Raw genomic sequence first — 121896 nt, 5'->3', positions numbered from 1 at the left:
TTGCTGAATGTGGGCAGGCCCATGGCCTAGGCAGGCCGGGTTGCCCTCTTATACACCTGCTGGGATTGACAAGGCATCTGACCCTCACCTTAATCTCATAGCTCTCCTGTAGCTGCCTCTGGTTGGTTATTATTTAACTCTCACGGGAAATAATTAGCATCACACGTCATGTGCATGGAAGTTGCCAAACCAATTAACCAACTAGAAGGATTACTATTACTAGCACCAGTTTTCCTATACTGTAACTTGATACTGCTGAATATGGACAGGCCTATAGCAGCCCACAAGGCAAACACTTACGAAAACCTTCCAAATTTAATGCCTTTGTATTCTGTAGAGAAACCAGCTTTGACATTTAGATACATTTCCAATTTCTTTTAGGTGTGGAGTGGTGAGACTAAAGGGTGCATCTCCAATGTGTGTTGTGGGGCTGGCGGCCTGCTAAGTACCGTTGGTCTGAACATGACGCTTCAAAACCAATTTGGCTCTTTTTGTGTCTTATCCATACTTGCTTCTTTTTGCCCATGAACCTAAACGAAGAAGTCATGATTTCTGCACATGTTGTAATGGACACCATCTCCCATCCTTCAGCTGGCGTGATGCTGAATCCACGTTGGAATGCATTCCCCTCAAAAAAAATTTGCAACGCAGTCAAGTTGTTCTGTCCCTTGATTATGCAGTCTTGCAAGTTCCATAACAAAGAAAGTAAAGGTGTTCAGAACATGGAGCTTGTGCCATGAGGAATCTAGTGATACCTCACTGTCTTATTCTTCTTTGGCGATCACTCGTAGCTGAGTAAGATTGTCTTACATGAACACGGTCTTAACATTGAGTCAGTAAGCGACTGTGAAGGCCAATTCTGGATCCACACGTCCTTCCACATTGGGGACATGGGTTTCTGGGCAGGAGTTCATCATGGTGAGGGTTTGCCAAACATGCTTTCCTCTTAGCACATTTCTATTCTCCAGCTGGCTATTCTCCAGCTGGAGCACTCACAGGCCAGTGTTTCCCAGTCGTTGGTGTTTATACCACATTTTTAAAGATTTGCCTTGAGAGAGTCTTCAAACTTCTTTTGTTGACCACCAGCATTACACTTTCCATTTTTAAGTTTGGAATAGAGCATAGCTGTCAACGTTTTCCCATTTTTAAGGGAAATTCCCTTATTCCGAACAGGATTCCTCACAAGAAAAGGGAAAAGTTGACAGCTATGGAATAGAGTAGTTGCTTTTGAAGACGATAATCGGGCATCCGAACAACATGATCAGTCCAACGAAGTTGATGTTGAAGAATCATTGCTTCGACACTGGTGATCCTTGCTTCTTCCAGTACACTGATTTTAGTTTGCCTGTCTTCCCAAGTGTTGTGTAAAAAAATTCGGAGACACTGTTGATGGAATCTTTTGAGGAGTTGGAGATGGCGTTTATAAGTGGTCCATGTTTCACAAGCATACTGTAAGGTTGGTAATACAACAGCTTTGTAAGCAAGCATTTTGGTTTCCCTGTGAATGTCTACCCTGCTGTCCAAGGCACAAAACCCCTGCAGGAATGACTGGGTCTCAACCACACCCTAGTGCCTTTCCCTTTTCGGATCTTTTCCATCCCAAACGTTGTGCAATGGTTTTGGCACAGTGTTGTTCCTTTGTTGCTAGGGAGGGGCAGGCAGGCAGGCAGGCATCCCTTTCCCACGCCCTAGAATGATCTGGCTTCAGAAGGCCTCAGGATAGGACCGTGAGGCGAAGCTAGCAGGGAAGTTGATGAGTCAGCAGCCTCTGTCCTCTCTTTGCGCTCAGTAAACAGGAAGGCCTCCATCTCAAGGTGCACGAATAAAGGATACTGCTGCCAAGGGTGTATGAGGTAGTCAGTTGGGGGTGGACAAAGAGGGGTAGGACCAAAGAGTGTTGTGGAGGGTGGGAGAGAATTGAGCTGCCAGTTGGAGAAGATTGCCCTAAATTGCTGACCTGCCCATGCAGATGTCATGCTACTGGTACTCTTCCTGACTGGTTCAAATCTTTTCTGGTGTTAGAGGTTGAACTCTGAATTTTGTTAAAGGACCACTGCTATAGCTCAAGGAACTCACGATCCTGTGGGGTCCCGCTTGTTGGTTAGAGTAAAGCAAGAAACTGCAACCAGGTGTATAAAAAGCAATGCAGCTCGTAAGCCTGATCTTTAGTTTGTTGCAACAAGGTTTCTACGACTAAAATAACATCAGAAGAAGAAGCCCCCAAGAAAGGATGCAACTTCTTTAAAAGCTGTCCCCCACTCCCCGATCCCACTTCTAAGAGTGTAATACAAACATCACAACATGTCACAGAAAGAGGTGGTGTTTAATGGAAATGTGAGTCCTTGACAGGTCACCTGATATGTGTGTGTGTGTATCTATCTATATCTATATCATCTATATCTATATCTATATCTATATCTATATCTATATATCTATATCATCTATATCTATATATCAGGTTTATACATTTCAATAATTTTAAAGTCATTTTAACATTTCAAAACCTGACTTCCTTCCCCCTCTTTCTGCGGTTCCTTAAATTTATTTTTAATATTTTCGGCATATCCAAATTAACTCAATTTGTTCATTTATTAATCTAAATATATACTTGTCAGGGGCTCAGGAGCAGAGGCGCAGGGGAGAGAGGAAATGGAGAGCGAAGGGGAAGAATCTGAGGGCAGCGGAGGGCAGAATGACAGTGACCCGAGAGATTCCATAAGCCTCTCCAGTGAATCAGAAGATTCCCAGAAGGGGGCGCCGATGGCCAGGGCAAGGGGGGTCCCAGGGGGGACACACCAGAAGCAGGGGGCCAGCGGAGACTCCCAAAGCAGTAGCTGGAAATCAGGACCAGCTTCCCCACCAGAGCGTAGTGGGGGGGAAGAGCCCCATAGGTCAGAGTCAGCGTCTCCTCCGGCAAGCAGGGAGGAGGAGTCAGGCCCAGCTAGCATCCCCAAAGAGGGAAGCAGCGACAGGAGCAGTATAACTGTCAGAAGGAAGGTGGCAGGCTGGGCGCGCGCGCCAAGTTCAAATGTACAGGCGCGCGGGACAGCAGAAAGCCCGGATTGGGAACCAGGTCCTAAAGCTCGCCGGAGGGAGGGGGAAGACTCAGGGGACTCAGCGTCAGAAGAGTCTAGGAAGGGCAGGACCTCGGCGGACAAGCGGACCCAGAGGAGGAGGGAGCAGAGGAAGAGGTGGAGCAAGGCTAGGGTCTTAAACTGGTGTCTGGGGGGAGGAGACTCAGACGGAGCTTCGGCGGTCTAGGGTTTAAGACGTAGAGCTGCGCGCCGTGGCTGTAAAAGAGAAACTGAGCTTCAATAAAGACTATTTTATATAACAACGGACTGGCGTTGGTCCTCTGTGAGCTGGGACCTGAGGCAGCTCTGACAATACTGTTACGAAACTGCAGGTTACAGTGGTACCTCGAGTTACATACGCTTCAGGTTACATACGCTTCAGGTTACAAACTCCGCTAACCCAGAAATAGTACCTCGGGTTAAGAACTTTGCTCCAGGATGAGAACAGAAATCGTGCTCCGGTGGCGCGGCAGCAGCAGGAGGCCCCATTAGCTAAAGTGGTGCTTCAGGTTAAGAACAGTACTTAACCCGAGGTACCACTGTATTACAATAATCCTGCCTATGTTCTTATCTGTTTACAATTTGTTTGTAAATATTCAAAAAACCATTTCCATTCTTTTATTAAAAGTTTGTTATCTTGATTTCTTATTTTTCTGGTAAGTTTCGCCATTGATAGGTCACCTGTCAATCAAGATATCTGAAACTTGACAGGCCAGCTGTCAATCAAGATATTTGAATGGCGAGTCTCCACTCATATTTCACCTTTCAGGCGTACATTAACATTTGCTTTCACATTCAATCACAGTCATTGCCATACGCTAGTCACCTTATCTGTGTCAAACATTTCTTTATTTGTGCATTGATAGCTGCCCTTTTCTCCTAACACCAGTTCTGATAGCCTGTTTGGCAATTTCCCAAGACCGGATTCTGCCCACGTTATCCTGCGCCTTGGAGATTGTGGCAGTTCGTGGTTTGGTCTGATCCCTGGAACCCCTTTGGTTTAGGTAGTGATCTTCGGCTTGACTTTTATTTACAATTAAACCCATGTTCATACAGTTTCCAGAGTTCCTTCATGTTTTTCCTGAGCTTTCATTCATAAAATTGGCCAAGATTAATAACTAGTACTAAACTTATTTCACGCACACGGTTTGACAGGCAGGTCTCTGCACTGGCGGAGGAAGAGGGGGCACGACAATCCTGGTGGGGTGCCATTGTGGCTGCCCCCCAGCGCTGGGGGCCACTCCCCCACAGGTAATGCACCACGCCCCCGGGACACATGCCATGTCCCCTGGGATGCACGCCAGCCACACCCCCGCCTGCTCTCCACCCCCGGTGCCAGAGCATGAAGCTCCGCCACTGGGTCTCTGTAGTTCTCCATTGATTTCAATAATAATAATAATAATAATTTTATTTATACCCCACCCTCCCCGGCCAGAGCTGGGCTCAGGAATGGGATAAATATATAATGTACTTGAAAGACCACTGTAAATACTTGAAATCTTTGGCAGGCTTTAAATAACTCTTGCAATGACACATAGACTTTGGATACAATGGAGGATGATAAACGAGACAGATTTATAATACACACTTTAAAAAGTTAGTTAAAGAATCCACAGAGGGGAGGAGGGGAGTCTTGAGATTCAAAATAATATTGAGTAAAGTTTGATATTTGTGATAATACTATTTGTGTGAAGGAATTTGTAAAAATCAAATGACAATTAAAAAAAAATCATAGACACTACAATAAAACCTACTATTCTTCTGGTGGTAATAATTCTTATACTTAAATAAGGAGGAAGAACCACCAATAAGAGGAAAGGAAAAAGTTAAAGGGAACGATTTAAAGCAAAGTTCAGTCAGGTCTGGGGGAGAAGGTTCTCCCCCTAGCGGATACTCAAAGGAACAGCAACAAAGCGGTGTAATTCTAAGAGAACACGAAAGGGGTCCAAGCACTGTGCCCCATGCCAGGAGCAGGGCCAAAAGTGCAGACACTGAACTCTGGTTTTGCTAGATACCAAGAGAAACAAAGCTGAATATTGCATCATTTCCCCATCTCAAATCATCCTTCCAATTCCCCAGCACAGCGGAGAAGAGATAAGTCACCGAGGGCATCATTAGGAAATTGGCACTTTTCAAATAAGTGATTTCTGAGGGACACCTGAACTTATAATTGCATTTATCAGTTTTAATTCCCTTCTGTTGTTCTCTTAGACAAACAAGACACTTGGGGGTTGGTTATTTTCTTCTGCTAAAATATGAACTTCAGGGACCGTTAGAGAGCTTGTTGCTATTTGATTCTTTTAAAAATAAACCAGTTTCATAGCAGGAAAAAGAAATAAGAGGAGTGGTCCTTTTGTGGATCAGTAACTGGTTAAGTAAGAGGAGGCAGAGGGTAGGAATAAGTGGACAGTAAGCCCAAGTTTAGATTGATTAAGCATAATTTTGAGGTACCAGAGGTGGTTTCCTGCCTGTTGGTCATCACTAATTACCCAGAATTTGCCATTATTTTGCACTAGCAATTTGAAGGATCCACTGATAAAGGATCCCCATGGTTTTGAAAGCCAGAGTGTATTGACTAAAAGCTTTGTGGCAGGAAAGGATCCCTGGACAGAGAACCTCGAATATTTCTATTAAATCCAACCCACATTTCAGTTCATGGAAATGGAGCAATGCTTTGAAAATAGCTTCTTTAGCTTGATATCTCTAGAATCAGATGACTATGTCTCTAGGGCGGTCTGATGTGTGAGGTCCTCATACTCAACCAACTACAAATCCACCTGACAGATACCTCATTCACCCACGTTTTACCTGCTTCTCCACAAGAATATAAATGGGGGACAGAAGCCTTAACTGAAATCAAGACACACTATATCCATAGCATTCTCCTGATCCACCATGCTTGTAACTCTGTCAAAAAATTAAATGGGATTCGTCTGGCATGACTTGTTTTCCAGAAACCCATGCTGGGTCTTAGTAATCACAGAATCTTTTCTATGTGCTCACAGACAAATGGTTTTATTATCTGTTCTAAGACCTTTCCTGGTATCGATGTCAAGCTCACAGGTCAGTAGCTACCTGGGTCTTCTCCACCACCACTTTTGAAGATCAGGACAACATTTGCACGGGGACCTCATCTGTTCTTCAATAATTCTCAAAGATTATAGATTATAGATATATAGAGGCTCTGAAATAAAATCTTTTAGTACCTTCGGGAGGAGCTCATCAGGCCCTGCAATTTTGAATTAGGTTTTCCACCTTTTCTCTGTCACTCAATAGCATTTCTCCATCATCTCCATACAGAGGACGTACTACTTACTTGTTCCTCCTCATGCTTTGAACATAGCCAAAGAAACCTTTATGATTTTTATATTTAACCTCTTGCAATCAGGAGTTCATCCAGAGCTTGGGCTACCTGATCTTCTCTCTGCAACTGTTGGCTGTTCATGTACACTTTTTATTCATGATTTCTCCTTCCTTCCATTTCTTACGTATGCTCTTCTTACACCTGGGCTCATCTGTAAGCACCTTGTGCAACCAAATCCATTTATTTAGATGATTTTGATTCTTTACTAGATTTTCAGTTTTACCATACTTCATGGAAATCATTCTGAAATCTCTCATTAATGAACCAGCCCCAAATCTTCACAATGCTTCTGAGGATATTAGAAAGTGCTAGCATTGTACTTATGGAGTGAACTTTCCTCACCTTTTAGACTTTGGGTTTTTTATTTATTAAACAATATTCACATTACCTGTGCATTTTAAGAAATCCTATTGGTAGCATGATGGTTGACTTACTTTAAGTTTTTCTGATGGGATTTAGAAACTTGTTTACATTATTCCATGCTCAGAAAAAAACATTGTAAAAAGTATAGTGTGGCAAACTGCTGTCATTTGGAATACCAAACCTTCTTCCTTGTAAGAATTATTTGGTATATATATATTTCCTGGTTGATAACTGAAGAGGTTTATTGTGTTTTGAGGTTCTGCAGGTTTTATTTGAACTGCAGAATGGTTTAGTCATTCAAATGACACTTTAAAGGGAGATAAGAACAGTTTCAAAGCACCGGACTCTTTTTATCTTGGGCACAAGCTTCATTCTCAAAGGTAGGGTTACTGCTCTGCATGCAGAAGGCTCCAGATCCAATATTTTTCTAAAAGTGTATGAGGTAGCTTAGCAGGACTAGTGAAGACATCAACCTGAGACCCTGGAGAGGTGCTACAGTTTGGAGTAGACATGTATGACTCTTTAAAAGGCAGGTTAAGATAGGCTTCCTCCTCAGTTTTCTAGTGGTGTTCAGAGTTATGTCTTGTGATGCTGTTAATTTTGCAATTGACAGGAATATGGTGAAGTCTCAAACTCTTCAGCTCACTTGCCTCTGTGCTCCTTCATCAGTTTATGGGCTGTAGCCAGACATTCATTCACAGTGGAATTCCATCAATTAAAAGAATACAGAATTTTAATTTACGGTGATAAACTATGCCAAGATGTTTTCTGATTGCTAAAGTTTTATTTCTCAAGGAAATGCAGTTTTGTAAACTGGATCTAATACCTCACAAACTTGGAAGCAGACATTTTATGAGTGCATTTCCCCCAAGTATTTTTTTTATATAAAACATCAGGTATGGCCACTGTTGGAATCTGTAACACCTTTAAAGTTTATTTTCAGATGCTGCATCAATGGGAAGAGAAAATCAAACTATAGTGACAGAATTTATCCTTGCTGGATTTTCTAATTTCCCAGACCTGAAGATTCCATTGTTTGTGGTGTTCTCTCTCATGTACCTGATAACTTTGATGGGAAATATAATCATCATCACTGCGATACGGCTTAACCGCAGCCTCCACATCCCCATGTACTTCTTCCTCTCCATCCTCTCCTTCTCAGAAATCTGCTACACACTCGTCATTATCCCCAATATGCTTGCAAATCTTCTAAGAGAGAAGACGACCATTTCCTTCATTGGCTGTGCTACTCAGATGTGCATTTTCCTGGGCTTTGGGTGCACAGATTGTTTTCTTCTAGCAGTGATGGGGTATGACCGATATGTCTCCATATGCAAGCCTTTACGTTATCAGATTCTGATGAATCAAAGACTCTGCACCAAACTGGTGGCTTGTTCAGTATCACTTGCATTTATTTTTTCTACATCAGAGACTCTAATCATATTTACCTTGCCTTTCTGTGGACCAAATGAACTTAAGCACTACTTGTGTGATTTAGCACCATTGCTTGAATTAGCCTGTGGCCATAACTACATAGGAGAAATTGTTATTTTCATTATTTCATTTTTGGTTGTAATTTGTTCATTCTTGTTCATCCTTCTCTCATACATTTTAATTGCAAACACTGTCTTGAAAATCCCCACAACGGCTGGGAAGCGAAAAGCCTTTTCCACTTGTGCCTCCCATCTTATCGTGGTCGTGGTGCACTTTGGGTGTGCTGGCATTATCTATTTAGGGCCCAAATCCAGTTACACGCTAGATGAGACTATTTTTATTTCTGTCTCTTACACAATGGTGACTCCATTGTTGAACCCCTTAGTATACAGCCTGCGAAACAAAGATGTCCAAATAGCGCTTAAGAAATCGCTGGGCAAAAGCTCCTGCACCCAAAGAATGTGAAAATTAAGCGTTATCCACTTTGAAGAGAAATTATGAAACCCAATAAATATCTGTTGTTTAATGGACAAAGAATGCCTCAAGTAGTATTGAAGCTTTCCCTCATCTTTTGAAAAATTCATCTGTATATGGAATATTCACTTGGAAAAATGTGGCCTTGCTTTAGCATTTACAAACAACTTTGATTTTCTCTTTAGTGCATCACTGGAAAATAAATTGGGTTGTCAGAATTTCCCATAAATGAACCTGTAATCATTCTGCCCTGCAACAAAGGAAACTTTTCTAAAGATTACTGTTGTTTTCTCCCAAATCCTTGCCCACATTTTCTCTACCAATCATTCACACGGAAATATTTCAAGCTCATAAAATGGTGAGACTGAAGTGTCAAAAATGTTCTTGTTGGGGTCAGTTTGGTGTCCATTTCTGCTTATCTTTGGTACATAATTATTTCTGCCCTTCCTTGTCCCCAGTAATGGCTATTTTTAAAGAGGGGATCATATATGTTGCATTTTCAAAGGTTGGAATTCATGTAACTGCTGGCTATTTGCAGTTTAGTAGCGCTGCAGAGAGCTTGCTGCGGAGACCATGCATTAAAAAGGGAACCAAAAAATAACTTAAACAAGGTTTTAATAACAAAAACAAAAACTCCTTTTACACTAAAGATAACAACAAACATGACCCAACCACTGACCCATCCCCCAGGGTAATGGGAGAGCTAGGTGCTGCTCCTTATATACTATACCCAATTGCTGACACAGCTTGATTAACACAACTCAGCAGCACCTGCTATGTTTCACAGCTGCAAGACTGGGTCTCGTTATTTGCCCTGGCCCTGGCCCTTAAAGACATACACAACTTGTGAAGCAATAATGAACCTTCACATTTTAAAGTGACCATTCAACAGTAACCAGACATGAATTAGATTGAGCTAATGAGATCAATAGTGGGTCCAAAAGCGAAGAAGGCTGTTTCTGCCAGAGGAGTCTCTTTATAGCTGGAAGTGTGAGGGCCTGGGCCTGGCTCCCTAGTCCAGCTGGTAAAGGCTTTGTAAGGGAGCAGGCCTTGCACTCCTCACCACAGCCGATGGTGACCCTTGGGTCCTTTTCAATTCTAAGATTCTATGGTTCCAACAACAACAATGGGGAAAAAGAACCATTCATGCAATGCTGCTCAAAGCGTAGATTCCCAAGACAGCTGTTTACCATATAATATCAACTGTGAGTGACAAAACTTCTCCATATGTTTATTTGGGCTATGGGACGGTTGATGCTTGTTTGACTCAGCATTGGCAAAAGGTAGAAAGAGCTACCAAATGGAATAGAAACAGCCTGTTTTTGTCTCCCCGCTGCTAAGCCCTCTCTGGCATGTTAGATGTTCAGAGAGCGCAATTTCCCATAACCTTCCAAACCAACAATCCCGGGATGGGAATCTGGATTTCCAGTGACTAGCAATGGAGATTTTAGCTGCTGCTTAGAACATAAATACAAGAGGATAGCGGTCAATGGTTGGCTTGTATTGCTTTCTAGAGAAAGTAACGCCAAATCTGGATCCATTGCCAAGGGTTGACCCACAATAATAGGAATTAGATTGAACTTGGGTCCACAGGTCATTGAGAATGCAGACACTGCCATGAAATCATTTAGTATCCTCTGCAAAGGTAAAGGAGTTTAGCTTGGATTGTCGAGCATCAGTAATATATAATCTGTGAAAATATTCAGTTTATGTTCATCTCCTTGAACCCGGATTGAAGGAATGGGTTTCCCAAACCTAAACCTGACTGTGCAGTCAGTCTGCAACATGCCCCAAAATCCCCATTTTTCCTTCCCCAAGGGTCCATTAGCTAAAATCCATTAACTTGAGGAGTTGAGCTCATGTATAACAGGAACCCAGCTGTATAAACAAAGCCCTCTCCTTTATCTTTTTTTTTTTTATAAAATTTTTATTGATTTTCCAACATAAAATAAACACAATACAATTCACAATACACCAACAAACAAAAAACATATAAACACGTATAATTTCATAACCTCCTTTTCTTAAGCTTGTTTCGCCGACTTCCCCATGCCTCCCTTTTCTGCATCCCTTATTTAAAATTTTCTCAGCAACCCCTCACTTCATTAACACATTTGTTCGTTTTCTTTGATCTTATCTCTCTTACCCAATCATTTACAGCTGTAATTCTATTTTTCCAATACCCTTGACATTTTAACACTCATTAATTTTATAACAATTCTTAAGATAATCTTTGTACTTCTTCCAGTCTTCTTCCACCGTCTCTTTTCCTTGGTCACGGATTCTGCCAGTCATCTCAGCCAGTCCCATGTAGTCAATCACCTTCATCTGCCATTCTTCCAGCGTGGGTAGTTCTTGTGTCTTCCAATACTTTGCTAAGAGAATCCTTGCTGCTGTGGTAGCATACATAAAAAACATCCTATCCTTCCTTGACACCAATTGGCCAACCATGCCCAGGAGAAAGGCCTCTGGTTTCTTATGAAAGGTACATTTAAGGACCTTCTTAATTTCATTATAAATCATTTCCCAGAAAGCCTTAATCCTCGGGCATGTCCACCAAAGGTGATAAAAGGTACCTTCAGTCTCATTACATTTCCAGCATTTATTATTGGGCAAATGATAGATTTTTGCAAGCTTGACTGGGGTCATGTACCACCTATAAATCATTTTCATAATATTCTCTCTTAAGGCAAGCCTTCTCCTTTATCAGTACCTGACGCTTAATGGATGGCCTTGTCAGTTCCGAAGTGGAGACGGGACGGGCAGAGCTGGGGCTTATCTTGTGGGTTGTAAATATCCTGACACACTGACGCACAGACCTTGCAAGACACCCCCGCGCTCGGGGATGGCGCCAGGAGTGCTCTTAGAGTTAGTGACCTTCTTACCCCAAGATAAGGAATACAGGAACAGGAACATCCTTTTATGGTCAAGAGTACAGGAACAGGAACAACTGTTTATGGTCATGGATGTCAACTTACGTGTATAAGCTGACGTGGCTGGATTCCTGGGGAGGGGTCAAGGGGACCAGAAAGGGTATATAAGCTGTGTGTAACCGTTCCTTAAGTGCTCTTGCTGTGAACTGACCATGCAAGTGCCTTTCTGCTGCTCCGGAGAGCAGAAATAAAGAACTCTTCCTCCGAACCAACCTCAATGTCTTTTGACTCTTTCCTCCCTCTGCGGGAGCAACGCTCACCCAACCAATCGGTAAAGTCTAATAAGGCTACATGATGTCTTCAGTACCCTTGTGAGATGTTAGGTGTTGTGCTAGCATTGTACTTGTAGATGGAACTTTCCCTGCCTATGTGACGATGGGTGTGACTTACCCCAGAGCCATTTGTCCTGTACGCTAATTTTATTTATTAAACAAGATTCACACACCACTTAATCATAAAGACCTAACTGCGCTTTACACAGAAACAATCTGTAATATCCATCATGATAAAATAAAAAAATGGAAAACAAGTAGATGTAACAAAATGTATCGATATAGAGATGAAGTCAACAGCTTTAGAAAAAAAATACACCCAATAAAATTATATGTATTGTTAATTATTACTTGTAGATTCTAACAACTCCCATTGATAATAAGAAGGTTGATTGATTTTATGTTTTGAAACACCGTAGAGATAATATCTGGTGGGATTTATAAACTTGTTTACATAATTCCATGCTCAATAAAAACATCATAAAAAGGATATTGTGGCAAGTTGGTGTCATTTGGAAGAGCTCAACATCCATCGTGCTTCCTTGTAAGTCTATTGTGGTTTGAGGTTCTGCAGCTTTGATTTGAATTCATTCATTCAGCCCTTCCGATGCTCTTGTCTTTGCCACTTTGAAGGGATATAAGAACAATTTCAAAGCACCTGACTCTTTTTTATCTTGGCCACAAGATTCATACTCAATGGCGGAGTTACTGTTTTTCATACAGAAGGCTCCAGATCCAATATTTTTCCAAAAGGGTATGAGGTAGCTTAGGAGGACTAGTGAAGACATCAACCTGAGACCCTGGAGAGCTGCTACAATTTGGAATAGACACCAATTGTATGACTCTTTAAAAGGCAGGGTAAGATAGGCATGCTCCACAATAAAATATTCTAGTGGTGTTGAGAGTTATGCCTTGTGATGCTGCTAATTTTTCCATTGACAGGAATATTGTGAAGCCTCAAACTCTTCAGCTCACTTGCCTCTGTGCTCCTTCATCAGTTTGTGGGCTGTAGCCAGACATTCATCCACAGTGGAATTACATCAATTAAAGGAATACAGAATTTTAATCTATGGTGATGAACTATGCCAAGATGTTGTCTGATTGCTAAAATTTTAGTTCTGTGGAAAATGCAGTTTTGTAAACTGGCTCTAACGCCTCGCTAACTTGGGAGCAGACATTCCCAGGATTCCTTGAAAGGGAGATATCAGACTCTGCAGTGTAGACGTGTTGGTCAAGTGAATGTAATAATATGGCTATGGGGTGACACAACTATTTTGCTGGTTGCACAATTGTTGTGCCAGGCTCTATCTACTGAGGCCGGCTCTACCATTGGGCAAATGGAGGCGGCCTTTTCTCAGTCAGCTGTATGGAGTGATGTTTAAAGGTCATAAAATCATTTGTTCTTTAATTTGCTACTGTCACATTATGCATTTTTACGGTCCTGTTATGCATTTTCTGTTTTTATATTGTAAAGTGGCCTGTGATATTCAGCTGAAGGACATAAATTTAATAAATAAGAAAAATAAAAAATAATTTTATGAACAAGTAATTCCCCCCGTATTTTTATACGAAAAGTCAGCTGTTGAGCACTGTTGCAATCTGTAACACCTTTAAAGTTTATTTTCAGGTGCTGCATCAATGGGAAGAGAAAATCATACAATGGTGACAGAATTTATCCTTGCTGGATTTTCCAATTTCCCAGAACTGCAGATTCCATTGTTTCTGGTGTTCTCTCTAATTTACCTGATAACTTTGATGGCAAATATAATCATCATCACTACGATATGTCTTAACCGCAGCCTCCACATCCCCATGTACTTCTTCCTCTCCATCCTCTCCTTCTCAGAAATCTGCTACTCACTTGTCATTATCCCCAATATGCTTGCAAATCTTCTAAGAGAAAAGAAGACCATTTCCTTCATTGGCTGTGCTACTCAGATGTACATTTTCCTGGGCTTTGCATTCACAAATTGTTTTCTTCTAGCAGTGATGGGGTATGACCGATATGTCTCCATATGCAAACCTTTACGTTATCAGATTTTGATGAATCAAAGACTCTGCACCAAACTGGTGGCTTGTTCAGCAACAACTGGATTTCTTTTTTCCACCTCAGAGACTATAATCATATTTACCTTGCCTTTCTGTGGGCCAAATGAAGTTAAGCACTTCTTTTGTGAAATAGAACCTTTGCTTGAATTAGCCTGCAGCCGAAACTACATAGGTGAAATGGTCATTTTCATTATTTGTGTTTTGGTTATAATTTGTGCATTCCTGTTCATCCTTCTCTCATACATTTTAATTGCAAACACTGTCTTGAAAATCCCCACAACGGCTGGGAAGCGAAAAGCCTTTTCCACTTGTGCCTCCCATCTTATTGTGGTCGTGGTGCACTTTGGGTGTGCTGGCATTATCCATTTCGGGCCCGAAAACAGTTACACGCTAGATCAGACTATTTTTATTTCTGTCTCTTACACAATGGTGACTCCATTGTTGAACCCCTTAGTGTACAGCCTGAGAAACAAAGATGTCCAAATAGCGCTTAAGAAATCGCTGGGCAAAAGCTCCTGCACCCAAAGAATGTGAAAATTAAACATTATCCACTTTGAAGAGGAATTATGAAACCCAACAAATACTGTATCTGTTGTTTAATGAACAAAGAACGCCTCAAATAGTATTGTAGCTTTTTCTCATCTCTTTAAAAATTCATTTGTATATGAAATATTCACTTGGCAAAATGTGGCCTTGCTTTAGCATTTACAGACAACTTTGATTTTCTCTTTAGTGCATCACTGGAAAATAAATCGGGTTGTGGGAATTTTCTCATAAATGAACCTGTAATCATTCAGCCCCGCAACAAAGAAAATGTTTCCAAAGATTACTGTTGTTTTCTCCCAAATCCTAGCCCTCATTTTCTCTACCAATCATTCACGCAGAACTATTTCAAGCTCATATAGTGCTGAGACTGAAGTGTCAAAATTGTTCCTGTTGAATGGCTGGTACCAGTACATACCCTGGCCGAGGCTCCTCTTGTCTGCCATTTAACCCTCTCTCTTCGTAAGTGCTTCCTTCACTGGGAGCTGGCTCATTCATGACACGTCCCTTACAACTCTAAGATTCTATGATTCCAACAACAGCAATGGAAAAAAGAAACATTCATGCAATGCTGCTGAAAACGTAGGTGTCCAAGCCAGGTGTTTACTATATAATATCAACTATATAATACCATATAATATCAACTAAACATATGGAGAAGTGACATAACTTCTATATATGTTTATTTGGGCTATGGGACGGTTGATGCTTGTTAGGCTCAGCATTGCCAAAAGATAGAAAGAGCTACCAAATGGAATAGAAACATTCTGTTTTTGTCTCCCTGCGGCTAAATCCTCTCTGGCATGTTAGGTATTCAGAGAGTGCAATTTCCCATAACCTTCCAAACCAACAATACTGGGATTGGGATCTCGATTTCCAGTGACTAGCAATGGAGATTTTAGCTGCCGTTAAGAAATTAAATACTAGAAGTTAGTGGTGAATGGTTGGGTTGTATTGCTTTCTAGAGAAAGTAATGCCAAATCTGGATCCATTGTCAAGGTTTAATCCACAATAATAGAAATTAGATTGAACACCTGGGTCCAGAAGTCATTGAGAATGCAGATACTGCCATGAAGTTATTTAGTATCCTCTGCAAAGGATAAGGGGCTTAGCTTGGATTGTGGAGCATTGGTAATATATAATCTGTGAAAATATTCAGATTATGATCATCTCCTTGAACCGTGATGTCATCAGTACCCTTGTGAGATGTTAAGTTTTGTGAGATGGAACTTTCCCTGCCTTTTTGACAATGGGTGTGGCTTACCCCAGAGCCATTTGTCCTGTATGCTATTTTTATTTATTAAACAATATTCACACACCACTTAATCAGAGAGACCTAACTGCGCTTTACACAGAAAAAATCTGTAATATTCATCATGATAAAATAAAAAAATTGAAAACAAGTAGACATAATAAAATGTATCGCTATAGAGATGAAGTCAACAGTTTTAGGAAAAAATACACCCAATAAAATTACATGTATTGTTAATTATTACTTGTAGCTTTTAACAACTCCCTTTGATAATAAGATGGTTGATTTATTTTACGTTTTGAAACACCGTGGAGATAATATCTGGTGGGATTCAATAACTTGTTTACATCATTCCATGCTCAATAAAAACATCATAAAAAGGATATTGTGGCAAGTTGGTGTCATTTGGAAGAGCTCAACATCCATCGTGCTTCCTTGTAAGTCTATTGTGGTTTGAGGTTCTGCAGCTTTGATTTGAATTCATTCATTCAGCCCTTCGGATGCTCTTGTCTATGCCACTTTGAAGGGATATAAGAACAATTTCAAAGCACCTGACTCTTTTCTATCTTGGCCACAAGATTCATACTCAATGGCAGAGTTACTGTTTTTCATGCACAACGCTCCATATCCAATATTTTCTGGAAGGGGTATGAGGTAGCTTAGCAGGACTTGTGCAGACTGCAACCTGAGACGCTCCAGAGGTGCTACAATTTGGAACAGACACTGACTGCATGACTCTTTAAAAGGCAGCTTAAGATAGGCATGCTCCTCAATAAAATATTCTAGTGGTGTTCAGAGTTATGCCTTGTGATGCTGCTAATTTTTCAATTGACAGGAATATTGTGAAACCTCAAACTCTTCAGCTCACTTGCATCTGTGCTCCTTCATCAGTTTGTGGGCTGTAGCCAGACATTCAATCACAGTGGAATTACATCAATTAAAAGAATGCAGAATTTTAATCTATGGTGATGAACTATGCCAAGATGTTGTATGATTGGTAAAATTTTAGTTCTGTGGAAAATGCAGTTTTGTAAACTGGCTCTAATGCCTCACTAACTTGGGAGCAGACATTCCCAGGATTCCTCGAAAGGGAGATATCAGACATTCAACTCTGCAGTGTAGACTTGTTGGTCAAGTGAATGCAATAATATGTCTATGGGGTGACACAATTATGTTGCTGGTTGCTCAACTGTTGTGCCAGGCTCTATCTACTGAGGCCGGCTCTACCATTGGGCAAATGGAGGTGGCCTTTTCTCAGGCAGCTGTATGGAGTGATGTTTAAGGCACATCAAATGGCTTGTTTTTTAATTTGTTAATATTGCATTTTTTCAGTCCTGTTATACATTTTGTGTTTTTATGTTGTAAAGTGGCCTGTGATAGTCAGCTGAAGGGCGGTACATAAATCTAATAAAGAACAAAAAATAAATAATCATTTTATGAACAAGCCTCTCCCCCAGTATTTTTATATTAAACATCAGCTGATGAACACTGTTGAAATCTGTAATACGTTTAAAGTTTATTTTCAGATGCTGCATCAATGGCAAGAGAAAATCAAACAGTGGTGACAGAATTTATCCTTTCTGGGTTTTCCAATTTCCCAGAACTGCAGATTCCCTTGTTTCTTGTGTTTTCTCTAATTTACCTGCTAACTTTGTTCGCAAATATAATCATCATCACTGCGATACGGCTTGACCGCAACCTCCACATCCCCATGTACTTCTTCCTCTCCGTCCTCTCCTTCTCAGAAATCTGCTACTCACTCGTCATTATCCCCAATATGCTTGCAAATCTTCTAAGAGAAAAGAAGACCATTTCCTTCATTGGCTGTGCTACTCAGATGTGCATTTTCCTGGGCTTTGGGTGCACTGATTGTATGCTTCTAGCAGTGATGGGGTATGACCGATATGTCTCCATATGCAAACCTTTACGTTATCAGATTCTGATGAATCAAAGACTCTGTACCAAGCTGGTGGCTTGTTCAGTATCACTTGCATTTATTTTTTCTACATCAGAGACCATTATCATATTTACCTTGCCTTTCTGTGGGCCAAATAAAGTTAAGCAATTTTTTTGCGATATGGCACCTTTGCTTGAATTAGCCTGCGGCCGAAACTACATCGGAGAAATTGTCATTTTCATTCTATGTGTTTTGGTTGTATTTTGCTCATTCCTGTTCATCCTTCTCTCTTACTTTTTAATTGTTAACACTGTCTTGAAAATCCCCACAACGGCTGGGAAACTAAAAGCCTTTTCCACTTGTGCCTCCCATCTTATCGTGGTCGTGGTGCACTTTGGTTGTGCTTCCATTATCTATTTAAGGCCCAAATCCAGATACACACTAGATGAGGACACTTTTATTTCTGTCTCTTACACAATGGTGACTCCCTTATTGAACCCCTTAGTGTACAGTCTGAGAAACAAAGATGTCCAAACAGCGCTTAAGAAATTGCTGGGCAAAAGCTCCTGCACCCAAAGAATGTGAAAATTGTTATCCACTTTGAAGAGGAATTATGAAACCCAACAAATACTGTATCTGTAGTTTAATGGACAAAGAATGCCTCAAATAGTATTGTAGCTTTTTCTCATCTTTTAAAAAATTCATCTGTATATGGAATATTCATTTGGAAAAATGTGGCCTTGTTTTAGCATTTACAAACAACTTTGATTTTCTCTTTAGTGCATCACTGGAAAATAAATTGGGTTTTCGGAAATTTCGCATACATGAACCTGTAATCATTCAGCCCTGCAACAAAGGAAACGTTTCTAAAAATTACCGGTACTATTGTTTTCTGCCAAATCCTAGCCCTCATTTTCACTACCAAACATTCACACAGAACTATTTCAAGCTCATATAGTGCTGAGACTGAAGTGTGAAAATTGTTCTTGTTGGGGTCAGTTCGGTGTCCATTTCCGCTTATCTTTGGTACATAATTATTTCTGCCCTTCCTTGTCCGCAGTAATGGCTATTTTTAAAGAGGGGATCATATATGTTGAGTTTTCAAAGGTTGGAATTCATGTAACCAGACACACTTAATTTCTGCTCTTTTGCTTTCATGTGATTTGTTCTGACATTTGCTTTCTGTAACGTGTCGGCAAGGACGTAACAATATATGGTATATAAAACGGAGCATTGCAAATTTTTGATATGCATTTATCTCAGCATTCATATTTATATAATTTAAACCTGACGCTTTAATTACTTTCAGAAACATGCCAAAAGAAAGGCTATAACATTTTATTTGCCCATTACTTAATTAGATGTGTAATTTGATATGTAATTTGCAGTGCTATCATGTCTGAGCGGACCCCTCACCCCCTGATTTTCCTGCATTGGACCACAGGAGGTTTTGGTCCTTCAGCTGGCATTCCAGAATAATGAAGCTGCCAGGCTGATTTTCCTTTTCTCAGAAAATATACAATATCTGAAGCAACTACCAGCATGATCCAGTAGTGTGGAAGGGGTGCAATTCTACTGTATGGTGTGGTTGGGAGGGAATAATTTGAATGGTGTCCATTTTTCAGCACCTTTTCTGCACAGAGTCTCAGCAGAGCAAGCAAGCAGTTATCTGGTGAGAATGGGAATGGCAGGCAGTATTGAAAGAAGTTACCGGATTAATTGGTGTGTGTGTGTGTGTGTGTGTGTGTGTGTGTGTGTGTGTGTGTAGGAGGAATTCTCCCGTATGCGAAGATAGGCTCTGGCAGATTGAGCTGATGAGACCAATAGTGGGTTCAGCAGCCAAGAAGGCAGTTTCTGCCAGAGGAGTCCCTTTATAGCTGGAAGTGTGAGGGCCTGGGCCTCGCCCCCTAGGCCAGCTGGAAAGGCCTTGTAAGGTAGTAGGCCCTGTATTTATTTTATGTATGTATTTTAAGAGAGGCAGTGTGGTGTAGTGGTTAAGAGTGGTGGATTTGTAATCTTGTGAACCGGGTTCGCTTCCCCGCTCCTCCACATGCAGCTGCTGGGTGACCTTGAGCTAGTCACATTTCTCTGAAGTCTCTCAGTCCCACTCACCTCACAGTGTTTGTTATGAGGGAGGGAGGGAAGGAGATTGTTAGCCGCTTTGAGACTCCTGAAGGGGAGTAATAAAGTGGGATATCAAATCCAAACTCCTCTTCTTCTCCTTCTTTCCTCCCCACAGTCGATGGTGACCCTTGGGTCCCTTCCAAATCTTTGATTCTATGATTCCAACAACAGCCATGGGGGGGGGGGGACCGTTAATGCAATGCAGCTCAAAATGTAGATTCCCAAGACAGGTGTTTGCCATATAATATCAACTGTGACTGACAGAATTTCACCATATGTGTATTTGGGCTATGGGACGGGATGCTTGTTAGGCTCAGCATTGCCAAAAGATGGAAAGACCTACCAAATGGAATAGAAACATTCTGTTTTTGTCTCCCTGCCGCTAAGCCCTCTCTGGCATGTTAGATGTTCAGAGAGCGAAGTTTCCCATAACCTTCCTTAACCAACAATCTTGGGATGGGGATCTGGATTTCCAGTGACTAGCAATGGATATTTTAGCTGCTGCTTAGAACATAAATACGGTGGTACCTCAGGTTAATCGTGCGCCACCGGAGCACGATTTCTGTTTTCATCCTGAAGCAAAGTTCTTAACCTGATACACTATTTCTGGGTTAGCGGACTCTGTAACCTGAAGCGTATGTAACCTGAGGTACCACTGTACAAGAGGATAGTGGTCAATGGTTGGGTTGTATTACTTTCTAGAGAAAGCAATGCCAAATCTGGATCCATTGCTGAGGTTTGACAGACGGTAATAGAAATTAGATTGAACACCTGGGTCCAGAAGTCATTGAGAATGCAAATACTGCCATGAAATCATTTAGTTTCCTCTGCAAAGGAAAAGGGGCTTAGCTTGGATTATGGAGCATCAGTAAGATATAATCTGTGAAAATGTTCAGTTTCATCTCCTTGAACCCTGATGTCTTCAGTGCCTTGTGAGATGTTGGGTGTTGTGCTAGCATTGTACTTGTAGAATGAAATTTCCTTGCCTATATGACGATGGGTGTGGCTTACCCCAGAGCCATTTGTCCTGTACGCTATTTTTATTTATCAAACAATATTCACACACCACTTAATCATAAAGACCTAACTGTGCTTTACACAGAAACAATCTGTAATATTCATCATGATAAAATAAAAAAATGGAAAACAAGTAGATATAAAAAAATGTATCGATATAGAGATGAAGTCAACAGCTTTAGAAAAAAAAATACACCCAATAAAATTATATGTATTGTTAATTATTACTTGTAGATTCTAACAACTCCCATTGATAATAAGAAGGTTGATTTATTTTACATTTTGAAACACCGTAGAGATAATATCTGATGGGATTTATAAACTTGTTTACATCATTCCATGCTCAATAAAAACATCATAAAAAGGATATTGTGGCACATTGGTGTCATTTGGAAGAGCTCACCATCCATCGTGCTTCCTTGTAAGTCTATTGTGGTTTGAGGTTCTGCAGCTTTGATTTGAATTCATTCATTCAGCCCTTCCGATGCTCTTGTCTTTGCCACTTTGAAGGGATATAAGAACAATTTCAAAGCACCTGGCTCTTTTCTATCTTGGCCACAAGATTCATACTCAATGGCAGAGTTACTGTTTTTCATGCACAACGCTCCATATCCAATATTTTCCGGAAGGGGTATGAGGTAGCTTAGCAGGACTTGTGAAGACTGCAACCTGAGACTCTGGAGAGGTGCTACAATTTGGAATAGACACTGACTGCATGACTATTTACAAGGCAGCTTAAGATAGGCATGCTCCTCAGTTTTCTAGTGTTGTTCAGAGTTATGCCTTGTAATGCTGTTAATTTTGCAATTGACAGGAATATTTTGAAGCCTCAAACTCTTCAGCTCACTTGCCTCTGTGCTCCTTCATCAGTTTGTGGGCTGTAGCCAGACATCCATTCACAGTGGAATTCCATCAATTAAAAGAATACAGAATTTTAATCTATGGTGATGAACTATGCCAAGATGTCTGATTGCTACAATTTTAGTTCTGTGGAAAATGCAGTTTTGTAAACTGGCCTCACTAACTTGGGAGCAGACATTCCCAGGATTCCTCGAAATGGAGATATCAGACATTCAACTCTGCAGTGTAGACTTATTGGTCAAGTGAATGTAATAATTGGTCTAAGGGGTGACACAATTATGTTGCTGGTTGCTCAACTGTTGTGCTAGGCTCTGTCTACTGAGGCCGGCTCTACCATTGGGCAAATGGAGGCGGCCTTTTCTCAGGCAGCTGTATGGAGTGATGTTTAAGGCACATCAAATGGCTTGTTCTTTAATTTGTTATTATTGCATTTTTACGATCACGTTATGCATTTTCTGTTTTTATGTTGTAAACTGGCCTGTGATAGTCAGCTGAAGGGCAGTACATAAATTTAATAAAGAAGAAAAAACAAAAAAAACAATCATTTTATGAACAAGCATCTCCCCCAGTATTTCTGTATTAAACATCAGCTGACGAGCACTGTTGCAATCTGTAACATCTTTAAAGTTCATTTTCAGATTCTACATCAATGGGAAGAGAAAATCATACAATAGTGACAGAATTTATCCTTGTTGGGTTTTCCAATTTCCCAGACCTGCAGTTTTTGTTGTTTCTGGTGTTCTCTCTTATGTTCCTGGTTACTTTGATGGGAAATATAATCATCATCACTACGATACGGCTTAACCGCAGCCTCCACATCCCCATGTACTTCTTCCTCTCCATCCTCTCCTTCTCAGAAATCTGCTACTCACTCGTCATTATCCCCAATATGCTTGCAAATCTTCTAAGAGAGAAGACGACCATTTCCTTCATTGGCTGTGTTACTCAGATGTTCCTTTTCCTGGGCTTTGCATGCACAAATTGTATGCTTCTAGCAGTGATGGGGTATGACCGATATGTCTCCATATGCAAACCGTTACGTTATCAGATTTTGATGAATCAAAGACTCTGCACCAAGCTGGTGGCTTGTTCAGCAACAACTGGATTTCTTTTTTCCACCTCAGAGACTATAATCATATTTACCTTGCCTTTCTGTGGACCAAATATACTTAAGCACTTCTTTTGCGATTTATCACCTTTGATTGAATTAGCCTGTGGCCGAAACTACATAGGTGAAATTGTCATTACCATTATTTGTGTTTTGGTTGTAATTTGTTCATTCTTGTTCATCCTTCTCTCATACATTTTAATTGCAAACACTGTCTTGAAAATCCCCACAACGGCTGGGAAGCGAAAAGCCTTTTCCACTTGTGCCTCCCATCTTATCGTGGTCGTAGTCCACTTTGGTTGTGCTTCCATTATCTACTTAAGGCCCAAATCCAGTTACACGCTAGATGAGACTATTTTTATTTCTGTCTCTTACACAATGGTGACTCCATTGTTGAACCCCTTAGTATACAGCCTGCGAAACAAAGATGTCCAAATAGCGCTTAAGAAATCGCTGGGCAAAAGCTCCTGCACCCAAAGAATGTGAAAATTGTTATCCACTTTGAAGAGGAATTATGAAACCCAACAAATATGTGTAGTTTGATGGACAAAGAATGCCTCAAATAGTATTGTAGCTTTTTCTCATCTTTTGAAAAATTCATCTGTATATGGAATGTTCACTTGGAAAAATGTGGCCTTGCTTTAGCAGTTACAAACAACTTTGATTTTCTCTTTAGTACATCACTGGAAAATAAATTGGGTTGTGGGAATTTTCTCATAAATGAACCTGTAATCATTTAGCCCTGCAACAAAGGAAACTTTTCTAAAGATTACTGTTGTTTTCTCCCAAATCCTAGCCCACATTTTCTCTACCAATCATTCACGCAGAACTATTTCAAGCTCATATAGTGCTGAGACTGAAGTGTCAAAATCGTTCTTGTTGAATAGCTGCTACCCGTATATTTTGGTTGGGTTCAGTTTGGGGTACATTTCTGTTTATCTTTGTGGAGGTGGCTTTTTCTGCCCCTCCTTGTCCCCAGTAATGGCTATTTTCAAGGAGGCAATCTGTTTTTTCAAAGTTGGAATTCTTGTAACCAAACACACTTAATTTCTGCTCTTTTGCTTTCATGTAGTATGTTCTGATATTTGCTTTCTGTAACATGTTGGCAAGGACGTAACAATATATTGTATACAAAATACAGCATTGTAATTTTTTTATATGCATTTCTTTTAGCATTCATATGTATATATATATATTATTTAAACCTGACACTTTAATTATGTTCAAAACCATGCCCAAAGAAAGGCTATATAATATTATATTCCCATTACATAATCAGATATGCAATTGAATCATTAATTTGCAGTGCTATCATGTCTGAGTGGACCCCTCACCCCCCGATTTTCCTGCATTGGACCACATAATGTTTTTGTCCTTCAGTTGGCATTCTAGAATAATGTAGCTGCCAGGCTGATTTTCCTTCTACCATAAAACACACAATATATCAAGAAAGGTCCCCCATAATTCAGTAGTGTGGAAGGGGTTGGGTGCAATTCTACTGTATGGTGTGGTTGGGATAGGATGGTCTGAATGGTGTCCATTCTTCAGCAACTTTTCCGCACAGAGTCTCAGCAGAGCAAGCAAGTTGTTATCTGGTGAGAATGGGAATGGCAGGCAGTATTGAAAGAAGTTACTTTATTAGCTATAGTGCCTGTGTGTGTCTGTGTGTCAAGGAGGAATTCTCCCGTATGCAAAGACAGGCTCTGGTGGATTGAGCTGATGAGACCAATAGTGCAGTGTTTCCCAACCTTGTGCCTCCAGATGTTTTTGGCCTACAACTCCCATCATCCCTGACTAGCAAGACCAGTGGCAAGGGATGATGGGAATTGTAGGCCAAAAACAGCTGGAGGCACAAGGTTGGGAAACACTGCAATAGTGGGTTCAGCAGCCAAGAAGGCAGTTTCTGCCACAGGAGACCCTTTATAGCTGGAAGTGTGAGGGCCTGGTCCTTGCTCCCTAGGTCAGCTGGAAAGGCCTTTAAGGGAACAGGCCCTGCAGTCCTCACCACAGCCGATGGTGGCCCTTGGGTCCTGTCAGGAGTCCCAGTTTCCAGCTTGATAACGCAGTCAGCGTAGTTAATTAAAAAGGAAGATTTATTGCAATAACAGTGTTCTCCAGATGACTCTACAGTGCCGCCATTCTCCACTAATCATGATGACCCTTCCGACTCCTTCCTGTGATGACGGAAGATATTGAACTTACTAACCCTAATTCTCTTGTTTTTCTTCCTATCTAACAACCCGCCCCTTGACCTATTCTCCACACTTATTGGCTTAGCTCAGCCTCTTCCTTTTCTGATTAACTACCCATGATTCTGTTTGCTCCTGTTTGAAACTCCTGACAGCTTTGGCTAGGTTCCTGCCTGCGTGCAACATTATCAGTTGCGATTCCAACGGGCGGAGGAGTTGACCCTGGCCAAGGCTCCTCTTTTCTGTCATTTAACCCTCTCTCTTTGTAACTGCTTCCTTCACTGGGAGCTGGCTCATTCATGACATGTCCCTTCCAACTCTAAGATTCTATGATTTCAACAACAACAATGGAAAAAAGAACCATTCGTGCAATGCTGCTAAAAACGAAAATGCCCAAGTCAGGTGTTTACCATATAATATCAACTATATAATACCATATAATATCAACTAAACATACGGAGAACTTCTCCATATGTTTATTTGGGCTATGGGATGGTTGATGCTTGTTTGACTCAGCATTGCCAAAGGATAGAAAGAGCTACTAAATGGAATAGAAACAGTCTGTTTTTAATCTCCCTGCTGCTAAGCCCTCTCTGGCATGTTAGATATTCAGAGAGAGCAATGTCCCATAACCTTCCAAACCAACAATCCCGGGATGGGAATCTGGATTTCCAGTGACTAGCAATGGAGATTTTAGCTGCTGCTTAGAACATAAATACAAGAGGATAGCGGTCAATGGTTGGGTTGTATTGCTTTCTAGAGAAAGTAATGCCAAATCTGGATCCATTGCCAAGGGCTGACCCACAATAATAGGAATTAGATTGAACACCTGGGTCCAGAAGTCATTGGGAATGCAGATACTGCCATGAAATCATTTAGTATCCTCTGCAAAGGAAAAGGGGCTTAGCTTGGATTGTGGAGCATCAGTAATATATACTCTGTGAAAATATTTCGTTTATGCTCATCTCCTTGAACCCTGATGTCTTCAGTACCCTTGTGAGATGTTAGGTTTTGTGAGATGGAACTTTCCCTGCCTTTTTGACAATGGGTGTGGCTTACCCCACAGCCATTTGTCCTGTACCCTATTTTTATTTATTAAACAATATTCACACCACTTAATCAGGAAGACATTACTGTACTTTACACCGAAACAATATGTAATATTCATCATGATAAAATAAAAATTGAAAATCAAGTAGACACAATAAAATGTATCGATATAGAGATGAAGTCAACAGTTTTAGGGGGAAAAAATACACCCAATAAAATTACATGCATTGTTAATTATTACTTGTAGATTCTAACAACTCCCATTGATAATAAGATGGTTGATTTATTTTACGTTTTGAAACACCATGGAGATGATATCTAGTGGGATTTATAAAGTTGTTTACATCATTCCATGCTCAATAAAAACATCATAAAAAGGATATTGTGGCAAATTGCTGTCATTTGGAAGAGCTCAACATCCATCGTGCTTCCTTGTAAGTCTATTGTGGTTTGAGGTTCTGCAGCTTTAGTTTGAATTCATTCATTCAGCCCTTCAGATGCTCTTGCCTTTGCCACTTTAAAGGGAAATAAGAACAATTTCAAAGCCCCTGACTCTTTTTTATCTTGGGAACAAGATTCATACTCAATGGCAGATTTATTACTTTTCATGCAGAAGGCGCCAGATCGACTATTTTTCCAAAAGGGTATAAGGTAGCTTAGCAGGACTAGTGAAGACTGCAACCTGAGACCCTGGAGAGCTGCTACAATTTGGAATAGACACTGAATGTATGACTCTTTAAGAGGCAGGGTAAGATAGGCATGCTCCTCAATAAAATATTCTAGTGGTGTTCAGAGTTATGTCTTGTGATGCTGTTAATTTTGCAATTGACAGGAATATTGTGAAGCCTCAAACTCTTCAGCTCACTTGCCTCTGTGCTCCTTCATCAGTTTGTGGGCTGTAGCCAGACATTCATTCACAGTGGAATTACATCAATTAAAGGAATACAGAATTTTAATCTATGGTGATGAACTATGCCAAGATGTTGTCTGATTGCTAACATTTTAGTTCTATGGAAAATGCAGTTTTGTAAACTGGCTCTAATGCCTCACTAACTTGGGAGCAGACATTCCCAGGATTCCTCGAAAGGGAGATATCAGACATTCAACTCTGCAGTGTAGACTTATTGGTCCAGTGAATGTAATAATATGTCTGTAGGGTGACACGATTATTTTCTTGGTTGCACAATTGTTGTGCTAGGCTCTGTCTACTGAGGCCAGTTCTACCATTGGGCAAATGGAGGCGGCCTTTTCTCAGGCAGCTGCATGGAGTGATGTTTGTTGTTGTTGTTGTTTAGTCGTTTAGTCGTGTCCGACTCTTCGTGATCCCATGGACCAGAGCACGCCAGGCACTCCTGTCTTCCACTGCCTCCCACAGTTTAGTCAAACTCATCCTGGTAGCTTCGAGAACACCATAATTCCTCCAGCACCATAATTCAAAAGTATCAATTCTTCGGCGATCACCCTTCTTTATGGTCCAGCTCTCACTTCCATACATCACTACTGGGAAAACCATAGCTTTTGCAATACAGACTTTTGTTGGCAAGGTGATGTCTCTGCTATTTAAGATGCTGTCTAGGTTTGTCATTGCTTTTCTCCCAAGAAGCAGGCGTCTTTTAATTTCGTGGCTGCTGTCACCATCTGCAGTGATTATGGAGCCCAAGAAAGTAAAATCTCTCACTGCCTCCATTTCTTCTCCTTCTATTTGCCAGGAGGTGATGGGACCAGTGGCCATGATCTTCGTTTTTTTGATGTTGAGCTTCAGACCATATTTTGCGCTCTCCTCTTTCACCCTCATTAAAAGGTTCTTTAATTCCTCCTCACTTTCTGCCACCAAGGTTGTGTCATCTGCATATCTGAGGTTGTTGATATTTCTTCCCGCAATCTTAATTCCGGCTAGGGATTCATCCAGCCCAGCCTTTTGCATGATGAATTCAGCATATAAGTTAAATAAGCAGGGAGACAATATACAGCCTTGTCTTACTCCTTTCCCAATTTTGAACCAACCAGTTGTTCCATATCCAGTTCTAACTGTAGCTTCTTGTCCCACATAGAGATTTCTCAGGAGACAGATGAGGTGATCAGGCACTCCCATTTCTTTAAGAACTTGCCATAGTTTGCTGTGGTCGACACAGTCAAAGGCTTTTGCATAGTCAATGAAACAGAAGTAGATGTCTTTCTGGAACTCTCTAGCTTTCTCCATAATCCAGTGCATGATTGCAATTTGGTCTTTGGTTCCTCTCCCTCTTCTAAATCCACCTTGCACTTCTGGAAGTTCTCGGTCCACATACTGCTTGAGTCTTCCTTGTAGAATTTTAAGCATAACCTTGCTAGCGTGTGAAATGAGTGCAATTGTTCGGTAGTTGGAGCATTCTTTGGCACTGCCCTTCTTTGGGATTGGGATGTAGACTGATCTTCTCCAATCTTCTGGCCACTGCTGAGTTTTCCAAACTTGCTGGCATATTGAGTGTAGCACCTTAACAGCATCATCTTTTAAAATTTTAAATAGTTCAGCTGGAATACCATCACTTCCACTGGCCTTGTTATTTGCAGTGCTTTCTAAGGCCCATTTGACTTCACTCTCCAGGATGTCTGACTCAAGGTCAGCAACCACACTACCTGGGGTGTACGAGACATCCATATCTTTCTGGTGTAATTCCTCCGTGTATTTGCCACCTCTTCCTGATGTCTTCTGCTTCTGTTAGGTCCTTTCCACTTTTGTCCTTTATTATGGTAATCTTTGTACGAAATGTTCCTTTCATATCTCCAATTTTCTTGAACAGATTTCTAGTTCTTCCCATTCTGTTGTTTTCCTCTATTTCTTTGCATTGCTCGTTTAAGAAGGCCTTCTTGTCTCTCCTTGCTATTTTTTGGAAATCTGCATTCAATTTCCTGTATCTTTCACTATCTCCCTCGCATTTTGCTTGCCTTCTCTCCTCCGCTATTTGTAAGGCCTCGTTGGACAGCCACTTTGCTTTCTTGCATTTCCTTTTCATTGGGATGCTTTTCGTTGCTGCCTCCTGTACAATGTTACGAGCCTCCATCCATAGCTCTTCAGGCACTCTGTCCACCAAATCTAAATCCTTAAACCTGTTTAAGTGATGTTTAAGGCACATCAAATGGTTTTTATTGCTATTGCATTTTTACGGTCACATTATGCATTTTGTGTTTTTATGTTGTAAAGTGTCCTGTGATAGTCAGCTGAAGGGCGGTACATAAATCTAATAAAGAGCAAAAAATAAATAATCATTTTATGAACAATAATAATAATATTATAATAATAATTTATTATTTATACCCCGCCCATCTGGTTGGGCCTCCCCAGCCACTCTGGGCGGCTTCCAAAAGAATATTAAAATACTGTGATACATCAAACATTAAAAGCATCCCTAAACAGGGCTGCCTTCAGATGTCTTCTAAAAGTCTGGTAGTTGTTGTTCTCTTTGACATCTGGTGGGAGGGCGTTCCACAGGGATGGGCGCCACTACCGAGAAGGCCCTCTGCCTGTTTCCCTGTAACTTTGCTTCTCACAGTGAGGGAACCGCCAGAAGGCCCTCGGTGCTGGACCTCAATGTCCGGGTAGAACGATGGGGGTGGAGACGCTCTTCAGGTATACTGGACCGAGGCCGTTTAGGGCTTTAAAGGTCAGCACCAACACTTTGAACAAACCTCTCCCCAAGTATTTTTGTATACAACATCAGATGATGAGCACTGTTGCAATCTGTAATACCTTTAAAGTTTATTTTCAGATTCTACATCAATGGGAAGAGGAAATCAAACAGTGGTGACAGAATTTATCCTTGCTGGGTTTTCCAGTTTCCCAGACCTGAAGATTCCATTGTTTCTGGTGTTCTCTCTAATTTACCTGGTTACTTTGATGGCAAATATAATCATCATCACTACGATACGGCTTAACCGCAGTCTCCACATCCCCATGTACTTCTTCCTCTCCGTCCTCTCCTTCTCAGAAATCTGCTACTCACTCGTCATTATCCCCAATATGCTTGCAAATCTTCTAAGAGAGAAGAAGAAAATTTCCTTCATTGGCTGTGCTACTCAGATGTGCATTTTCCTGGGCTTGGCAGGCACAAATTGTATGCTTCTAGCAGTGATGGGGTATGACCGATATGTCTCCATATGCAAACCGTTACGTTATCAGATTTTGATGAATCAAAGACTCTGCACAAAGCTGGTGGCTTGTTCAGTATCACTTGCATTTATTTTTTCTATATCAGAGACCATTATCATATTTACCTTGCCTTTCTGTGGACCAAATAAAGTTAAGCACTTCTTTTGCGATTTAGCACCTTTGCTTGAATTAGCCTGCGGCCGAAACTACATAGGTGAAATTGTCATTTTTGTTATTTGTGTTTTGGTTGTGATTTCTTCATTCTTGTTCATCCTTCTCTCGTACATTTTAATTGCAAACACTGTCTTGAAAATCCCCACAACAGCTGGGAAACGAAAAGCCTTTTCCACTTGTGCCTCCCATCTTATTGTGGTCGTGGTGCACTTTGGGTGTGCTGGCATTATCTATTTAGGGCCCAAATCCAGTTACACGCTAGATGAGACTATTTTTATTTCTGTCTCTTACACAATGGTGACTCCATTGTTGAACCCCTTAGTGTACAGCCTGAGAAACAAAGATGTTCAAATAGCGCTTAAGAAATCGCTGGGCAAAAGCTCCTGCACCCAAAGAATGTGAAAATTAAGCGTTATCCACTTTGAAGAGGAATTATGAAACCCAACAAATACTGTATCTGTTGTTTAATGGACAAAGAACACCTCAAATAGTATTGTAGCTTTTTCTCATCTTTTTAAAAATTCATCTGTATATGGAATGTTCACTTGGAAAAATTTGGCCTTGCTTTAGCATTTACAGACAACTTTGATTTTCTCTTTAGTACATCACTGGAAAATAAATCGGGTTGTGGGAATTTTCTCATAAATGAACCTGTAATCATTCAGCCCTGCAACAAAGGAAACATTTCTAAAGATTACTGTTGTTTTCTCCCAAATCCTAGCCCTCATTTTCACTACCAAACATTCAGGCAGAACTATTTCAAGTTCATATAGTGCTGAGACTGAAGTGTCAAAATTGTTCTTGTTGAATGGCTGGTACCCGTATGCAGTGGTACCTCAGGTTACATACGCTTCAGGTTACAGACGCTTCAGGTTACAGACTCCGCTGACCCAGAAATAGTACCCTGGGTTAAGAACTTTGCTTCAGGATGAGAACTGAAATCGTGCTCCGGCGGCGCAGCAGCAGCGGGAGGCCCCATTAGCTAAAGTGGTGCTTCAGGTTAAGAACAGTTTCAGGTTAATGTTCCATTTAACATTTGTTAAAAAATCCCGAGGCATTTTTGTTGGGGATTATAGGGAAAGACCTGCCAAAAAAGTTGAAAAACATCTTCATGTATGCGACAACAGCCGCGAGAGTTCTGGTAGCACAAGGATGGAAGACTGAAGAAATCCCAACTAAAGAATCATGGCAAGAAAAATTGATGGACTATGCAGAACTGGCAAATTGACATATAAACTACGAAATAAGGATAACTGTGACTTTAAGGATGAATGGGAACCTTTCACAAAGTATTTGAAGACGCAACAATGCGAACTGGACTCCTTGGCAGGTTTTGAATAAACATTCACAATTTTTTTACTGATAATAATTAGCTAAACAGTTGGAGGATCTATACAACTCTGTAACATGCAGAAAATAGCATTATTGGAGAAACCAAAGACTGGAACTGAGGGAAGTCAGGGTGGGGGGGTGGGGGGATGGGTTTTATGGGGGGAGGGAGGAAAAATGGGGGGGGAACCGATACGTTTTTGGAAAATATGTTTTGTTATAAAATGTTTTGTATATAATGTATACAATATGTATATAATATGTATATGTATATAATATGTTTTGAATAAAAAATTTATTAAAAAAAAAAGAACAGTTTCAGGTTAAGAACCTACCTCCGGAACGAATTAAGTACTGTATTTTTCGCTCTATAAGACACACCAGACCATAAGACGCACCTAGTTTTTGGAGGAGGAAAACAAGAAAAAAATTATTCTGAATCCCAGAAGCCAGGACAGCAAGCGGGATCGCAGCTTGCTGTCCTGGCTTATGGGATCACAGGGCACAGCCTCTCCCAGGCAGCGGCATGAATTCTCCCCCTGCCCTGGTACCTGGCTGGTACCTGTATATTTCTTTTGGGGTCAGTTTGAGGTACGTATCTGTTTATCTTTGTGGATGTGGCTTTTTCTGCCCCTCCTTGTCCCCAGTGATGGTGAGGGAATCTGCTTTTTCATCATCATCAAACCTTTTACTGGCATCACATACAAACATTCATAGCTAATCAATACAGAATTCCTGCCGTCCAAGTGACACAAAACATTTGGAGTCTGCTTTTTCAATGTTGGAATTCTTGTAACCAAACACACTTAATTTCTGCTCTTTTGCTTTCATGTTATTTGTTCTGACATTTGATTTCTGTAAAGTGTTGGCAAGAATGTAATAATACATTGTACACAAAATGGAGTATTGCTATTTTTCAATATGCATTTATTTTAGCATTCATATATATATATATATATATATATAATTTAAACCTGACACTTTAATTACTTTCAAAACCATGCCCAAAGAAAGGCTATATCATATTATATGTCCATTACATAATTAGATATGCAATTGGATAAGTAATTTGCAGTGCTATCATGTCTGAGTGGTCCCCTCACCCCATGATTTTCTTGCACTGGACCACATGAGGTTGCGTGGCGAGCTCCCGCCTCCCACCAGTAAGAATAATGACACGTGGCACAAATATTTAGGTTAATGGGCTAAAATAGGCCACAACTTTATTGGTTACAGGTAAAGAGCAGTATTGGCTTAGGCATCGGTCCTAGCCGACTATCCGGCTTCAGCCTGTTTGCTTGAAGACCGGGAAGGGTTAGCACCAGCAGGGGGAGCCCTGCTGATGCACATCAACAAGGGACTCCCCCGGGGTCACCGCTCGGGGGGGGGCGCTTTAGGCCCTGACCTCCATAGGCTTCGGACAAGGCCACGCCCCACGGAATCCTTCACCGGACTACCCTTCGATATTTTGGGGGAGGTGATGGCGCTCCTCCCCCCCAACACATCTACATAACAATACCCCTACCAATGCCTAACCACCAAAACCAAAGAAGTTGTGACGAGAGGGAGATCCCGGGCCCTGCTTGCCTTAAATGAGGCAAGCCACACCCCCTGAGCCAGCCGATTGGCTGGCCAGGGGATGACGCGGCCCGAGGATTCAAATGATTGCGCGGGGCTGGAAGCCAGCTTCCGCGCGTGTGTTGGGGGCGTGAAGCGCACCACCACCACCACCACCACAACAACAACACCACCTCCTCCTGAGGACGGAAGTGGCTTTGTCCTTCACTTAGTATTCCAGAACAATGTAGCTGCCAGGCTGATTTTCCTTCTCTCAAAAGTATGAAATATCTGAAGAAAGGTCCAACCTGATTCAGTACTGTGGAAGGGGTTGGCTGCAACTCTACTGTATGGTGTGGTTGGGAGGGAATGGTCTGAATGGTGTCCATTTTTCAGCACCTTTTCCTCACTTCAGTCTGAGCAGAGCAAGCAAGCTGTTACCTGGAGAGAATGGGTATGGGAGGCAGTATTGAAAGAAGTTACTGGATTAATTGGTGTGAGTGTGTGTCTTTGTGTGTCAAGGAGGACTTCCCCTTATGCGAAGACAGGCTGCGGTGGATTGAGCTGATGAGACCAATACTGGCTTCAACAGCCAAGAAGGCCGTTTCTGCCAGAGGAGTCTCTTTATAGCTGGAAGTGTGAGGGCCTGGGCCTTGCCCCCTAGGCCAGTTGGTAAAGGCTTTGTAAGGGAGCAGGCCTTGCTGTCCTCACCACAGCCGATGGTGGCCCTTGGGTCCTTTTCAACTCTAAGATTCTATGGTTCCAACAACAACAGTGGGAAAAAAGAACCATTCATACAATGCTGCTCAAAACGTAGATTCCCAAGACAGTGACCAGTGACTAGCAATGGAGATTTTAGGTGCTGCTTAGAACATAAATACAGTGGTACCTCAGGTTAATCGTGCGCCGCCGGAGCACAATTTCTGTTTTCATCCTGAAGCAAAGTTCTTAACCTGATACACTATTTCTGGGTTAGCGGACTCTGTAACCTGAAGTGTATGTAACCTGAGGTACCACTGTACAAGAGGATAGTGGTCAATGGTTGGGTTGTATTACTTTCTAGAGAAAGCAATGCCAAATCTGGATCCATTGCTGAGGTTTGACGCACGGTAATAGAAATTAGATTGAACACCTGGGTCCAGAAGTCATTGAGAATGCAAATACTGCCATGAAATCATTTAGTATCCTCTGCAAAGGAAAAGGGGCTTAGCTTGGATTATGGAGCATCAGTAAGATATAATCTGTGAAAATGTTCAGTGTCATCTCCTTGAACCCTGATGTCTTCAGTGCCTTGTGAGATGTTAGGTGTTGTGCTAGCATTTTACTTGTAGAATGAAATTTCCCTGCCTATATGACGATGGGTGTGGCTTACCCCAGAGCCATTTGTCCTGTACGCTATTTTTATTTATTAAACAATATTCACACACCACTTAATCATAAAGACCTAACTGCGCTTTACACAGAAACAATCTGTAATGTTCATCATGAGAAAATAAAAAATGGAAAACAAGTAGATGTAACAAAATGTATCGATATAGAGATGAAGTCAACAGCTTTAGAAAAAAAATACACCCAATAAAATTATATGTATTGTTAATTATTACTTGTAGATTCTAACAACTCCCATTGATAATAAGAAGGTTGATTGATTTTATGTTTTGAAACACCGTAGAGATAATATCTGATGGGATTTATAAACTTGTTTACATCATTCCATGCTCAATAAAAACATCATGAAAAGGATATTGTGGCAAATTGGTGTCATTTGGAAGAGCTCACCATCCATCGTGCTTCCTTGTAAGTCTATTGTGGTTTGAGGTTCTGCAGCTTTGATTTGAATTCATTCATTCAGCCCTTCCGATGCTCTTGTCTTTGCCACTTTGAAGGGATATAAGAACAATTTCAAAGCACCTGACTCTTTTTTATCTTGGCCACAAGATTCATACTCAATAGCAGAGTTACTGTTTTTCATACAGAAGGCTCCAGATCCAATATTTTTCCAAAAGAGTATGAGGTAGCTTAGCAGGAATAGTGAAGACTGCAACCTGAGACCCTGGAGAGGTGCTACAATTTGGAGTAGACATGTATGACTCTTTAAAAGGCAGGTTAAGATAGGCTTGCTCCTCAGTTTTCTAGTGGTGTTCAGAGTTATGTCTTGTGATGCTGTTAATTTTGCAATTGACAGGAATATTGTGAAGCCTCAAACTCTTCAGCTCACTTGCCTCTGTGCTCCTTCATCAGCTTGTGGGCTGTAGCCAGACATTCATTCACAGTGGAATTCCATCAATTAAAAGAATACAGAATTTTAATCTATGGTGATGAACTATGCCAAAATGTTGTCTGATTGCTAAAATTTTAGTTCTATGGAAAATGCAGTTTTGTAAACTGGCTCTAATGCCTCACTAACTTGGGAGCAGGCATTCCCAGGATTCCTCGAAAGGGAGATATCAGACATTCAACTCTGCAGTGTAGACTTGTTGGTCAAGTGAATGTAATAATATGTCTATGGGGTGACACAACTATTTTGCTGGTTGCACAATTGTTGTGCTATGCTCTGTCTACTGAGGCCGGCTCTACCATTGGGCAAGTGGAAGCAGGCAGTTCTCAGTCAGCTGTATGGAGTGATGTTTAAGGCACATCAAATGGCTTGTTCTTTAATTTGTTATTATTGCATTTTTTCAGTCCTGTTATATATTTTGTGTTTTTATGTTGTAAAGTGGCCTGTGATAGTCAGCTGAAGGGCGGTACATAAATCTAATAAAGAACAAAAAATAAATAATCATTTTATGAACAAGCCTCTCCCCCAGTATTTTTGTATAAAGCATCAGCGGACGGGCATTGTTGCAATCGGTAACATCTTTAAAGTTTATTTTCAGATGCTGCATCAATGGGAAGAGAAAATCAAACAGTGGTGACAGAATTTATTCTTGCTGGATTTTCGAATTTCCCAGACCTGCAGGTTCCATTGTTTCTGGTGTTCTCTCTAATCTACCTGGTAACTTTGATCGCAAATATAATCATCATCACTACGATACGGCTTGACCGCAGCCTCCACATCCCCATGTACTTCTTCCTCTCCATCCTCTCCTTCTCAGAAACCTGCTACACACTCGTCATTATTCCCAATATGCTTGCAAATTTTCTGAGAGAGAAGAAGACCATTTCCTTCATTGGCTGTGCTACTCAGATGTGCATTTTCCTGGGCTTTGCATGCACAAATTGTATGCTTCTAGCAGTGATGGGGTATGACCGATATGTCTCCATATGCAAACCTTTACGTTATCAGATTTTGATGAATCAAAGTGTCTGCACCAAACTGGTGGCTTGTTCAGCAACAACTGGATTTCTTTTTTCCACCACAGAGGCTATAATCATATTTACCTTGCCTTTCTGTGGACCAAATGAAGTTAAGCACTTTTTGTGTGATTTAGCACCTTTGCTTGAATTAGCCTGTGGCCGAAACTACATAGGAGAAATTGTCATTAACATTATTTCTTTTGTGGTTGTAATTTGTTCATTCTCGTTCATCCTTCTCTCGTACATTTTAATTGCAAACACTGTCTTGAAAATCCCCACAACGGCTGGGAAACGAAAAGCCTTTTCCACTTGTGCCTCCCATCTTATTGTGGTCGTGGTGCACTTTGGGTGTGCTGGCATTATCTATTTAGGGCCCAAATCCAGTTACACGCTAGATGAGACGACTTTTATTACTGTCTCTTACACAATGGTGACTCCATTGTTGAACCCCTTAGTGTACAGCCTGAGAAACAAAGATGTTCAAATAGCGCTTAAGAAATCGCTTGGCAAAAGCTCCTGCACCCAAAGAATGTGAAAATTAAACGTTACCCACTTTGAAGAGGAATTATGAAACCCAATAAATACTGTATCTGTTGTTTAATGGACAAAGAACGCCTCAAATAGTATTGTAGCTTTTTCTCATCTCCTTAATAATTCATTTGTATATGAAATATTCACTTGGCAAAATGTGGCCTTGCTTTAGCATTTACAGACAACTTTGATTTTCTCTTTAGTGCATCACTGGAAAATAAATCGGGTTGTGGGAATTTTCTCATAAATGAACCTGTAATCATTCAGCCCTGCAGCAAAGGAAACTTTTCTAAAGATTACTGTTGTTTTCTCCCAAATCCTAGCCCTCATTTTCTCTACCAATCATTCATGCAGAACTATTTCAAGCTCATATAGTGCTGAGACTGAAGTGTCAAAATTGTTCTTGTTGAATAGCTGCCACCCGTATATTTTGGTTGGGTTCAATTTGGGGTACATTTCTGTTTATCTTTGTGGAGGTAGTTTTCTGCCCCTCCTTGTCCCCAGTAATGGCTATTTTTAAGGAGGGAATCTTTTTCAAAGTTGGAATTCTTGTAACCAAACACACTTAATTTCTGCTCTTTTGCTTTCATGTAGTATGTTCTGACATTTGCTTTCTATAAAGTGTTGGCAAGAATGTAATAATATTTTGTACACAAAATGGAGTATTGCTATTTTTCAATATGCATTTATTTTAGCATTTAGCATATATATATATATATATATATATATATATATATATATATGTTAATCCTGATACTAATTACTTTCAAAGCCATGCCCAAAGAAACGCTATATCATATTATATTCCCATTACATAATCAGATATGCAATTGAATCATTAATTTGCAGTGCTATCATGTTTGAGTGGACCCCTCACCCACCGCTTTTCCTGCATTGTTGTTAGCCGCCCTGAGCCCAGCTTCGGCTGGGGAGGGCGGGATATAAATAAAATTTATTATTATTATTATTATTGGACCACATAATGTTTTTGTCCTTCAGTTGGCATTCTAGAATAATGTAGCTGCCAGGCTGATTTTCCTTCTATCATAAAGCACACAATATATCAAGAAAGGTCCACCATAATTCAGTAGTGTGGAAGGGGTTGGGTGCAATTGTATTGTATGGTGTGGTTGGGAGGGAATGGTCTGAATGGTGTCCATTTTTCAACACCTTTTCCTCACTTCAGTCTGAACAGAGCAAGCAAGCTGTTACCTGGGGAGATGGGAATGGCAGGCAGTATTGAAAAAAGTTACTGGATTAGCTATAGTGCCTGTGTGTGTCTGTGTGTCAAGGAGGAATTCTCCCGTATGCGAAGACAGGCTCTGGTGGATTGAGCTGATGAGACCAATAGTGGGTTCAGCAGCCAAGAAGGCAGTTTCTGCCACAGGAGACCCTTTATAGCTGGAAGTGTGAGGGCCTAGTCCTTGCTCCCTAGGTCAGCTGGAAAGGCCTTTAAGGGAACAGGCCCTGCAGTCCTCACCACAGCCAATGGTGGCCCTTGGGTCCTGTCAGGAGTCCCAGTTTCCAGCTTGATAACGCAGCCAGCGTAGTTAATTAAAAAGGAAGATTTATTGCAATAACAGTGTTCTCCAGATGACTCTACAGTGCCGCCATTCTCCACTAATCATGATGACCCTTCCGACTCCTTCCTGTGATGACGGAAGATATTGAACTTACTAACCCTAATTCTCTTGTTTTTCTTCCTATCTAACAACCCGCCCCTTGACCTATTCTCCACACTTATTGGCTTAGCTCAGCCTCTTCCTTTTCTGATTAACTACCCATGTTTCTGTTCGCTCCTGTTTGAAACTCCTGACAGCTTTGGCTAGGTTCCTGCCTGCGTGCAACATTATCAGTTGTCATTCCAACGGGCGGAGGAGTTGACCCTGGCCAAGGCTTCTCTTGTCTGTCATTTAACCCTCTCTCTCTTTGTAACTGCTTCCTTCACTGGGAGCTGGCTCATTCATGACACGTCCCTTCCAACTCTAAGATTCTATGATTTCAACAACAACAATGAAAAAAAGAACCATTCGTGCAATGCTGCTAAAAACGAAAATGCCTAAGTCAGGTGTTTACCATATAATATCAACTATATAATACCATATAATATCAACTAAACATACGGAGAACTTCTCCATATGTTTATTTGGGCTATGGGATGGTTGATGCTTGTTTGACTCAGCATTGCCAAAGGATAGACAGAGCTACCAAATGGAATAGAAACAGACTGTTTTTAATCTCCCTGCTGCTAAGCCCTCTCTGGCATGTTAGATGTTCAGAGAGAGCAATGTCCCATAACCTTCCAAACCAACAATCCCGGGATGGGAATCTGGATTTCCAGTGACTAGCAATAGAGATTTTAGCTGCTGCTTAGAACATAAATACAAGAGGATAGCGGTCAATGGTTGGCTTGTATTGCTTTCTAGAGAAAGTAATGCCAAATCTGGATCCATTGCCAAGGGCTGACCCACAATAATAGGAATTAGATTGCACACCTGGGTCCAGAAGTCATTGGGAATGCAGATACTGCCATGAAATCATTTAGTATCCTCTGCAAAGGAAAAGGGGCTTAGCTTGGATTGTGGAGCATCAGTAATATATAATCTGTGAAAATATTCAGTTTATGCTCATCTCCTTGAACCCGGATGTCTTCAGTACCCTTGTGAGATGTTAGGTTTTGTGAGATGGAACTTTCCCTGCCTTTTTGACAATGGGTGTGGCTTACCCCAGAGCCATTTGTCCTGTACGCTATTTTTATTTATTAAACAATATTCACACCACTTAATCAGGAAGACCTTACTGTACTTTACACCGAAACAATATGTAATATTCATCATGATAAAATAAAAATTGAAAATCAAGTAGACACAATAAAATGTATCGATATAGAGATGAAGTCAACAGTTTTAGGGGGGGGGGGAAATACACCCAATAAAATTACATGCATTGTTAATTATTACTTGTAGATTCTAACAACTCCCATTGATAATAAGATGGTTGATTTATTTTACGTTTTGAAACACCATGGAGATGATATCTAGTGGGATTTATAAAGTTGTTTACATCATTCCATGCTCAATAAAACTATATAATACCATATAATATCAACTAAACATACGGAGAACTTCTCCATAGAGAATGCAGATACTGCCATGAAATCATTTAGTATCCTCTGCAAAGGAAAAGGGGCTTAGCTTGGATTGTGGAGCATCAGTAATGTATAATCTGTGAAAATATTCAGTTTATGTTCATCTCCTTGAACCCTGATGTCTTCAGTACCCTTGTGAGATGTTAGGTTTTGTGAGATGGAACTTTCCCTGCCTTTTTGACAATGGGTGTGGCTTACCCCAGAGCCATTTGCGTGCTGAGGTCCCCCAAAACACCCTTACCCCAATAACTCACACATCACACATAATTTTTGTTTAAGGTTTTTGGCATATTTTTGGCCACAACTTTATTAGCATACAAATCGTGAGTGGTTGCTTAGGCATTGGTTATGACTATCTGTCCCCCCCCCCCCCACCTTGGGGACAGCACTGGCTCCCGGATTCCAGCGAAAGCCAGTGTGGAGGAACAAGTTCAGGGATAACTGGAGCTGCGACACAGACCCTCAGCTTCTCCCCGCATGCTCCTAGGGGCTTACATGGCCCAAACCCGATTCCAGGGGTTTGGACGAAAGGATGGTAAGCCCCTGAATTCCTTTAACGGAATTCCCGTGCAGCAAAAGCATTGGAGGGGCAGGCACAGCCAATCCATACCCCTCCACCAACCAATTTAAACCAATGCCTGACCGCCACTCGAGCCCTTACGCTCGCCGCCAACCACTCACAGACTCAAACACACCCTCAACTTATCCACCACCGAATTTAACCAAACATCATTCCCAACTGATGACAGATGAACCCCATCCATCATAAAGAATTCAGCGGCTTTGAACGTAATTAGAGGGTGTGGAATCACAAACCCACCCAAATCGACCACCAACTTGCTCACCGCGGAATTAATCTGCTTTCTAACCCGTTCAGTGGCCGCCGAACAGGGACTACCCCGCCAATTGTGGCGTTGAACAACTGTGACCAAATTATTTTAGTTGCCAGCACCATGGCCGCGAATTCCCTCAAATCTTCCAACATAACAGCACACAGGACATAACAGGAAGAGGAAACCATATCATTTCCCCCGAGCTGAACCACAATCGCCGTAGGAGGGCCTTCCATGAGAACACGCCTCTGCATAAGCGGTAGAAGCTCCTTCCACAGCATCCCCCTTCTGGAGATCCAGGACACCCGCACGTGCTGCGGAAGGCCAAGGCCATCACCCACTCCGGACTGTTGAGCTCTGCTAGCAGCCCAGTGTACAATACTGTGCCCCACAATCCAGATGCGTATAGCTGCTGGACCTAGGGTAAAAACAAGAAACGTAAGCACATGAAATCACATCATTTCCATACATAACCTCTGTACGCATCAGACCTCCACCGGCCCAGGTCCTTAATCCTCTCCACCGATAAACCCAAGTGAGTAGCAGTCGTTGCAGCCCCAATCCGAAAGGAATGAGGAGCAAACTCAGAAGCCGCAAGGCCGCAGGCAGCAATAACCTTGCGCAACACCTTGGTGAACTGGTGACGGGCCAACGGATGCCCATTCTCATGAATAAACAAAGGGCCCTCACCTGGTGGTCGTAAGGCCAGGTACTTCTGGAGATCCTTGACCGGGCAAGGGCCCCCTTCCCCAGTTGCCGGGAGCCGAATCACCGCTTCCTTTCCCTGTTGATCAGTTTTATTTATTTTTTAAAAGATATTTATTAAGATTTTACAGAATGAAAAACGAAAAATACAAAATAAAAATAGTTAAAAAACAATTCCATCTTTCCATCACTTATTTTTCATTTGCTTGTTTCCCAGACCTCCTCACACCTCCCTTTTTGTATTCCAATTCAATTTATTAGTTCAGCAAATCCTTTCCCTCTTTGTTTATCCTAGTCTTTAATCTTAAAATATTATAATATTAAATTTTTACCTGTTAATACTCCATTTTTTCATATTCCTTATAGCGTTATAGCTAAAAACCACTTAACTTTTTATCCAACATCATTCTAACATTCATTAATTTTACAATATTTCTGTAGATAGTCTTTAAATTTCTTCCAATCTTCTTCCACCGACTCTTCTCCCTGGTCTCGGATTCTGCCGGTCATTTCTGCCAGTTCCATATAGTCCATCACCTTCATCTGCCATTCTTCCAGGGTGGGTAGATCTTGTGTCTTCCAATACTTTGCAATAAGTATTCTTGCTGCTGTCGTGGCATACATAAAGAAAGTTCTATCCTTTTTTGACACCAATTGGCCTACGATGCCCAGGAGAAAGGCCTCTGGTTTCTTCAAAAAGGTATATTTAAATACCTTTTTCATTTCATTATATATCATCTCCCAGAAAGCCTTAATCCTTAAGCCCTCTCTGACATGTTAGAAGTTCAGAGAGCGCAATGTCCCATAACCTTCCTTAACCAATGATCACAGGATGGGGATCTGGATTTCCAGTGACTAGCAATGGAGATTTTAGCTGCCGCTTAGAACATAAATACAAGAGGATAGTGGTCAATGGTTGGGTTGTATTGCTTTCTAGAGAAAGTAATGCCAAATCTGGATCCATTGAAAAGGGTTGACCTACAATAATAGGAATTAGATTAAACACCTGGGTCCAGAAGTCATTGAGAATGCAGATACTGCCATGAAGTTATTTAGTATCCTCTGCAAAGGAAAATGAACTTAGCTTGGATTGTGGAGCATCAGTAATATATAATATGTGAAAATATTCAGTTCATGCTCATCTCCTTGAACCCTGATGTCTTCAGTACCCTTGTGAGATGTTAGATTTCATGAGATGGAACTTTCCCTGCCTTTTTGTCGATGGGTGCTCCTTATCCCAGAGCCATTTGTCCTGTACGCTATTTTTATCTATTAAGCAATATTCACAAACCACTTGATCAGAAAGACCGAAACAATCTGTAATATTCATCATGATAAAAGAAAAAATCAAGTAGACATAATAAAATGTATCGATATAGAGATGAAGTAAAGAGTTTTAGGGAAAAATGCACCCAATAAAATTACATGTATTGTTAATTATTACTTGTAGCTTTTAACAACTCCCATTGATAATAAGATGGTTGGTTTATTTTATGTTTTGAAATACCGTGGAGATAATACCTGGTGGGATTTATAATCATGTTTACATTGTTCCATGCTCAGTAGAAACATCATAAAAAGGATATTGTGGCAAATTGCTGTCATTTGGAAGAGCTCAACATCCATCGTGCTTCCTTGTAAGTCTATTGTGGTTTGAAGTTCTGAAGCTTTGTTTTGAATTTATTCATTCAGCCCTTCCGATGCTCTTGTCCAGGGATCAGCAATCATTTTCAGCAGGGGGCCAGTCCACTGTCCATCAGACCTTGTGGTGGGCCGGACTATATTTTTTTTTGGGGGGGGGAATGAACGAATTCCTATGCCGCACATATAATCCAGAGATGCATTTTAAATAAAAGCACACATTCTGCTCCTGTAAAAACATGCTGATTCCCAGACTGTCCAAGGGCCGGATTTAGAAGGCGATTGGGCTGGATCTGGCCCCTGGGCCTTAGTTTGCCTTACCCATGCTCTTGTCTGCCACTTTAAAGGTAAATAAGAACAAAATCAAAGCACCTGACTCTTTTTTATCTTGGGAACAAGATTCATACTCAATGGCAGAGTTACTTTTTTTCATGCACAACGCTCCATATCCAATATTTTCCTGAAGGGGTATGAGGTAGCTTAGCAGGACTTGTGAAGACTGCAACCTGAGACGCTGCAGAGGTGCTACAATTTGGAATAGACACTGACTGCATGACTATTTACAAGGCAGGATAAGATAGGCATGCTCCTCAATAAAATATTCTAGTGGTGTTCAGAGTTATGTCTTGTGATGCTGTTAATTTTGCAATTGACAGGAATATTGTGAAGCCTCAAACTCTTCAGCTCACTTGCCTCTGTGCTCCTTCATCAGTTTGTGGGCTGTAGCCAGACATCCATTCACAGTGGAATTACATCAATTAAAAGAATACAGAATTTTAATCTACGGTGATGAACTATGCCAAGATGTTGTCTGATTGCTAAAATTTTAGTTCTATGGCAAATGCAGTTTTGTAAACCGGCTCTAATGCCTCACTAACTTGGGAGCAGACATTCCCAGGATTCCTCGAAAGGGAGATATCAGACATTCAACTCTACAGTGTAGACTTGTTGGTAAAGTGAATGTCATAAAAGGTCTAAGGGGTGACACAATTATTTTGCTGGTTGCACAACTGTTGTGCTAGTTTTGGTGTACTGAGGCCGGTTCTACCATTGGGCAAATGGAGGCGGCCTTTTCTCAGGCAGCTGTATAGCGTGCTGTTTATTGAACATCAAATGGTTTGTTATTGCTATTGCATTTTTACTGTCACATTATGCATTTTGTGTTTTTATGTTGTAAAGTGTGCTGTGATAGTCAGCTGAAGGGCAGTACATAAATTTAATAAAGAAGAAAAAACAAAAAACAATCATTTTATGAACAAGCATCTCCCCCAGTATTTTTGTATTAAACATCTGCTGACGAGCACTGTTGCAATCTGTAACATCTTTAAAGTTCATTTTCAGATTCTCCATCAATGGGAAGAGAAAACCATACAATAGTGACAGAATTTATCCTTGTTGGGTTTTCCAATTTCCCAGACCTGCAGGTTATGTTGTTTCTGGTGTTCTCTCTTATGTACCTGGTAACTTTGATGGGAAATATAATCATCATCACTACGATACGGCTTAACCGCAGCCTCCACATCCCCATGTACTTCTTCCTCTCCATCCTCTCCTTCTCAGAAATCTGCTACTCACTCGTCATTATCCCCAATATGCTTGCAAATCTTCTAAGAGAGAAGAAGACCATTTCCTTCATTGGCTGTGTTACTCAGATGTTCCTTTTCCTGGGCTTTGGGTGTACAAATTGTATGCTTCTAGCAGTGATGGGGTATGACCGATATGTCTCCATATGCAAACCGTTACGTTATCAGATTCTGATGAATCAAAGACTCTGTACCAAGCTGGTGGCTTGTTCAGCAACAACTGGATTTCTTTTTTCCACCTCAGAGACTATAATCATATTTACCTTGCCTTTCTGTGGACCAAATAAAATTAAGCACTTCTTTTGTGATTTATCACCTTTGCTTGAATTAGCCTGCAGCCGAAACTACATAGGTGAAATTGTCATTACCATTATTTCTTTTTTGGTTGTAATTTGTTCATTCTTGTTCATCCTTCTCTCGTACATTTTAATTGCAAACACTGTCTTGAAAATCCCCACAACGGCTGGGAAACGAAAAGCCTTTTCCACTTGTGCTTCCCATCTTATCGTGGTCGTAGTCCACTTTGGTTGTGCTTCCATTATCTACTTAAGACCCAAATCCAGTTACACGCTAGATGAGACTACTTTTATTTCTGTCTCTTACACAATGGTGACTCCCTTATTGAACCCCTTAGTGTACAGCCTGAGAAACAAAGATGTTCAAATAGCGCTTAAGAAATCGCTGGGCAAAAGCTCCTGCACCCAAAGAATGTGAAAATTGTTATCCACTTTGAAGAGGAATTATGAAACCCAACAAATACTGTATCTGTAGTTTAATGGACAAAGAACACCTCAAATAGTATTGTAGCTTTTTCTCATCTTTTAAAAAATTCATCTGTGTATGGAATATTCATTTGGAAAAATGTGGCCTTGCTTTAGCATTTACAAACAACTTTGATTTTCTCTTTAGTGCATCACTGGAAAATAAATTGGGTTTTCGGAATTTTTGCATACATGAACCTGTAATCATTCAGCCCTGCAACAAAAGAAATATTTCTAAAGATTACTATTGTTTTCTCCCAAATCCTAGCCCTCATTTTCACCACCAAACATTCACACAGAACTATTTCAAGCTCATATAGTGCTGAGACTGAAGTGTGAGAATTGTTCTTGTTGGGGTCAGTTTGGTGTCCATTTCTGCCTATCTTTGGTACGTAATTATTTCTGCCCTTCCTTGTCCCCAGTAATGGCTATTTTAAAAGGGATCATATATGTTGTGTTTTCAAAAGTTGGAATTCATGTAACCCGACACACTTAATTTCTGCTCTTTTGCTTTCATGTGATTTGTTCTGACATTTGCTTTCTGTAACATGTCGGCAAGGACGTAACAATATATTGTGGTTCGAGGACCCAATCCCCCCCCCCCCAAAGTGGATTGAATACACAAGGACATGTGATATAAGGTTAATGGGCAAGAAAAGGCCACAACTTTATTGATTACAGCAAGTGAAAAGGTATTGGCTTAGGCATTGGATTACGTCAGCTGACTCCACCCCCTCAGAGATGGGTGAGTCTGAAACAAGGGGGGTTTATTCACCAGTAGGTGGAGCCTGTTGATGCTAATCCAACTATAGGCTTTCCCCTGATGTCACCGAGGGTCGTGCCATGGCCTCCCGCCAAGCAGGCATCGGACAGAATACACGACCGCCAGATTCCTTTAACGGAATACCCCAAAATTGAAGGCATAGGCGATGGCCACACCTAGCCCTTCGACACCACTACACATTATTCCAATGCCTAACCTACCCACCAATACCACGAAAGTTGTGACGATTGCTACGAGGTAGGCGAAAAAACCAAAAAGCCTAATGCCAAATGGAAAAATTCCTACCAGGCCCCCCGGACAACGAGGGCGACCAACCATAGCAAGGCCAAAGGGAAACTAAGCCCTGAGCTCAAAGGGAGTGGAGGGTGGGTGAATCACGACGGGACGACGAAGAGTGAGGCTGAGGAGGGGCTGGCGCCGTCGTATTAAGGCTGCTATACACGCCCCCTCAGAGGCACCTGGTTGGGTGCCTGCCGATGGGCGTGGGCGCCAGCCAGGTAAGTGGAAGGCAGGGGGCTAACGCCCCCTGCTAGAGGCGGGGCTTGGGCTCCCGCCCACAACCATTCCCCTCTCTTCAGGAGGAGAGTCTTTGTCCACAAAATGGAGCATTGCAATTTTTCGATATGCATTTATCTTAGCATTCATATTTATATAATTTAAACCTTACGCTTTAATTACTTTCAGAAACATGCCAAAAGAAAGGCTATATGATTTTATTTGCCCATTACTTACTTAGATGTGTAATCTGATATGCAATTTGCAGTGCTATCATGTCTGAGCGGACCCCTTCACCCCGATTTTCCTGTATGCCACAGGAGGTTGTTGTCCTTCAGCTGGCATTCCAGAATAAAGTAGCTGCCATGCTGATTTTCCTTCTCTCAGAAAATATACAATATCTGAAGCAAGATCCAGCATGATCCAGTAGTGTGGAAGGGGTGCGATTCTACTGTATGGTGTGGTTGGGAGGGAATAATCTGAATGGTGTCCATTTTTCAACATCTTTTCCGCAGTGAGTCTGAGCAGAGCAAGCAAGCTGTTATCTGGGGAGAATAGGAATGGCAGGCAGTATTGAAAGAAGTTACTGGATTAATTGGGTTGTGTGTGTGTGTGTGTGTGTGTGTGTGTGTGTAGGAGGAATTTTCCCATATGCAAAGACAGGCTCTGGCAGATTGAGCTAATGAGATCAATAATGGGTCCAACAGCGAAGAAGGCTGTTTCTGCCAGAGGAGTCCCTTTATAGCTAGAAGTGTGAGGGCCTTGGACTTCCCCCTAGGCCAGCTGGAAAGGCCTTATAAGGGAGTAGGCCCTGTATTTATTTTATGTATGTATTTATGTATTTTAAGAGAGCCAGTGTGGTGTAGTGGTTAAGAGTGGTGGACTTGTAATCTTGTGAACCGGGTTCGATTCCCCATTCCTCCACATGCAGCTGCTGGGTGACCTTGGGCTAGTCACATTTCTCTGAAGTCTCTCAGCCCCACTCACCTCACAGAGTGTTTGTTATGAGGGAGGAAGGGAAGGAGATTGTTAGCCGCTTTGAGACTCCTTTGGGTAGTGATAAAGTGGGATATCAAATCCAAACTCCTCCTCCTCCTCCTCCTCCTCCTCCTCTTCTTCTTCTTCTTCGTCTTCTCTCCTCCCCACAGCCAATGGTGACCCTTGGGTCCCTTCCAAATCTTTGATTCTATGACTCCAACAACAACCATGAGGGAAAAACCCGTTAATGCAATGCAGCTCAAAATGTAGATTCCCAAGACAGGTATTTACCATATAATATCAACTGTGAGTGACAGAACTTCACCATATGTGTATTTGGGCTATGGGACGGTTGATGCTTGTTTGGCTCAGCATTGCCAAAGGAGAGAAAGAGCTACCCAATGGAATAGAAACAGTCTGTTTTTGTCTCCCTGCCGCTAAGCCCTCTCTGGCATGTTAGATGTTCAGAGAGCGCAGTGTCCCATAACCTTCCTTAACCAACAATCTTGGGATGGGGATCTGAATTTCCAGTGACTAGCAATGGAGATTTTAGCTGCTGCTTAGAACATAAATACGGTGGTACCTCAGGTTAATCATGCGCCGCCGAAGCACAATTTCTGTTTTCATCCTGAAGCAAAGTTCTTAACCTGATACACTATTTCTGGGTTAGCGGACTCTGTAACCTGAAGCGTATGTAACCTGAGGTACCACTGTACAAGAGGATAGTGGTCAATGGTTGGGTTGTATTACTTTCTAGAGAAAGCAATGCCAAATCTGGATCCATTGCTGAGGTTTGACGCACGGTAATAGAAATTAGATTGAACACCTGGGTCCAGAAGTCATTGAGAATGCAGATACTGCCATGAAATCATTTAGTATCCTCTGCAAAGGAAAAGGGGCTTAGCTTGGATTATGGAGCATCAGTAAGATATAATCTGTGAAAATGTTCAGTTTCATCTCCTTGAACCCTGATGTCTTCAGTGCCTTGTGAGATGCTGGGTGTTGTGCTAGCATTTTACTTGTAGAATGAAATTTCCCTGCCTATATGACGATGGGTGTGGCTTACCCCAGAGCCATTTGTCCTGTACGCTATTTTTATTTATTAAACAATATTCACACACCACTTAATCATAAAGACCTAACTGCGCTTTACACAGAAACAATCTGTAATATTCATCATGATAAAATAAAAAATGGAAAATAAGTAGATGTAACAAAATGTATCGATATAGAGATGAAGTCAACAGCTTTAGAAAAAAAATACACCCAATAAAATTATATGTATTGTTAATTATTACTTGTAGATTCTAACAACTCCCATTGATAATAAGAAGGTTGATTTATTTTACGTTTTGAAACACCATAGAGATAATATCTGGTGGGATTTATAAACTTGTTTACATCATTCCATGCTCAATAAAAACATCATAAAAAGGATATTGTTGCAAGTTGGTGTCATTTGGAAGAGCTCAACATCCATCGTGCTTCCTTGTAAGTCTATTGTGGTTTGAGGTTCTGCAGCTTTGATTTGAATTCATTCATTTAGCCCTTCAGATGCTGCTGTCTTTGCCACTTTGAAAGGATATAAGAACAATTTCAAAGCACCTGACTCTTTTTTATCTTGGCCACAAGATTCATACTCAATAGCAGAGTTACTGTTTTTCATACAGAAGGCTCCAGATCCAATATTTTTCCAAAGGAGTATGAGGTAGCTTAGCAGGACTAGTGAAGACTGCAACCTGAGACCCTGGAGAGCTGCTACAATTTGGAGTAGACATGTATGACTCTTTAAAAGGCAGGTTAAGATAGGCTTGCTCCTCAGTTTTCTAGTGGTGTTCAGAGTTATGTCTTGTGATGCTGTTAATTTTGCAATTGACAGGAATATTGTGAAGCCTCAAACTCTTCAGCTCACTTGCCTCTGTGCTCCTTCATCAGTTTGTGGGCTGTAGCCAGACATTCATTCACAGTGGAATTCCATCAATTAAAAGAATACAGAAGTGGCGTAGCGTGGGTTGTCAGCGCCCGGGGCAAGGCAAGTAATTTGCGCCCCCTAACCCGTGGATTTGCGCCCCCTAACCCGTGGATTTGCGCCCCCTAACCTGTGGATTTGCCCTAACACCAGATGTTGCGCCCGGTGCGGCCGGGCCCCCCTGCACCCCCCACGCTACGCCACTGATACAGAATTTTAATCTATGGTGATGAACTATGCCAAAATGTTGTCTGATTGCTAAAATTTTAGTTCTATGGAAAATGCAGTTTTGTAAACTGGCTCTAATGCCTCACTAACTTGGGAGCAGACATTCCCAGGATTCCTCGAAAGGGAGATATCAGACATTCAACTCTGCAGTGTAGACGTTGGTAAAGTGAATGTAATAATATGTCTATGGGGTGACACAATTATTTTGCTGGTTGCACAATTGTTGTGCTAGGCTCTGTCTACTGAGGCCGGCTCTACCATTGGGCAAGTGGAAGCAGGCAGTTCTCAGTCAGCTGTATGGAGTGATGTTTAAGGCACATCAAATGGTTTGTTCTTTAATTTGTTATTATGGCATTTTTACAGTCCTGTTATAGATTTTGTGTTTTTATGTTGTAAAGTGGCCTGTGATAGTCAGCTGAAGGGCAGTACATAAATCTAATAAAGAACAAAAAATAAATAATCATTTTATGAACAAGCCTCTCCCCCAGTATTTTTCTATAAAGCATCAGCGGACGGGCATTGTTGCAATCGGTAACATCTTTAAAGTTTATTTTCAGATGCTGCATCAATGGGAAGAGAAAATCAAACAGTGGTGACAGAATTTATCCTTGCTGGATTTTCCAATTTCCCAGACCTGCAGGTTCCATTGTTTCTTGTGTTCTCTCTAATCTACCTGGTAACTTTGATCGCAAATATAATCATCATCACTACGATACGGCTTGACCGCAGCCTCCACATCCCCATGTACTTCTTCCTCTCCATCCTCTCCTTCTCAGAAATCTGCTACTCACTTGTCATTATTCCCAATATGCTTGCAAATTTTCTGAGAGAGAAGAAGACCATTTCCTTCATTGGCTGTGCTACTCAGATGTGCATTTTCCTGGGCTTTGCATGCACAAATTGTATGCTTCTAGCAGTGATGGGGTATGACCGATATGTCTCCATATGCAAACCTTTACGTTATCAGATTTTGATGAATCAAAGTGTCTGCACCAAACTGGTGGCTTGTTCAGCAACAACTGGATTTCTTTTTTCCACCTCAGAGACTATAATCATATTTACCTTGCCTTTCTGTGGGCCAAATGAAGTTAAGCACTTTTTGTGTGATTTAGCACCTTTGCTTGAATTAGCCTGTGGCCGAAACTACATAGGAGAAATTGTCATTTTCATTATTTGTGTTTTGGTTGTCATTTGTGCATTTCTGTTCATCGTTCTCTCATACATTTTAATTGCAAACACTGTCTTGAAAATCCCCACAACGGCTGGGAAGCGAAAAGCCTTTTCCACTTGTGCCTCCCATCTTATTGTGGTCGTGGTGCACTTTGGGTGTGCTGGCATTATCTATTTAGGGCCCAAATCCAGTTACACGCTAGATGAGACGACTTTTATTACTGTCTCTTACACAATGGTGACTCCCTTGTTGAACCCCTTAGTGTACAGCCTGAGAAACAAAGATGTCCAAATAGCGCTTAAGAAATCACTTGGCAAAAGCTCCTGCACCCAAAGAATGTGACAATTAAGTGTTAGCCACTTTGAAGAGGAATTATGAAATCCAACAAATATGTATAGTATAATGGTCAAAGAACGCCTCAAATAATATTGTAGCTTTTTCTCACCTTTTTAAAAATTGAAGATGAATTATGAAACCCAACAAATACTGTATCTGTTGTTTAATGGACAAAGAACGCCTCAAATAGTATTGTAGCTTTTTCTCATCTTTTTAAAAATTCATTTGTATATGGAATATTCATTTGGAAAAATGTGGCCTTGCTTTAGCATTTACAAACAACTTTGATTTTCTCTTTAGTAAATCACTGGAAAATAAATTGAGTTGTGGGAATTTTCTCATATATAAACTTGTAATCATTCAGCCCTGCAACAAAGGAAACATTTCTAAAGATTGCTGTTGTTTTCTCCCAAATCCTAGCCCTCATTTTCACTACCAAACATTCATGCAGAACTATTTCAAATTCATATAGTGCTGAGACTGAAGTGTCAAAATTGTTCTTATTTTTACTTGAACACCCCACCCTTCCTCCAAGGAAGTCAAGGAGGTATACATGGTGTGCTTTCCCTGTCCAACTTATCCTCGCAATAACCCTCTGAGGTAAGCTAGGCTGCCTCCAATACTGGAAGGAATATGAGGCTATGGTGGCTTTGAAGGATGCCCCCCATACCCTGGGGTGGGGAATGAGAGCTGGGGATTTCACCCTGAGGGAACCCCAACCCCACCATTCAAAATGGTATCACAGAACTTTAAATGTGTAGCATGGATACGGCCAAAGTTTAACAATACAAAAGTAAGACAAGCAGAAACAGAAGTTACCTCAGACCCAGAAAAACTACACCACAAACCAACGTATGATGCTGAATTCCCCTTGAAAAGGAAATATAGCCCCTTGTTTAACTAATATTAAACTGAAATGTTAAAAAAGCAATGAATCTGAAAAAAGTGGTCTAAAACAAAAAATGGATAAAAGCATAAGAGGAACTTAAGATTCTCAATCTCCCTGGCAAGATGAGGAACTCTTTCACAGACAAATTTACCACACATAGAATAGGCTTCACAGTTGTATAGTTGCACTGGGACTACCATCATATATTTTTAGGCACCAGGCAAAAAAGGTTTCTTCTATAACCAGGCCTTTGGCCTTTAACTCTCTCTGCCCCCCGCCTGCCCCCCAACACACATACACACAGAGAGAGATTCAGAGCAGAAGACATTGCCCTCTCTCCCTTTTTCTTCCAGTGCCCTGTCTGCATTTCCAAGGAAAATGCTGAAGGAAGTGGTGACATGTTTCTGGGTCCACAAGCGGGCACCAAGAACGGGGAGGAATTTTTATAAAAGGGGCTTTATTCTCCCAAGTGAGGCTCGCCTGGTGCCTTCATTATACTACCTATAGGTACCAAGCAAAAGCGTTCCTTGTCAACTGAGGCCTTGGGCTGAAGTAACATCTTATATTCTTTTAAATGTGTTTGTGGGAGAGGGGTGGTTTTTTTTGTTTTGTTTATGTTTTTCTTCTGTATTTTGTGTTCTTATCTTGTATTTTTATGCCCTGAGATTTTCAGATGAGGGGGAAATCAATCAATTAAATTTCAGAGGAGCCTCTGAGATCCTTCACGTGAAATGAAAACGACAGCCCCAAGGAACTGTGCAGGTCCCTCAACTTCCCATCATTGTTCCACCCCCGCTGAAAAAAAGTTATCAAATGCGGATAAATATGAGATAATTAAAATAAAACACATAATATTTGTTATGTACTGAAGTTCTCACCCTGGGCCAGCAGGGGGATACTGTAGATAGTTCAGGCCCACATATGCAAATAAGGGATCAAAAGTGACGTTCAGTGATTGGATAGTTACAGAAAATGGTTACAGTGGAGCTTTATATAAGCAGGCTGGTTGAACCCTTCAGTTCAGTTCTGTTCCAGCTTACAGATAAAGAGCTGCTTTGGAGAAATCGCTGCGTCGTCTGCTATGTCTACCCACTATTCAACACTGTTCATAGCTGAAGCAGATAGACTCTCACATCTTACAGAGAGCACAAAAGATAAACTGGCTACTAAGTCACATGTCAGGGTGACTCAACAGTTGGCAGTTAGGCTTGAATAACTTTAGTAGGCCCAAATGACTGTGCAGTCCCAGCACTTCCCAGCCTGCTTTGCTGCTTCTGCTCTCATGTGTCTTTGTCACATGGCATGTACCTCCATACACACTGCCCACACTTGCAGTGGCGTAGCGTGGGGGGTGCAGGGGGGGCTGGCCGCACCGGGCGCAACATCTGGGGTTAGGGCAAATCCACAGGTTAGGGGACGCAAATCCACGGGTTAGGGGACACAAATCCACGGGTTAGGGGGCGCAAATTACTTGCCTTGCCCCGGGTGCTGACAGCCCACGCTACGCCACTGCACACTTGTATCCTGAGGTGGTCACTTCGGTGCAGCTAACCCTGCTGTTTTATTTATTAAACAATATTCACAAACCACTTAATCAGAAAGACCGAAACAATCTGTAATATTCATCATGATAAAATAAAAATTGAAAATCAAGTAGACATACTAAAATGTATTGATATAGATGAAGTCAACAGTTTTAGGGGGGGAAACACCCAATAAAATTACATGTATTTTTACATTACTTGTAGATTTTAACAACTCCCATTGATAATAAGATAGTTGATTATTTTACGTTTTGAAACACCATGGAGATAATATCAGGTGGGATTTCTAAGTGTTTACATCGTTCCATGCTAAATAAAAACATCGTAAAAAGGATATTGTGGCAAATTGCTAACACTTGGAAGAGCTCAACATCCAACCTGCTTCCTCGTAAGTTATTATTGTCCTTGCGTTTTTACTGTCACATTATGCATTTTTTGTTTTTATGTTGTAAACTGGCTTGTGATATTCAGTAGAAGGGCAGTAGGTAAATTTAATAAATAACAAAAAATAAAAAATAATTTTATGAGCAAGCATTTCCCCCCAGTATTTTTGTATAAAACATCAGCTGACGAGCACTGTTGCAATCCATAACGCTTTTAAAGTTTATTTTCAGATGCTGCATCAATGGGAAGAGGAAATCAAACAGTGGTGACAGAATTTATCCTTGCTGGGTTTTCCAGTTTCCCAGAACTGCAGATTCCATTGTTTCTGGTGTTCTCTCTAATCTACCTGGTAACTTTGATGGCAAATATAATCATCATCACTGCGATATGGCTTAACCGCAGCCTCCACATCCCCATGTACTTCTTCCTCTCCATCCTCTCCTTCTCAGAAATCTGCTACTCACTGGTCATTATCCCCAATATGCTTGCAAATCTTCTAAGAGAAAAGAAGACCATTTCCTTCATTGGCTGTGCTACTCAGATGTGCATTTTCCTGGGCTTTGGGTGCACAAATTGTATGCTTCTAGCAGTGATGGGGTATGACCGATATGTCTCCATATGCAAACCTTTACGTTATCAGATTTTGATGAATCAAAGTGTCTGCACCAAACTGGTGGCTTGTTCAGCAACAACTGGATTTCTTTTTTCCACCTCAGAGACCATTATCATATTTACCTTGCCTTTCTGTGGGCCAAATAAACTTAAGCACTTCTTTTGTGATTTAGCACCTTTGCTTGAATTAGCCTGCGGCCGAAACTACATAGGAGAAATTGTCATTTTCGTTATTTGTGTTTTGGTTGTATTTTGCTCATTCCTGTTCATCCTTCTCTCATACTTTTTAATTGTTAACACTGTCTTGAAAATCCCCACAATGGCTGGGAAGCGTAAAGCCTTTTCTACTTGTGCCTCCCATCTTATTGTGGTCGTAGTGCACTTTGGGTGTGCTTCCATTATCTATTTAAGGCCCAAATCCAGATACACACTAGATGAAGACACTTTTATTTCTGTCTCTTACACAATGGTGACTCCCTTGTTGAACCCCTTAGTGTACAGCCTGAGAAACAAAGATGTTCAAATAGCGCTTAAGAAATCGCTTGGCAAAAGCTCCTGCACCCAAAGAATCTGAAAATCTGAAGGAAGGTGAAGACCCCCCCCCCAACCAGGCCTCAAAACTGTCCAAAATTCCTTTTGTCTTCTAAAAATCCAAAACAGCTTTTCTGTGGATTCTCACAAGATGCTGTGGCAAGGGCAAACCGTTACTTTTAAAGGCTAATGAATAAGCTCTGTCATTGCCAAGAATACTCAGGCCTGAGAACTGAATCTGGAATCTGGACTCTGGAAGAAGGAGGAGAAAGGGGGAGGGAACTGGAAAGGGGTATATATGCTTGTGCACATGACTGAACTCGTGCATGTTTTTTGTGAGTTATCACACTTGCTCCTTCTACCAGTTCATGGATGGTAGAAATAAAAGCTTTGTCTCTGAAACTATTCCTTGAGTGTCTGTTGACTCCCACTTCCCTTTCCCGGGTGCAATATTTTTCCCACCCGAGGGCAAAGCCTCATAAGGCTACACTTGGAATCATGAAACACAACAAATTTTGTATAACTCTCTGGACGAAGAATATCTCTGATAGTTCTGCAGCTGTTCCTTATCTTTCTACTCATCTGGATATAGAATATTCATTTGGAAAATGGTGGGCTTGATTTAGTAGTTACAACTTTGATTTTCTGTTTAGTAAAATGCTGGAAAAGCTCCTGCTTCACCCAACAAATCTGAGAATCGAGAAGGAAATACAAGTTTTCACCTTGAAGAGGAATCATTAAACACAACAAATTTTGTATAACATTCTGGACAAAGCAGATCTCTAATAGTACTGCAGCATTATCTTTCCACTCATCTAGATATAGAATATTCATTTGGAAAATGGTGGGCCTGATTTAGTAGTTACAACTTTGATTATCTGTTTAGTAAAAAATGCTGGAAAGGCGCGGGTGGCGCTATGGTCCTTTTGAGTGAATCTGCGCAGTCCCTTGCTCAGTCCCAGCTCCTGCCAACCTAGCAGTTCGAAAGCATGTCAAAGTGCAAGTAGATTAATAGGTACCGCTCTGGCGGAAAGGTAAACGGCGTTTCTGTGCGCTGCTCTGGTTCGCCAGAAGCGGCTTAGTCATGCTGCCCACATGACCCGGAAGCTGTAGGCCGGCTCCCTCAGCCAGTAAAGCGAGATGAGCACCGCAACCCCAGAGTCGTCCGCGACTGGACCTAACTGTCAGGGGTGCCTTTACCTTTACCTTTTTAAATGTTTGGAAATATATTGGTTTGAAAGGGGATTGTCTCATAAAGGAAGCTCTAGAACAAAAGACACGTTTCAAAAGATTAGTCTTGTTTCTTCCCAAATCTTAACCCCAATTTCATGACCAAACATTCCTGCAGAGTCATTAAGTGTTGAAACTTAACCAAGGCATCAAGATTGTTCTTCGTGTTGTAAAATCTTCTTGATGTCAGTGAGATAAGTCACTATGCAACGTTTAGAATACATCTGAAGGCAGTCCTGTTTCAGGAAGTTTTTTAATGTTTAATGTTTTATTATGTTTTATATAATGTTTTAATGTTTTATTATATGCTGGAAGCCGCCGAGAGTGGCTGGGGCAACCCAGCCAGATAGGCAGGGTACAAATAATAAAATCAGCAGCATCATTATCATTATCATCATCATCATCATCATCATCATCATCATCATCATGTACTGTATATTTGGGCTGGGGGCAGTTGGGTATGCTGGAAAAACTCAACATTTCTGCTTATCTTTGTGGAGGTGGCTTCTTCTGCTCTTACTTCACCCCAGTAAAGACTAAACAGGGAATCATGTGAAAGTATGTCTGTTGTTTTTCAGAAATTTGAATTGATTTGGAATGGACCTAATTTCTGCTCTTTTGCTTTCTCAAAAAACAATTAGTATGGCATAAGTTCCTTTTCCTTAGTTCTCCTGTTATGTACTGAAGTTCTCACCCTGGGCCAGCAGGGGGATACTGTAGATAGTTCAGGTCCACATATGCAAATAAGGGATCAAAAGTGACGTTCAGTGATTGGATAGTTACAGAAAGTTGTTACAGTTGCGTTGTACTGGAGCTCTATATAAGCAGGTTGGCTGAACCCTTCAGTTCAGTTCTGTTCTGGCCTGTGAATAAACAAGAGCTGTTTGAAGAATCGCTGTGTCGTCTGATATGTTCACCCACAACTTAACATCTCCCATCTCATTAGGTTGAATTCAGTGAGGAGACCTTCGGAGCAAACAAATACAGTGGTACCTCGGGTTACAAGTGCTTCAGGTTACAGACGCTTCAGGTTACAGACTCCACTAACCCAGAAATAGTACCTCGGGTTAAGAACTTTGCTTCAGGATGAGAGCAGATATCGCATGGCTGCAGTGCAGCGGCAGCGGGAGGCCCCATTAACTAAAGTGGTACCTCAGGTTAAGAACAATTCCAGGTTAAGAACGGACCTCCAGAACAAATTAAGTTCTTAACCCGAGGTACCACTGCACAGAATTAGTTTGCCTGTTCCGACAATTGCTTTTTGAAAATTGTTGGCTGACACATATACAGCATACGCAAAACGGAGCTTTGCCATTTTTACAGCATAAATTTATCTTAGCAATAATATTTATATAATTTAAACCTGCAGAGCAACATATGGGGGGGGGGAGCTTATAATTTTTTATTTGCCCATTAGATAATTAGATATAGGGCCCTTCCAGATGGGGTTTTTGCCAAATCCCCTTCTGCATTTATGTGCTTTTTGTTTTGCAGCGAAGAAGTGGTGGTGCTTGAAAAATGAATGGAAAAGTATTTCTCAGTATTCCACTCAGGACCTTGACCTTGAAGGGCAAAATATTCAAGGGGAAATATTCAGTTCTGTTTGGGGGTCAGGTGGTCCTGAACCAGCACCAACAGAGTCAGTTTCTGGATCCAGCATCCGTGTCAACATGCTGCTGTCTGTATTTCTGCATTTTATATGCATGCTGTTCTCCTTGGAGCATATACACCTGACATGCCTGTTTAAATTCTAGTTTCGTGACTGCTATTTAAAATAAATAAATAAATAAAAAATCCATCGGTTCTGCTCACTGGCTCTGAAAATTATGCCAGAGTAATGATTCACCAGCTGAATTGTTGTCACGGTTGTAGCAGAGGGTAAAACACCTGCCAGACTTTTCCAGATGCAATACAGCCCCAGAGCAGAAGGATTATTAAGCGCAAAAACCAATTGTGTTATGACCGACTGAAATTTGAATTATGGATTCTTCGGAAATGTTTACCATTCCTCCCCTACTGCTATATCCAAATCTGCATGCTCAGCTCATGTATTTATATGCGGAACATGCAGGAATGTAATAGTGGTTATTATACAAGGGGGGAAACAGGCCGTTAAGAGACTTTTTAATGTAACCGCTTGAGGGAGAATTGAGAGAAGAAAGCCAAACGCCACTAAAGTAAAAAGCGTGGAAAGCATGTGGGTCTAAACAGGGAAGTAGCAATCATTTGCTACAGATTAATGTTTATACCTTTGGTGCTTTATTGAAACTTTGGAGCAAGGGAGGCCATGGGGGATTAGTGGAACGCATGGGTGGAATACTGGGAAATGCTTTTTCCGTCGTTTTTCAAGTATCCCCTCTTGCTCATTGCAAAGCGATAAGGACATAGATGCAGGAGGCAGAGGAATAGACCTCTCAACCTAGGTAAAGCAGAAGGTCAGTTGCTTCATCCTGAACTTTGTTCTGGGGGTTGGGGTGGTGAAGGCAAGGGGACAGGTAGCACTACAGAGTGATACAGGAGCACTTTTTCACAGGGCACCAGAACAAGACACTCCTCAGCTTTCTTTGACTTTCTAAGGTATATGCTACTGAGATTATGCATGTACAATTTGCCTATATTTCTGTGTGTGTCCATATAGAAGATCGATCAGAGCTAAAAGAGAGGAAGTGTGAATTTCTAAGAAAGGCTACGTGATGGGGGCAAAAGTATAAAGAATAAAAGCTGTGAGATGTGGCGCCCCCAGGCAATTTCAATGTCTCTTATGCCGGCTTGAAGATGGCGCATGATGAACGTGAGGTTGCAAGGAGGTCCCTGCTTTGGAGGACAGAAGACTGAGCAACAGAAGATTCACTGATGGGGAAGACGAGCCGAGTTGTGGCCATCTCTGCTCTGACATGTCTGTCTCAGGTAAGGCGCCTTGGATTTCGGTTTGGCCAGAAAGGAAAGCCAGCAGGGAATTAGAATTCAAAAAGGGGTCTGTATTGTGAAATGCAGAAGGCATCTCTCAGTCATGTAGTGGAGAGAGAGAAAAGAATGAAATATCTGGCTGGGGTGTAGAACAAAAATTAATATTATATCCCTTGAGGAAGAAGGCAAAGATAGCTCAGTTGGTTAGAATGCGGTGCTGATAACACCAGGGTTGCAGGTTTGATCCCTGTATGGCCCGACTGCATATTCAGGTTGGATTAGATGACCCTTAGAGTCCCTTCCGATTCTATGATTTAAAAATGGAGTGGACGTAGAGGAAAGAATAAAAGCCACTTTGACTTTTTCATCTCTTGAAGATTCCTCAGGTGACACTGCAGGAGAGCTGTTCAGGCACTGACCAGTGAGTATGTTCATGGAATTAACTGCTTCTTGCAGTAGATTGAAATTTTGAGTGAAATTAAGTAAAATTTTGCCTCAGTTTTCAGGTGGAAGATTGAGGGGGAGACACACACTCTTTGGCAATGGTCTCAATCATGGGTAGGCAAACTAAGGTCCGGGGGCCAGATCGCCTTCTAAATCCAACCCGCGGAATCAGAGTGTTTTTACATGAGTAGAATGTTTCCTTTTATTTAAAATGCAGCTCTGGGTTATTTGTGGGGCATAGGAATTTGTTTATCACCCCCCCCCAAATATAGTCCAGCCCCCCACAAGGTCTCAGGGACAGTGGATTGGCCCCCTGCTGAAAAAGTTTGCTGACCCCTGTAAGGAAAGCTTGGGTCCTCGAGAAAGTGTATTTAGTGGTGATACAAACGCCATCATTTCCTAACTGGTTTCATTGTACAGGGGGCTGCAACAGCCATTTTAAAGAGTCTGACCAGAAGTTACAGACTCGCAAGAAATTTTGGGGAACTTGGCATCCAACTTCCAACATCCAAAATAAGACTTGGGAGCCACCTATCTGAATCCCCTTCAGTAACAAGGCCATAGCTGTCAACTTTTCCCTTTTCTTGCGAGGAATCCTATTCGGAATAAGGGAATTTCCCTTAAAAAAAAGAAAACAGCTATGAACAAGGCAGGGAAACGGATATTGTATTGGGTCACTTTGAACTTGTTGGTGTGGGTTTCCCTATGTTCTTGTGTCAATTTCTCCTAAAGGCCCAGTTGCCATAGCCCAGTTTAACAATTTTTCATGGAAATGTGTTCAGATGTTCCCCAATTTTTGGAAAATTTGAGTCACTCTGCCACTAACAGTTTTGTCATTGTGGATTTGTAATGTCTGGGAATTGTCATTCTTCCACAGAAAATGGAGATGTATGCCAATGCTGGCTCTGGGGTGATCTTAGGCTTGTTTACTTGCCCAGTTTGCAAATATTTTAAACCAGAACTCCTGCACTTTCTCAAAATCTCACCATAGGTGTGGGATTATTGGGGGGGGGGGGTGTCACACCCTCTCCAGCAAAGCAAGCTTTCCAGAATTAGTCTTAAGGTCAGTCCTGGACCACATGCTTCAAACGTGAATCCGTGCTTGATGCATAGAGTCACAACTTTTGAAGGCCACTAGACTTCTTTGCCTCTTGGGGCCAGGTTTAGAGAGATCCTTAAATAATGTCAGTGAGCGCTGTGGAAATTGTGTGTGCAGAAGAGGAGTTCTGAGCTACTTGGAACCAACTGAACATAGTCTTGAAAGGAAAAGTCTCACTTTAAAAGCTTACATCGCCCGCCTTCTTTCAAACAAGCATCTCATTGTCAGCCCTCTGTTATCACCCAGTAAATTTCCTGTGTTTATCTGCACTTGGGATGTTCAAAGAAAAGAAGTATTAGAGATGGCTGAGGCTTAAGATGTTTGAAGTAACTGTGCAGATTACAAAACCAAATCATTTATTGATTTAATCTAATATATTCATATCCTGCCTTTCTCCCAAGGTGGTCTTCAGCTAAATACCATGAATCAGATGAATGTTAAGCATTGATTAAACTGTCCTGTCTCCTCTGATCACTTTTAATGTTCTACTTAACAAATCTTGAGTAACCAAGCAAAGGGAAATAGGGGCATTCATGGATGTGCAAACCTGGCTTTTATTTCTATGATATTAACATTTTCTTGAATCGCCAGTTCTCCCCAAAGCTGCTCAAGCCAAAACTGGGTCCATCTCTGGTACATCTGGTAAGTTTCTTTTTGGAAAAAAACATGTTGTAACTGTGTCAGTTGTGTGATGTTTGTGTTGATGAATGATGCCACCAGCTGCACGCTGTCCTGGAATGTGCATTGTGACAGCCTGGGGTTTCTGTGCAGTACTGAGTTCTGTTTCCATTGAAGCCTAATTTTCACTGAAGACCCAAACCTGTGCTAGGGCTGGGCCATATCAATTTGCAGGTTGGGGCTTGTATCTAACTGATTTCCGCTCAGAGTAGAGCCATTGAAATTAATGGGCCTAAATGACCATTAATTTCAAAAAGATCCACTTTGAATAGGGCTAGAACACCTCTGTTTAAAATATTAACATACCCCAGCATAGAAAACTACCATTACAGAGAGAGGACTAGCCATACTATTATCGTTGTATTAGTTTTCTACCTAGATGGATTGTTCATGCAGAGGACATGTGATTCCTGTAAAGCCTGCAGATTAAAATGCTATGGCGCACATTCAGGTCTCCTACCTCAGCCAGCAGCCCTAATATTACCGTATATCCCCCTGGATTCAGGGACTGGATGAGGAGGAAGTGTCCCCTTGCATCCAGTGTCCTTCCAAAATGATACAGTCATACCTTGGTTCTTGAATTTAATCCTTTCCGGGAGTCCGTTTGACCCCCAAAATGGTTCAAAAACCAAGGTGCAGATTCTGATAGGCTGCAGGAACTTCCTGCAGCCAATCAGAAGCTGCAGAAGCACCATCAGGCATTCAGCTTCCAAAAAACGTTCACAAACCGGAACACTCACTTCCGGGTTTGCGACATTCGGGAGTTGATTTGTTCGACAACTAAGGCATTTGACTAGGGACGCGGGTGGCGCTGTGGGTAAAACCACAGTGCCTAGGACTTGCCGATTGTATGGTCGGCGGTTCGAATCCCCGCGGCGGGGTGAGCTCCCATCTTTTGGTCCCAGCTCCTGCCCACCTAGCAGTTCGAAAGCACCCTTAAAGTGCAAGTAGATAAATAGGTACCGCTTTATAGCGGGAAGGTAAATGGCGTTCCGTGTGCTGCGCTGGTGCAGGCTCGCCAGAGCAGTGATGTCACACTGGCCACGTGACCCGAAAGTGTCTGCGGACGGCGCCGGCTCCTGGCCTCTAGAGTGAGATGAGCACACAACCCCAGAGTCTGACAAGACTGGCCCGTACGGGCAGGGGTACCTTTACCTTTAAGGCATTTGACTACCAAAATACCACTGTATTGGTAAATTAGAAATTCTTCATTGTTTGATGTCCTGCTTCTAAATTTTGCAAGACCAACGTGCACATGTGGTTTACAGTAGGTTCCAACAGTAGTTCATATATTTTTTCTTCTCAGTTACCAGATTTGCACGTGTGCATTGATAAAACACCACACAGAAACAAAGTTCAAGAGTGCCTTTGGGTAGTGTTTTGTCATTCTAGATGTGGGGCAGGGGGAGTGGGGCAGGGAAGGCAAATACAGTCGTACCTTGGATCTCAAACGCCCTGGCTCCTGAACAAATCGGCTCCCAAATGATCAAAACCCAGAAGTGAGTGTTCCAGTTTTCAAACGTTCTTTAGGAAGCCAAATGTTTGATGGGGCTTCTGTGGCTTCCGATTGGCTGCAGGGGCTTCCTGCAGCCAATCAGAAGCTGTGCTTTGGTTTCCAAATGTTTTGGAAGTTGAATGGACTTCCGGAACGGATTCCGTTTGACTTCCAAGGTACGACTGTAGACTGAAGGAACAAATTGAATTGCTCTGCTTCTGGAACAAACTGCAGACATAGGAACCAACTCCTATGTACTCCAAAGTATTTGAGGGGGCCGAGCCCCTCAAAAGTTGAAGGGCATTGCCATTCAAATGGTGTGTGTGCACCATCGCAGCGAGAGAGACACCAAAATGCCCAGCAGGCCAGGAATTTATCCTTGCTCTGGGCATGGGGCCAAGCGTCACTATTGGCTAGTTGTTCCCGCGCCCAGGGGAATGCCCTCTAATTCTTTCCGCCATTGACCAATTTGGTGGCAGGAGGACGATAGGCCGATTCACAGAGGAGGCCCGGGGGGCCGCCGACAAAGCTGCCAGCCCGAGAAGGGGCAAATGGACTTATTTTGGAACAAAAGGATGGAGTGCTGGGAGATCTGCTCATCACTTGATTCATGATGTTTGGGTTACTACACATGGGCTTAACGAGGGGGGGGGGGACAGGGAGCAGCTTCCCCCTAAATCAAGTAAATCAATGAAAATACTTAACTAACTGAGGTTCTGCCCCCCTAACATGAAGCCTGTCCCCCCAACATAAAGCCTGTCTATGCTAAGGTTACCAGATTTTTTTCAAATAATCCGGGGACACTTTTTTTATTTTTAAAAAAGGGGGGGGGAATATATTTTTTAAAAGTTATTTAAAAAAAATAAAAAGTAATACAGCGGTGCCTCGCAAGACGAAAAGAATCCGTTCCGCGAGTCTCTTCGTCTTGCGGTTTTTCCATCTTGCGAAGCAAGCACTATTAGCGGCTTAGCGGGCTTAGCGGATCAGCTGATAAGCGGCTTAGCGATCAGCTGTTAAGCGGCTTAGCGGATCAGCTGTTAAGCGGCTTAGCGGATCAGCTGATAAGCGGCTTAGCGATCAGCTATTAAGCGGCTTAGCGGCTTAGCGGATCAGCTGATAAGTGGCTTAGCGATCAGCTGTTTAGCGGCTTAGCGGATCAGCTGTTAAGCGGCTTAGCGGATCAGCTGATAAGCGGCTTAGCAGCTTGGGAAAAAGGGGGGGGGGAGGAAAAAAACCCTGCAGGAACTCGCAATACATTTTCGTCTTGCGAAGCAAGCCCATAGGAAATTCGTTTTGCGAAGCACCTCCAAAACGGAAAACCCTTTCGTCTAGCGGGTTTTCCGTCTTGCGAGGCATTCGTCTTGCGGGGCACCACTGTATCTTCTCTTCTGTGGTTTCCTCTGTCATGTGGCCTTCCTCTGGGCCCCGGCCTGCTGCCTTGGAGCGCTAGCTACCATGGAGTAGGCTCGGGTTAGGCCTGGGCCTGGCCATGTGTCCTTGCCCTCCCGGTGCTCTCCTACCTCTTCTCCTGAGTGGTGGCAGCGGTGCGGCAAGGTCGGGGCTCCCCTCTTTTTTCTCCTTCCTCTTTCTCTCTCTGCCTTCTCCTTCTCCTCTCCTCCTTCTCCCTGCGTCGGCTCCAGGGTTTTCCTGGCCCTGGAGCGCTGCTGGGCAGTTGGCCGGGCACTCTTGCGCCTGGCTCGATTTGGGTTGTGTGCGTGTGTGTCAGCGGTTCCCCCAGTTGATGTGATGGGTGTCCTCGGTTCCCCCTAGGCAGTGCTGGTGGCAGTGGCAGTCTCAGCAGCCCGGAGCCAGCCTGGTAGTGCAGTTGGCTATGGCTGGCTTCAGAAGCTGCTCATTGCCACGGCGCCCGCCATTTTGCGTCGCTGGAAGTCCCCATATGATGTGTCTTGTGCCGTTGAACCAATCACGCAACGTTCATTCCCTACTAATAAATCTACAACACTTAAAATTTAAATCCGGGGACATTAAATGAAATCCGGGGACATTCTGGGGACGGATTTTGTCCAGGGACAGATTTGTCAATCCTGGGACTGTCCCCGGGAAACAGGGATGTCTGGTAATCATAGGCTATGCCCATGTTCCTACTTAGTATGAACAATAAACGGCAGTGGTTCTGACTCTCCCCTTCTTTCCCCCCACTTCTGGGCTTGTGGTTGTGATGGTTGCGCTGCTGCTCCTCTGCGGCCTCGTCTCTGTCTGTGTGAGGTACTGCTGCCTTCACTGCCACCCAGCCGGGGAAGACGACAACTCCCAGCCCTATGAAGTCACAGTCATCGCATTTGATCACGACAGCACTCTTCAAAGCACCATCACTTGTGAGTTGAGCAACCATACTAGTCCCATGCTAGCTGCTTAAAATCTATAGAAAGGTTCCTACTAGAGAAGAATGGCAGATCGAGTTAACGGACTACATTGTTACTGCAGGTTACAGATGCTTCAGGTTACAGACGCTTCAGGTTACAGACTCCGCTAACCCAGAAATAGTACCTTGGGTTAAGAACTTTGCTTCAGGATGAGAACAGAAATCCTGCCTCGGCGGCAGCGAAAGGCCCCATTGGCTAAAGTCGTACCTCAGGTTAAGAACCATTTCAGATTAAGAACGGACCTCCAGAACAAATTAAGTTCTTAACCCGAGGTACCGCTGTATGCTGAAATGGCTAAAATGACTGGAAAAGTCAGAAATCAGGAAGACCAAAATTTTAATGAGGAATGGGTAAAATTTATAACTTATGTTAAAGACCATTGTAAACAGTTAAAATCGTTAGTAGGATTGGAATATCACTTGTTGTTTAAGGTTGATTCTGGACATAATGGAAGAGGTAAAAGGTTTGGAGTACAGTGGTACCTCGGGTTAAGTACTTAATTCGTTCCGGAGGTCCGTTCTTAACCTGAAACTGTTCTTAACCTGAGGTACCACTTTAGTTAATGCGGCCTCCCACTGCCGCTGCGCCATCAGAACACGATTTCTGTTCTCATCCTGAAGCAAAGTTCTTAACCCGAGGTAATATGTCTGGGTTAACGGAGTCTGTAACCTGAAGCATATGTAACCTGAAGCATATGTAACCCGAGGCACCACTGTATTATAAAAGATCCGGGAGGAAATGATTAATAATAGGACCTACATAGGGGAGGATGGAAGTCCAGGAGATTCCTTGGAATCTTGTTTTAATGATTTATGTGTGATATATCACTGTTGAAAAATCCAATAAATAAAATTAAAAAAAAAAAACTTTTTAAAAAATCAATAGAAAGGACCCTACTCCAATCTCCATCTGCCTTTGAGGCAAAACCAGTAAACCAGCGCAGAGCAGTCTTGGACATTTCATCCAAGAAAGAAGCAGATCGTTTTGCATTTCCATTATCCCAGTCTTGCTTCCTTCCCATGAAGAGATGCTACAGTTTTTTTAATGTATTCAGCGGTGGAGTGTATGGAAACACTGCCCAGGGTGGGTGTGCAGAGAGGTCCCTCAAGGAGGGGTGGAGAATGCAGGGAGCTTGCAAAGCGGCACAGAGGGTACACTCGGGTGCCACAGTCCAGGAGAGTGGGTAGCAGCATTGGCGCCCACCCTCCTCTTTCCGCTGGAACCGCCGGACCAGGCACAAGGAAACTGCAGCCGCAGCCTCTCTCTGCCCCTAGGTAGGTGTCGATATCCAGAGCTGTAGAAGCAGCTACAGTGGCATAGCGTGGGTTGCTGGCACACAGGGCGAGGCAGGTTTTGTGCCCCCTTGGTGGACTGGGCAGCTGCAATGGGGAGGGGAGCGCCAGGGGGGCATGCGTGGAGCCCACATGGAGGGTGAACGGAGCTCGCCTCCAGCAGGCTCCGCCCCCACTGCCTCCACCCACCTGCCCACTAAACCAACCCACCTGCCGCCAACCCTCAGCTGCCAAAAATGCCTTTTTGTTAGGGATTGTAGGACAAGACCCGCCAAGGAAAAGAAAGAATTTATTGATGTATGCAACAACAGCGGCAAGAGTCTTGATTGCACAAGGATGGAAGAATGAGGAAACCCCGACAAAAGAACAGTGGCAAGAAAAACTGAGAACTGGCAAAATTGACACACAAATTACGAGACAAGGACAACTGTGACTTTAAAGAAGAATGGGAGCCTTTTGCAAATTATTTAAAAAGACAGCAAAATGAATCGGGTTCCTTGGCAGATCTTGAGTAAAAATATACAAATTTATTGAGGGTTAACAAAGTAGACAGATAATATAAGGATGTACAGTGGTACCTCGGGTTACATACGCTTCAGGTCACAGACTCCGCTAACCCAGAAATAGTGCTTCAGGTTAAGAACTTTGCTTCAGGATGAGAACAGAAATTGTGCTCCGGCGGCGTGGCGGCAGCGGGAGGCCCCATTAGCTAAAGTGGTGCTTCAGGTTAAGAACAGTTTCAGGTTAAGTACGGACCTCCAGAACGAAATAAGTACTTAACCTGAGGTAACACTGTATACCATTTTATAATGTGCAGAAGTTAACATTGGTTGAGAAATCAGAGAAAGGAGCTGAGGGAAGTCGTAGGGGGGAGGGAGGGAGGGTTTGTTGGGGAGGTGGGGGGGGAATGGGGGGAAATAATGAAGATGATGTGTTTTGATAATTTGTTATGTTGAATTTGTCAATTTATTTTTTTTAAAAAAAACCTCAGCTGCCAGGACTCCGTGCCCTTTGCGGGGGCACCTGATTGCAACCCCTCAAAAATGAGCGCCCAGGGCAATGGCCCCCCTGCCCCCTCCCACTACATCTCTTCTATGTTATCTTGGGCAATAAATTCTGTGTACATTCTGCAGTGCGCATTCCTTTGGCGGAAGCCTCCTTGACCATCGATCAGTCACAGCATTGGGGTCATTCTTATCCTCGCTCATTCCTGATATTTAAGTTCCTGGAAGTAACCTGAAGAGTTGTGTGTTCTTCTCGTTTTCAGCCTTCCATTCGGTGTTTGGTCCAGCTGCTAGAAGAATGCTTGCAGTAGCTCATTCCCACAGCGTTTTCCCACCCATACATTACCCTGCTGGGATGGAGACACCCCCCATTTACGAGGAGGCTGTGCACATGAGTAGATTCAGAGTGGCTAGAAGTGGAGAACCAGCCCCAGAGTCACAGCCGGAGGAGAAACAGTCGGTGGATGCCGAGAAAGGACAACAAGCAGATCAACCATCAAGCCAAGGCTCCTGAACCAGATCATCATCAAGTACTGCCAAGACCAGGGGATTGGACTCGATGGCCCTTGTGGTCTCTTCCAACTCTATGATTCTATGACTACTTCAAATTATGTTCCTTTGGTAGCTGTAGTGTTTTCTAACACTACCATTCTCAAATTCCCCAGAGAGGCTTGGGAAACCCAGCCGGATGGGCAGGGCATAAATATATTATTATTATTATTATTATTATTATTATTATTATTATTATTATTATTATTATTATTATTATCACGGTGCATTAAATAAATTGCATACAACCTGTAGCAATGTGGAAATACATTGTATGCAAGAGCAGAGATTTTACACGTGTTTCCAAAGTTTGTATTTCTCTTGGACTCTTAAATCAATCACTAGCACTATAAAATATAACCTGGAAGCACAACACAAATGTTTGCAGTGAATTTCAATTCATGATCTATGTTTAATCACTGACCATCCGTTGCTGCCTTGACTTTTCGTGTGGTGTTTTCTTCTTAATGATGTACATAATAGGTTGCCTGCCTTTGAGTCCTTAATCCTTAAACTATCACTAGTTATCATTACATGATTAGTGAGAATGGTGATTAATTGAAGGAGGCCATTAATAATTTGAGTGGGGGAAATACTGTTGTTGCTTTTTTTAAAAAAAAGATGTGAGTTAAGATATGGTGTGTGATTAATTCTTTGGGTCTCTTTTTCCATGCCTGAGGACCTGGGTGAAGCGTGATGGCTGAATTGCAAACTGTTAACGCTGCAGGAAGTAAACAAGTCTGAGGTCTTTCCATTCCTTGATTCAGCCATCAAATTCAGCGCAAGGTGGCCTGATGGCAGATTAGAAAAGGGAGCTGAATAGCCACATACATCTGAGCCGGCAGCTTTTCTTTCTTGCAGCTTGTTGTTGTTGTTTAGTCGTTTAGTCATGTCCGACTCTTCATGACCCCATGGACCAGAGCACACCAGGCACTCCTGTCTTCCACTGCCTCCCGCAGTTTGGTCAAACTCATGCTGGTAGCTTCGAGAACACTATCCAACCATCTCGTCCTCTGTTGTCTCCTTCTCTTTCCCAACATCAGGGTCTCTTCCAGGGAGTCTTCTCTTCTCCTGAGGTGGCCAAAGTATTGGAGCCTCAGCTTCAGGATCTGTCCTTCCAGTGAGCACTCAGGGCTGATTTCCTTAAGAATGGATAGGCTTGATCTTCTTGCAGTCCATGGGACTCTCAAGAGTCTCCTCCACCACCATAATTCAAAAGCATAAATTCTTTGGTGATCAGCCTTCTTTATGGTCCAGCTCTCACTTCCATACATCACTACTGGGAAAACCATAGCTTTAACTATACGGACCTTTGTTGTTATTGCAGCTAGGTTACATTTATTCCAACAAAAGCTTGTTTTTTTTCTGGCATGTACCTCCCTCCCTTTCCTCTGTCACAAACATATTTCATCTACAGATTTGCGCTGGCATTGTAGTGAAGCCAGGACAGCACTCAAAACTTATGATCTAGCCTTGTCCTGTATTAATTCAAATGTTCGTGCTGTACACCATTACTTCCTGGTGTCCTCTGCCTTGATGGAGGGCAATGAGATTGGTCCCTGCAAATCCTATTAGCTAAGCAGCTACAATCAAATACTGAAAGGATCGGACAGCCCCCCTGATTGCATTATATTTGGGAGACCTTTTTTCTTTTGCAGCAAAAGAAAATTCCACCTTTAGCTGGAAGCACAAAGAACATAAAACATCCTGAGACCTGGGACTCCTATTTAGAGTTCCATATGATCTATATGGGACGTGGGTGGCGCTGTGGGTTGAACCACAGAGCCTAGGACTTGCCGATCAGAAGGTCGGCGGTTCAAATCCCCACGACGGGGTGAGCTCCCGTTGCTCGGTCCCAGCTCCTGCCAACCTAGCAGTTTGAAAGCACATCAAAGTGCAAGTTTACCTTCTGGCGGGAAGGTAAACGGCGTTTCCGTGCGCTGCTCTGGTTTGCCAGAAGCGGCTTAGTCCTGCTGGCCACATGACCCAGAAGTTGTACACCGGCTCCCTCGGCCAATAAAGCGAGATGAGCGCCGCAACCCCAGAGTCGGTCATGACTGGACCTAATGGTCAGGGGTCCCTTTACCTTTATGATCTATATGCCAAATGGGTTCTGCTGGAGTCTATCCTTTTTCCATTTGACCTCTTCTCTCCCTCCCCACCCCCCACCCCCACATATTGCCCTTGGGTGGAATCTACACACATATAAAAACCGTTCTGAAATTATTATTTTTAAAAGCATTTTGAAAAATACATTGAATTTTCCATAAGGCTCATCATTGTCATCTAGTGTCACATTGTATATTGCACTTAAAACACACAACACAATTAAAACATTTTATTTGCAGCTGAAGAGCTGAGTCCTTGTTTATGAATATATCGATCTGACTTTGTACAGCACTAACCCAACCAAGAAAACAGACTTTCTTTGCTGGTACCTTCCCTACTGTTGTTTTTATTTCTTGTTTGTATTGCTATAAAATAGTTTAAATCAATAAACTATTGTAGAAGCTATTAATAAAAAACATAAATATGATGCCTGCATCTGTCCCATTTGCTAATTTAATGGGTTTAAGCTAAATCAACTGGTTATGGAATTATTTGTCCAATTTTTGAACTGGAAACAGATTTTATTCACTAGCACTAATTTCGTTTTGTGTGTGCTGTTATTATAATTCTTCGAGTTAAACTTCATTGCACTTATTAGTTGTGCCAATACAAATTCTGGGAAATTCAGCTTGTATTACCTGGAGTGTTGGAAATGCCATTTAAATCAATCAAAGCTGTTTAACTTCCTTTCTGACTGGCGCATGCCTGGCAATTATTCAGACATACCGTATTTTTTGCTCTATAAGGCTCACTTTTTCCCTCCTAAAAAGTAAGGGGAAATGTGTGTGCATCTTATGGAGCGAATGCAGGCTGCGCAGCTTTCCCAGAAGCCAGAAGAGCAAGAGAGATCGCTGCTTTCACTGCGCAGCGATCCCTCTTGCTGTTCTGGCTTCTGAGATTCAGAATATTTTTTTTTCTTGTTTTCCTCCTCCAAAAACTAGGTGCATCTTGTGGTCTAGTGCGTCTTATAGAGCGAAAAATACGGTAGATAAACCTACAAGACCTTACACAGATTGTGCTGTACAAATGTTTGGAAGTCGGCAATTGCCAAGAAGACACTCACAGCACCAGGGCCTCCTAAGGGAAGGAGAAGCCAGACACTTTATTTGCAACTACATTACACTTAAATCTGGATGTCATGACGGAAAGATCAAATGCTCAATCTTCTGGTAGCTCCACTATTTCCTCAGACTACGGCTCCCATTCTTTGTCATTTGTCAGTCAGTTTTATTGCACATAGCCAAAGGCTGCCGCAATGTACGCAGAATCATTCAACAATTAAAAGAAAATATTCTGGATTGATGCAAAAAAACTTAAAACATTTATATTATCAAGACATTACCCACTCTAAACAGAGGTATAAAAGTACCTTAATATACAAGTTAAGACATTAAACAATAAAATTTATAAGCTAAAATTGTCACATGGCCACTAATATATTAAAAAATAATGTTAATTAATACAATGTGCAATTATATTCAGAGTTTGGTGATAAGGATAGAATATAGCTTGATGTAAAGGTAAAGGTAAAGGTACCCCTGCCCATACAGGCCAGTCTTGACAGACTCTAGGGTTGTGCGCCCATCTCACTCAAGAGGCCGGGGGCCAGCGCTGTCCGGAGACACTTCTGGGTCACGTGGCCAGCGTGACAAAGCTGCATCTGGTGAGCCAGCGCAGCACACGGAAACGCCGTTTACCTTCCCGCCAGTAAGCGGTCCCTATTTATCTACTTGCACCCAGGGGTGCTTTCGAACTGCTAGGTTGGCAGGCACTGGGACCGAGCAACAGGAGCGCACCCCGCCGCGGGGATTCGAACCGCCGGCCTTTCAATCGGCAAGCCCTAGGCGCTGAGGCTTTTACCCACAGCGCCACCCGCGTCCCTAGCTTGATGTAGATAGGGTCAAATAAATTCATCTCCTTTACAGTTGGTGGCTACCTTGGCTATATAATTGCTCTAATTTTCCTAGCGGCAGTTGCAAAGAGTGCTACATGCCAGGTCACATACTTATCTGTGTCTGCAAGGAGATATAAAATCATGTCAGAGGGGTTCTGGTCAGGGGGCCTTGTCATTATAGGTGCTAAACATCTTTGTTGTTTGAAATGTGAGCACTGAACATCCCTCAATCTTTGACTTTGGCAAACGATGTCTTGCATCACTGCAAAGCTATTGTTGTAGGAAGAAATAAGGAGGGTGTGAGGGGAGGGGTGGCTATTATATTTGTATTATTTCTGTGTTTTATACACCCAATAAAATCCCTTTTCCCCCCTCCTTTTGGAAACATAGCTAGCTAAAACCCTTCTTTGGTTGAGCACTCTCTGGAAAACATTGTGCCCAAAAACACTGCAGGTGTGATAAGCAGTTGGGTGAGGACCACAGTTGAAAGGGGGCCAAGAGAGCTGTTTTGTCTGACTCACCAATAGGCTCCTCTGATGTGGACATATTCACAGGGTCCGTCTTCGTTTGCAGCTATTGCCACATAACAACCTATTCTTCACCAGCAGTTTCCAGACTCCCTCTACTGAAGTTCCTCGGCCACAGCAGGCAGGATGCATTGCATCAGCACAGAGGGCCTTCTGCCACTCCCCCTGCTGGCCAGGTGACGCCATGGCAGCCCCTATTTGGCCAATATGCTCAGCACCAGCCTCTGGCGCCATCTGCTGGTCTACTTCATCAACAGCAGGTTCTGCACTCTCAACCAGAAAAAGGGTGGCACTGTGGTCAAACCACTGAGCCTCCTGGGCTTGCTGATCAGAAGGCTGGCGGTTCAAATCCCCACAACGGAGTGAGCTCCCATAGCTGTCCCAGCTCCTGCCAGCCTAGCAGTTTGAAAGCACACCAGTGCAAGTAGATAAATAGGTACCACTGTGGCGGGAAAGTAAACGGCGTTTCCGTGCGCTGTGGTTTCCATCACGGTGTTCCGTTGTGCCAGAAGCAGTTTAGTCCTGCTGGCCGCATGACCCAGAAAACTGTCTGTGGACAAACGCCTGATCCCTCGGCCTGAAAGCAAGATGAGCGCCGCAACCCCATAGTCACCTTTGACGGGACTTAACCATTCAGGGGTCCTTTACCTTTACCTTTCTGCACTCTCAATCTTCCCCTCCTGCTGATCATTGTAGTCCACAAGTGCTGCCTCTGTCTTCTGTTCAAATGCAGGAGGCATTTCTGGAGTCTATTCAGCAAGGACTGCTGTCTCCCTCTGTTTCCTCAGACTAGGTGGAAGTGGGTTCTCCTTGTTGACATTTCCATTCCACCTTAAGGAGCAGACGTGTGGAATTGTTGCGTGTCACATGTCTGTTTACTGTAATGGTTCTAGGGGTTGCTCGTGTGTAAGCCGGTGCAAACACCTGGCTGGGTTGCCTGAGTGAACCTTTTCTGTCTGGACAGCCACTCTCCCGTGGCTGTCTCAATCGCTGGCAGAATCCGTCAGTGGGCGTTTCTTAAACTTCTTCCAGCAAAGAAGCTCTTTGACGCCTAGTCTCCTCCTACTCTCTCTGCGCGAAAGCCTTCTGCGCAAGGAGGGCGTAGGCAGCGGAGGACCTCTACTCTCCCCGCTGGTCCCTGGCAAGGAGTCATGGGACCGCCTCGCCGCTTCCCCCATCTGCCCCCCTTCTCCACTGGTGCTACGCTGATTCTCTTCCCCAGAAGATGGGCTGCCTCTCCCACTCCCTGGACGCTCTCTGGAATCCCTCTGGATTTTGCTCTCACCCTCCGGCACTGATGGCAGTTCCCTGACATTTACATTCCAGCACAGCTTGCTGGGAACTTCCGTTGTGTATAGCTTTTTCTATACATGTTTCTTTGTTCTGATTTATGATTAATAAATCTGTAGTTATAGTATGCTTCCACAAGCCTCATGCCTATTCTGTGTGTGCAGTTTGATCTGCTGATAGTGTGCCCTGGCTCAGAAGCCCCACCAGCACCAACACTGAGATCAGGGAGGAGGAGGAGTTTGCTTTGTCCAGAGCGGTGGCAGCAGTGGCAGCTGGAAGCGAACATCCTGTTGCCTCTCCCTGGCTTCTCCACGGCCACCACTGCTAGCATCCTCCCTTGGGCAGCTCATAGTGGCTGTTGGAGAGCAGGGAAGGAGGAGGAGAGGCTGTTGCCACTGGGACGCAGCCCGGTGTGATGTGCCTCCTCTGAGATGCAGGCAGAGGAAGAAAGGAGGAATCGAACACAAGGAGTCTTGATTGCTTAAAAAAAAATGCTTTGTGCATCTGTGTCTAATCCTGCCTCTTTCTAAAATTTATTTTTTGATGTGTGTTTTTCTTTTTGTAAATCCACCAAAGAATGAAATAAAATAACATAGGGATTAAGGGCTTTTCTCAGGTCAGTGGAGGGTATGTGTGCTGTGTCCCTTTGGTGTCGTGGTGGGGGCACTCATCTGTCTTCAGGTAGGAAATGCTCTGCACAGGGGCACACACGCACACACGCACACACACACAAAATGGAAGGGTCATGGAGGGTCAAGAAAATGTTCTTCTTTTCATCTGAGGAATGTTGGAGGATACGCTTCTGATGTTCCCAGGAACAGGCTTGCAGTCCTTCTCCACATCCTGCTGATCTAGGCAAAAATGCGCCCATTTATTAATCCTGAGTGTTCTGAGTGGGTGTCTTTAGGGTGCTGTAACAATCATAAAAGTTATTATTCTTTTATTATTTTATCCTGTATACCTGAAGGAGCGTCTCCACCCCCATCATCCAGCTCGGACACTGAAGTCCAGTGCTGAGGGCCGTCTGGCGGTTCCCTTGCTGCAAGAAGTGAGGTTACAGAGAACCAGGCAGAGGGCCTTCTCGGTAGTGGCGCCTGCCCTGTGGAACGCCCTCCCTTCAGATGTCAAGGAAATAAACAATTATTTAACTTTTAAAAGACAACTTTCCCTGTTTAGGAAAGTTTTTAATGTCTGATGCTGTATTGTTTTTAATATTCGGTTGGAAGCCACGCAGAGCGGCTGGGGAAACCCAGCCAGATGGGCGGGGTATAAATTATAAATAAATAAAGATATTGCAACAGGATGATTTTTCTCTGCCTTCCCCTCCGCTCTGTTTGTATGTGCTGCACTTGTACTGATCGCTGGTATCCTGGGTTTGTCTCATCATGAAATGAACCAGTCAGAACTCCAAGTGCCATAGTTAAGCTAAATTTCCAGTGCATTTTCTGATTTCAGACAATAGGTGGCAGTATAACCCACTTGATGGACGGACTCCCAGGAAATCCACCTTTCAGGTGAGCCAACCTCCCATTCCACCCCCTCCTCTTTTGCTATTGCAACCCAGCTAATGTAAGGTCAATTGGGTTAGCTTTTGGGTAGATGTGGGAGCTGTTCTGAGCATGCTCAGAAGCACACTCTACAGGGCAGATGTTTAAAGAAGGGAATGGTTGTTAGTTTGGCAGCTTGGTTCTTTAATTCATATTTCCTAACAGAGAGGGGGGGGGACTTGGGTGGCCACTGAGCCTCTTGGGCTTGCCGATCAGAAGGTCGGTGGTTCAAATCCCCGCGACGGGGTGAGCTCCCGTTGCTCGGTCCCAGCTCCTGCCAACCTAGCAGTTTGAAAGCACGCCAAAAAGTGCAAGTAGATAAATAGGTACCGCTCTGGCAGGAAGGTAAATGGCATTTCTGTGCACTGCTCTGGTTTCTGTGTTCTGTTGCCCAGAAGCAGTTTAGTCATGCCGGCCACATGACCTGGAAAAACTGTCTGCAGACAAATGCTGGCTCCCTCAGCCTGTAAAGCAAGATGAGCGCTGCAATCCCAGAGTCGTCTGCAACAGGACTTAACTGTCAGGGGTCCTTTAGCTTTACCTTTAACAGAGAGAGAGAGGAGAGAGAGCAACAATGGACATTGCAAATCTCTTTCTATAGTTTTGTTTATGCATTTATCTATTTTTACTTCCTGAAATATCTGCATTTATTTTTGGAACTTGGCCAGAGTATACTGTACTGTTGGATGACTGGGTGGATAAATGGTTCACTGTGAATAGTTTGTCCGTATTGCAACAGAAGAAAGGGTGTGATCTGCTCAGGGATGAAGCAGCTCCTAGGCAGCTTCCCTAATCAGCTCCTCTGGCTTGCTTCTTTGCTATTTGGTAAGCAGGAAGTACAGAAATGTTCTCCTCCCCTTAGGTTTATTCCTCTTGAGTGAATCTGTGTGACGGGGTGAGCTCCCATTGCTCTGTCCCAGCTCCTGCCAACCTAGCAGTTCAAAAGCACGCCAGTGCAAGTAGATAAATAGGTACCACTGTGGCGGGAAGGTAAACAGCGTTTCCGTGTGCTCTGGTTTCCGTCACGGTGTCCCGTTGCACCAGAAGCAGTTTAGTCATGCTGGCCACATGACCCGGAAAGCTGTCTGTGGACAAACGCCAGCTCCCTCGGCCTTAAAGCAAGATGAGCACTGCAACCCCATACAGTGGTACCTCGGGTTAAGAACTTAATTCATTCTGGAGGTCTGTTCTTAACCTGAAACTGTTCTTAACCTAAGGTACCACATTAGCTAATGGGGCCTCCCGCTGCCGCCGCACGATTTCTGTTCTCATCCTGGAGCAAAATTCTTAACCTGAGGTACTATTTCTGGGTTAGCGGAGTCTGTAGCCTGAAGCTTCTGTAATCCCAGGTACCACTGTAGTCGCCTTTGACTGAACTTAACCGTCCAGTAGTCCTTTACCTTTTACCTATTCCTTTTTGACCTTCTCCTATGGAGAATTAAGAATGGAGACATGGAGGAGACTGTTGTAGCTTTACACCTTCACTCTGCATGAAGGGAGTCCAGATCTTACAGCATGGTCATTTCAAGAGGGGCTTGTCCACCACAGCAGAACATTCCAGGAGTCCCAGGCAGTGGCAGAGGAAGGGGTGTGTGGGCGGTGCGCCACATGTGTCATCACTGAGGGGGTGTGTGACAAAATGAGTTTTTAAAAAATTGGGCTCACGAAACTTTTTAGGAGTGATATGTGACTTAGGCACTTGCAGGTTCTGCGCTGCCTGAAGCGGCAGCGTGGGACTTGCGTCTGCCTACTGCCTCTCCTTCAGCCGCCCTACAGCTGAGGGGGAGGCAGTGGAGAGCCTCCAAGCTTCGGAGAGGCTTGCTCCACCCCCATGGGTGGATTGCCCCGCCCCCAGCTGCAGGACACGCCCCCGCACCAGGCACCTGAGCGGCTAGCTATGCCACTGGATCCAGGCATCTCCCCCAGACTGCCTGCCGCGAGTCCGCCCAAAAATGAATCCCAGACAAACCTCCTCCTTCCTCCTTCATGGAACCTCTTGCTACCAGACTCCCTTTTCCTGTCATCTCAAAACACACAGTTACTCTGGCAACCTTCCAAACCCCCAGACTATGTTCACAGGCAGTCGGGAAGGGCAGTTCTCTTGCACTGCCAATGGCTGTCAAATGCTCTCTATTGTTTCTTAATGGTCCTAGCTTGGACAGGTCGTTTTGCATAGCTCAAGAATTCCTCTATAGCTTGCATTCTGCCTTCACATCCCACTCATCAAAATCCTACCATTTGGGGGGGGGGGTTGTCCTCCTCCCAAATCTATAACAGTATCGTTGTTGTTGTTTAGTCGTGTCCGACTCTTCGTGACCCCCCATGGACCAGAGCACGCCAGGCACTCCTGTCTTCCACTGCCTTCCGCAGTTTGTTCAAACTCAGGCTGGTAGCTTCGAGAACACTGTCCAACCATCTCGTCCTCTGTTGTCCCCTTCTCCTTGTGCCCTCCATCTTTCCCAATATCAGGGTCTTTTCCAGGGAGTCTTCTCTTCTCATGAGGTGGCCAAAGTATTGGAGCCTCAGCTTCAGGATCTGTCCTTCCAGTGAGCACTCAGGGCTGATTTCCTTTGGAATGGATAGGTTTGATCTTCTTGCAGGCCATGGACTCTCAAGAGTCTCCTCCAGCACCATAATTCAAAAGCATCAATTCTTTAACGATCAGCCTTCTTTATGGTCCAGCTCTCACTTCCATACATCGCTACTGGGAAAACCATAGCTTTAACTATACGAACCTTATTATACAGTATTATGCAGCGTTATTGCATAAGCTTCATGGGTTATCAAAAATGATGTGTCTGATGAAAGCGAGTCTGGCCCAAGAAAGCTTAGTGATAAATAGAGAAAGAAGGATTTTTTTTATCATATGTGGTGGTCTTGTAGTAAAGTTAACGCTTACTGGGAAATGATATATAATGAATTGAAAAAGTTGTTTAAAATAGCATTTGTTAAAAAAAAACCCCAGAAGCTTTCCTTTTGGGAATTATAGGGGTAGAACCACCTAAACAGTACAGAAATTTATTCACCTGCGACTGCAGTGGCAAGAATGTTATTCTCCCCAAAATGGAAAGAAGAGGTCCCGATGAAAGAAGAATGGATACAAAAACTTAGGAAATATGCAGAAAAGCCGTAACTTACCGAAAGAATAAGAAATCAAGTTTATTGAATATTTACAGATAAATTATAAAAAGATTAAAACATTACCAGGATTATTGTAGTAACCTGCAGTTTCATAAGATGAATAAATGAGCAAATTAAGTTAATTTGGATATGCAGAAAGTATTAAAATTAAATTTAAGGAACTGTAGAAAAGGGGGGGGGAGGAAGACGAGTTTTGAAATGTCAAAATGATTGTAAAATTAGTGAAATGTATAAACTTGAAAAGTATAAATACATTTTATTTTTTTTAAGAATAAGCTGTCCTGCCAGACTTAGCTCACCTTGGGAGGACTAAGTAATCAAACCTTTGTTCCCCTAGCCTACTTGAGAAGCTCAACATGTGAAGAGCCTCACGGCTCTTAAAGGCCACTCTTGAGTTCCTATACCAATAATTTAGGGACTTTCACCACTATAACTTAACCAAGTTTTACTGCCTACGCAGCTGTTCTGGCTGATTTATGGAAAAGCACATGAACCTGATCCTTGAAGAGTTTGTAAGTACGTAAACAAATTTTTAGCTTATCAAACATGTAGTCTTTTCCAGTCACTTTCTCTCAGCCTATCCTACATCACAGGGTTGTTGTGAGGATAACATAGACACAGAGAAAAGGAGACCCACAAAAACCACCTTGAGCTCACAGGAGGAAAGGTGTGGACCCAGATTTTGAATCGGTGGAGGGATGCGGGAGGCAGATTTGGATTCATGAAGACTTGACCTAAAAAGCAAGGAAAAAGAATCTGGGACACAACCAGGATATTCAGATCTAAGAACAATGGACATTATATGTTGTAGGTCATCAGGAAATCTGATGTGTGGTTGTGTGCTGGAACAGTCATCCCTGTGGCTGTATGTTTGTGTGAGTGCAAGCACGCAGGGTGTAATCCATGCTCCTACAGGCTGTGCACACTGCATTCTTGTCTGAATCACCCCCTGCAGCTTTTTACTTTTCGTAATTGCATTTTAAATTTGCCAAAGCGTTTCGTAGTCTTTATCCTCACAGCAACCCTGTAAAGGAAATCACAGTACAATTTTAGCAAAGCAACAAGAACAGTACTATTGCTAAACTTTCATTCATATATATATATATATATATATATATATATATATATATATATATGCAGGTTTTGGTGTCCTCGGGTGTCTTCCCGTGTAAAAGTTGGGGTGTCTAGGCGACGTTTCGACGAGGTCTCACTCGTCATCTTCAGGCTGGTGCTTTCGGCTTCTTGTTACTGGAACAGAGCAGGATCTCAGTGTTTGAGTTCCTATAAATACTGTTGAGGGGTGTGGTGTATAGCCTCCAATGTTCTGGGCCGAGAGGAAGTTCCCAGGCTAGTGTGCCTTTTCTTCTTTTGTTCCTTAGTTGCTTGAGGGATATCTTGAGTGATTTCTTGAGTGATATCCTGAGTACCACTTAGGTGGGTCATTAGGTGTGGATTAGTTGCTAAAGCCTTTGTGTCTTGACCTCTTGAACTTTGTGAAGAGTTTTTCTGAGAAGATGGCTGTAGTTGTGCTCTGGCTTGGCTTCGTGTATAGGGGCGAGCTGTGGTTTTGTGGCCTGTGCCAGCCAGATCTGTGTAGGGATTGCAGGGGGGTGCAGTATCCGGAGGTGCCATCATGGTTTGGCTACTGGATGGTGTCTGTAATTTATCTGTGGAGAGGGTCTGGGTTTGGGTCTGGTGTGGTTGATTGGTGATGGCGTTCTGTGTGCCTCTGGATCTGGTGTCAGTTTTTGTGGGGAGGGCTAATTTCCAGATGTCTGGCAAGCGGGATGTGTCGTCACGCTTGTTCATGTTGTGAGGGTGTTTCTCTATCTCGATGGCTTCCATGATTATTCTCTTGTGGTGATGTTCCATGTTAGAGAGCAATTTGGAATCTGCAAAATTAATTTCGTGTCCTGTTTCTTTCATGTGTTGGAAAAGAGAGGAAGTTTTTTCTTCTTTTTTGACGGCATTCTTGTGTTCTGCGATACGTGCATTTATTCGTCTGTTTGTTTGTCCAATGTACGTGGCTGGGCAGACTTTGCAGGGTATTTCATACAGAAGAAAACAATGGCATGGCCCTCCTTCCTTATATCAAGGGCACTACAGATAAAATTAGCAAAATCCTCCATAAACACAATATCAAAACAGCCTTTTGCGCCAACCAAAAGATAGCCAATATCCTCAGAAACCCCAAGGATAAAATCCAGTTGGAAAACCAAGGGGTCTATGAAATACCCTGCAAAGTCTGCCCAGCCACGTACATTGGACAAACAAACAGACGAATAAATGCACGTATCGCAGAACACAAGAATGCCGTCAAAAAAGAAGAAAAAACTTCCTCTCTTTTCCAACACATGAAAGAAACAGGACACGAAATTAATTTTGCAGATTCCAAATTGCTCTCTAACATGGAACATCACCACAAGAGAATAATCATGGAAGCCATCGAGATAGAGAAACACCCTCACAACATGAACAAGCGTGACGACACATCCCGCTTGCCAGACATCTGGAAATTAGCCCTCCCCACAAAAACTGACACCAGATCCAGAGGCACACAGAACGCCATCACCAATCAACCACACCAGACCCAAACCCAGACCCTCTCCACAGATAAATTACAGACACCATCCAGTAGCCAAACCATGATGGCACCTCCGGATACTGCACCCCCCTGCAATCCCTACACAGATCTGGCTGGCACAGGCCACAAAACCACAGCTCGCCCCTATACACGAAGCCAAGCCAGAGCACAACTACAGCCATCTTCTCAGAAAAACTCTTCACAAAGTTCAAGAGGTCAAGACACAAAGGCTTTAGCAACTAATCCACACCTAATGACCCACCTAAGTGGTACTCAGGATATCACTCAAGAAATCACTCAAGATATCCCTCAAGCAACTAAGGAACAAAAGAAGAAAAGGCACACTAGCCTGGGAACTTCCTCTCGGCCCAGAACATTGGAGGCTATACACCACACCCCTCAACAGTATTTATAGGAACTCAAACACTGAGATCCTGCTCTGTTCCAGTAACAAGAAGCCGAAAGCACCAGCCTGAAGATGACGAGTGAGACCTCGTCGAAACGTCGCCTAGACACCCCAACTTTTACACGGGAAGACACCCGAGGACACCAAAACCTGCATACCTATACCCGTGAAAATCTACGAAAGCATATATATATATATATATATATATGATTTTCAGTTCTATACATTTCAATAGCTTTACAATCATTCTAACATTTCAAAACTTGTCTCCCTTCCTCCTCTTTCTGTGGTTCCTTAATTTTTATTTTTATACATTCCCTGCACATTTTAGATTAGTTTAATTTATTCTTTTATTCATCTACTTTAAATATATGCTCCTATGAAACTGCAGGTTACTACAATAATCCTGCCAATGTTTTTATCTGTTTACAATTTATCTGTAAATATCCAATAAACCATTTCCATTCTTTTATTTTTAAAAATTGTTATCTTGATTTCTTATTCTTCCAGTAAGTTCCGCCATTTCTGCATATCCCATAAGTTTTCATATCCATTCTTCCTTTGCTGGGTATTCTGCTGTAGTGAACAAAATCTGCCCTTTTCCCCTTATGGGGTATCCAAGAGCCCATATAGAGTCCTTATGTAGGTTCCCTATTGGTAGGAGAAAATAACAGAGGCCAACCAGAGAATATTGAGAAGTAAAGCAGCTAGTAAGGCTGATCTTTATTGATCTGTTGCAACAGGGTACTCCCCTCACATGCAGGAAAGGAGGAGGAACCCAGAACAATGGCGTGCAAGGCCTTATATAGACATTTTAAATTCCGTGCCCTGGAGCTCAAGACCACCCCTCCATACTTCATACATATATCACAGAAGGGGTGTAACATAAGACCACCCTACATCACATAAAAGGTGGTCTAAAACAGACATCTGAGTGACTTGTTTATCTCGCCTGACAGGTTACCTGTTTAATGGTCACTTGATTGGATTGCCTGCTTACTTGATTGGATACCCTGGGGAGCCTGGCCAGTCTTTTGTAATGATAAATACTTAGCTCCTGGGCATGTCACAGGCTCACACCCTATTCAAACACAGACATACCCTTAAGACAGGATTTGTGAAGGAAAATACAATGGGGAGGCTTTTCCATTTTCCTTTGACCTTCCAGAGAAAACATTTGGTCAATTTGGGACAGTTTGGGAATCAAAAATGGTTCCAGGTCGGTCTTCCTGTGCTGATCTATGTAGGTGCTTGGTTGGTACACTTATGAACATTTAGGTAAAGGTAAAGGTACCCCTGCCCGTACGGGCCAGTCTTGACAGACTCTAGGGTTGTGCGCCCATCTCACTCAAGAGGCCAGGGGCCAGCGCTGTCTGGAGACACTTCCGGGTCATGTGGCCAGCGTGACATCGCTGCTCTGGCGAGCCAGAGCCGCACACGGAAATGCCGTTTACCTTCCCGCTAGTAAGCGGTCCCTATTTATCTACTTGCACCCGGGGGTGCTTTCGAACTGCTAGGTTGGCAGGCGCTGGGACCGAACAACGGGAGCGCACCCCACCGCGGGGATTTGAACCGCCGACCTTTCGATCGGCAAGCCCTAGGCGCTGAGGCTTTTACCCACAGCGCCCCCCGCGTCCTATGAACATTTAACATATATCTAATATAGTAGTACCTCGGGTTACATACGCTTCAGGTTACATACGCTTCAGGTTACATACGCTTCAGGTTACAGACTCCAGTAACCCAGAAATAGTGCTTCAGGTTAAGAACTTTGCTTCAGGATGAGAACAGAAATCGTGCTCTGGCGGCAGCGGGAGGCCCCATTAGCTAAAGTGCTGCTTCAGGTTAAGAACAGTTTCAGGTTAAGAACGGACCTCCGGAACGAATTAAGTACTTAACCCGAGGTACCACTGTACCTCAAAATTCCTATCACACTGCTTCTTTCCATTTTGGGGCAAGTAGCATTCTTGCCGCTGTAGCAGCATACATGAATACGTTTCTATACATTTTAGGTAGTTTTGACCCTATAATTCCACAAAGGACAGCTTACTCTTAATGTTAATGTTAATTAGGCTCACGCATGTTGGTCAAATGAGGCTGGTTATCCCACATTCTGAACCAAAGTAAGATGTTTTTCCATTTAGTGAGGTGCAAACTATTTGCAAAACAGCAATGCTTAAATGTCTGCAGTATCTTTGCAAGGGTGGATGATGGGGAGAAAACCATGCCCCTGTGAGCTCTCATTGGCCACATTCCTATGACTTCTTGGGAGCCCCATCAGGTCTAGTGGGCACCAGCTGCCACCGGTTCTCTTCCTGCTGTACCTTCTGCTCACAATTCTGACTTTGCTTTGGAGGTCATCTGACGCAGTTGTTTACACCAGGACTCAGCCTCAGGCAGGTGATCACAAGACCTGGAAATGCTAAGAATTAGCTGGGCCAGCTCATGTCCAGGACAGGAGGAGAGAAGGGGGTGGCGGCAGCGATGGCAGCAGAAAGTTACGAAACAGGAACATCCAGCAGGAGAAGAGGGCACTTTCCTGAGTCATGCTGCTGTTGTCTATTCCTCCTCCTCCTCCCTTCCTCTTGCAGAGTTGCTAGGATTTCTCTTCACACAGCACAGCAGCATTCATTCCACAAGCTCCTGAGTCGCAGCAGGACTGTGCACAACGCCATGTGCCCTGAAAAACAGGACACTGCCTTGCACTGATTCACCCCCACCAGCCACATCCCTGTGACTGTAGCTAATTCCCAGCTGGGTAGGAAAGAGACAGTTTTGTGCTGCATGTGATAGTTAGATCAGCACTGCAAATTATAAGCAAAGCTGGAGGTGTTTATCTGCAGTGCTGTGGCATGGAAATAACAAATATCTCTTTTTATCTTTTTAATTTATCTTTGTAATTTTTATTTTTTTGCGGAAATAGCAAGGCTAACTGGATGAATCCCACAGCAGGGCGATGAGAAATTCCAAAACGAATGGTCCAAATATATGGTATACTTAGAGAAAACTGTACATAAATAAAGACACCCACAGGACTGAAATTAAACTCATAACCTTTATTGAAAACATTTGGTTAGACCACAAGATGTAATGCTGTAATATAATAAGGAAGGTATGTCTAAAGTATAATACAAAAAATTATTAAGGAATTATAGACATATATAGAATGTATACATAGTAATCACACTTAAGCAATAGCAAAGTAGAGAAGCCAGAAGAGGAATGGAGGGAAGTTAATTCAGATAAGATATAGATTGAAAGGAGAATAATATTGTTAAGCTGTATTGTGTTTAAGATATTTGGAAAAAAATAATAAAAATTATTGGTGGTGGGGTGGGGGGAGGAAATAACAAAGATTTCAGACAATTTCAGCTGGTGAGTGTTAGGTGATGGTGTCCAACTGAAAACCACATGTGCTTCTGAAATCTGGTGGTTCCCAAACTCCCCCCCCCACACACACATGGATCACTTGAAAATTGCTAATGGTATTGGTGGATCACTTAATGATCTTCCCTCCCTGCTGTAGCAATTGCATTGCAATGTGATAGATAGCTTTTTCTTTATAGCTGTATTTTTAATGCCTGTTTTATTTCTTAATACCGTATTTGATTGTATTATCATTTGCATTCCGTAGAATTCAAATGGCAATAAAAAAAAACACAATATAGGGAATAGCAGCAAAAATACAATTAAAAAATCAATGTTAATTTTTAATGCATATGTACTGTGGACCAAGGGACGCTGGTGGCGCTGTGAGTTAAACCACAGAGCCTAGGACTTGCCGATCAGAAGGTCGGCGGTTCGAATCCCCGCGACGGGGTGAGCTCCCTTTGCTCTGTCCCTGCTCCTGCCAACCTAGCAGTTCGAAAGCACGTCAAAGTGCAAGTAGATAAATAGGTACCTCTCTGGCAGGAAGGTAAACGGTGTTTCCGTGCGCTGCTCTGGTTCACCAGTAGGGGCTTAGTCATGCTGGCCACATGACCCGGAAGCTGTACGCCGGCTCCCTCGGCCAATAAAGCGAGATGAGCACCGCAACCCCAGAGTCGGCCACGACTGGACCTAATGGTGAGGGGTCCCTTTACCTTTTACTGTGGACCAACTGAATGAAGCTGGTCCATGGACCAAAATCTGGGAACCCATTCTTTAAGGCAAGGAAACTCTGGTTAAGAATCCTTGCATCGTTTATGTGTTTGTTCCATTTCTATCCCACCTTTCCTCCAAGGCTGATGTTTATGGTTCTCCTCCTCCCTAACAACGCTGAGAGGTAGGTTAGGCTGAGATACTGTGACTGGCCCAAGTTCACCCATTGAGCTTGATGGTTGAGTGAGCCCTGGCTTCCTGTGTCAGTCAAACACTCTAAGCAAGGCCCCTGCCATGGACTTGGTTGGGTGCAGAGGTGTGGAGGGAGGCACCAGCTGGGGAACCCCCAAGGGAAGAAGGCTTAGAGCCTGGGGATTGGTGGTGGGACTACAATGAGTGGTCAGGGGAAGAAGAGGGAGCAGACTGGGAGGAAGTGTCTGAAGCTGAAGAGGTAACAGGGCTTAGTGAGCAGAGAGAGTCTGCGACAGAGAGAAGTCCGGAACCAGAGGCAGAAGCGGAAGCTGGAGAGGAGGGTGTTCAAAAGGCAGGGATGAGTCAGAACTAAGGTTCTGGAGAAAAATTTGACAACAATGGAAAAAGAAAGGTTTCAGAAGGAGACAAATTTAAATGTGGTGAAGAAAGTTAAATACCTAGGGATAAATATGACAGCCAAAAATCTGAATCTATTTAAAGATAATTATGAAAAATGTTGGTCAGAGATTAAAAAAAGATTTAGAAATTTGGTCCAAATTGAAGCTGTCCTTGTTGGGTCGAATTGCTGCTATAAAGATGAATGTATTGCCAAAAATGTTGTTTTTGTTTCAAACTTTGCAGATTGTGGACAGGATGGACTGTTTCAAGGGGTGGCAGAGAGATATTTCTAAGTTTGTATGGCAGGGCAAAAAGCCCAGAATAAAATTTAAAATATTGACTGATGCTAAAGAGAGAGGGGGGTTTGCCCTGCCAGACATGAAACTGTATTATGAATCAGAAGCTTTCTGCTGGTTGAAAGACTGGTTACTTCTAGAGAACACTGATACTTTGGATTTGGAAGGGTTGAGTCAGGCTGGTGAAGAAGGCAGCGTGCTTCCTCCTCCTGCAGCGACCAGCTCCCTTCCCTACTGTTCTCCCAGAACCAGAAGAGGTATGAAGAGAGAGGAGCAAAGACAGGCATGACGACTGTCTCAGATTGCTTGGGAAAGATCTGGGAGAGGAGGAGAATTCGGTAACTGTGGAAAGGCCTTTGGTCTCATGGGGCAAGATTGACCAGGGCAAGTTCCTGTGCTCACTGGGCCTGGCTTCCTTGAGCCGCCCTTGTTTCCTTGAGTAAGGGGTAAACAAGGTATCATTGGAACCTGGAAGCCACCATAGCTGCTTCTCTGGCAGAGAGGGCAGCGGTGAGGAGGACACACCAATGGAGGCACCCCGTGGATTCCTCTGCCTAAGGTGGCTGTCTCAGTTTGTCTCATGGATGGGCTACCCTGAGCAGCAAGGATGGCTGCTTCCGACCGCCATGCCATGCCCAGAACCACAGAATCAGAGAATTGTAGAGTTGGAAGGGAACCCGAGGGTCATCTAGTCCAACCCCGTGCAATGTAGGAATCTCAACTAAAGCATCCATGACAGGTGGCCATCTCGCCATAGGATTGCCCCCATAGGCACGAGAAGCTTTTGGAAAACCTGCTAGGCTTGCATGGCCTACCTTTTGCCCAATCCGAGCAAATGATTAACAGAGGCTGTTGCTAGATTTCTCTTTCTGGCTACAAAAACACGGAAGGACACATCCCCCCCCCCAGTTTAAACCTATCCTGTCTAGCTGCTGTTCTCATAGGTCACAATTTTTAATCTGGGTATGTATGTGCTTGCTTGTATACAAATGGCCACGACTAGGAGCAGCCACCTGCACGGCTTGCCCACCTGCCCATTCGAATCACCGCGATGGAGGGAATTCCCATTGCTCTGTCCCAGCTCCTGCCAACCTAGCTGTTTGAAAGCATCCCTGTGCAGGCAGATAAATAGGTACCACTGCGGCGGGAAGGTGAACAGCATTTCCATGCACTCTGGCACTTGTCAAATACATGCCTATCCAAATTAACTTATTCTTTTATTTATCACACACACACTTATGTAACTGCAGGTTATTACAATAATCCTGCCACTGTCTTTATCTGTTTACAATTATCTGTAAATATTCAATAAACCATTTCCATTCTTTTATAAAAAGTTTGTTATCTTGATTTCTTATTCTTCTGATAAGTTTCACCATTTCTGCATATTCCATAAGTCTTTGTATCCATTCTTCCTTTGCTGGGACTTCTGCTTCTATCCATTTTTGGGCAAGTAGCATTCTTGCCGCTGTAGTGACATACATGAATAAATTTCTATACAATTTAGGTAGTTCTATCCCTATAATTAAGGGACGCGGGTGGCGCTGTAGGTTAAACCACAGAGCCTGGGACTTGCTGATCAGAAGGTTTGTGGTTCAAATCCCCGCGATGGGGTGAGCTCCCATTGCTCAGTCCTTGCTCCTGCCAACCTAGCAGTTCGAAAGCACATCAAAGTGCAAGTAGATAAATAGGTACCGCTCCGGCGGGAAGTTAAACGGCGTTTCCGTGCGCTGCTCTGGTTTGCCAGAAGCGGCTTAGTCATGCTGGCCACATGACCCGGAAGCTGTACGCCAGCTCCCTCGGCCAATAAAGCGAGATGAGTGCCACAACCCCAGAATTGGCCACGACTGGACCTAATGGTCAGAGGTCCCTTTACCTTTACCTATATTATAAACATGTCAATAAATTTTTCAAAAACAAGATTGATATCTATTTATATCCACATGCCCAGATTTATATCTATACTATAGCATGCAAAACACCTGTGAGTGTGTATACTTATCACCATCAATTTACTGTTTTACATTTTATGGTATAACTTCCCCACCAGCTAAGACGGGACTTCGCAGCTCCCTTAATGGGGGCAGTGGGAGCGCTCCACCGACCACCCCGAGGGTTGCTGACCAAAGAAATGGGACGCTTTTGCCACCCTTCTCCGTTAACTGCCAGCAGAACTGCAAAGCACTTGGTTGTGGCACCAGGACGGCGATCTTCTCGAGGACGGAGCAGCCGGAGCTTCAGCCAAGAGACTCGGCGTGCGTTTTTGCAGGCGGACGGCCCTCCCCGCTCGCAGCCCTTGCGATGGTGCAATCTAAGAGGCGGGCCGGCGGGAGGCCGATGCAGATTCGGCGCCGGCGACGTCACAATGCCCGGGGCTCGGAAGGCGCGCGCGTGCGCACTGAGTGGCCTTTGATCAGCTGCTGGAGAAACAAGCGAGCGAGTGGATCGCGCGCGGGGCTGCAGCGTCGGGATCGCTTTTCGTCCGCCAGATCCTTGCAGGCATTGCGAGCTGCCGGTTCGGAGGGGAAGAGAGAGAGAAAAGGAGGAAAAGAGGGGGTGGGAAAGAAAAGAAGAAACTTGGCGTCTTGGGACAAGCCATGAAGTTCCAGTACAAGGAAGACCACCCTTTCGAGTACAGGAAAAAAGAAGGGGAGAAAATCCGGAAGAAATATCCAGATCGGGTGCCTGTGAGTGCCGCAATAATTTGTGCCTTTTTTGTGTGTGCATGATCTTGGCTGGGGGTTTGCTTGGAGGCGGGGGGAGCAGGCGTAAAGATTTAAGGGAGGGAGGAGACGGGTGCCTTTGGCCTGCCAGGTCCCCAATATTAGAGGGCCGGAATGCAAAGGCTCCTGCGCTTTCCTGGACTTGAGGTCTGGTGGAGAGGAAGGAGTTAAATTCCCCTGTGCCACCTCCCTCGTCACCCCCCCCACGCGCCGCCAAGCAAACATGGAGGCAGAAGGACAATGGATGTGTTAATGATGTCACCTTCAGAAGGAGATTCAGGAGCTCTCCCCCTCCACCAAATGTTGAGATGCATCGCTTTCCCCCTCCCCTGGATTCTGGCCTGCTTTTGAAGCCTCTCCATCTCCTGGTCCTTCAGTGCCAGAGTAATAAGCAGGCGGCTGGAGCGGGGAGGACACAGGAAAAGCAAAGTCATGGTCTCACAAGCGCCTCTGTTTTGCCCCATCTTTTTCTGGCCCCTGAAAGCAATCCGTGATTGCAGCAGTGCGCACCTTGCTTCACAATTTTGCCATGACTTGGGATATTTGTATAAGCCGGAATGAAATGAGCTTCAATTCAAACGATCAAATCGCAGCTATTACTGTATTGTTTTCCTCCTTCGTCATGTGTGGGTTCTCCGCCCCTTGCCGCCAAGATAGTTTCATTAATGTTGTTTTTTTCTCCCTGGTTGGCAGATGGGCAAACTGAGATTGCCTTATAGGAGCGGTTGGATACTTGTGTCGAAATACTCACAACCTGTCAGGTGTTCTTGGCAACAACTTAGCCTGGGGAATGGGGGTGTTCCCACATTGAAGGGTGATGACACAGGATCAGATCAGTGCGGCAATTTCGGTGGCACTTGCAGTACATCAGCCCAAGGGGAATTCCTGGGGAGGAATGTCTGGCATGATGATGGTGATGATAAAGCGGTAAACAATCTCAGAACAAGAAGAACAGACTGTGGAACCGAGAGCTGGAAAAGTAGGGGATTAGGCCAAGGCTGGAATAGGGCTGTGTGGGAAAAGCATAAGGCAGCCGAGTTTGTGGCAAGAGCTTTTGGCCTAGTATGGCGCTTCATTTCCAGGAAGAATGGAAGACTGATCCCGTCTGAGGCCTTTGTTTTTGTTGTTGTGTGACTGTGCAGGGCGTTTCTCAGCTTCATGCAGAAGGTGTCTGGCGAGGCTCCCTCTGGCCTGTACCGGAAATAAAATCCACAGTGGCAAAGCACAGGCTTCATGTACCAAAAGCTACAATAGTCTGTGTGGGAAGATCCTTTGAAACGACTGGCAAGTGTGGGCCAGAGCATCCTTGCGTTTCCTCTCTTCTGAAGGCTGGTTTCAGTTCCACCGGCTTTTCCACTGCAGTGCACCCAGCGTGCACCCTTTTCCTTTCTATAACAGATCCGTGGCCACAGCAGATGCTACCTAACGCCAGACATATCTGCCAAGAGCCTGTGTTATCTTTGTTTTCTGCAAAACAAGTAGGGCCTGCAACAAAATGATTGCCCCGTGGAAGGTTCCTGTTCAGGAGGAGCCAGCCAGCCAGCCAGCCATGCTTCCTAAACATTCTGTTTCTTTCCATTCCTCTTCCTCTCCTGTTTCCTATTCTGCATCCTTGGTCATCATTCTGTGCCCTTTGCACATGCTCAGTTCTCACTGCACTGAGTCCCCCCCCCCCCGCTACTTTTGCAGCTCTTGGGGTTCCCCCAAGTCTCCCTCCTGTGCATGGCTACATAATGATCCCCCCAGAGTGAACTGAGTTTGCTATTCTGTTTATGAGATCTTTGCTTTCTGCAGCAATATTTTTTTAAAAAAACAAAATAAAACATTGCAGAGTTTTAAATTAGGGATAAGAGAGGACAAGGGACGAGAAAGAGGTGGCAATAGATGAGATGATATCTTTCAGCTCAAATGTCTTTGTGATCTTCTTATATTTTACTAACTCAAGAAGGCTGCATCGCTAACCACCTTGTTTGTTTTTGTACTCCATAGTGCATGTCCTCTTGGGCTGGTGGTCCAGGATTTTGCAGGGTCCCTGTGCAAGATACTTTCAGTGGTCCCCCTTAATTTCAGAAGAAATAATGCAAATGAACAGGATTATCTCATTGTGCCTCCAAGCACCTTCCTTGGTGCTCTTTGCAGTGTGAAAAATACATGTGCAGGGCCTTAGCTCCCACTGGATCCAGCCCTGCTCCCCTGCCCCCCCCCCAATCCCTTTGTCTCTTAACTCATTGTTTTCCTACCCCCTGTAGCGCGCGCGCACACACACACACACACACACTTTCTCTCTCTCTCTCTCTCTGCACCGGTTAGGTCTATAAACTTCAGTATATATGTCTTGTTATATGAACTAGGGGAAACTAATTAAATGGACAGGTTTTCATGCAGTGACCAACCTGACCCCATGGAATGCCTGCTGTGGGAAATTAGGAAAGCTAACAATTCAACGGTTGTTGGGTTGTTGTTGTTTTTAAATTTGGCTAATTCATGGAGTCGGGGGCATTTTAAACTTGTTCAGTGGAGGTAAATAAATGTTCCATGGCCATGTTACTGAGACAAAGATTTGAGACTTGTTCTGATATAAAAGGTGAAGGATAAAAGTAGGCTCAAGTGAGGAAAATTTGCGAGGTGAAAGATGCAGTGGGTCTGCACCACACAGTAATTTCAACAAGCTTTCCCTTAGAGGCAGCCCAAGGAAAGTTTTTTAAAAATGGTGTCTAGATAGAGATATATTGGGTCAAGGACAGCACATTTTGGGTCAAGGACAACACATTTTGCCACCAGCGTATCTGAAAGCAGTTGTTTTGAAGTTTTGCAGGCAAATGTAAAGTTGTTTAAGTAATTTCTTTTGCAATATATTCAGAGTCACTCTGTACTAACACAAAATTAGAAACATTTCTGAGGGAAAAAATATGTATCATAATTAAAGTTCAAAACTGATTTTGAGGTTTAGACCCACTAGCTGCACTGTGCGTGTGTGTATATAATGCACGTTCAAAACAGCAGCTTTAATAGACTGAATGAAGTTGCGTATGAATAACTCAGATTTATTTATATATAAGTATCAGGTAGCCTTAGAAACTATGAAGAGGAGTCAAATGTTTGTGGATGTAAACAATCATCGCTTGTTGCTATTTTTCTTGTTATGCGACTTGTGTTCCTACTGTGGAAAGTTCATGGGATATTTTCTTTCTAATCCAACTGCGCACCCTCACATTGCTGTTTTACATAGCTTGAATTTTGACATGCATCCTTTCCTTATTAAGCTCTACAGGGAGAATTTGCAGGCACAGGGAAAGGTAGCATAGCTTTTTTTGTTCTCTTTGTTCTTATTTTTCTTCCTGCTCCTTTTTTTGTCCAGGTTATTGTGGAGAAGGCACCCAAAGCCAGAGTACCTGATCTGGACAAGAGGAAGTACCTTGTCCCATCTGATCTCACAGGTAAACAAGTCACATTTCGTAATCTATTTTTGCATTGGTATTTAAGGAAGGTTTTTCAACAAGTGATAGAGTTGGTGGCCTCCTCTTTCCCTCGGTCTCATTGCCTTTGGGGAAATGTTTTATTATCTTCATAGCACAGCGTGAGAAACTCTGGTGAATGCAGTTTCATGGAATTTTAACTCAGTGGTTCTCCGCACCTTGGGTGAACGTATCCAGCTGTTCTTGAAAATAACCTTAACAGGTTGTGTGATAGGAATTTTATGGTCTTAGATATATGGTAATGTTCATAAGTGTACCAACCAAGCACATACATAGATCAGCACAGGAAGGCCAAGCTGGAACCATTTTGATTCCTAAAGTGACCAAATGTTTTCTCTGCAAGGTCAAAGTGGGAAACCTCCCCATTGTCTCTTTCCTCACAAATCCTGTCTTAATGGCACATTTAAGATATGAATAGGGTGTGAGCCTGTGACCTGGCCCAGGAACTCATTTATCACTACAAAAGAATGACCAGGCTCCCCAGGCAATCCAATCAAGTAACCTGCCAGACAGGAGATAAACAACAACAGGAGAAAAACAATATTCAACTTTCTGTTTTAGACCCCCTTTTCTGTGATATAGGTATGATGTATCTGGGGGGTGGTCTTGATCTAGAGGGTGGCAATTTCAAAAGTCTTTATAAGGCCTTGTGCGCCATTTTTCTGGGTTCCTCCTCCTGTGGGTGAGGGGAGCACCCTGTTGCAACAGATCAATAAAGATCAGGCTTACTAGCTGCTTTGCTTCTCAGTATTCTCTGGTTTGCCTCTGTTATTTTTCTCCTACCAATGTGGAACCTATGTAAGGACTCTATATGGGCTCTTAGATACCCCATAAGGGAAAAGGGCAATTTTTGTTTACAACAGTTGCCAGCGTTCAGATTTCTCAGCTGCTAAGCATCCATCATAGAGATTACAGGCCATCCATCTGCTAGTTGTCATCCCCCAATTAGGACCAAAATAACAAAACAAAGCTAACCTTGTGGTTACTTTGCCCTCCCCCCCCCCCAGCAAAGAATTGTATCCTGGCCATTTATCCTCTTGCATACCAAGTATTTATTCTTTTCTGGTTCTATAAAACAAATCTAAATAAGATTGATCAGTGGGGAAATTGCAGTTCTGAATTTAAATTTCACCATGATGGCACTTATAACTTTCCTAGGTTGTATTACAGTGGTACCTCTGGTTACATACTTAATTCGTACGTAAAGTCCAAGGATAGTCAGGTCCAAAGATTGTCAGGTCCAACGATTACAATGTACAGTTCCTGTTGGCATTGCCATTTCATACTGATATCTTCTTTCTGCCCCACAAATAACCTAGAGTTGCGTTTTAAATAAAAGGACACATTCTACTCATGTAAAAACTACGCTGATTCCTGGACCATCCTCAGGCCAGATTTAGAAGGCGATTGGGCCGGATCCAGCCCCTGGGCCTTAGTTTGCGTACCCATGCTGTACAGGGTTTTGAAATATGAGTGATTGCCAATAATGGCTTTTTTTTTTACTCTTCCTCTCCCCACCAACTGTAGTTGGCCAATTCTACTTCTTGATCCGAAAGCGAATCCACCTGAGGCCAGAGGACGCCCTGTTCTTCTTTGTCAACAACACCATTCCTCCCACCAGCGCTACGATGGGCCAGCTGTACGAAGTAAGTACGAGGCTGTCATTCCATCCTAATGGTGGACTTCCTGGAGCTTAATAATAGCTTGTTGCATGACACATTCTGGTTCTGTGGGCAGTATGGTATGAAAGGCTGAGACCTTGCAAACTTGCAAGAGGCTGCAGACTCCTCCGAACTGTCTTAGTTCAGAAGATTGTCCCAAGAGTATGGTATGAAGGCACATGAAGCCACCACCTGGGTAAAACTCAACAGGTCTGGTCAGTTCCTGGCTGGAAAACACACGTACCACACTTTCTTCCAGGAAACAAATGTAAGAAAATGCAGTAAAATAATTAAATAATGCAACAAACTCTTCATTAATCTGCAACCCCCTCCCCCCAAAAAAACCACCCAAAAAAACCAAGAAAGAAAATATTCCCTCTGAGGAAGGAGAATTAGGAAACCTAGTTACTAATTAATTATCTTGCCTGCCTAAAGGACATTTTCTATTATTAACCAAACAGGGAGGTGTCATCCTCCAGGGCAAGCTCTTAAGGTCATATCCTGGAGATGCTTAGACTAAACTTCTGAATTAATTCCTGGGCTGATCGGTAGCCAAATTCAGCTGAATAGCTTGTGTTGCTCGGAGCTTTCCTTGGAACGCAGTACCATCTGATATCTAGAGTGATGCCAGCCCGTCTATAATTAAAAGATATTTCAACATCAAGAGGAGGAGAAACTTTGTCAGTGTCAGAGAAATAAAAATGATGATGATGATGATTTGTACCCTGCTCATCTGACTGGGTTGGCCCAGGCACTCTTTTTTATGACCTCTCCAAGAGGTGCGAGATTCCAGAGGCTCCAGGCACGCTTACCCAGGGTTTGTGTTTTCCTTTGGGGAATGAAGCACAGCAGAGACTGCGGTGTCTTTATGATAGATGGCTTATTTACACATATCTATAGCATCAGCGGAACGCGGGTGGCACTGTGGGTTAAACCACAGAGCCTAGGACTTGCCGATCAGAAGGTCGGCGGTTCGAATCCCCGCTACGGGGTGAGCTCCCGTTGCTTGGTCCCTGCTCCTGCCAACCTAGCAGTTCGAAAGCACATCAAAGTGCAAGTAGATAAATAGGTACTGCTACGGCGGGAAGGTAAACGGCATTTCTGTGCGCTGCTCTGGTTCGCCAGAAGCGGCCTAGTCCTGTTGGCCACATGACCCGGAAGCTGTACGCCGGCTCCCTCGGCCAATAAAGTGAGATGAGCGCTGTAACCCCAAAGTCATCTGCGACTGGACCTAATGGTCAGGGGTCCCTTTACCTTTACCTTACAGCATCAGCACCCCAAGAGGGTCTTGTTTCTCCCAGACTTGGATTCAAACAGAAATCAAACATTGCTCTCAAGCGTTGCTCTGACTCTTTCTCTCTCCAGCTTGCTGCTTTACTTCTGTGTCACATCGCTGCCAAACTGCACTCCAAACTCTGGCTTTGTCTTCTAACTGGCCATGAGCTTGGGTGTGTGTGTGTGTCATTCATTTAGTGGCTCACACAGAGCCCCTTTCCTTGGTTTCCCTTAATGGCCCATCACAGAGCCTATCTCCCCCAACAGAGGAAGCTAGCTTGGCTTATCTTTAAACAGTTGCTGGATCCAAAGGTTAGAAGGATCTCTCCATACAGCCTATCTCCTCCTCCACACCAAGGAATAACGTTGGCTCCCAGCACATTTCCGAGCACAATTCAAAGTGCTGACAGCAGGGGGAGAACCGGTGGCAGCTGGTGCCCACTAGACCCAATGGAGCTATCAATAAGTCATAGGGATGTGGCCAATGAGAGCTCACAGGGGCATGGACCAGTCTTTGTTTTTTCCCTATCATCCACCCTTGCAAAGATATTGCAAACATTTAAGCATTGCTGTTTTACAAATAGCTTGCATCTAGCTAAATGGAAAAACATCTTACTTTGGTTCAGAATGTGGGATAACCAGCCTCATTTGACCAGCATTCTTGAGCCTAATTCAAAGTGTTGGTGCTGACCTTTAAAGCCCTAAACGGCCTCAGCCCAGTATACCTGAAGGAGCGTCTTCAGCCCAGACACTGAGGTCCAGCTCTGAGGGCCTTCTGGCGGTTCCCTCACTGCGAGAAATGAGGTTACAGGGAATCAGGCAGAGGGCTTTCCCAGTAGTGGCGCCTGCCCTGTGGAACACCCTCCCATCAGATGTCAAGGAAATAATCAACTATCTGACTTTTCTTTAGAAGACATCTGAAGGCAGCCCCGTTTAGGGAAGTTTTTAATGTTTGATGTTTCATTGTGTTTTTAATATTCTGTTGGGCGAGGTATAAATAAATTATTACAGTGGTACCTCGGGTTAAGTACTTAATTCGTTCTGGAGGTCCGTTCTTATCCTGAAACTGTTCTTAACCTGATGCACCACTTTAGCTAATGGGGCCTCCCGCTGCTGCTGCGCCGCCGGAGCATGATTTCTGTTCTCATCCTGAAGCAAAGTTCTTAACCCGAGGTACTATTTCTGGGTTAGTGGAGTCTGTAACCTGAAGTGTATGTAACCCGAGGTACCACTGTACAGTCATACGGTGTTACGGACGCTTCAGGTTACGTGTTTTCGGGTTGCATACCACGGGAAACCCGGAAGCACCGGAATGGGTTACTTCCGGGTTTCGCTGCTTGCGCATGTGCAGAAGCACCAAATCACACCGGCGCAGACGTGGCACTTAAGGATGCGAACACGGCCGGTTGCAGATGTGCCTCCATCATGGATTATATCCGCAACCCAAGGTTCCACTGTATTATTATTATTATTATTATTTATTATTATTATTATTATTATTTAGATTACAATGATGTTGACTTCTGCTCCCCTCTTTCCTCCCACCCCACATTTTTATTTCCCCAGGATAATCACGAGGAGGATTATTTTCTGTATGTGGCTTACAGTGATGAAAGCGTGTACGGCAAATGAGCCCCTCGGCCGCTGTCCTCACAGTTGTGATGGCCTGAAATGACTGTTCTGGGAGGGCGTTTCTGCGTCAGACCGAAGCAAGAAGAGGGAGGAAGAACTGGACAACAAGCCACATAATCTCATGCCATCATTCCTTGCACCTTTATTTTAAATTAATTATTACTGTTGTTTTATTTAATCCGTTGGGGGAAAGAATAGTTGGTGTCTTGCAGCGGTCAGGGCTTTGGGATGAAGAGATCTGTTTGCCAAGTTCCCATTTTCCATTACACTACCTGGCTCTTCCATCAATGCCCAGTGAGAGGAGAGGATGCTACCAAGTGATATTGTCGGAACTGCCAAAGGGAACTGTGGCTCTCCCCGTAGCAACTAATCTTTAATTTGCCTATTTTTTAAAGACGGCAGCCCCCTCTCCAGTGCATGAAGGAGATATTAATTTCTGTTAATTTGTGAGGCTTTTCTGCCCACCCTTTGCCCTCCTTTCCTTGGCCCTGATCCCAGCGGTACGTGTGCACCCCTCTCCCGTCTTCCTCATGCGTAGCATCTCTGATTTGAGTTCATCCATCACTCTAGCAGCATGTCAGCCTCCTGTAAGCAGAACCATGCAGATGCCATGCACTATGGAGAAAACCAGCTTCCTAAGCAGTTTGGCTAACTTAAAACAATGACAGCACGTCCCTTTCTTTCACGGTGTTACCAATGAATTGGACCTTGGGCGTCTATCCTATATTGCATTCTGCACAAGTGCTTTGTGATGTTCTGTGTCCTTGCTTGCCAGTGAAAGGCTGTTCTCTGCTAGGTCACCATCCTGATACCTGTCTTGTGTTTCCTTTGCTGCTATCAATTCAATATGGAAAGGGAAAAAAATATTGGGATTAACCTGCACCCACAGCCTTGCCTCTAAGCATATATTCTGCAGTCCTTTTGTGAAAACAGTTGTGGTTTTTTCCTAAGGAGAGCGGCACCACTCTCCCACATCCCTGACAATAGCCATCAATATTGAAAAAGAGTTTGCCCAAAGTAGGTATTTATGCTGCAGGGGCCACAGCAGTTTCTTTGTGACAGTAGTATTGGTCTCCCTCTCTCTTTACACTGGTTGCTCCCCATCGAGAAATCATGGTGAAATGTAGGACGTTTTGTGTTGTGGCTTATCTTTTTCATTGCTCCCGATGGTTAGATTTTGTAGTTGTGTAGCAACTGAGCATATTTAGAAGAGAGGCGAAGCATGAACAAAGGATGGCAGCTACATAACCTTAGACTGGAGAAGAAAAATGATTGCCTCTGGAATCCTGAACTCTTTAGGTGACACCTATTCTTGAGAAATGTCTGAGTTTATGGAAACTGGTGGCATGCCCGCCTCTGCTTCTCTGTTTAACTCCTCCCCCTGCTCATAGCTTTATAGCGTCATTCCTACAAGAGTATCACCAGATGGCAAGGGGCCTAGTGGACCAGAACTCTCTTAGGCAGGGGCCAAGGATTTGAAGGGATGGTGAAGAGTTGAAATTGAAATTGCACAGCTGGGGAGCGGAAGTGACACAAATAGCTGGAGGGGTACTTGTTAGTTTCGGTGTGCCTGGATGCACTCCTTGTGGGAAGACTGGTTCTGCTTAGTATGCCAAGTTCCTTCCAGTACAAATTTCATTTGGCTCCACTTCCGTTTCCTCAGCCTTCCTGTCTTTCAGGATGTCTTCAAGAGTCACATTCCAAATTCTTACAGGTCAGGCAAGTCCGGTGTGAGTCAGGGCACGCCTGCGTGTGCGATTGTGTGCACCAGTGTATTCCCTCCCTCATCTCTGCTTGGGGAAATATAACGGATGTTGAAAGAGACTATGATCTACCCCCTCCCCCCAATGCTGCTGCTGGTCTTTAACCGACGTTCATGGGCTCTCAACATACCCATTTCTTACATATGAAGGATTACGTTTGAAGGTTTTTTATTTAAAACGGATTGTGGCGTTTACTTTTCATTTCCGCTTTTCTCCAGTATGTAAAACGCAGTGTTGATTATACTTTGTCATTAACTCCAACCAGCTTCAGATTCCTGTAAGATAAAATCCATGTCACATCGGCTCAAATCAATAAACACACATTTAAAGATCTGAGAACCAGAGTGGAATGGTAATTTTGTTATGCATTTGACTTAGGCCGGGAACTCTTATTTAAGTGTTAACAGCTTGCCAAAGAACTTTGAATCATTCCGGTTTCAGCTCATGTTGGTGTTCATCTATGGCTGCTGCACAGTGGTACCTCTGGTTGAGAACGGGATCTGTTCCGGAGGCCCGTTCGCAACATGAAAAGAGCGCAACCTGCAGCGGCGCGTCTGCGCAGGTGGTGATTCGCCGCTTCTGCGCATGTGCGTGATGTAATTTTGCGCGTCTGCACATGCGCGGGTGGCAAAACCCGGAAGTAACCATTTCCAGTATTTCTGGGTTGCTGCAGGACGTAACCAGAAAGAACGTAACATGAAGCGAGCGTAACATGAGGTATGACTGTATTTGGGAGCACTGAAAATATCGGTAACAGATATTCTACCCTTGTTTTTGAGGCAGTGGGCTTCTGGGTATCAGTTGCTGGAAGCAGCGGGAGAGGAGAGTGCTTCTGCACTCAGATCTCACTTGCAGGTGTTCTAAAGGCATATGCTTGGCCACTGGAGAACAAGATGCTTGGCTAGTTGAGCCACTGTCTGATGGAAAAGGTTCATCATACATTCTTAAATACAGTGGTGCCTCGCCAGACGAAATTAATTCGTTCCGCGAGTTTTGTCATCTTGTGATTTTTTTCGTCTTGCGAAGCACGGTGTTGGGAAAGTTTTGGAAAAGCTTCAAAAATCACCAAAGTCTTTAAAAACCTCAAAAAAGGCTACCACACCGCATTCTATGAGTTGCTCCTCGAAGTCAAGTCGCAACTGTATTAACGGTGTTAAGAAAAAGGAAACAAACTTGCAAGACGTTTCCGTCTTGCGAAGCAAGCCCATAGGGAAAATCGTCTTGCGAAGCAGCTCAAAAAACCAAAAACCTTTTCGTCTTGCGAGGCATTCGTCTTGCGAGGTACCACTGTATTAGAATACTGCATTTTTATTTGTATCTGATCCTTTCAAAGACGGGCCAATTGTATTGCTTCATTTTATCCTTGCAGCAATCCTGGAAGGTAGGTTAGGCTAAGGGAGAATGCAGCATGCTCAGGATCACAAAAGAGTGAGCTTCATGGCCAAGTAAGGATTCAAACTTAGGTCTCCATGGATGAAGACCACACTCTCCACCACAGTGGCATTTTCAGAAGGTCTGGGAAACCAACAGGTAAACTGATAGCATTAGAAATCTTTGGCAATTTTTACCAAAGTGCCAGTTTTTAATGCAAAAACACATCGTTCTCACCGATAGTATATTCTCAGGACACCAGAGATAATGAAACACTTGAAATAAATATGCTTTCTTCTTCTCTGGCGATCCCTCGTAGCCGAGTAAGATTGTCTTCCATAAACAGGGTTTTAACAATGAGTCCGTAAGTGACTCTGGAGGCCAATTCTGGACCCACACGTCCTTCCACAGTGGGGACATAGGTTTCCGGATGGGAGTTGATCACGGTGAGGGTTTGCCAAGAGTGCCTTCCTCTTAGCACGTTTCTCCCTTTTATCCTGAGTTTGAGTGTCTTCAAAGCCCATGACACCTTTGGTAAAGACTGTTCTCCAACTGGAGCATTGCAGGCAACTGTTCCCCAATTGTTGGTGTTTATACTACATTTTTAAAGGTTTGCCTTGAGAGAGTCTTTAAACCTCTTTTGTTGACTACCAGCATTACACTTTCCATTTTTAAGTTCAGGATAGAGTAGTTGCTTTGAAAGATGATAAACAGGCTTCCCCACAACATGACCATTCCAGTGAAATTGATGTTGAAGAATTATTGCTTCAACACTGGTGATCTTTGCTTCTTCCAGTACACTGGTATTAGGGTGCCTGTCTTCCCAAGTGATGTGTAAAATTTTTCGGAGACACTGTTGATGGCATCTTTCGAGGAGTTGGCGATGGCGTTTATAAGTGGTCCATGTTTCACAAGCATACAGTAAGGTTGGTAGTACAATAGCTTTTACAATAGCTTTTTTACAAAAGCATTTTGGTTTCCCTGAGAATGTCCCGGTCCTCAGACACTCTGCACTTCACTCGAAATACATATGCATAAACACACACACACACTGCTTCCGACTGCAGTATTCCAGATGCGTCCAGGAAATTCCGGGTGTATGGCAACCGTACTTTTAATCAGTGTATACATAAATATACAGTGGTACCTCAGGTCACATACACTTCAGGTTACATAGGCTTCAGGTTACAGACTCTGCTAACCCAGAAATAGTGCTTCAGGTTAAGAACTTTGCTTCAGGATGAGAACAGAAATCGTGCTCTGGCAGCGCGGCGGCAGCAGGAGGCCCCATTGGCTAAAGTGGTGCTTCAGGTTAAGAACAGTTTCAGGTTAAGAACAGACCTCCGGAACGAATTAAGTACTTAACCCGAGGTACCACTGTACATTGATTAAAAGTACGCTTGCCATACATCCGGAATTTACTGGACCCATCTGGAATACTGCAGTCAGAAGCAGTGTATGGTAGGAAATCGCTAAAATGTCTGGGAAAATCATACGTATGGCAACCCATGTCAGCAGTGTCAGTTTTGGCAATCCATGTGATATGTAGTGCATATCCTAGATAGTATAGGATCCGGTTGAGTCTGCATTCTGATCTGGGATGGCTTCACGAATATCTGCTCCAAAGTGTGCTCGTAATTGTTCCTCACCACCCTGGGGAAACGTGACTTGTGGGGTGCCACAGGGTTCTGTCCTGGGCCTGTTGGTGTTCAACATCTTTATAAATGACTTGGATGAAGGATTGAGGGGATGCTCATCCAATTTGCAGATAACACCAAATTGGGAGGGGTAGCTAATGCCACAGAAGGCAGAACTGAGATTCAATATGACCTTAATACAATGGAGAACTGGGCCTAAACTACAAAATGAATTTCAATAGGGTTCAATGTAGGGCTGTAAACTTAGGCGGGAATAACCAGCTGCACAAATATCAGATGTGGGACATCTGGCTTGCCAGTAGCGCATGTGAGAAAAATCTAGCGGTCTTCGTAGACCTCAAACGTAACATGAGTTAACAGAATGATGCAGCAGCAAATAAGCTAACGCTAGTCTAGATTGCATCAGCAGAAGTACAGTGGTACCTCGGGTTACAGACGCTTCAGGTTACATATGCTTCAGGTTGCAGACTCTGCTAACCTAGAAATAGTACCTCAGGTTAAGAACTTTGCTTCAGGATGAGAACAGAAACTGTGGCACGGCGGCAGTGGAAGGCCCCATTAGCTAAAGTGGTGCTTCAAGTTAAGAACAGTTTCAGGTTAAGAACGGACCTCCGGAACAAATTAAGTTCTTAACCTGAGGTACCACTGTGTAGTGTTCAGATAATGGGTAGGCAAACTAAGGCCTGGGGGCCGCATCCGGCCCAATCACCTTCTAAATCCAGCCCACGGACAGTCCGGGAATCAGCATGTTTTTACATGAGTAGAAAGTGTCCTTTTATTTAAAATGTATCTCTGGGTTATTTGTGGGGCATAGGAATTCATTCTTTTTTTTCTTTTCCAAAATATAGTCCATCCCCCCACAAGGTCTGAGGGACAGTGGACCAGCCCCCTGCTGAAAAAGTTTGCTGACCCCTGGTCCAGATCAAAGGAACTAATAGTACTGCTTTATTCCACCTTGGTTCAGACTACACCTGGAGTACTGTCCAGTTCTGGGTGCCACAGTTTAAGAAGGATGTTGACAAGCTGGGACGTGTGAAGAGGATGGCAACCAAGATGATCAAGGGTCTGGAAACCAAGCCTTATGAAGAATGGTTGAAGTAGCTGGGTATGTTTAGCCTGGAAAAGAGGAGACAGAGTAGAAATGATGGCCATCTTCAAATATTTAAAGGGCTGTCACACAAAGCCAGGGATGCGGGTGGCGCTGTGGGTAAAAGCCTCAGCGCCTAGGACTTGCCGATCGAAAGGGCGGCGGTTTGAATCCCTGCGACGGGGTGCGCTCCCGTTGCTCGGTCCCAGAGCCTGCCAACCTAGCAGTTCGAAAGCACCTCCGGGTGCAAGTAGATAAATAGGGACCGCTTACTAGCGGGAAGGTAAATGGCGTTCCGTGTGCTGCGCTGGCTCGCCAGATGCAGCTTGTCACACTGGCCACGTGACCCGGAAGTGTCTGCGGACAGCGCTGGCCCCCGGCCTATAGAGTGAGATGAGCACACAACCCTAGAGTCTGTCAAGACTGGCCCGTACGGGCAGGGGTACCTTTACCTTTACCTTACACACGAAGCCAGCTTGTTTACTGCTGCTCTAGAGGCTAAGACCCGAACCAGTTACAAGAAAGGAGATTCTGACTAAACATCAGGAAGGACTTTCTGAGTTGTTCAACAGGGGAATGGACTCCCTCAGAGGTGGTGAACTCTCTTGGCTTGTCTGAGACTGCCTTTTGAAATGGTGGATAGCTTGACTCCTGAATCCATTGTGGATTCCTGAATCCATTGTGGATTCCTGAATCCATTGTGGATTCCTGAATCCATTGTTTCATGCATACATTGATATCTGCCCTTTTGACAGGTCAGCTTGGCCATTTAACAGATACTTGTCAAAGCAGCTCAGGTATCAGGAATTTCCTGCTATGTGACCTGAGGGGGTCTCTGAGGTTGATTAGGGGCTAAACATAACTGCTGAATTGCTCTCTGTGCTATTTCAGACATGTGGTTTATGTACTTACGTATGTGTGTTACCTTGTGCACTTGCGAACATGCGTTTTATTTATGACACCTTAGAATTCTTATGACATACCGATCAGCTGACATGACTGGTGGTGTCAGCTGATGGGCGGGAGGACAAGGTTTAATCCTGCACTGGCTGTCCAGCCCTGTTCCCAGCAGATAACAGCACCACACACCTGGGCAGCATGATTTAATCTCTGCTAATCAACTGATAAAAGGGACACGGGTGGCACTGTGGGTAAAAGCCTCAGCGCTTAGGGCTTGCCGATCGAAAGGTCGGCGGTTCGAATCCCCGCGGCGGGGTGTGCTCCCGCTGCTTGGTCCCAGCGCCTGCCAACCTAGCAGTTCGAAAGCACCCCCGGGTGCAAGTAGATAAATAGGGACTGCTTACCGGCGGGAAGGTAAACGGCGTTTCCGTGTGCTGCGCTGGCTCGCCAGATGCAGCTTTTTCACGCTGGCCAGGTGACCCGGAAGTGTCTCCGGACAGCGCTGGCCCCCGGCCTCTTGAGTGAGATGGGCGCACAACCCCAGAGTCTGTCAAGACTGGCCCGTACGAGCAGGGGTACCTTTACCTTTACTTTAATCAACTGATAAACAGAAATTAGCTTACCAAGGAATTTTTTGCCTTTGGAAGTCTTCTTCCACTTTAAAATCATGGGGAATAAGAAATCAAAATGATAAAAGATATAAGGAGAATTGAATATTTTTATTGTGTATATGAAAAAGTGTTGTAAACAGAAAATTGACCTATTAGGATGGTAATGTTCTCAGGAGTGTAAGAAATAACTAGAGTTAACATGAAGGGTTGTGATAGATGTTTAGGGAAGCTTTTAATATCTTAAAGAGTATTGTATTTTAATATTTTGTTGGAAGCCACCCAGAGTGGCAGGGGAAACCCAGCCCAATGGGTGGGGTATTATTATTATTGTTGTTGTTGTTGTTGTTGTTGTTGTTGTTGTTATTGAAGGGGTGAACCAAGAAAAATAGGAGATTAAACTTCATTAAAGGACCCATGAAAGGAGAGGAAGGGAAGTTGGTCAAGGAATGTTTTCTGTATTTCTGCTATTTCTAAACCTTCATTTTATTCTATTTCAAAGATACTTTTCTTTTTGTTTTATTTATGTTTATAGTTTCCCTGCATTGAAATGTATTAGAAACACAAAAAAATCACAGAGAGATTAGACTTCAAAGCGAAGGCAAGAGACTTCTCACCCAGCTTTTTAAAAAGCTTGTTCTCACTGCAAAATCAAAGGAAGCAGGGGGCGGCTCATACTGTCAAAAGCCTTTGGGAGTCTCTCCCTCCATCTTCTTATCATTCTAAATAGGTTTTTTTTTTAAAAAAAAATATTTATTTCATTTTCAATAACCTTAACACCCAAGGATGAAAAAGGGTTGACCAAATATTCGCTATTAGGAACACCAGAAGTTACAGATTACTGAGAAATGGAGGCACAAGCAGGGATGGGCGAGGACACAACAGCAAAAAAGGAAAATCAGCTGTTGGAGCCAAAGGCCAGTTTACATGACCCTGTTTTTTTAATCTAAACTTTGATGGAAATTGGAGCCGGCCTCCTGTAACATCTGGGAATTGCTGTTCCTTCGCAGAAGATGGAGAGGAGTGGCAAAGCCGATTCTGGGATGATCGTTTGTTTAGTTATCTCAAATATTTTAATCCGGAACCTGTTCACTTTCTCACTTCTCAGTTTAATATACAACAGCCAGGACAAAAGTCTTGTAGGTCGTAAATTTCAATCCATTCCTTCGTACTCGCATTGTCCTGAAATCCCCACAAGGTGGCAATATTGCTATAGTCTGAGAATAACAAAGTTCTAAACGTGGGACTCTTCTGCACCACCATTCAAAATCCACATTTTCCAAATCAGTCCCGCCTGCATTGTAGGCCCTCTACATTTCCATACCAGTTGGTGTGCCCTGTACTCGCATTTGAGAAGAAATATGGAAAGCACATGCATTCCGCTTGCTTCTCCCTCCCCTGATATATTTTGAGTGCGTCATTAGATTGCAGCTACGCTCTGACTAAATTTCATTTCCGTGTCTACTGAACAATGGGTTTTGGCGAATAGCATCATTATCTTGCCCTGCTATCAGCCATGCAATGGTTTGTGCTAAGTACGACTCATAAGGATGACTTCATTCCATTCCAGCGCATCATTGGTGATGGAGTGCAGCGACTACATAGCTGATTCAGTTAAGGGCCATTTGGTGATTTGCCATAGCCTTAACTTTCTCCTATTGTTCTGATCTCCGTTTGTCAGGATACTGCCAGCAGCTCCCGGCTGGTTGCCCAGAAAAGTAAAAAGACAAGGGGAGGTTTCTTTTTTTCTTTTTCTTTCAAAATTTTTATTGATTTTCACATTTATCACAACAATAACATAACAAAACACACAACAAAGAAAAACACATTGCAATACAAGACACTAAACACAAAGAAAAATGGTTTCTTTCGATATCTAGTTCTTATTACATTATTAGCTGACTTCCTCAAATCCCCTCTAACTGAATTTCATTATATCACCTGTATAACAGTTCTCCAAATTCATATTTCTAATAATATTAACTCCTTTTATTGACTAATCTCTTCTCCTTTATTAATATTCTAATCCTTAATATTTACTAACACATATTCTTATTCTACCCCCAAGCCTATTTGTTACTTCCAAGAATTTTCTAATTATCTTATATCACAATATTTAGCTAAATATTCTTTAAATTTCTTCAACAAGGGGAGGTTTCTTGCTGTCTTTTTTATTCAATATTTACAGAGAGAGGCTATAGAATCCAGCCTCTTGGATGATGGCTGTTAAGTTGTGGGTGAACATATCAGAAGACACAGAGATTCTTCAAACAGCTCTTGTTTATTCACAGGCCAGGACAGAACTGAACTGCAGGGTTCAGTCAGCCTGCTTATATAGAGCTCCAGTACAACGTTACTGTAACAACTTTCTAAAACTATCCAATCACTGAACGTCACTTTCGATCCCTTATTGGCATAACTATCTACAGTATCCCCCTGCTGGCCCAGGGTGAGAACTTCAGTACATAACAATGGCGTTGTCCTGAGTGAATCTCCACCCACCCCGGCTCTCCCACTTCCTCATTCGTCATTCTCATCGTCTCCTCTATGGGTGCTGCTACGTACCCTCTATCTTTGAGCTCTTTGCTCTCCTACTTTCAAGGCTCACCAGGTTTCTGCCCGGACACTGCTTCCGACTGCAGCATTCCGGGTATGTCTGGGAAATTCCAGACATATTATGGCAACTGTGGAGGTGACGCTCCGCTTTGCGAAGGCAAACCTCGCACCAGACATGCAACAGTATGTCCAGGAGCGTTACGCTTGCTTTCCCTGACCTTCTTGGCTAGAAAACAGGGTTTTCCCCCTGACCTTTTGTCCTTTCACAAATGGTTTGCTAGACATAACGCTTGGCTGGAGCATGACTGGGGACGCGGACGTAATCAAGTATCGGGGGAAACTTTGAGGGAAACACCTGCTGACACGTGTATTTGCTAATGATGGAAATTTGCTTAGATGGAAATACGTTAAGTTCAGGGTGGTTTCACTACTGTTTCCAATTGTTGACTTCTGCTAATAAAACGAGCCTCGGCAAAGCTAGCCAGCAGCTTGCTTGGAGCATACTTGCCAGCGCGCTTCTGCACAGCTCACCTGCGTTCAACCTGTCTTCTCCGCTATTCCTTCAGGCAATGGTTAGCAAGAGGGGCTGAAGTACCGTATTTTTCACTCTATAAGACGCACCAGACCACAAGACGCACCTAGTTTTTGGAGGAGGAAAACAAGAAAAAATAATATTCTGAATCTCAGAAGCCAGAACAGCAAGAGGGATCACTGCGCAGTGAAAGCAGCAATCCTTCTTGCTGTTCTGGCTTCTGGGATAGCTGTGCAGCCTGCATTCGCTCCATAAGACGCACACACATTTCCCCTTACTTTTTAGGAGGGAAAAAGTGAGTCTTATAGAGCAAAAAATATTGTTCTACTTCTAGGATTTCTAAAAATTAGAGATCTTAGCTATCAAACGAAGGTTACCAGACATCCCCGTTTCCCAGGGACGGTCCCCGGATTTACAAATCAGTCCCCTGACAAAATCCATTGAAGTTGAAAAGTGTCCCTGGATTCATTGGGGGGAAGAAATCTGGTAACCTTATATCAAACTGCTACAAGGTATTTAGAAGAGGAGAAATCCGTAACTTCCAAGTTGCAAAATAACTTCACAATAAAAATATTCTTTATTCAATGTTCCCCTGCAACAGATATCCCTTGAGGCAGATAGCTATCTTTTTGGTAGTGGAATTATGTAAAGTGTCATTGATAGAGCAGTATAGGAAAGATCAATGTCAAAATTTCCATAAAAATAAAGGTACAGCAATTTTAACCCTTGGGTACCCCCCCCCCCCTTTTGTAGTACTTATGTAACTCTGCCAGTGCAACATCAGGGGCAAAACTGGCTGTGTTGGAATTACTTGTCAATTAGAGGGATACACTAATGCATATCCTTAATACAAAGGTGTAAGGAAGTTTGCATGAATCCAGATTATGCCTACAGATGCATCTGATTTTGCCACTAATAGCATAATAGGACTGAAATTGACATGACCGTTTTTTAGTTTCCTACTCTGCCAATGCAGGCCTCCCATAACATTTTACCACAATCACTCCAAATTAAGTAATTTCATCCTGGTGTGATTGCATTATTGCTATTCAAAATGTGAAGAATAAATTTAAAGTTGCATAATAGCAACGAACGCTGATTATATATTGTTTGGTGAGCTGCTTAGGGAAATAGATCTTAGCGGAAAAACCGTCACTCTCAGCTACAACTGTCACTGATTCCCATGATTAATCTGGGTTCAATCTGAATTGCACCTCAGTTTCAAAACTACTCTGGATGCAAGGCCTGGAGCAAAGTGCTTCTGAGTCTGTGTATACTGTACCTTCAAACTGAGGAGAATAATTTGTCCCCTACAGATTCAGGTGTCAGCTGTCAATATTCTGAGTGAATCTTAATAGCTCAAAATTGGAAATCCGAGAACTTGCCGACAATCGAAGAATGGAGAGCAAAACTGTTAGATTACGCGGAGATGGATAAGATGACAGGGAAAATAAGATATTCTAAAGATCAGAGGTTCATTGAGGAGTGGGAAAATTTTACGAATTATCTGGAAAACTTGAGTGAAGGACAGATAACGCTAGTGGGTTTTAAAAGAGCTCTGTAAAAGGGAAAAAAGGGTACTGTCAGAGAGAAAGAGAAGAACTAGGGCGGTTAATGACAATACAATCTAAGAAATGCGAAGTTTACAAGAATATCACGGATGATTTATGGAAAGGTTGAAGGAAGTTGTACCATATAATTTGTGAATATGAGAAGTAACCTTTATGTTCTGTATCTTTTTATTTGCAAATCAATAAAAATTACGTAAAAAAAAAAAAATATTCTGAGTGAATGATATGCTGTAACTTCTTTAATATCCATATGGTTGGGAATGCAAGGAAACAGAACACATTGCAAAGCTTCTCTGACAAAGATTTATTGCCGTCGCATACATTGCTTGTACAGGCAAATTTGAAACAGCACCTTGATGGAAAAATTAACTAAATGCATTACGTAATCCAAAGACAAAAGAACCTTTCCTCAAACAACATAAGACTTGGCTTTGAAGCAAGGTGTCCCTCCTACGATGGATGCATAAGCTTGATATGAGAGAGATGTTAAGAAAAAGCTGCCCCCGTTTCCTCCCCTGTTAGTTCTTCTCTTGTTAAATGCTGCCATGTATGGGATTCTTCTTTTTTAATAATAAATAATAAACAAACCTAGACAGCATCTTAAAAAGCAGAGACATCACCTTGCCAACAAAGGTCCGTATAGTTAAAGCTAGGGTTTTCCCAGTAGTGATGTATGGAAGTGAGAGCTGGACCATAAAGAAGGCGGATCGCCGAAGAATTGATGCTTTTGAATTCTGGTGCTGGAGGAGACTCTTGAGATTCCCATGGACTGTAAGAAGATCAAACCGATCCATTCTGAAGGAAATCAGACCTGAGTGCTCACTGGAAGGACAGATCGTGAAGCTGAGGCTCCAATACTTTGGCCACTTCATGAGAAGAGAAGTCTCCCTGGAAAAGACCCTGATGTTGGGAAAGATGGAGGGCACAACGAGAAGGGGACGACAGAGGACGAGATGGTTGGACAGTGTTCTCAAAGCTACCAGCATGAGTTTGACCAAACTGTGGGAGGCAGTGGAAGACAGGAGTGCCTGGCGTGCTCTGGTCCATGGGGTCACGAAGAGTCAGACACCACTACACAAGTAAACAACAACAAGAATAAATATGATATTAAGGAAATTACAGCCGAGTGGTTCCAGCATGAGTTTTGAAACCCCGATAGACTAAAATTTCCCATGGAAGAGTTAATGAAAGATATGCAGGGAAACCAAGTGGCCTCAAAGTTCTCTGACTTTAGTTTGCCCTTTTGAAAGCTTCCCTTATGTATCAGTTTTCTGGAAAGGGCAATTTGCCAAATACAATTATATGATCCAGTAAGAGTGAAGCCCAATGAAGTTTTCCAACCTGCAGCCACTAAGAGCATAGCAGCAGCTGGAAGAGCAGGTGAGATCATTTGGGACCAGTCTGTACAGGGAGTTGTGCCAATAACATTTCACCCTAACCCTGATATTTTGGGAGAAGCCCTTTAATAACAAAATATACACAACAAAATAGTAAAGGGGCTTTGGAAACCTCCTGCTCTGCAGGTTTTGCCATATAATGAAAAAAGCAAACCCCAAATGGTGATCACATAGGGACAATGCCACCAGATTTGAACTGATTCCCCAATATCTACTTCCTATTCTGGATTTAGACCAGTAAAGGACATCGGCAAACATATCACAAATTGCTGAGACCATCCCTTTTCTGCAGTCTGTCTGCTATAAATATTTATTCTCAGAAAGGATCAAGGATCTATGTGTGCTCAGTTACTTTAAAGGTAAAAGACCTCTGACAGTTAAGTCCAGTCTTGAACGACTCTGGGGTTGCTGCTCTCATCTCGCTTTACTGACCGAAGGAGCCAATGTTTGTCCGCAGAGAGTTTTTCCGGGTCATGTGGCCAGCATGACTAAGCCGCTTCTAGCAAAACCAGAGCAGCGGACGGAAATGCCATTTACCTTCCCATTGGAGTGGTACCTATTTATCTGCTTGTACTTTGACATGCTTTTGAACTGCTAGGTTGGCAGGAGCTGGGACAGAGCAACGGGAGCTCACCCCGTCACGGGGATTTGAACCGCTGACCTTCTGATCGGCAAGCCCAAGAGGCTCAGTAGTTTAGACCACAGTGCCACCCGTGTCCCCCTCGGTTACCCTAAAGGGTAAAGGGACCCCTGACCATTAGGTCCAGTCATGACCAACTCTGGAGTTGCGGCGCTCATCTCGCTCTATAGGCCGAGGGAGCCGGCGTTTGTCCACAGACAGCTTCCGGGTCATGTGGCCAGCATGACTAAGCCGCTTCTGGCGAACCAGAGCAGCGCACGGAAACGCCGTTTACCTTCCCACTGGAGCGGTACCTATTTATCTACTTGCACTTTGACATGCTTTCAAACTGCTAGGTTGGCAGGAGCAGGGACCGAGCAACGGGAGCTCACCCCGTTGTGGGGATTCGAACCACCGACCTTCTGATCGGCAAGTCTTAGGCTTAGGTTTAACCCACAGCGCCACCCGCGTCCCCCTCAGTTACCTTAAAAAGGTAAAGGTACCCCTGCCCGTACGGGCCAGTCTTGCCAGACTCTAGGGTTGTGTGCCCATCTCACTCAAGAGGCCGGAGGCCAGCGCTGTCCGGAGACACTTCCGGGTCACGTGGCCAGCGTGACAAGCTGCATCTGGCGAGCCAGCACAGCACACGGAACGCCGTTTACCTTCCCGCCAGTAAGCGGTCCCTATTTATCTACTTGCACCCGGGGGGGCTTTCGAACTGCTAGGTTGGCAGGCGCTGGGACCGAACAACGGGAGCGCACCCCGCCGCGGGGATTCGAACCGCCGACCTTTCGATCGGCAAGCCCTAGGTGTTGAGGCTTTTACCCACAGCGCCACCCGCGTCCCTTACCGCGTTACCTTACCCGCCTTCAAACAAGCCATTGGCTCTCATGATCGCATTTTCTTCCCAAAGCTCAGGCAGGCAGAGAGGGAAAGGTTGTGGGTCTGGACAACCTTCTCCAGATAATTACTGCTGATTTTGCAGAGTTGGAAGGGGTACTGAGGATCATCTAGCCCAACCCCCTGCAATGCAGGAATATGCAGCTGCCCCATATGGGGATCGAACCTGCAACCTCAGCATGATCAGCACCAAGCTCTAACCAACTGAGCTATCCAGGATCAGATGACGTGAATGTGAACATTCTGCAGCTACATAGAGGAAAGTAAGCAAAAAGGCAAAGCCTGTAATATTGGGGTGTCATATGACACTTTGTAGTCATTTTCAATTATTGGCAGCAGCTGACATAGCTGACAAGCCTCCCCAAAGTGACTGTGGTTGGGCGCACCTAGCCCCCTTCTGTGGGGTTTTTTCTATATAAAGCTATCTCCCCCAATCTTGCTTGCTTCCCCCTACACAACAGATGCCCTGTGCAAATTTTTGCTAGTAATTCATAGTAATGTCTATTTACATCAGCTAATTGTGATGTGCTGTTACCCACTTCAACTGTCTCTAAGTTCAGTTCCTTTACCCTGAAGCACTTTGTATATTTTTGTACACCCTGTAACTCTGCTGCCCTTGCAGATAGCCAATTTCAGCCAGTATTTGCTGGTCTGTTCTCAACATTTACATGTTGTACTAGCTGCCTGTTATGTACCGTATTTTTCGCTCTATAACACGCACCAGACCATAACACGCATGTAGTTTTTAGAGGAGGAAAACAAGAAACAAAATATTCTAAACAAAATAGTGGATATATGATTTTTGTGGTTCATGCTGTGGCCACAGACATGTGATCTGACAGTGAGTTTGGAGTAGCCCAATGCAAAAATCCTGAGGATCCATGTGGATCCATGCTTTGTAACCATGGAGGAGGGAAGGAAGGGGAACCATGGATCCTCTGCTCACGACTGCAGCAGATCTCCCCCACCACCCGCAGGCATTCGCTCCATAACACGCACAGACATTTCCCCTTACTTTCTAGGAGGAAAAAAGTGAGCGTTATGGTGCAAAAAAATACGGTATATATAACATAAATTTTGTTGATATGCAAAGTAGCTGAGTAGCTTACAGCTAGGAAGCTAAATAACTCTTCAAGATGATTGATAGCTGCTTTGTAAAGACGACTCTTTATGTTCCAAATAACTTTACTTTCATAAACATATAACAGAGAAGAATATATTTACAATATCATGCTTATTCAAACATGGGGACGTTCTCACTTGAGTTGGAGATTGAAATCTTCTTACTTAGACTTATAAACAAAACTGCGTTGAGACTTTTGCGCCAGAGTTTTACCTCACTCAGGCATTTCTTGTGAATTTTTTTTTTACTGTCACCTCAGCAGTATTCTCTTTGTTTAACATGTTTTTCTGTTCTAACAATTTCTACCAGTTTTCCTTGCTCTCTGGTCTTGGCTTAATAGGCAAGAACTACATCTGATTTGTTCATTAGTAAGGAAATCCTGACATACAAGATGCAGCGTAACCATACAGGAAGCAAGAGGGGTTTAAAAGAATTAGTAAGAAAGAGATTGGAGCTAGATGCTAGATGTCATATAAAATCCAAATGATGCAGCTTTTGTGTATTTTTTTTAAAACTATTTTTAAAACCTTTAGCAATTTTTTCTCAATTGCTTACTTATTTTGCAGTATTAAGAGACCCAGTAATAGATGAATAAAGGATGCATCACACATTTTATTTCTGTGATCACAGGAGCATGATAAGAAAGGCCTATTTTAGATTGCAGTAAGTAATGTTAAGAAATCAATAGATATTTCTGGTATATGTACAGTCGTACTCTCTCATTAAATTCCTCTCTGAATCAAAACCATACCTATAAAGCCTCTAAATTCAGAGGTATGGTAGAAAATGTTAGCAATTTCAGAGTCAAATGTACATGGAAGAATGAGGCTGGCTTTCTAGGGCACAGTCAAGTCTCAAGAAATTACTGATAAAATCAGTTGTAACTAGAGATAGCTTCAGCTTCAGATGGAAGAGTTGGCTGAACACAGGGATGATGTGTTCATATACCCTCCAACATTTCTCAGATGAAATTAGGGACGTTCCATTCCGTAATGATAATTTTACTATTTATACCCCACACATCTGACTGGGTTGCCCCCTCCACTCTGGGCAGCTTCCAACATATATAAAAACATAATAAAACATTAAACATTTTTTAAAACTTAAGACGGCTCGGGGGGTCGGATAACTCCATACCCTCCAACAGTTCTCCAATGCAAATAGGGACATCCTAAGGAAAAGTGGGACATTCCAGGATCAAATCAGAAACCAAGATGGCTTCTCTAAATCAGCAACATCCCCAGAAAATAGGGTCTGTGTTCATAATTTTGGACCAAAATTTAAAATAGTGTACACATGGTAGGTTACAGGCTTGTCCTTACCATTATTCACAACGTGATAAGAGAATCAACCATCTGTGTGGTGAATCACCTATATATTTGATGTGCCTAATTCCTTCATTCCTTTCACAGCCTGCCCGCTTTTGAACATCCATGCAGGGATATTCTTACTATACTGTGAAAGTAATTTATTTTTATTTTATTTCCCCCCCCCCCAAATTTTTTTATTAGATTTTCACAATTATAACAAATACTATATAGAGAAAAGAAAAAACAAACAACAAGATAACACAGAGACTAAAAGTAAAACAAACAAATTAAAATATCCTGTATTTTTCGCCCTATAGGACGCACTTTCCCCCCTCCAAAAATGAAGGAGAAATGTGTGTGCGTCCTATGGGGCGAATGCAGGCTTTTGCTGAAGCCTGGAGAGCGAGAGGGGTCGGTGCGCACCGACCCCTCTCGCTCTCCAGGCTTTGGGCAGATATCCGCAAGCCTGGGGAGCCCGTGGGAGTTCCCGCTGGGCTCCCAAGGCTTGCGGATAGCAGCCTGTTCTGGGGGCTGGGGTCGGGGGAAGCTCGGGCTTCCCCCGCCCCAGCCCCGCGCCTGGGGGGAAAATAATTTTTTCCCCTTTATTCCCCCCCCAAAAAACTAGGTGCGCCTATGGGCCGGTGTGCCCTATAGGGCGAAAAATACGGTATCTCTTGTAAAACCCAATTTATCTTACATTGTTAATTGACTTCCTCGAATCCCTCCCTTCTGAATTTCATTGTATCTGCATATAACAGATCTCCAATATCATTCTTCTACTAACATTTTCCCTAGCATTTAACAACCTTCTTCTCTTTTCTTAATATTCTAAATCCAACTTACTTACAATTAAGTCTTATTTTAATCCTAGGCCTGTTTGGTGCTTTCATGTATCTTCTAATTATTTATATTACAATATTTAGTTAAATAGTCTTTCAATTTCTTCCAGTCTTCTTGATATTCCTCTTCCTTCTGGTTGCGGATTCTTCCAGTCATGTCGGCTAGCTCCACAAAGTCCAATATCTTCATCTGCCATTCTTCCACCGTTGGAATTTCTTGTGATTTCCAATTTTTAGCTAACAGCAGTCTTGCCACAGTTGTTGTTATTTAGTCGTTTAGTCGTGTCCGACTCTTCATGACCCCATGGACCAGAGCACACCAGGCACTCCTGTCTTCCACTGCCTCCCGCAGTTTAGTCAAACTCATGCTGGTAGCTTCGAGAACACTGTCCAACCATCTCGTCCTTTGTTGTCCCCTTCTCCTTGTGCCCTCCATCTTTCCCAACATCAGGGTTTTTTCCAGGGAGTCTTCTCTTCTCCTGAGATGGCCAAAGTATTGGAGTCTCAGCTTCAGGATCTGTCCTTCCAGTGAGCACTCAGGGCTGATTTCCTTCAGAATGGAGAGGTTTGATCTTCTTGCAGTCCCTGGGACTCTCAAGAGTCTCCTCCAGCACCAGAATTCAAAAGCACCAATTCTTCGGCGATCCGCCTTCTTTATGGTCCAGCTCTCACTTCCATACATCACTACTGGGAAAACCATATCTTTAACTATACGGACCTTTGTTGCTTGCCACTGTAGTGGCATACAAAAATAGTCTATCATCTTTTTTGGGCAATGCCATTCCTACCATGAAAGTAATTTAATGTTTGTTTTTTTTCCCGTCAGTGTTCTGGGGGTTCTCCCAACACCCCAAACCAATTTCATGGCATGGAGGGGTGCACAGGAGGAGGAGGAGAGGATCCCTGTTGCTCAAGCAGAAGTCCTTCCATGGAGAAGATCCTTAGATGAATCTCACCCAATATGTGCAGCAGAGGGCACTCACAGGTCAAAGTTCCATAATACATACAGAATTTCTGCCTTTTAAGCTCTGCTCACTAACCTTCAGGTTTCATCGTGAGGGAAATTTGAATTGTCCGTGATGTTGGGTAAAATAAAACAGTAATTTAAAAACAAAACACATACCACAGAGAGATGCCTCTCTTAACATTAGCTGTGTTAATTAATACAGAGCTGGTGTAGGAAGAGCAGATATCTCTCCCTGCTTACTGCAGACCTTGCAAGTGTCCCTATTTTTCAGGGACAGTCCTGGAGTTACAGAAGCCATTCTGGTTTCTGATATGATCTCAGAATGTCCCGCTTTTCCTTAGCACACCCTTATTTTCATCAGAGTAATGTTGGAGGGTATGGAGTTATGTGACCCCCTCCCCCAAGCCAAGGAGATAAGTTAACTATATAACCATTAGAAGGCATCTAAGAGTAGCCCTGTTTAGGGAGGTTTTTTAATACATGATGTTTTATTATGTTTTTATATATGATGGAAGACACCCAATGTTGTGAAATAGGACATCCCTATTTTCATTGGAGGGGACACAGGTGGCGCTGTGGGTTAAAGCCTCAGCACCTAGGACTTGCCGATCGAAAGGTCGGCGGTTCGAATCCCCGCAGCGGGGTGCGCTCCCGTCGTTTGGTCCCAGCGCCTGCCAACCTAGCAGTTCGAAAGCACCTCCGGGTGCAAGTAGATAAATAGGGACCGCTTACCAGCGGGAAGGTAAACGGTGTTCCGTGTGCTGCGCTGGCTCGCCAGATGCAGCTTGTCACACTGGCCACGTGACCCGGAAGTGTCTGCGGACAGCGCTGGCTCCCGGCCTATAGAGTGAGATGAGCACACAACCCTAGAGTCTGGCAAGACTGGCCCGTACGGGCAGGGGTACCTTTACCTTTTTTCTATTTTCATTGGAGGGATGCGGGTGGTGCTGTGGGTTAAACCACAGAGCCTAGGACTTGCCGATCAGAAGGTCGGTGGTTTGAATCCCCATGACGGGGTGAGCTCCTGTTGCTCAGTCCCAGCTTCTGCCAACCTAGCAGTTCGAAAGCGCATCAAAAGTGCAAGTAGATAAATAGGTACTGCTCCAGCGAGAAAGTAAATGGCATTTCCGTGCACTGCTCTGGTTCACCAGAAGCGGCTTAATCATCCTGGCCACATGACCCGGAAGCTGTATGCCAGCTCCCTCGGCCAGTAAAGCGAGCCAAGCGCCGCAACCCAGAGTCGGCCACGACTGGACCTAACAGTCAGGGGTCCCTCTACCCTTTACCTATTTTCATTGGAGAAATGTTGGAGGGCATAATAGTGACCTGGCATTAACTAGCAGCAGGTACAGCCTGAAGGCAGGGACGGAGGAAGGGGGTGCGGTGGGGGTGGGTAGCCCCGGGTGCCACCACTGCCCTGGGTGACAAAATGCCAGGTGGCACTCACCATGGGGCCTGCAGCGCGCGCGCGAGCCACGCGTCTCTCCTGGCAGTAACGTGGTGGCTTGGGTGCTCGCAGGCTCCGCGCTGCCCCAAATGGTCCGCCTGCCGCCTCCCCCTCAGCTGTAGGGCAGCTGAGGGGGAGGAGGCATGCAGATCCCATGGAGGCCCCGCAGAGCGTCCTGCCCTTGCTCGCCCCGCCCCTGGGCACATGCACCGCCCCAGGCGCCCGATCGGCTTGCTCCGCCGCTACCTGAAGGGGACTGTAGACAAGACCCCAGAAGCACCAAGTCTGAAAGTGGAGTGGAGCTGAAAGCACCCAACATTGTCTTGAACGCATCCTCTTTACACACAGAGCAGGACTTATACAGAATGCCCAAGGCTTCTAGTGACCGCCACTCACTCACTCAGACCTAATCAGATGGCCAAGGGGTAGGCAAAAGTGTCAGGTGACTGTGTCAGGTGACAGACACATGAAACCGAGACACTTGTGTTAAAATTCTTGAGCAGCCATCAAGTTCACTGGGTGCTCTTGGGACAGCCTCTCTCATTTATGCAACCTCACAGTTTTGAAGATTTGTTTTTGAAGGGTATCTCCCACCCGTACCTCCACCCACTCCTCGAAGGGCACCGGGACAAAACCTGATAAAATAATTAAGGCAGTAGGAACTCAGAAGAACAGCAACAAGCAATAGTGGTGTCAAATCCCTTCCAGGTGACTAGGAGCAAAGCTAACTAGGCATTGAGTCAGCCCGGATAGCTCAGTTGGTTAGAACATGGTGTTGTGAATGCCAAGGTTGCAGGTTTGATCCCCGTATGGGACAGCTGCGTATTCCTGCATTGCAGGGGGTTGGACTAGATGATCCTCAGGACCCCTTCAAACTCTATGATTCTATAGTGTGTGATGGGGGCACATCTCTTGCGTAAGCAGCAGGGCAGACTCAACATCCTTTGCTGGAGACCCATTTGAAATTTGATATGTTTATGGCAACTCAGCTGGGATCTCTTACAGTGTGCTGAGACTTAGGTTTGCCCGGAGTGTGCAGGGTAAGATGGCTGACCCCCATGTAAAGAAAAAGAAGGAACATTTTATCATATGTGGTGGGAATGTAAAAAAGTAAAGAACTTCTGGGAAATGATATATAATGAGATGAAAGATGTTGAAATATACATTTTTTAAAAAACCAGAAGCATTTTTACTTGGTATTATAGGTCAGGACATTAATAGGCAAGATGTTAAATTGTTTTTATATGCAACAACTGCGGCAAGAGTATTGTTAGCCCAGAAATGGAAACAAGAAGAAATTCCGACGAAAGAAGAATGGCAGACGAAATTAATGGACTATGCAGAATTGGACAAAATGACAGGAAGGATTTGAAACCTGCGGGACCAGAGATTTACAGAAGATTGGAAGAAGTATATGTATTATTTGAAGAGCAACTGTAATCAACAAATTACACTAGTAGGACTACAAGAAGTTTTGTAAGGAGAAATATATGAAGTGTTACAAAGTAGAAAAAGATAGAGATATTGGTTATGAGTTTGAAATGTAATAGGGAAGATAATAAATGCATACTGAGAGATTAGATTGGAAATTTTTCAGACAGGATTGATGGAAGTCAAAAATTTGAATAAGATGTAAAAGTATGTTTAATTACTGTTGAAAATGATATGTTAAAAAAAACTAATAAAAAATTATATATATAAAGACCCCCAGCCAGCTTGAGAGCTTTCTGCATCTACTAATGCACCATCCAGTTCATAGTATGATTTGCCCCACCCACAACCCAAATGTGTTTGGAATTTCACTATTGCCAACAACCCTCATACTTATGTAATAGTCTGATTTGGGAGTTAGTCACCAGCATTCTTGTTTTTCATATGCTGTATTTTGGATTTAACAAAAATATATTTAAAATGTTTAATGTTTTGCTTAGAGAGAATATTTTTATTTTGCTTTACTTTGTACAACTCTAGGTGGCTCTAACGCAGTGGTATTTGGTAACAATCCACCACCTACCAGTTTTAGGTGTAGGATTGGTATAAGAGCACAAAAGCTGTAATATAATTTGTGGATGCTAGAGACAGACATCACCAGTGGCACAGATTTCTGGCGATCACACCAGTATTACTGCCTTGAAAGCAGGTCTCCATTCTTGACCGTTGCCCTGGTCAAAATGTGAGTGATTAATCATTGAAAGGAAATATGCTCTTGAACAGATCCTGTTCATTTTTCAATGAGTCTTCTGCAAAAATATTTCCTGATGGATTGTTCATTAGTGTTAGGAGGGGTTATCATGTGGATTTCCTGTCCCGTATATTAAAATGCCTAGCACCAACAGTTAGAACATTTGCCTAGCTGAAGTTCTTTTGAGATGAAATGCACTGCCCCCCCCCCAATTTTTAAAATATAGTTTAATATTAAATAGACTTGGTGATTTTTGTTTTTTTAAAAGGAACTCACTTGTGGATAATTCCTGCACAGCTTGGATTTCTCACCTAGCAGAAATGTAGAATGTAAAGGATTACAAATTTCCTAAGACTCCTTTTCTGGGTCATTCTCTGAGTCTTTGCAGGCAGAAGCTAGAAACTTGGGAATTGTGATTACGGTACCCAGTTATGTTGAAGTGTTGTGGGTCTTAAGGAGTTAACCCTCTGTGCTAAGTGGAAATGCTGATTCAGCAGCATGTGATGAGTCAGCATCACAAGACATGGGGAGTTGCTTAATAGGTCTATAGCTGATTCCTGGATGGAAGAAGGCTGCTTTACGATGATGCAAGACTGCCACTGGAATGAAGTCCTGCTTAAAATACAACTTCACTCCTGAGTGCTTCACGTGGGGCTTCTGTATATTGTGATAGGAATTTTGAGGTCTTAGATATATGGTAATGTTCATAAGTGTACCAACCAAGCACGTACATAGATCAGCACAGGAAGACCGACCTGGAACCATTTTGATTCCTAAACTGAGCAAATGTTTTCTCTGCAAGGTCAAAGTGGGAAACCTCCCATTGTCTCTTTCCTCACAAATCCTGCCTTAAGGGCACATTTAAGATATGAATAGGGTGTGAGCCTGTGACCTGGCCCAGGAACTAAATATTTATCATTACAAAAGACTAGCCAGGCTCCCCAGGAAATCCAATCAAGTAACCTGCCAGACAGGAGATAAACAACGAAAGGAGAAAAACAACATTCAAATTTCTGTTTTAGACCGCCTTTTCTGTGATGTAGGTATGATGTATCTGAGGGCTGGTCTTAGGTTACACCCCTTCTGTGATGTATGTATAATGTTTCTGGGGGTGGTCTTGATCTACAGGGTGGCAATTTCAA

At 43.3% G+C, this 121896-nt stretch overlaps 11 protein-coding genes across 15 annotated transcripts; all 11 read left to right on the top strand.

The window, feature by feature from the left end:
* The first annotated feature begins 7755 nt into the window (after positions 1-7755).
* LOC114588072 (olfactory receptor 10T2-like) lies at positions 7756-8700 on the top strand. The gene has a single exon (XM_028713001.2). It carries the CDS (start codon positions 7756-7758, stop codon positions 8698-8700), a length of 945 nt encoding a protein of 314 aa, XP_028568834.1.
* Positions 8701-13552: 4852 nt separating this feature from the next.
* Positions 13553-14497, top strand: LOC114588071 (olfactory receptor 10R2-like). Its single transcript, XM_028713000.2, has one exon. The coding sequence runs from the start codon at positions 13553-13555 to the stop codon at positions 14495-14497; it is 945 nt and encodes a 314-aa protein (XP_028568833.2).
* A 2798-nt stretch (positions 14498-17295) lies between these two features.
* Positions 17296-18240, top strand: LOC114588070 (olfactory receptor 10T2-like). The gene has a single exon (XM_028712999.2). It carries the CDS (start codon positions 17296-17298, stop codon positions 18238-18240), a length of 945 nt encoding a protein of 314 aa, XP_028568832.2.
* A 4066-nt stretch (positions 18241-22306) lies between these two features.
* On the top strand, positions 22307-23251 carry LOC144326001 (olfactory receptor 10T2-like). Its single transcript, XM_077921586.1, has one exon. The coding sequence runs from the start codon at positions 22307-22309 to the stop codon at positions 23249-23251; it is 945 nt and encodes a 314-aa protein (XP_077777712.1).
* Positions 23252-29761: 6510 nt separating this feature from the next.
* Positions 29762-30706, top strand: LOC114588069 (olfactory receptor 10T2-like). The gene has a single exon (XM_028712998.2). It carries the CDS (start codon positions 29762-29764, stop codon positions 30704-30706), a length of 945 nt encoding a protein of 314 aa, XP_028568831.2.
* Positions 30707-36077: 5371 nt separating this feature from the next.
* On the top strand, positions 36078-37022 carry LOC114588068 (olfactory receptor 10R2-like). Its single transcript, XM_028712997.2, has one exon. The coding sequence runs from the start codon at positions 36078-36080 to the stop codon at positions 37020-37022; it is 945 nt and encodes a 314-aa protein (XP_028568830.1).
* Positions 37023-44697: 7675 nt separating this feature from the next.
* On the top strand, positions 44698-45642 carry LOC114588067 (olfactory receptor 10T2-like). Its single transcript, XM_028712995.2, has one exon. It carries the CDS (start codon positions 44698-44700, stop codon positions 45640-45642), a length of 945 nt encoding a protein of 314 aa, XP_028568828.2.
* Positions 45643-50554: 4912 nt separating this feature from the next.
* LOC114588173 (olfactory receptor 10T2-like) lies at positions 50555-53689 on the top strand. The gene has a single exon (XM_077921451.1). The coding sequence runs from the start codon at positions 50712-50714 to the stop codon at positions 51654-51656; it is 945 nt and encodes a 314-aa protein (XP_077777577.1). The 5' UTR covers positions 50555-50711; the 3' UTR covers positions 51657-53689.
* A 1019-nt stretch (positions 53690-54708) lies between these two features.
* LOC114588174 (olfactory receptor 10T2-like) lies at positions 54709-55653 on the top strand. Its single transcript, XM_028713152.2, has one exon. It carries the CDS (start codon positions 54709-54711, stop codon positions 55651-55653), a length of 945 nt encoding a protein of 314 aa, XP_028568985.2.
* A 3101-nt stretch (positions 55654-58754) lies between these two features.
* Positions 58755-71228, top strand: TMEM52B (transmembrane protein 52B). Of its 5 annotated transcripts, none has more exons than XM_077921110.1 (6): positions 58755-59263; positions 59616-59747; positions 60125-60168; positions 61882-61933; positions 65631-65799; positions 68407-71228. In XM_077921110.1, exons 2-6 carry the CDS (start codon positions 59694-59696, stop codon positions 68655-68657), a joined length of 570 nt encoding a protein of 189 aa, XP_077777236.1. In that variant the 5' UTR covers positions 58755-59263; positions 59616-59693; the 3' UTR covers positions 68658-71228. The 5 variants fall into 5 exon arrangements, with proteins under 5 accessions (XP_077777236.1, XP_077777234.1, XP_077777235.1 ...); XM_077921108.1 differs by having other exon boundaries at positions 59479-59747; XM_077921109.1 differs by having other exon boundaries at positions 58755-59275.
* An 18319-nt stretch (positions 71229-89547) lies between these two features.
* On the top strand, positions 89548-100026 carry LOC114587647 (gamma-aminobutyric acid receptor-associated protein-like 1). The gene is made up of 4 exons (XM_028712206.2): positions 89548-89844; positions 93239-93317; positions 94884-95002; positions 97859-100026. Exons 1-4 carry the CDS (start codon positions 89755-89757, stop codon positions 97922-97924), a joined length of 354 nt encoding a protein of 117 aa, XP_028568039.1. The 5' UTR covers positions 89548-89754; the 3' UTR covers positions 97925-100026.
* The last annotated feature ends 21870 nt before the right edge of the window (positions 100027-121896 follow it).

Source organism: Podarcis muralis, chromosome 17 (assembly GCF_964188315.1).
Source record: "Podarcis muralis chromosome 17, rPodMur119.hap1.1, whole genome shotgun sequence".
Lineage (NCBI taxonomy): Eukaryota > Metazoa > Chordata > Lepidosauria > Squamata > Lacertidae > Podarcis > Podarcis muralis.
This window is presented reverse-complemented; position numbering and strand designations above follow the sequence as displayed.

Excerpts from the sequence above, each read along its gene's own strand:
- LOC114588072 (XM_028713001.2), top strand. The coding sequence starts at position 7,756 with ATGGGAAGAGAAAATCAAACTATAGTGACAGAATTTATCCTTGCTGGA.
- LOC114588071 (XM_028713000.2), top strand. The coding sequence starts at position 13,553 with ATGGGAAGAGAAAATCATACAATGGTGACAGAATTTATCCTTGCTGGA.
- LOC114588070 (XM_028712999.2), top strand. The coding sequence starts at position 17,296 with ATGGCAAGAGAAAATCAAACAGTGGTGACAGAATTTATCCTTTCTGGG.
- LOC144326001 (XM_077921586.1), top strand. The coding sequence starts at position 22,307 with ATGGGAAGAGAAAATCATACAATAGTGACAGAATTTATCCTTGTTGGG.
- LOC114588069 (XM_028712998.2), top strand. The coding sequence starts at position 29,762 with ATGGGAAGAGGAAATCAAACAGTGGTGACAGAATTTATCCTTGCTGGG.
- LOC114588068 (XM_028712997.2), top strand. The coding sequence starts at position 36,078 with ATGGGAAGAGAAAATCAAACAGTGGTGACAGAATTTATTCTTGCTGGA.
- LOC114588067 (XM_028712995.2), top strand. The coding sequence starts at position 44,698 with ATGGGAAGAGAAAACCATACAATAGTGACAGAATTTATCCTTGTTGGG.
- LOC114588173 (XM_077921451.1), top strand. The coding sequence starts at position 50,712 with ATGGGAAGAGAAAATCAAACAGTGGTGACAGAATTTATCCTTGCTGGA.
- LOC114588174 (XM_028713152.2), top strand. The coding sequence starts at position 54,709 with ATGGGAAGAGGAAATCAAACAGTGGTGACAGAATTTATCCTTGCTGGG.
- TMEM52B (XM_077921110.1), top strand. The coding sequence starts at position 59,694 with ATGGGGAAGACGAGCCGAGTTGTGGCCATCTCTGCTCTGACATGTCTG. Across the intron at positions 59,748-60,124 it reads CTCTGACATGTCTGTCTCAG|ATTCCTCAGGTGACACTGCA; the intron begins GTAAGGCGCCTT and ends CATCTCTTGAAG. Across the intron at positions 65,800-68,406 it reads TCTTCAAAGCACCATCACTT|CCTTCCATTCGGTGTTTGGT; the intron begins GTGAGTTGAGCA and ends TCTCGTTTTCAG.
- LOC114587647 (XM_028712206.2), top strand. The coding sequence starts at position 89,755 with ATGAAGTTCCAGTACAAGGAAGACCACCCTTTCGAGTACAGGAAAAAA. Across the intron at positions 89,845-93,238 it reads AATATCCAGATCGGGTGCCT|GTTATTGTGGAGAAGGCACC; the intron begins GTGAGTGCCGCA and ends TTTTTTGTCCAG. Across the intron at positions 95,003-97,858 it reads CGATGGGCCAGCTGTACGAA|GATAATCACGAGGAGGATTA; the intron begins GTAAGTACGAGG and ends TTATTTCCCCAG.